A 139,222-nucleotide genomic window follows, 5' to 3' on the forward strand; every position below is an offset into this window, starting at 1 on the left:
GTCTGAGGATGTACCCCCTAATGTATGTGTAACAGCCCTTGGGGTCGAAAAGGAGATCTGGCTGCCCACCAAACAGGATGAAAATCCCTCCGCTGTGAGTCCCCTCGAAGGGCGCTGCGGCAGCCACTGAGGGGCACACTGGCTGCGGGCATGCCAGAGGAAGAGAAACCTGGAAGGGAGACGGAGGGGAGGAGGAGGCACCTGTGAAGCAGCCCTGCCAGAGGTCGCATGAAGAGCAAAGCCTGGCTAGGGAAGGAGGGCAGGAGAAGCCTGCACCTGGACCCAGACCCAGGGCCATGAGGGGGGCTGGGCTGCTGCGCCACACACACGGGTGACTGATCCTTCCTGCCAAGGCTTCCTGGGAGGGCGGGAATGTTTGTCATCTCTGTTTCTTCATCTTCATCACCAGCATTTCTACAGCATCTAAGGTTTGCACGTTTTATCTCATTCTATCTGACTGTCGACATCTCCATTTTACAGATGAGGAAACTCGGCTCAGGCAGGCCGAGGTGAAGTGACTTGCCCAGGGTCACAAAGCTGGCCAGCGTCTGAGGCCAAATTCGCACTCAGGTCTTCCCCAGTCCACCCCTAGACTAGCACTGGAACTATCGCTAGCTGCTTGTTGTGATGTTCTTTTCCTGGGCTGAAGCCAATGTTATTGCTGGAAAGGTCCCTGGACCCGCCAAATGTTGTGTGTGGGCGATGCGCAGCACGGAAGAGGGCTGGATCTGGGTTCAAATTCTGCTTTGCCATTTCACAGCTCTGTTACTTTGGGTAGGTCACTAAGCCTCCCTGGACCTCGGTTTCCCCAGCTGTAAGAGGAGCGGCCTGGACTGAAACCGTCTCCAGAGGCCCTTCCAGTCCCAGACTGCGGGATCTGCATCCTTTCACGCAATGCTACGTCAGAGGACTTCGGTGACGACATCATGGCCTCTTTAGGAAGACCCACCCAGCCGCGATCTTCGACCGGAAGTTGCTACTCACCCGCGGCCGGAACTGCACCTGAAAGTCCCTTCCATCAAGCATGGCGGCCGGCCGCTCTTCCGGAAGCCGTCGCCGTCGGGGGTCTCAGGAGCACCGTCCGCTCCCCACTCTCTAGTAATTCACAACAGCTGTCCATGGTGCCTGTGTCGGTCCCCGGAACCTCCGCTTCCCGTCAGGCTCGGGCTGCCGGCTGGAAGGGGAAGCCGTTGAGAGGCAGCGGGCGCTGTTTGGGGATCGACGCTCTGGGCCGCTTCCGGCACGCCTCGATGGCCACGCGGGCGGCGCTCTAGGCAGACGGCCGCGCGCTCTCATGGGCCGCCGGGGATGCTCGATGATCTGTTAATCCGCCGGGGGCGGGGCCGGGAAAGTCTCGCGAGAGCCTGGAGGGGGCGGGAGCGTGGTCCCGCGGCGGACGGAGCCCGAGATGGAGCCGGAGAGTCTGGAGTCGAGGATCAGTGAGTGACCCCCCCCCCCTCCCCCAGTGTGTGGAGGGGCGGGCGCGCGGGCCGGGCCGGAAGCGGAACCGGGGGGCGTGCCCCTCCCTCACCCCCCCGGGGCGGCTTGGCCCCGGGACCCCCGAACCCTCCCCCGACACCCCCAGGAAGCTCCTCCTGAAAGTGCTGCCTGGATCCCCTAAATCCCCCGCGCCAGCCCCCCAAACCTGCCCCCTCCCCTCCGTCTGCCTGCAGAACGCCCCCCAAAGGTGCCCCTCCTCTGTCCCCAGAAACTTCCAGAGAGCCCCTCAAATCTTCCCCTATGGCCCCCCAAACCTCCGGGAGACCCCAACCCACCCCAAAAGTCTGCCCACTAAATGAGCCCCCATGATTCCTCCCATTCTGTCCCGAGACCCTCAGCCTGTCTCCATAAATGTGCCCCCAGGGACCCCCAAATCTGCCTTTGGGCCCCCTTAAATAAGATTTCAACCCATATCCCTCTTTAAATCTGCCCCCGCCCATCCCCCCGAATCTGTCCCCAGAACCTCCTTACGCATCAACCTGCTGACCTAAATCTGCTTCTAGAAACTCCCCCCCACCCCGTGCCTCCAGCCCATCCCCCTCTGCCCCCCAAATCCACAGCCAGCCCCGTAAACTGTCTCCGGGTCTTTCCAGTCCCCTCCTGAGACCCCAACCTCCGTCTTCATATGCCTCCCCCAAAAAGCCTAACCCCAGAAGCCCCGACTTCCCCCTAATCCACGTCTGATCCTTCCCTGGCACCGAAGCCGTCCCATAACCCACTCCCCAAATGACCTCATCCTGTCCCTCCAAATCCTCGCCCAGTGACCCCCCCTTGGATCCACCCTTGGGACAGACGACAGACCTTCCAGGAGAGAGCCCAGTGTCTGCCCCCAAACGTTCTCATGCCCCTCCCCCCATGCTCATCATGCCCCTCCAAATTCCTGTCCTCGCACTCTCAGGCTGCCTGCCCTGGACGCACGGTCTTCCCACACCTCAACTCCCCCAATCTGTTTCCAGGACCCCACACTCAGCAGGCCCCGCCAGACACCACCATTTCTTGGATGCCTCAAACTCGTGCCTGGGCTACCTCCCACGTTTTCCTGCCTTCCCCCAAATCCCCTCTGAATTGTTCCATGGCACCCTAAAAAACCATAATGTCTTCTTCACACCACACACCCCCGACCCATCTCCCATTCTTGCCACACCCTTGCCTGCCATAGACTGTCCATAGGCCACCCAGAGACTGCCCAGAGTTTTCAGCCACATCTTGGCAATGGGGGAAAGATGCATTTGGGGGAGCTCCTGACCCAGAGAGGTCTCGGCTGGTTTGGACAAGGGGTTTGAGGAGAAACTCACCCCATAATTGAGGGGGATGGACCTCGGAAGCTGAGCTACATGGGGAAGACCCCAAATATTTTTTCAGGGGAGATGGAGGCGGGATAGATTGACAGGCATCTGAGGATGCAGTAGATTGGGCAGAGTGGAGGTTTGGGGAAGGGCTTGGGCGTGTCTGCTTTGAGGACTCAACATATCTGACCTTGCCCCTCAGCCCCCCAAATTTACACCCTCTGGATTACGCCCCAACCTCTGGCTTCATGACTTGGCCTCCACCACTTAGACACGTCCCCCAGTCTGGTAGCCATCCCCCACCCCCCCACCTTGTGTCCATCAGCTGCTGTCCCCATTTCTGTTTTTTCATTCTAGAACAGGTGACGCTAATCTTTGTGTCTCCTCTCCCTGCCCCACCCCCGACACACGTGCTCACATACCACACCTCCCTCTCCTCTCACTTTGAAGACCAATCAGTCAGGAAATGGGATCCCCAACTGTCTCCTCCTGGAATCCTCAGTGGTCCCAGAGCTACATCAGGCTCATCTGGGATTTGGGCTTGGTTCAGCCCATCCTGAACTAGATCTCAACCCCTCCCCCTCCCGGGATCTGCCCTCATGATGGAGGGCTGAGGGGTGGGGGTGGGGCGGGGGTCCAAGAAGCTGCTCCTCAATTCAGACTTGCCCGAGAGCTGCTCCTCATGGCGTGGGTGTCTTCTCCCACCTTCGGCCTCCTACCCCTCATCTGGCCGAAGCAGGGCAAAGTCTCGGAGCCCACCACAGAGGTGGTCCAGTGTGGATGATCTCCCACCTCAGAGCCGAGCCAGAATGATCTGAGGGCTGCAGCTCCTGCTTCTAGGGGGGCATGCGCCTTGCAGCTTCCCCTGAGATGTTCAGGGCAAAGATCACCGTCAGCACCTACACATGAGGGGACGGCAGCTCAGTGAAGTGGGGGGATGATCTCTGGGGGGGGCTCTGCCTTGCTCTGCCTTATCCAGTTTATGCAGTGCCTTCTCCATACCCGGGGTGGGGTGGCCTCCAGCCCCATTTCTCTGCCTCTCCTTCCTGCTTGTTCTTGCTGAGGCTGAGCCGGTCACTGCACAGCTGACCACTTCAAGAAAACAACCCTTCTAGGTCTCAGCAGCTTTGGGTCTAGGCCCTCCTCATAACAATCCTTGAAACTCCCAAGTCTCAGTTATAGCAGACCCATGAATCAGGGTCACCATCCACAATGAGAGGTCAGGGGAGTTGGCCAGGGCCCCTGCCTCCCATGCCCCCCAGGCCCTGCCAGGCTGGGAGAGCATGCAAGGGTCCCTGCCCCTTTGTGTGATGGGCCTGGGAGAACCTCTTCCCTGACCACACCCACTGACTCTTCCCTGTGGTGCAGACAGAGCTACCAACCCCCTCAACAAGGAACTGGACTGGGACAGCATTGATGCCTTCTGTGAGCAGCTGAACAAGGAGCTGGAAGGGTAAGATGCCCCGGGGAGTGGGAGGTTGGGCTTCTGGGGTTGGGGGAGAGGAAGGCTCACTCCCCCCTACATCCTCATACTGTGGCCCCAGACATGCTGGGCTGGAAGACCTTCTCATTTTCTTCCCAGAAACCTCCCCAGACCTGAGGAGGCAGTGGGGTCAGGCAGGCAGGTCCACCCTCTGCGGGGAGCTCCCTGAGGGCCTTCCTCTTAATCTGTCTCTCCTCCAGGCCACCACTGGCCACCCGGCTATTAGCCCACAAAATCCAGTCTCCGCAAGAATGGGAAGCCACCCAGGCCCTGACGGTAAGGAGCGCCTGGGAAAGGGAGGTCCTGGCCCCAGCCTGACCCCTGGCCAGAGCTGAGCCGGCCTCTGGGTGTGCCCGTGAAGGGGGCAGGTGATTGAGGGGCAGCCCACCTCCTGTTGGGCCAGAGAGGTTAGGTCATTGCCTCCAGGCCAGGGATAGCTGGAATGGACATTTTCTAAGAGCTTCGTCCATGCCTTTTATTTTTATATTACGATCGTTGCTAGAAATCTCCTCTCTTCCTCTGCAACCCTGTGTGCCTTCTCCCATTATAAAGATTTAAAAAGGAAAAACCATAGGGCCACGTGATGTGGCCCACTGGCCATATGAGCAGATCTGACAGTATATGCCCCCGCCTCTCCCACGTTAGGACAAGGTCTGCTTTCTCCTCTCTTCTCTGGGCCGTGCTCAGTTTTGTCCCAAGCTCGCAGCCCTCAAGTCGGCCGTCCATGGGCCAGGGAGACCAGAGGGTAGAGTGGAAGAAAGAAGGCACCATGGGGTCTGGGACCCCAGCCCTGCCTGGGGGGTCTCGTTGTGGCCCATGCAGCCTGGTCAAGTGGCGCCTGCCATCCTCGGCCCTCAGATGGGGGCTTCGTGTGACCCTGACCTATCTTTAGGTCCTAGAGACGTGCATGAAGAGCTGCGGCAAGCGGTTCCATGACGAGGTGGGCAAGTTCCGCTTCCTCAACGAGCTCATCAAGGTGGTGTCACCCAAGGTGGGTGCCAGGAGCCGGGCCTAGGCCCCCTCCCCCTGCGCTTCCCCCCCCACCCCCTCCAGGGATCGGGGCTCTGCTTTGTGTCCTTCCCATGGGCCGGGGACATGGGGAGGAAGCCCTGTGTTGTCCCTGGCGGGTGGGTCACCCCAGCAGGGCTGATGAGAGGCTGGTGCCCAAGAACCAGTGCTGAGATGGCCCCTTGTTTCTCTTCCCTCCCTTCTCTCCCTTCCTGTCTTTGTCACTCTGTTGCCCCAATCCCACGTATTCCCTATTTGTGCCTCCCCTGGGCCCCCCGGGCCTTCCACAAATCAGCAGAGATGACTTAAACGCCTCCAGCTCCCTCCTTTTTCTCCTCCGTCTTGGGAGAAGGAATGGCCATGAGGGATGTGCCAAATCCGAGGACCAGAGGGCTCCTGAGAGAGTTGTGGGGGCAGAGACCAGGTCTGGGGTCCTGGGGATGGGGAAAGGGCAGAGCTGGAGGAGTCAGGGGTCTTCTTCCTCCTCCCTGGGCAGTACCTGGGCACCCGCACCCCGGACAAGGTGAAAGACAAGATTCTGGAGCTGCTTTACAGCTGGACCCTGGGGCTGCCACAGGAGGTGAAGATTGCCGAGGCCTACCAGATGCTCAAGAAGCAAGGTGAGCTCTCCTGCCTCTCCCTGGGCGGACTGGCCCTCAGAGCACTTCTCCTCCCCTTCCTGAGACTGATAGGATTGGAGGGGGTGGCTCAAAACCCTTGTCCCTCTTGGGTGGGCAGATGGCATTTGTCCCTAAGTGGGCCCAGTGACAGCAGCCCTGTCTCTCTGTGCCCCCACAGGAATTGTGAAGATTGATCCCAAGCTTCCTGATGACACCCCCTTTTCAGCACCCCCCACGCGACCCAAGAATGGGATCTTTGAAGATGAGGAGAAGTCCAAGGTGAGGAGGCTGCAGTGGGCAGTGGTCCCTGCTTTGGGACAGGTTTGCCTAGACTCTCCTACTAGACTCCCAGGGTTTGTCAGAGTACAAGGCTGGGGCCTTGACCCGTCAGCATCCACCCCCAGACTTTCCCTCGGGCCCCTGTCTCAGGGAGGTCTGGGTTAGAAAGTCTGGTAGTCTTGCTGAGAGGACGTGTGCAGAGGAGAGAGGTGCCCCCTCCCCAGCCGCCATTGGCTGAGTCTCCTTTTGGTCACAAGCTTGTTTCCAGCATCTGCCCCAATTCTATTGTTTCCCTAGATGCTGGCCCGGCTACTGAAGAGCTCCCACCCCGAGGACCTGCGAGCAGCCAACAAACTCATCAAGGAAATGGTCCAGGAGGTGCCTGCGCAATCCCAGGGCGGGCAGGGAGGCTCACAGCCTTCACAGGCCATGGGGAGGGGGCCACAGTAGAACTAGTGGGGGAAAGGGACTGCCTTGGGCGCCTGCCTTCCTGCCTGTGGGACCTCTGAGCACGGTCAGGAGGCCCCCCCGAGATCATGTCCAGAAAATTGCACAGGGCTGTTGTGATGTCTACACCAAAGGCCTGTGCAGCAAGAGCGGCCCTCAGGCCCATGGAGCCCTGGAGCAAGGAGCAGTGCTCGCTCTCTCTCTCTCTCTCTCTCTCTCTCTCTCTCTCTCTCTCTCTCTCTCTCTCTCACACACACACACACACACACACACACACACACACACACACACGCGCGCGCGCGCTCATACACATTCATATGCTCTTACACACACTCCCTCTCTCCCTCCATTTCCTCCCTCTCTTCCTCTCCCTGTTTCTCTCCCTCCCTTTCTCTCTCTCTCTCCTTCTTTCTCCCTCCCTGTCTCCCCTCCCTGCCTCCCCTCCCTGCCTCTTTTTCTCTCCTCTCTCCCTCTTTCTCTCTCTCCCTCCCTCCTTTCTCTCTCTCTCCTTCTTTCTCCCTCCCTGTCTCCCCTCCCTGCCTCCCCTCCCTGCCTCTTTTTCTCTCCTCTCTCCCTCTTTCTCTCTCTCCCTCCCTCCTTTCTCTCTCTCTCTCTCCTCCTTTCTCCCCTCCCTGCCTCTTTTTCTCTCCTCTCTCCCTCTTTCTCTCTCTCCCTCCCTCCTTTCTCTCTCTCTCCTTCTTTCTCCCTTCCTGTCTCCCCTCCCTGCCTCCCCTCCCTGCCTCTTTTTCTCTCCTCTCTCCCTCTTTCTCTTCTCCCTCCCTCTCCTGTCTCACCACCAGCTGGCAGAGCCTTGCCAATTTTCCCTATCTCTACCACACACACCTTGGTTCCTTTAGGTTCATTAACTTTCATTGACCTCTTAGCATCCTCTCATCTCACCCCTCATTTTACACATCAGGAAATGGGCCCAGGGAGAAGGGACTTGCTCAAGGTCACCATGGAAGGGCCAGCAGGATCTGAACGCAGACCCTCTGACTGAACTCGGCTCTTTGTCCATGCCCCCCACCCCACCCCAGAGTGAGCCTGAGCTGTGGCCGTGGCCTTCCTAGTGGGACAGGCAGAGGAGGGTTGGGGGAGCTCCAGAGTCCCCTGGGCACACGGCCGTCCACCCTCTGTCTGGCCTGTCCCCAGGATCAGAAGCGGATGGAGAAGATCTCAAAGCGGGTCAGCGCCATAGAAGAGGTGAACAACAACGTGAGACTGCTGACCGAGATGGTGACAAGCTACAGCCAGGGGGAGACCTCGGCCGGCAGTGACGAGCTCATGAAAGTGAGACTCAGCCCCCCAGGGTCCCAGCCATGCTGGGGGGGTGGGGGGGGAGTCCTCTCAGTCTCCTTCCTCTGCCCTCTCCCCTCAGGAGTTGTACCAGCGCTGTGAGCGGATGAGGCCCATGCTGTTCCGGCTGGCCAGTGACACTGAGGACAATGACGAGGCCTTGGGTGAGCCCCACTGGTAGGAGCTGTCAGCCAGGCCTCTGCGGATTGCAGGAGCAACCACGAGGGGGCATCCTCTTCACGAGCTGCTTTGGGCAATCAGCACCTCCGGTGGGGGGAGGGGGGCTGCAGAGGGGGGCTGTGGCCGGATGCCACTGCCAGGTCAAATAGGATTTCAGTATTTACATTTAATGTGCCTCTTAGGGTGTAGGCAATGGTGAGCGCAGAGATCTAGTTGGCAAATATACATATATTGGAAGGTATGCTCAAATGTTGTTGGCTGATAAGAATCAGAAGCATTTGGAGACCCCTGTGAGAGACTATAAGATGTGAAGCCCTGGCCTTGGGCCAGTGTGGCAGCCTCGGCTCTCCTGGCAAATGGCTGAGCCCCTACTGTGCAGAGCTCAACACTGACCGCTGAAGGGGGCAGTGCTTCATTCCTCTTGTTCCTCCCTATTGCCTCCCAGCTGAGATCCTGCAGGCCAATGACAACCTCACCCAGGTGATCAGCCTATACCAGCAGCTGGTGAAGGGGGAAGAGGTCAATGGGGACACGGCCTCTGGCCCCCTTCCAGGTGAGCGAGCTGAAGGTGCCAGCTGAGGGGCAGGCCATGGGAGAGGGAGGGGACAGCTTCCGCCATCTGGGGGGAGGGCATCCGGGAGCATCCCTGTGACAGGGAGTTGGGAGCCTGGGACCTTGAGCACGAGGGCAGCGCAGATGAAGGACCAGAGCTCTCTTCCCACCCACACTCCATTTCCTGGGATGCAAGATTTTCCTGTTGAGGGCCTGCTGTGTCTGTGTCCTCCTTCCTCCCCACAGGTAGCACCTCTGCTCTCCTGGACCTCTCCGGACTGGACATGCCTCCAGCAGGCTCAGCCGGCCCAGCCCTCCCCAGCCTTGCAAGTGGCTCGGCCCAGCCAGAGCAGCCCACCTCGCTGTCTCTGCTCGACGATGAGCTCATGTCCTTAGGTACGCATGGTGGGGAGGGGCCCTGGGACCGGGGTGCAGTGCAGCACCCCAGGACTCAGCCGCTCATGGGGCCCTGAGCAGAATCAGGCTGAAGGCAGGGAAGATGGTCTCAGTGGAAAAGGGGAATGGGCCCCTTTGCTGTTCTCCTTCCAGCAACGTGACCCAGCTTCAGGCACTGATGGGGGAGCGAGGCCCAAGGAGCTTCCTGGGACTCTAGCAGACCCAAGCCATAGCCCCCAGGCCTGGCTTGGTGCAAGCCCCCATGGTCTTTCAGGAGCCCACAGGAAAGTTTTCCCCAAACTGCTGCTCTGTCTGCTCAGGAGAGGCTCCACGAGCTTAGGGGCAGCAGCAGCAGCAGCCAGAAGGCAGGAGGCCAGAGGTGACTTGCTGACTCTGATCCCCTGGTCCTTGCCTTTCTGGGATGGGGGGCTTGGTGGCTTGACCAGAATTCTGATCACCACACCCCCACTATCCATTGGCAAGCATTAGGCAGCAGAAGCTGTGAGCTCTGAGCCTGCCCGTATCATGCCACCACCCAGACCGAGTGGGCAGAGCCAGGCCAGGCAGCCTGTCACGGCCAGGATCCTGGGGAGCTTCTGCTCCAGGTCTGCTTAGGACCCTCTGGGTCAGGTTCCATGGGCTGCATGGGCAGCTGTTCCCTTCTGATTTCTCTCCCTGAAGCCCAAGGGAGCTCTGGGGCAGGAGCCCCACAGTGGCAGAGCATGCCTGGTCGGGGCTGGGTCTTTGGTTCTTCTCTCTGCCCCCTCCCTAAGGACAGGACCCCAGGGTCTGCCCTCCTCCCCCCCCCTTCCCCCAGCTTGAGTAGGCAGGAAAGAACTCCATTGTGGATCTTCAGGTGGAAAGTTTGTCTAGTCCAACCCTGGCAATTTACAGGTCAGGAAACTGAGGCCCAAAGAGGGGAAGCCAAACTTCCTGAATCTGTCCTCCAGTTATAGTTGAGATTCACATCCTTAGAACTCAGCGGGCCCGTGACCCTCGCTGGATCTGATCCGATCCGAAGCTCCTTCCCCTGTAGCCCATGAAGCAGAGCTGGGCCAGGCTGGTCCCGCTGTGTCTGTGCAGTGAGGAGGGAGGTCGTGAATCATATGTATGGCTGTGTATGGTCGCCCTCCAGGGGCAAATCTGCCCTGAGCCAATGAGAAACCAGCCCTTCCTCCCCCCCCCCCCATCCTCCCAGCCCAGTCCTGCATCCTTCCTGAGAGGGAGAAAACAGTGGTATTCCCACAGGAGAATTCTGTCCTGCAGCCCAAGGCCAGAGGGCCTGGCCCCCGGCCCCCAGAACGCTTCTTCTCCCTCTTCTCCCCCCCCTACCCCCTCCAGCTTTTGCTCTGAGTTAGTAATGCACAGAAATAAAGGAAGGGGAAGATCTGTGGTTCAGCCGGGGTCTAAGAGGCTCAGCCTGGAGGGAGGAAGCTGTGGGCACCCGCCAGCTGCTCTGCTAAGTCCTCTCTGCAAGGGCAGCCTGAGCCATGGGCCTGAAAAGCAGTAGCGACCAACCGCCCGCCTCAGAGCTGGTGCTTATTTGGTGCTTTAAGGTTTGCAAAGTATTCGGCACAAGGCATCGCAGGGGTCCTTGCTTTCACCAGCCCTGTGGGCTAAATGCTGTCATGGGCCCATTTGAGAGATGGGGAAATGAAGGCCCAGAGGCTGAGAAGGGAGCTTGTCCAGCAGCCTCAGCCAGATGGGTCACCCCCCAGCCCCACCCCCAGCATCCCTTTATGATGAGTAGGGAGCCAGCCTCCCCGAGGTTTCCGGCAGAGCTGTGGCTGGGCCCTGATGAAGGCTGTCCTACACAAAGTGACGCTGGTGTGAAGTCGGGAGACGCCTGCCTTGAAGGACCCATCCAGCCCCCTCTTTGTGAGCTGCGTGCTTCAGACCAAGGCACTTGATGCTTCGTGAGGCACTTTCCTCATCTTTAAAATGGGAGGAATGCTGTTTGCTCCAGCTACTTCGAGCTGTCTTGGAGGGACCCCAGACACCCCCACCCCCTGCCGCGCTCCTCCCCCAGGCCTTGGGTGTCAGGAGCTACAGGAACCAAGCTGGAGCTCCCAGGGCCCCCAGTTCACGGCCCTCATGGGGGTGAAGCCTTGCCTGATCTCAAGCTACAGCTCTCCCCATTGTGCCTGGGCCCGGGGGAGCCCTCGGTCCTCAGCTCTGCCCTTCCCATAATTAAAGATTCTCTACCACCCCACCTCAGTTCCTTCAGCCCGCTGTCTAGTGGCTTGGATCAGAAGTCTTACAGGCTCTCTTCCCACCCCAAGGTTCCTCAGTCAGAGCTTGTTTCTTCCTCTTGTCCTCAGGCCTCAATGATCCTACACCCCCCACAGCTCCAGGCCTGGACAGTGGAGGATGGAATAGCTTCCAGGTAAGAGGGTAGAACGGATGGGCATCTGGAATTCTGCTGGACCTGTCCAGTGGAGGAGGGACAGGGGTCTGGAATCCCACTGAGCCTGTCCAGCAGAGGAATGAGGCCCAGTCTCCTTGGGAGTCTCCCCTTGCACCTCGGGGCTGGCAGGCCCAGCTTGTCCCTGTCTCCAGGCTGCCTTTCCCCAGCATTGGGTGGAGGGTCAAACACACCAGGGGCCAGGAGCCCAGCTGCCCTCTCTATTCCACATGCCTCTGCCTTTGTCAAACAGTCGTCAGACAGCTCCGAGCCCTCCGGTATGGCTCCTAAGACTGAAAATCAGCCCCTGCCCCCGATGCCTCCCTCATCCTCCAGCGGGCTCGATGACCTGGACCTCTTGGGGAAGACGCTGCTGCAGCAATCCCTACCCCCAGCATCCCAGCAAGTGCGGTGGTGAGGACGGGAGGGAAGAGACCTGACTGAGCCACCTAGGGGAGGAGTAAGAAGGTGGTGCCTCCCTGGAGCCGGGCCCCACACAGGGAAAGGGGCCAGTGATGCACAATCTGACACGTCAGGAGCGTGTGGGTACAGGGGAGGCCCCAGGCCAAGGCACACAAGACCCCTTTGCCTCCTTCCCATTGGCAAACACCTTCACCTCCCCCCTCCTCCTCCTCTGAAGGGAGAAGCAGCAGCCAGCCCCTCGGCTCACCCTGCGGGACCTCCAAAACAAGAACAGCTCCAGCACCCCAACACTGCTCCCCAGTAGCTCCTGCGACCCTCCTGCACCTCCCCGGCCCCCGGAGCTAGCGCATGAGATCTCACTGGCCAACATCACTGTGCCCCTGGAGTCCATCCGACCTAGTAAGCGAAGGCAGGGCTGGGGAGCCACACGCCTGGTCCTGTCCTGAGGCCCTAGCACCTTTCACCAGTAAGGGCCTCTGCCTCCTCAGCTGTAGAATGGAGCTGACAGGGCTTGCCATGTCCACCCCAGGGGGATTGTGAGGCTCCCAGCCATACCTCTTGGTGCATGTGTCCATGATCTGTAAAGTGCCGTCCAAATGGCAAAAGGTGGTCTGGGGTGGAGATAGCCCCCGGGGCTTCTTCATCGGTGTCAAGCTGCATCCCCTCACTAGGCCCTCCCCCTTCTAGGGTGCTGCTCTTGGGGACTGGTCACCGCCCTCCCCAATGCCTACCTCTTCTTTCTTCTCCCCTGCCCCCACACCCTGGCTGCAGGCAGCATCCTGCCCGTAACTGTCTATGACCAGCATGGCTTCCGCATCCTCTTCCACTTTGCCCGGGACCCTCTGCCCAGCCGGCCTGACGTTCTGGTTGTGGTGGTTTCTATGCTGAGCACGGCCCCAAAGCCTCTCCGGAATATTGTCTTTCAGGCTGCTGTCCCCAAGGTGACCTCCTCATGGCAGGGCTGCAGGGTCAGGGATAGGAGGAGGGGACCTCAGACGCTGGCCAGAATAAGCCGTGGGAGACTCCCCTGGCTCTGGGCTTTAGTGCCCACATGTTCACTGAGGAGGTTGGCCCAGAGTCCCTCCCTAAAGTCTGTAATAAGAGAAAGCTTTGCAGGTGACAAGGGAGAGAGTTTCCATTGTCTCTTGCCGTGTGAGGTGGGGAGGTTGGGCAGGGGGTCCAGTACAGGGTGACCTGGCCTGCGGTGGCACATGAGCAGCTCCCCGAGAGAAGGCATGTGGGTATCACAGCCCTCTGCCCTGTCACTGTCCCCAGGTGATGAAAGTGAAGCTGCAGCCCCCCTCAGGCACCGAGCTGCCCGCCTTCAACCCCATCGTCCACCCAACAGCCATCACACAAGTCCTGCTGCTTGCCAATCCTCAGAAGGTAAGAGCGAGGCTTTAAGTGTCCTGGCAGTGGTCACAGGCAGGAGACCTGGCCCTGCCACTCAGCTGTGGGAGGCTCCAGTTTCCCCCTGGGCCTCTGTTTCCTCAACTGTAAAACCAGGGATAGGGGGAGGGGTGCCACCCCTTCCCTGTGCTGAGACCTGTGATTCTGTGATTGTGTCTCTGTGCCGTGCCCCCTCCCCCTAGGAGAAAGTCCGCCTCCGGTACAAGCTCACTTTCACCATGGGGGACCAGACCTACAACGAGATGGGAGCCGTGGACCAGTTCCCCCCACCCGAGTCTTGGGGAAGCCTCTAGAAGCAGGCCAGGGAAGGGAAGGGCGCCGGAGGCTCCAAGGGGGCCGACGAGGATTCCCATCCCGCAGAGTGGGCAGGGGCCCCCAGCCCAGGCCCTTCTCCCTCCTCAGGGCCTCCTCTGTGCCTATTCCCACCCTCTCCTGGTTAGGACTTCACTTGGAACGCTGTGCTCCCCGGAGGACAGGATGGGGGCCAGCTGCCCCCTCTGCAGCCATACACACTGGGGTCTGGTGCTTCTCTCCCTGGTGTTCCTCCATTCACTAGCTCTTCCCCCCCCCCCCCCCCCCCCCCCCCCCCCCCCCCCCCCCCCGCTTCCTCCCTCACTGAGCTAAACCCAGAAGGAGAGATTGAGGCCAGGGCCCCCTCCCCCCAACACAGCAGCCTCATCTCTTACCAATCCATCCCTTGGCCAGGGACATTCTGCTTTGATGTGTCGAGATGTGAGAGGACGGGGTAGGGAGAGGGAGTGTCTGTCCCTTCTGGGCTCTGGGAAGGATTTGGGTGTCCCTGACCCAGTGGGGCCCCGGGGCCCTCAGCACCACTGTAGCAGTCCCGGAAAGGGGCCGGGCTGAGGCACCACAGGATGACCCTGGAATTGGGTGGGGCTGGAGCCCTGCCCTCTTATGCCTTATGGGAAGGACTAGCCATAACCCAGGGGTGGCCTTACCGGAGTGGGGATTGTTCTACGGACCCAGAGCCTCCCCTTCTCCCTTCCCCCTTGGGGGATGCGGGGGCTAGCACTCCCTACAGGAACTGGGTTGAATTTGGGGTATTCACCTCCAATTGTTTGCACTTCTCTGGTATGGGGTTTGATTTTCTTTCCTTTCATTTGAGTCCATCTCTGTCCACAGTCTGGGTGGAGAGTATGGCTGGGGATGGGAACCCCCTGAAACTTGCCTTCCTTCCTCCATGCCCCATTTGTCTCCCTTGCTGCAGCATCACTGAGAGGAGGTGCGTGGTGGGAGGGGGCGGTCTAGGCCAAGGTTCCCAGAAGGGATGGGAAGGAATGGCTGAGCCCAGATCATGCCTTGGTAGAAGGATGGTGATTCTCCCCTGCTGGGCTTCTCCACATCTCTCTTCTGTCGTGGGCCTGCAGGATTGCTGCCCAGGGCCCACCCACGTGTGGCTCTCATCACCACCTGTGGTCTGAGGGACATTGTACTGCATTGAATGTGGTGTATTTATGGGATATAATAAAGAGTTCTTTCCTGGAGCCTTTGAGAATTGCTGAGGCTAGGGAGCTCTCTGGGGGCTCTGGCACTTCCCAGGACCACCCAAGCCCTGCTGAAATGGGCAGTAGTGCCCCTCTGTACCCGGTGTCTGGCCTGTGGTGCTAGGGTCTCTGGAGGGGGTAGGAAGGGGACCTCCATCATTTGTGCATCCCCTGGGGGGAGAATCTGGCCTGTGCTGGGGACAGGAGGCCAGAATCAAAGATGACACCGAAGTTTCAAGTAGGAAAGATGAAATGAAAGGTGGCAGCATGGACGGAAATAGTGAAGCCAGAGAAGGAAGTGGCCCTTGGAGCCAGCCTGGTACACTTTCATGTGTTTCGCTGCTTCTCCAGCCTGAATATCCATCCCAAGGGTCTTCAGGTTTCCCTCATCAGATGAGATGATTTCCAGGCCTTTATTGACATGGTACCCCTCTCTAGGATGTTTTGTCTCTTAAAAAAAGATATGACATCCAGCAGTAATCCATGTGTTTTGGGGCCACTAGACTAGATGTCGAAAGGGGAATGTCCCAAGAGGTGGCCACTGACAGCTTGAAAGCTTAAAGGTACAGTCAACATCCAGGAAATGCTGTTGGTTCACACTGAGCTGTGGCATGCAAAAAGCCCCACATAAAAACCACTTTATTGTTCAGTGGTATCCAACTCTTCATGACCTCATTGGGGGTTTTCTTGGCAGAGATACTGGAGTGGTTCATTTCCTTCTCCAGCTCATTTTACAGATGAGGAAACTGAGGCAAACAGGGTGAAGTGACTTGTCTAGGGTCACACAGATAGTGTTAGAGGCCTTCCTGCCTCCAAGTCCCACAAGTTTTTGCACTACCTCCAAGTAGCATAGTTAGAATTTGAAACCTGTGCCCTGACTACTGTAGGAAGAGTGAGTTTGGAGAGCCATCTGTTGCCTTAATCACCTGCACCCTCAAGAAGTGGGGCATAAGGTTCCCATGGTGGGGAACTGTCCCTTGGTTTGAACTGGCAGCACCCACTCGTGGGTTCATGTATCCAAATGCCCTTAATTCTCCTACCTCCAGGCTGACCCCCACATCTGCAATGTTCTCCCTCCTCCCCTTGACTTCCTAGAACCCCTCGCTCTCTTCAGGAGACTCCATCGCTGTGTGTTCTTCTCCACGAACCACTTCCCACCCCTCATCACTAGGAACTCCACCCACAGAGCCAATCAGTTTCCCAGGAAGACAACTGAGCCTCGTTTCAATTCATTAATTTTTTAGTGTTCTCTGTTGTGTACAGAGTCCATGCTAGGGCCTGAAAAAGAGAAAAAGGTTTAATAAGCACAGCCCCTGTCCTCAAGGAGCTTACAATCTAACTGGGGTAAGACAAAAACTGAGAGTAGAATATAAAATAATAGGAAAGGTGCGAAACGAGGTACACCCCCGGCTGAGAAAGGAGGTCTTTGCTAGCCGGAACAATCAAGGGAGGCTTCCTGGAGAAAGTGAAATATGAGTTGGGCTTTAAAGGACAGGGGAACAAGGACACTCCGAGCACCAGGAACAGCTTGAGCAAAAGCAGGGAGGTGGGAAAATGCAGTCCTTAATAACTGAGAGTTGTCCTGTTTGGCTGGAGTGTAGGCTGTATTGAGAAGGATAGGAACTAATGCTGGAAAGGTAAGTTTGTGGAAAGCCTTGAACTTGAGCCAAAAGGATCCGATCTCTCCTTGGTAGGCAGATTAGGGGAAGGTTTGATCAGCCACAGGGGCCCTGGAGCAAAGCCCAGTTCTTCTTAAAAATACAGTTTTTATTGGTACCTTCTGTTTTTACAGCACCTAAACATCCTCTTCAATTCTTTTCCTTTAAAATTTTGTTTTTGGTTCACAATTCTCTCCGCATTGAAAAGACAACAAAGCCCGTTACACATGTATAGTCATGCACAAGAAATTCTATTCACTATTACCACCACCACCCCCGCCCCCCAAAAAAGGGAAGGGGGAAGGAAAGAAAGAGCGAAGGCTTCGGTCTGGATGGGGCCAGCCTTGATTTCTTTCTCCAAGCTCAGGAATTAGTAAGAAAACTAAGATTTCCCCACTTGTTGGTATAGAGCCAGGTCTAAGCAGAACTGTGAAGCAAAGGATGATGGGATATGACACCTGGAAGGGAATTCGGAGGCCAATCTAATCCAACTCTCACTTTACAGTGAGGGAAACTGAGGCCACTGAGTTTAAGTGATTTGCCCAAGGTGCCACAGATAGCTAGAATCCTGTGATCTTAGTGACCCATCATGGGCAAGGAGGTATTAGGCAAAGTAACCTTGGAGAGACTCAAACCCAAAGGGAGGACAATAGCAAGGGAAGGGGGGAAAGCAAGGTTTTCGTGCGCTGGGTCTGGGCTGGTCCTAACCAAATTGGAAGCCTCTCTTCTGGGGAGCACGTTGCTACCTGCACAAAGTTCCTATTCTAAGACTGTCTAAAGAGTATGTTGTCTCCGAATGCAGAGCCCAAGACCCATGTTCACAAATATAAACCTACTGAGCCACACAAGCAACACCCTTTCCTCTCTACATCCTGTTCCCTGCAACCTCTTAATTTACCCAGAATAACCTAGTATCTCTCAAGAGTTCTTTACCTGAACTATGTATAATTTATATATATACATTCAAATATAACTTTCAAAATGATTGGTTTCCTTTGCAATCCTTTGTAATTTTGTGCATTTAAAAACTTGATTCCAAGAAGGGGTCCTTGGGCTTCACCAGACTGACTGCCAGGTTCAGGACACATGAAGAGGGAAGAATCCCTGCTCTAGATCAAATCTCTACAAAGAAAAGAGCCTTGGCTGGGATCATAGACATCTCCAAGGTCCTCCCTCTGGAGAAGTGAAAGCTGGTATCTAGGGAGGGAAAAGTAACCAGGGGAGAGACTGGCATCCTAGACTGGGAGTTACAGTACCAGGCTGTAATCCTGTCTGTCACTGTGACCTCCTACAATGCTATTCCGCCCTTGGGCCTCAGTTTCCTCTAAAAAACTAAGGAATTGGAAGTACATGCCCTCTAATACCCCATCTTGAACATACCTCTAGTTCTGACATCCCCTGTTCTAAGGGCCCTCCCACCCAGCCTTGACATCCCCTAAGGCCCCTCCAGGCCCTGATATTCCCTGTACTAAGGCCCCTCCCAGCCCTGACATCCTCTGTTCTAGGGGTCCTCCAGCTCTGACAGACTATAGGAACAGCAGCCAGGTTTACCTTCACCTGCTAGCTGTCTGTTCGCAGACAAATTTTAAGTTAATCCTTCCCAGTATCTTCCCCTATTATCACTGTAATTATCAGCAGCTGCCATGCCCACAGTCTGGAAGCATTTGCACAGGTATTACTCGTTGGAGCAATCTGAGGCCAGAGGTGGGAAGTCTCTGGGCCCAAGCCCCCCAGGTGTGAGGCAATGAGCAGGGGAGAGCTGAGAAGTTGGCTAATGAGGTCAGTAAAGAGGAGATGATGAAGGGAGGAAGGGGAGGCTTTTTGAAAAACAAATATTTATTCCTAACTTAACAAATATAAAATAAAATGGGCATTTCCATATACAAGGTAGAAAGGGGGGAGCTATATGTGAAGCTTCAAAATCTTCCTTTCTGCTTGTTTTTCCTTTTAATTACACAACCCATTCAGCATGTCACTCACAAAACTGTCCTGTTTGTTTCCTGTTCCATACATTTAAAAAAAATACTTGGATGATCCTCTTTTTTTTCAACCCTATCACTTCACTTTTCCTCCCACCTTTGAAAAAGTGAAAGACAAACAAAAGCCTTTATAACAGATCTGTGCAGCCCAGGGAAATAAACCCCCACGTTGGCTGTGTCTGGAAACATGTCTCAGTCTGCACCTTGAGTCCATCCAATTGATGAATTTGTCAAAGACCTAGAGGAGAAGTGGGGAGAATCTGGGCACTGATCTCTGAGGAAGATGGAGAACGAAGGGGCTGAGGACACTGTGCCATCAACACTTTGAAGGGGAGACAGGCAGGCAGGTTCCTCACCTACTTAGCAGGCTCTAGCAGGCCCACCATCTTTGTGGGTCTCTCTGGGGCCATACCAGATTCGGGTGCAGGAATCCAGAAAGGAAGTAAGCTGAAGGACTAAGGACCACGTCCCTAGCAGGACCCCAGATAGATAAGAGGAAGGTCCTTTGTGGGAAAGATGGGAGGCAATGGGTATGAAATGTTGCATGCACTGCCTGATGTGGATGTGTTGGTTAGTTTTAACTGTTTTTTTTCTTTTTTACCACAGAAAGATCCTGGGGAGGGGGAGGGGGGAGGAATAAATCAGGAAATGAATGTGATACACAGACAGAAGACAGCAATTTTCATTTACATATTTATATATATTCATTTATATTTACAACACCTTTATTTCTGAATCTATCACTTCCCTTCCCCTTACCAGGCCTTGTAACAAACACTAAAAAAGAAAAGAAAAAGGAGCCATTTGGCAAAACTGACCATGAAACAGACAAGGTATGCAATGTTCAACATCCACAGGCCCCCACCTCTGCAAAGAAAAGAGGGAAGTATATTTCTTGGCTCTTCTTTCAAGACCAGTTGGCATCACTAAAACTTGTTTGAAATTTTATAAAGAGGAAAAATAGATATATAAGGGAGGAAGAATGTGGGGCAAGGGCCTGGCTGTGCTAAGCTATGGCATTTACTTTAAAGGAGCACTGGCCACAAAGAAGGTTCAGATAGGGAGTGGACATTCGCTTAATAAAAGATTCTCCACTTTAGGAAAGGGACCAACTGGGAGGCTTCTAATGCCCTGGCCCATTCAGAATAGGATTCTCTTTATATCCAACTTTTCAGAGATGTGTTTATTGTGTACAGTAAATAAAGTCTGCCTGTGTAATCCTACAAAGGAGATTATAATACCTTTGTGCCATGAAAACATGTCAGTGCCTCAGTTTCCCCACATGCACATACCATTGGAACCCAGGGTTACTGCTGCCAACTCATGCCTCTGGAGTGCTTAGGAAGCCTTACAAACAAGAGGTGTTCCCAGATGCCTGGTGATTGGAAACTGAGTCATCCATCCAGAGGCTGACACTGAGTGACTTCACCTGCTCAGGTTGGGAGCACACCCAGGTCCTTGTCATCAGGGCCTAATAATAATCTCAGCTCACATTTATCTGGGGTTTCACAGTTTACAAAACACTTCCGGCCTAGCACCACCCCTGCTCCACTGGGGACCCAAGCTTAGGGATCATCAGAACTCAGTAGGGTGCCATCCCAGGAAAATTCCTCCCCTGTTGGCTAACCTCCTTTGGGTGAATTCATCATTTGACAGTTGGGGATATCAAACCCAGGAAAGTTAACTGACTTGTACCAAGACCCACCGCACTGAGCTCTTCTCCCATCCCCAAACCCCTCTTCCAACCCGAAAGTCCTACTTGTTGTCCCCTTAATCAGTGAACAAGCATTAAGGGTCTATTCCATGTTCTAGGAACAGGAGATGCACAGCCAACATTCCGCCTCTGAGGTTTTCCACAGCCTGTGTTCCCCAGTCCTGGAATCAATGCTCTCCTTCACCTTTCACTTCCCCTCTCCATGCCTCTCCACAGGCTGTCCCTCATGCCTGGAATGCCCTCTGATGGAAAATCAAAAGGAACACCTGGAAAACAGTGTTCAGCAAAAGGAATAAGGGGATACATGATGGGGCCCAGACTTAGCAGCACTCTAGGAGGTCAGGGGAGGAATCAATCAGTCTAGACTAGAGCAGTCAGCCCTGGAAGGCTTCGAGGAAGTGGGATTGGTTTGCCCCCTGGAGCAGAGTCCCCAGTTATCAGATAGAAACCTTGAAAAAGGCTTTCCCCATTCTATAAAAGAAGACAGTTGAGCCAGCTTTTGTGATGAGGCCATATGGAAAGACTGCTGGGATTGGCCTGGGGTTAAATTGCAATTGCGGCCCAGCCACTTAGTCCATGGGCAAGCCACTTCTCTCCCAGCATCAGACTAGGTGGCCAATGAGATGCCTCCTGGTCTAGATCTAAGACTTCATGACCTAGGGCTCATGGGCTGTTTCATCTGGAAGGGTCTTGTGAGGTTGCCTAGTCTGTCCCCCTCACTTTACAGATGAAGAAACTGAGGATCAGAAAGGTCAAGGTCACTTGGCATAATGGAAAGAGGAGGTTTGGAGTCCTGATTCTGCCATTGATGAATGTGTTATAATCTCTCTGAGCTTCTTTTTTCTCATCTAAAATTGGGGCAGTCATCCTCCTGAGGAAAGGACTTCATAAATCTTTAAAAGGTATAGAGACATGAGCTGTTATTACTTTGCCCAACGTCATATCCAGCTCATAAGCAGCAGGGCTGGGAGCCCAGACAGTCTAATTTCAAGTCCAGCAGACTTGATTCTCAGAATCATCCTTCACTCACTCTTTATACAAGGGTGAGCCAGCACAGGAGATAGGAAAACCAATGCCCTCCTAGAGCTTACGTTCTACTTGAATGTGCTTCTTCCCCGGGGTCATATGACATGATTTGGGGGTGAAAGAGCAGGGCCAGAGCCCAGGAATTCTGAACCCCACTCTCCAGTCTATACTGGACCAGAATTTCACTGCAGAATGTAGGGTACAGGAAGTCACTCTTGGGCCCTGGTCCTGTGGGATTTCTTCCAGGAAGCCACATTACGGTGTGCAGATGAGCCTGGGTTAATAGAGGCTATTGTGTGTACTGAAGTACCTACTGTGTGCTGGGAAATACAAGGACTGCCCGAAGAACTTCCATTCTCTTGGAAAGGCTATCAGCCACCAGTAGATGATGGACCGTGTCTGTCGGCTAAGGAGTGACTGAGACATCTGTTTCATCTTCATCTTCCCCCATCTGGGTCTCAGATTCCTCATCTGACTCCATCTTAAGGGGGCCTCCCAGTTTTAAATCCCACGGTCCTAAACCTATGGCCACAGAGTGAGGAATGTTGTACCCGAAGAAGCTCTCTGAAGTCAGTTACAAAATCAGTGAGGTCCCTGTTAATAGGGAGAGAACCCTTCCACACCCACAAAATCAGAGGTGATTGAAGTAAACCATGAGTCTTAGAGCTGGAAGGGATAGCAGAGACTATCTAGTCCAAGGCTCTTAACCTGGGGCCGGGGAACTTAAAAAAAAATGACATCTCAATATAGTTGCTTTCCTTTGTAATCTGGTGTACCTTATTTTGTGCATTTAAAAACATGATTTTGGACGGGCTCCATAGGCTAACTCCACATGAAGAACTTCTTTATTCACCCAGTCCCTGCATTTTACTGAAAACTGAAGCCCAGAGAGGAGAAAAGGAGCCCCTCTTGTCCAAGATTCCACAGACAGTGAAGGAACAGAGTCAGAATTCAAACCCACATCCTCCACTCCAAATCCCAGACTCTCACCCCGGAAGCACGGGTTTCTAACAGTTAGAGCTAAAGCCGTGGTGAGGTGATTTCAGCCTCCTGGGGAAGTTAGCTGGGACCCGCCCTCTCTTCCTTTCAGAAAGGCCTCCTCTATTCTTGGCTTCCACCCTTCACTTTTCAGGGGGGGAGGGGAAGTGCACTCAGCCTTCCGGGCTTCTTGCCTGTCGCGGGCCTCTTGCCTATCCCCGGCCTGAGCTTTTGATCCTTGGCCAGGAGCTCCCTTGGCCCCTGGCTCTTTTTTCACACCGGTTGGAGATCTTTGGGGCTGGCAGGAAGTAGTTGGTCTCTGACAGCCCTCTAATCAGCATCTGAGGCCTCCCCACTAGGGATCCTAGGCTTCCACCGGGAAAAGATCTAGGGTCGGACAGATCGAAGTTCAATGCTCTGTTATCATTTGCTGGGCTTGTTTCCTCATCTAAACATAAAGGGGTTAAACTAAATGATTACGATTCATAGAAAGGATCTTGGGGCCCAATATTCCAACCCTCTCATTTTACAGGTGAGGAAACTGAGGCCCGTAGAGGTGAAAGGGGCTGACTCACCATCATGGAATCGTAAGATGAGATCCTCAGAGGGCGCCTGGGCCTACCTCTTTTCACACAGAAAGAAACTGAGACCTAGGGTAGTTAAACATCCTGAGCAGGGTCCTACAACAGTAAGAGCCGGGGACCGAGGCCAGGCTCTCTGAGCCCAGCTCCAGAGCACCCTCTCCGCTGCACTGTCTCTCTCCCTAAGGCTCCCAGCTCCCTTCCAGCTGTAAATACAGGACTCTGTGAGCCTTCCTCTGATCTTGGCACTGAGGAGAAAAGGAGGAGAGAAGAAGGAATCAGGATTCTGTGACCAAATAGATGAACACTGGGCTCACTGTTTCATCACTTCTCCGGCCCCAAGAACCTCTGGTCACCCTGGGTAGCTCAGACCAGTGCAGGGTGTGATGGCAGGAGACCTGGAGCTAGGAGACTCAGGTTTGCTGCCCACTCATCGGCAGTGAGGGAGGTGCTAAGGGCCATCACTGAATTTCTCTAGAGTCTAGAGCTTTGTTTCTCCATCCAGAAAATGAAAGATTGGATTGTAGTATTGTTTAACCCGCTCTGGATCTTTGGGCCTCAGTTTCCTCAACAGTAAAATGAGGGTGTTGGACCAGATGACCTGTGAAGGGCCCTCCAGCTGTGGCATGTTACCTATCTTCTCCAAAGTTAATGAGGCTTTAATGGGAAGGAGCATGGCCAGAGCTGAAGGAATGGTAGCGTGTAGATGAGGTTTGAGGGTAGGGAGAGAGGAATCTAGTTCCCACTTCCCTCCCCAAGGGGCCCTGGTGGGAAGTCCCCTGGGGTCAGTAGCATATTACACCGAGGCCCACTTCCTCTTCCTAGTACTTGGTGCACACCTCCCTTCGAGACCCCAGCAGCCCCAGCAGAAGGTGGGAGGAGGGGGCCGATGGGGCTGTGGGAGACTTGAAACATCTTGAGGAAGGGGAAGTCCAGCTCTTCAAAAAGCTCAATCTCCCTGAGTTTCTGTGAGGTCCAGGATGTGCTCAATTGACAAATAATGAGACTGAGGCCCAGAGAAGGAAAAGGACTTGATAAGGATCAAGTGACTGGCAGAGGCAGGTGTAAGAACCTGGTCTCCTGGTCCTGTTTTCCTTCTTTCTCTTTCTCCTTTTTAAGGTACTCTTACCATTAGACCTGTTACAAAAGCTTCCATTTCTTTGGTAGCCACTTCAGGGTCCCCAAAGCACTTTACTTAAAACCACCTTCTGAGGTGGGGAGAGAGTGCCAATATAATTCTCCCTGTTTTACGGATGAAGAAACTGAGGCTCAAAGAGCCTAGATCTAGAGCTGGAAGGAACCTTAGAGGTCACCAAATCCTACCCCCTTGTTTTACAGATGTGGAAACAGGTCACATAAGCAACGAGTGGCAGAAGGGGGATTAGAACCCAGGACCTTTGACTCCAGTTGAGCTCCCTCTGTCCAGAGTCACAGGCGAGCTGTTTGTATGTGGCCCAGAGTGGAGAGTCTAGGGAGCAGGAGGAGCTGAGAAACGAAGGAGAGCAGCTGTGAATTTCACCCGATACTCAGCGTGAGTGAGATGGAGCCTCCTCCTCTCCTCTTCCAACTCCTCCTTCTGTCACACATAATACAGTACTTAGTCAATGCCTGTTGAATCAAAACGGATCGGGCCACAATTTCTTCTTTGCAAAAGAAAGCAGATGGGACTCATCCTGATCCTCTGGCTCCAAGACTGATTGGTTCCCTCATATTCTTAACCGCGCCCCACCCCCCCAGGGTTGCTTCCAGTCTCACTGGAGATGGGGATGAGGTATAGGAAATGCTGAAAAAACACAAAGAAATTGGGAAAAATAGAAGGCGGAGGGCAGACCTCAGAAGGGAGTGTGTGTGTGCGCGCGCACGCGTGCTCGCACTCGCTCGTGCGCGTTGGGGGAGAGAGCAGCAGGGTCCACACCAGATCCCACCCTGAATGGAGGAATTCTGGTCATTGAATTTGAGCTGGCGAGGCCTTAGAGATCGTCTACATTGAAGCCCCCTTCATTTTTGCAGATGAGGAAAACTGAGGCCCAGAGAGGAGCAAAGACTTGCCCAAGGTCACACAGCAAGTCTGCCTCCGTGGAGCCAGATTTAAACCTACGGCCTCCAGCTGTAAATCCAGTGCGCTCTCTGCTGCCCAGGAGCCGCCCAAACAGGCCCTAAACCGAGGGAGTGGAGGGGGGTGGGGGGAGCACCGTGCCCGGGTCAGGAGCAGGCCCGGGCCTCTCACGGGCTTGCCCCCTCCTTTCCCCCTTTCAGGTGCGGCCCAGGAGTTCTTTATGGCCGACGCAGGTGGGGACAGGCACAGCTAGGGGCACTCGAAGGCGCAAGCAGGAGGCGGGGCAGGGGAAGACAGACAGGCAGACAGACGTACAGACTGACGGACGGACAGACCGAAAGACCGAGGGATGGGGGTGGAGGCAGTTAGCAGAGGAGGGTGGTGACCTGGGTTGGGGGAGGAGAGAGGGAGAGGAGAGGCTGGACCAGGGGGAGGGGGAAGAGGAGGAGGAGGAGAGAAGAGAGAGAGAGGGAGGGAGGGAGGCTCTGCCAGGAAGAGGAGAGAAACTGCCTGCCTCCCTGCCTCCGACCGGCCGTCAGTCCCTCCGTCCACCCGTCGGTCTGCCAGGGCAGAGCGGAGCGTGAGGCTCGCAGACTCCCATGAGCAGCTCGGGGGGCAGCCTGCTCTCTCTAGGCCGGCTGCCAGCTGCCCACCCCAGTCCTCCAAGATGATGAAGAGGCAGCTTAATCGGATGCGGCTGCAGCTGTCCCAGACGGGGGGCTCAGGACGGTGAGTGCTGCCCTAGGCTGGCCTGGGTTGGGGGCGGTGGTAGGAGACGCTAGGTGTGTGTGGGTGGGTGTGTGTGTGTGTGTGTGTGTGTCTGTCTGTCTGTGTCTGTGTCTGGAGAGGGGATGCAGAATTAGAGCTGAGAAGTCCAGTGCCTCAGCCAGCACCACCCCCAAGCCCCAAACCTGGGTTGGAGCCTCTTCCCTTTAACTTTGCTTTCTCTTTCAACACTCCCCTTCCCCCGCAAAGAGGGCCTCCTGGGAAGGGAAGTCTCGTGAGGTGAGGCCTCAGACTCAGTGTAGGCCAGAGCAGCCCCCACCCTCCCCCCACTCCTTCCAACTGAAGGAGAGGTTTGGAGTCCTCAGCCCATCCCCCCCAAGATGTTAGGGAAGGGGGTCTGGCTTGGTTGGGAAAAGGGGTAATCTCCACCCATGGGGGAGGGGCCTTGATAGAGGGGACTAGGAACAGAGTGCCTTAACTAGGAGAGACTTTAGGTCAGAGTTAGGAGGGGCCTTAGAACTGAGAATGTTAGAACTGGAAGGAAACCAGAACAGAGACCGTCCGAGCAGCTTGTGGCCTCACAAATCAGACTGTAAGAGCTGGGAGGGCTCTCAGAAAAAGGAACTTCAGAGCTGGGAGGACCCTTAGAAAAGAGATGTCAGAACTGGGGGCAATCTTAGAACATGGAATGTCAGAACTGGGAGGATCTTAGAACATGGAATGTCAGAGCTGGGACGAACCTTAGAACATGGAATGTCAGAGCTGGGGGGAATCTTAGAACATGGAATGCCAGAGCGAGGAATCTTAGAACATGGAATGCCAGAGCTGGGGGGAATCTTAAAACATGGAGTGCCAGAGCTGGGAGGAATCTTAGAACTGTGCACTTTCCCAGCTTAGAACTGTGCTTAGAATACAGGAAGTTAGTGTTTAGAGCTAGGTTTAGATCTTCTAGTTTAATACCCTCATTTACAGCTGAGGAAATTAGGAACTGCTCCCTGACCCCCTCCAGGTTTCTATAGTTCTGAGTTTTAGAGGTGGGGGTGGGGCTAGGCCTGAGCTGATGGAAGGGAGGGTCCAGGTCCTGGCTGGCTAGCTTCTCTCACTACCTGGAACCCTGGGGCTAATTTCTCCCATCCACCTCCCCCAACCCCAGCCTCAATTATCCAGTCTGGACCACTTAAAGAATTAACATTTCCGTACCTAAGAGGATCCAGAGACCCCGGGGGGGGGGGGGGGGTGGCGGGGGGAAGAGGAAGGTTCGGCCTGATCCTGGCTCCCTGGAGACAATGACTTCTGGAGACTTCTTAGAGGGGTAGAAAGTCTTCCATGAGCTGCTCTACCCATGTGTCTTTGCTTTTCCTGTCTCTCTCCGCCCCCCACCCCCACCCCCCTCAAGATTTCAGTCCTCTGAATTCTGCTTTGCTTTTCCCAGGGTCAGGTAAAAATCCAGCCGCATTCCCAGGCCTAAGTTTCTAAACATCTGCTTTCCAAAAACCAAAACCAGATGGCCTTGCCTTGACTCTCTCACCATCTCCTCCCCGTCCCCCCTTCCCATTCCCTCATGAGAGTTCTTTTCTCATGTTGGGGGGGGGAGACTGGGAACCAGGATTCCTGGGTTGCAATCCTGTGAGACCTTGGACGAGTCACTTTTCTCTGGACCTGTTTCCTTATCCTTCAGATAAGGGTGTTCGTTGGACTCAGTGACCTCTGGAATTCTGTGACTTCAGTGTGCATTATAGGCTGTGCTGGAGAAGCTGGGGGTGAGGGGAGAAGTGAGGAGAAAAGATTCTGCATTTCAGGCTAAGAAGGACTTTAGAGGCCATCTAAGCTCAGCCCCTCATTTTTTTTTTTTTTTACCAAGAAGGAAACTGAGCTTTGGAGGGGAAGTGATTTAGGATCATAGTTTCAGAGCTGGACAAAAGCCCAGAGGCCATGGAGCCCAATCTATGAATTGTACAGGGGAGGACACTGAGGCCTAAAAAGAGAAGTGCTTTAAGATTACAGGGGCCCAGATGTGGAGGGGATGAGTCCAAGAGCACAGAGACGACATTCAAAGCCAGCTTTTTTCACTGTTTCTTCTACCCCCAACCCAAAGCCACATAGATCCTCCTTCCCCACCTCGAATCTCCCTCCCTCCAGCTGTGCCCTCACAGGTTTGGTGGGGGGGGGGGGGGGGGCCAAGAAGCTCTGTCCCCGCCCTGCCCCTCGTTCCCAGGTGCAGCTCTGGGTGGAGAAGGAAGCGGCTTGACTTCGGATTCCCAGCTGCTTTGGAATGTGCTCCAGCTGGAGGGGTGTGGGAGAAGAATGAGGGAGAGACTGCAACAGGAGCTGGATGTGGACATTCGGGGATCCTTCCTGAAAGGGCACATGGGCTGGGGCTTCTGTCCTCTCCACCTTCCTCCCAATCCCCTTTCAGCTCCTAATAGGTTGCCCTGAAGTACCCCCCAGTCCACACTTGGCAACTGGTCATAGGATCATAGATTTAGAACTCTGAGGGGCCTCAGAGAACAACTAGTTTGACTGCTCATTTATGGGAAACTGAGGCTCAGAGATGGCCAGTGACTTGCCCTGGGTCACACAGCCAAGACTTCAATCTAGATCTTCCTTACTCTGAATCCCCTATATCAAGATGTCTGCAGGGTCTGGGGAAGCAGGAAAGTAGGTTGAGTAGAAGCCTCCAATCTCCTCCCTCACCCAGTCTCTCTGTCCCCAACAGTGCCCAAGAGACTGCTGAATTTCTGAGTGACGACCTGCTCCAGGTATGGATGTGGACTCAAGTGAAGTGACAAGAGGCAGGCCCATACAGGAGTGCAGAGAGCACATATAGGTGGAGGGAGGAAGAAAGGAGGGAGGTAGCCAAGTGGGTGCTATGAGTCACCAGAACCTCCTGGACTGGATTCCTCTTTAAAGGAAGATGTCACCCTGGGGAAAATAGGGTGACAGAAGGTATACATCAAAGGGGAGGGAAGAAGGGGCGGAGGAGCTGAGACACAGCCAAGTACTGGGTATGTGGCCGGACACTACCTGGGGATGAGGAGGAGAGGGGAAACCAACCAATCAAAGGATAAACATTTATTAAGCACTTACTGTGTGCCAAATACTATGTTAAGGGTTGGGTATATAAAAAGAGACAAAAGGCAGTCCCCGCCCTCAAGAGGCTTACAGGTCTAATGGGAATTGTAAACAGAGCACACAGGCCCCATCCCAGGAGTACTTCCTCTCAGCCTCTTTGTGCCGCCCTCAGGTAGAACAGAGGTTAGAGCCAGCCAAGCGGGCTGCTCACAGTGTCCACAAGAGGCTGCAGGCCTGTTTACAGGGCCAGAGTGGGGCAGACATGGAGAAGCGTGTGGTGAGTATGCATGCATTACTTGGGGGGGAGGGGGGGAGGGGGGGAGAGATGGCTCCAGAGCTTTGAGGTGGTGGGAACGGAGATTAGGGGAGGTCATAAGATAGAGCCCGAGCTACAAGAAGCCTTGGAGTCCAACGTCTTTATCTTACAGATGAGGAAACTGAGATCCAAGGAGCTAGTGACTTGCCCAAGGTCACACAGGTAGGAAGTATCAGATAGAATTTGAACTCAGTTCCTCAGACTTTGGAGTCTAGGATCTTTCCTTGGGACTCTCCCCTGCCCTCTTTGGTTCTAGCAAAAGAACTCTGGGTGCCCTCCCTTCCTCCTGCTCCATCATACCCCACATACTCAAATTGGGTTTGTTCCATAATATTCAGCTAGCAGCTATTAAGGGCCAGGCATCATTCAGACGGAGTGCTGGGTTACACAGACAAAATGGAACAGCCCCTGCCCCCAAGAGGCTTCTCGTCCCTGGAGCTCCTTATCTGTTAAATGAGGGTGCTGGACTCTGAGGTCCTCTCCAGGTCCAGGTGTGCTATCCTGAGACCCCTCCCATTATATCAGGCTGAGGGGCAAGGGCACCTTAGGCACAAGCCTTATGTTCCATAGGAAGAGAAGTCAATACAAAATATGCCCAGAGCAGATACAAGGTAACTTGTGGGGATTGGAAAAGGCTGACTTTGGGAGATTCTTAGAGGTGGAGGTAAGAAAAGAGGGCACTTCAGATGTCTGGACCTGCCTGTGCATAGGTACAGTGGGGAGAGATGGAACCTGAGGGTCAACAAGAAAGCCAGTCTGGCTGGAAAGCGGAGCATATGGGGTGAGTGCTTAAGTGTTCAGTGTGAAAGGTGGATTAGAGGCAGACTGTGGAGGGCCTGAAATGTCAAACTGAAGAGCCTGTGTTTAAGGCAGGAGGGATCGGCTGTAGGCTTTCTCTTGAGGAGGGGAGTAACATGGTCAGACCTGGGCTTTAGGAATATCCATTTAGCAGCTGCGTGGACAGCAGACTGGAGAAGGGAGAGGCGGGTCATATGGTGTTAACAGGCATTTTATTAAGCACCTAGCAGACATCGTGCTGTGTGATGGAGAGTCAAAGATTTCCCCTCCCCCCCCAAAAAGGACAAAAAATGAAAAACCAAAAACCTAACCCCCAAGTGTTTACAAGTTGTTACAAAATGTTTTAGAGATCATGGGGGGCAGCTAGATGGCACAGCAGATAGAGCACCAGCCCTGGAGTCAAGAAGACATGAGTTCAAATCCAGCCTCAGACACTTACTAGCTGCGTACCTTGTACAAGTCACTTAACCCTGACTGCCTCAAAAACAAATGAAAAAAGGCTGATGGTTCCCTGTCAAACTTTGCCCAGATCCTGTCATCCCAGCGTGCCCTGCTACCTTCCCTCCACCTTGGCCTGACAGAAAAAGCCTTGAGTGGGAAGTCAGGAGACCTAGATATCAGTCCCAGCTCTCCCTCGGGGTCACTGTATACTCTTAGGCAAACTGATCCTCAGTTTCTTCACCTGCAAAATAGACGTTATGAGAACAGAATCACAGAGCTGGACACAACCTCAGGGGTCATCTAGTCCAAGACCCCCAGCCAGTGGTTCATTCAGCCTCTGCCTGAAGACCTCCAGGGATGGAGAACTAACTCGCTGCTCCCAGAGGCAGCCAACTCTGCTTTGGTCCTCTCTAATTGCTAGGAATTTTTTTCCTTATATGGAGCCCAAATCTGCCTCTCTCAGCAGCTGTCCCCCCTGGCCTGCCCCTTGCTCCTGGCTCTGCCTTCTGGGGCCAAGCAGGACAAGGCTAAGACCTCCCCAAGACAACCCTCAGCTTCTTGAAAAAAGCTGCTCCATCTTGCCCTTCCCCCACCCAGAGTCTTCTCTTATCTGGCTAAACGTTCTCCTCACATACTGACCTTCATCCTTCGGTCCCCCATCTCCTTCCTCAGAGGGTATTGTAAGGAGCTAAGGATACAGGATTGCTTTAGAAAGTAAGAATTGGAAAATAAAAGTGTGTTATTCAGTGCCGAGCAGAGACATCTCCAGCATGTGTGTTTCTGGGTCTTTTTCATATATAGCCCATTCTCCAGTTAAGAGTGAGACTTGGGAGGGGCAGGCAGGGGCTTTATATCATTCCATCTCAGGAGGCAGATACAGTGGAAGGAGCACTGTCTCAAGAGAACCTGGGTTCCAATTCCTCCTCTTACATTTAACGTCTATGTGACCTTGGCCAAGTCAGGCTACTTCCCTGGGCATCAGTTTCTCCCCTGTAACACGAGTCGGGGTTGGACTGATTGGCCTCTGGAGTCTCGCCCAACTGTGGATCACCAGGTCTGTGAAGTCCCTGTGAAGTGCCACAGCTAGCTCTGTGCTCAGTTTGCAGTGGAAGGGACCAGATCTCAGCCTCTCACCTCACCCTTTTGTCTTTGCAGAAGAAATTGCCTCTCATGGCCTTGTCCCACACTATGGCTGACAGCATCAAAGAGTTGGATCCAGATTCTAGCATGGGGTGAGTGAACTGGGGAGGGAATTAGGTCTTGGAATCCCAGGAGCTGGAGTTATTCCCTCCCTGGATGGGCAGAAGATGGGCCAGGGTTTTGGGGGGGGGCAGTCCTCTTTCCCTAGTGGAGAGGGGGACTAGGGCTGGGGTTGACCTGTTCCCCCTCCATGGGGCAGAAGACTGGGGCTGGGGTGGGTGTTGACCAATAGGAGGGAAGGAATCTCGGTCTGACTGTGGTCACTCGATCCCCACAGGAAGGCTTTAGAGATTAGCTGTTCCATCCAGAGTCAGCTAGCTCGGGTCCTGGCAGAGTTTGAGATGGCCCTGGAGAGAGATGTCCTACAACCCCTCAACAGGCTGAGTGAGGTAATCATTGTCATCTTTGTCATCTCACCAGCCAACAAAACACCGTCAGTTTTACTAAAGGTTTTACATGCATTATAGTGATAAGAGCCATCGAAGTCATCCTCCCATGCCTCATGGTAGCCTAGAAATGACGCTGGCTCTAGAAGTCTCTGCCAGCAGAGTACAACTGTGGCCCAGGTCTTAGCAAGCTGGAATGGCTTTGAGAAGGGACCTGCCTAGCCAATACTAGAAGGCTCTGCCCTAGGGTTCCAGCCTCCAGGTGACAAATTCTTCACTAAGTACAAGCCCTGAATTAATAACAGCTATTATCATAATTGTCACTTACTAGCACTTTCACATTTTTATTGATACCTTTTATTTCTTCATCACATACATTTTCCACCATATCTCTTCTCTATCCCAGAGAGCCAACCGTACCAAAATCACTTCATTTTTCTGGGCCTCAGTTTCCTCATTTGTAAAATGGAAAAGTTGTATGTGATGACTTCTAAAGCCCCTCCCCCCCATTCTAAATATGTGAGCCAGTTAACAAAGAAAAAAGAAGAGGGGAAATAAACTTCAGCAAAAAGTAACCAACATAGCAACCAAGTGCAGCATGATATATAGTGTTCTACACATGTTGTCCCCTACCTCTGCAAAGAAGGGAAGAAGGTGCATTCTCTTATCTCTTCTCTGGGGTCTGGGGTCACACTTGGTCATATACGTTTTGTTTTGTTTTTGTTTTTTTGGTGAGGCAATTGAGGTTAAGTGACTTGCCCAGGGTCACACAGCTAGTACAGGTCAAGTGTCTGAGGCCAGATTTGAACTCAGGTTGTTCTGACTCCAGGGCGGTGCTCTGTCCACTGCACCAACTAGCTGCCTCTTGGCCATATACTTTGAAAGCTTTGGGTTTCAAGTGTTTCATTGTTACAGTCAGTTCTTACATTGTTTTCCTGGTTCTGATGACTGTGTCCTATATTAGTTCATGTAAATCTTCCCATGCCTCTCTGCAGTCATCATATTTCTTCCTTTCTTATGGTGCAATAACATTCCGTTACATTTATATGCCATAATTTGTTTATTCCTTTTCCATATGATGGAATTTTACTTTCTATCTACTTCTTTGCTACTACAAAAAGTTCTTCTATAAATATTTTGGTTTAGGTGAGGCCCTTTTTTTTTTTTTAACCTTCTCCTGGTATGTGACTAACAGAGTAATCTCTGGGTCAGATAATTCCAAGTTGTTTTCCAGGATGGTTAGACTAATTCACAATTCTACCAACAATTTATTAATCTGCCAATTTCCCCCAATGTTTCCAACATTGACTATTCCCACCTTTTGTCATCTTTAGTCATTTGTTGGATGTGAGAGGAAACCTCAGAGTTGTCTGAATTTATATTTTCCTGTTATTAGCTCTATGTGGTTGTTAATAATCTATAATTCTTTTTTGATAAATGTTTGTCCATACACTTTGACTACTTATCCAGTGAAGAATGGTTCTTGGTCTTACATATTTCTGTTAATTCACTACACACACACACACACACACTCACTATCAGGCCTTTGTCAGAGATATCAGATGCAAAGATTTTTCTTCCCAATCAATTGTTTTCTCTTATGCTGCTTGTATTAATTTTGTATCACCTTCATTTTTTAATATCTTTCCTCCTTCCCTACCCATGAGCCATTTCTTGTAACAAAGAATAAAAAAGAAATGAAAACGAGCAGTTTAGCAAAACCAACAAGCACACTGAGTCTGACAGTATGTGCGCTTAACCCTATTAAAAGCAACCCCCACCAAAACCACATGATTATATAAATAGGTGTGAAAAAAACTTTTCACAAAGTTCAATACTAACATGTGCTAAAAAAAAAAAAAAATGAACCATCAAAATCCTATGACTATAGAAGGGAAATTTTTATTATGATTAAAAGTGGATATCTACAACCAAAAGTTTGCCTTATGGATGATGGGAAAACACTAGAAGCTTTGCTAATAACTACAAGTATAGAGCAAGCATACCTTCTTTCCCCACTGTTATTTGACATAGTCCTAGAAATGCTAGTAATAGCAGTGAGAGAGAGACAGACAGAGAGAGAGAAATTACATAAAAACTAGTTGATACTGGTTAAAAAAAATAGAGAAGCAGATCAGTTGAACAGGCTATATAAGGAAGAATCAGAAACAATTGAAATTTTAAAATGTAGTGTTCTCTAAACCTAAGAACATAACATAGCTGAGGAAGATACTTCTATTTGCTCAGGAAACTGGAAAGCAATCTGACAGAAACTGGGTTTAGAGCTACATGCTACACCATATATCACAATAAACTCAAAATGACCTGAATATTCAAGGTCATGCTAAAAAACAGTTGGAACAGAACCAGTATTTTTCACAGTTATGGCTAAGGGGAAAGACATGATCACAAAAGATAAGATATATCATTTTGATTACATGCAGTTGAAAAGCTTTTGAGGAAACAATCAATGGGACTAGGTTAAGAATAGAAGTTGTTGGTTGGGGGAAAAAACCACAACAAATCTTTGCATCTCTGTCAAGAGTCTGATATCCAAGATATATAAAGAATTAATAAACATATATAAGAGCAAGAGCCATTTTCCAAAGGATAAGTGGTCTAAGGATATGCACAAATAGCTCTCAGAAGAGGAATCTCAAACTATTAAACACCATTTGAAAGACTGCTCAAAATCACTAATAATAGGAGAAATGCAATTCAAAGTAACCGAGGTCTCACCTCAAATCCAGCAAATGGGCAAAGACAGGAACAATCAATATTGGAGGGATTATGGAAGACAAAAACACTATTATTAGAATTTTGAGTTAGTTCAAATAAACAATTTGGTATAAGTGACTAGATGGTACAGTGGGTAGAGTGCTAGACTTGGAGTTAGGAAGACCTGAGTTCAAATCTGGCCTCAGACATTTACTAATTGTTTGACCCTGGGCAAGTCACTCAACATCTGTCTGCCTCATTGCCTCATTTGTAAAATGGGGATAATGATAGCACTTCCCAGGGTGGTTGTGAAGCTCAAATGAGAATATTTGTAAAGCTCTTTGCAAACCTTAAAGCCCTATGTAAATGTTAATGCTTTGACCCAGAAATCACACTGCTAGGTTATAAACTCCAAGAAAGGCTTTATCTATACTAAAATATTTATAACAGTACTTCTTATAGTAACAAGAAACTGGAAACTGAGGAGATTCTTCTTCTTCCCCAACCTCCCCTGAAGGATGACTAATTAAACTGTGGCACTTGATTATAGTGAAATAGTGCCATGCCATAGGAATTGAATTGATGGGTATGAAGAATTCAGAGAAGCCTGATTTATACGAACAGATACAGAGCTAATAAGCAGACCCATGAAAACAATATATATACAATGACCCAAATGGTATAAAATGAAGGAAGGAAAGGGGCCCAAACTGAACATTGTGCAATTAAAATGATCCAGCTTAGCCCCAAAGAAGATATGAGACAAAGCAGGGGCAGGAACTGTGGGCCTGGAGTGTTCACATGCTGTCTGACTTAGTTGACGTGTTAGTTGGTTTTGTTCAACTATTTTTGTTTTTTATCTTTTTCAACTGTCTTTTCTTTTTTATTCTTTGTTACAAAGGATGGCTCTCTGGGTAAGGGAAGGATGAGATAGTTCCATATCTCCTATCATATTTTCTTCAGAAGTCAAAGTGATTTAAAAACAAAAGAAATACTTTTTTGAAGCTTTTTTTCTTTTCTGGAGGCATTCAAGGTTAAGTGACTTGCCCAGGATCACACAGCTAGTGAGCATATGAGGCTAGATTTGAACTTGGGTCCTCCTGAATCCAGGACCAGTGTTCTATCACTGCACCATCTAGCTGCCCCAATAATTTTTTTTTAAAGAAAGAAATCAGAGGAATAAACATTGGCAAAGGAGAGACAGTTATTTGTTTGCCAATAACTGGGTGGTTTACTTAGAAAACCCCAAAGAATCAGCAAAGAAACAATTTCAGTAATGTTGCCATTGCCTAGATGTCCATCTTGGAAGCAGGGAGTCAGAAAGCCTGTGTACAAATCCTGGCCCCATCATTTCCTTGTCGTGTGCCCTTGTGAAAGTCACCTAACTTCTCTGATCCTCAGTTTCCTTTTTTTGTGAAAAACAACTGAAGGGTTGGCCAAGAGCTATTAAAGGCCCCTGATCTGTGCCTTTTGTCTGATCCACCAGGAGGAGCTTCCATCCATTCTCAAGCACAAAAAGAACCTTCAGAAATTGGTATTAGACTGGAATGCCTTGAAGAGCAGGTGAGTAGCTGGTGTTGACCTGGGGTTTGGCTCCGCACAAACTAGGTGACCCATGCTGGGCTGTGTGTCTGGTGGGCTCTGGGATCAGAGCAGGGGCCTCTCTCCTAGCTCACTTTGCTCTGTTTCCCAGCCACAGGCCACACCCTTGATACCACCCTGGTCATCTCAACACTCTACCCTCTGACTGGAGGGGAGCTAGGGGAGACTACCCATCCAACACCAAGGGTCTGTTCTGCTGATAATAGTAGTGCCACCTTCCCAGACAAAGGGCAAGGCATTTTTAAAGTGTGCTTATGTTTATAATGTGTGAATGCAGGTGTAGCCATGTGCACATGTATATATAAGCATGCTGTTATGTGCTCATGAATGTGTGCTTGTGTGTTGTGTGATTATGTACAAATCTGTCAATGCTTTGTGCAAATATGTGTATGTGAGTATGTCATGTGTTTTATTGATTACACATGTATCTACATGTGTGCTGTGCAGAAGTAAGAGCATGTGCAATAGCTGTGTGGATCTGCATGGTATGCTCACAAGATACATGCACACACCTGCACGTATACACCATGGCATGAACATAAATGGTCACACATAGTGCCACTGTGACAAAAGGTCTGGAATCAGAGCCAGAAGAAACAAGGTGCAGCTCTGGGCTCTATAGCTTCCCCTGCCGTATGATCTGGAGCAAATCATTTCCTGTCTCTGAGCCTGTTTTCTCGTCTTTAAAACAGTGACAGTTATAGTGAAAGTCATGACAGTCCCTGTCTCTGTTGCTTTTGGAGGCTGACCTAGCACTTTGGGGACTCTTCACAGTACTCCTGGGAGGTGGATATTTTGTGGCTCATTGTGGCTCATTCCACAATCTGGGGGCATCAGGACATTGCTTTGCAAACTCCCAAATGCTGCCTTGGGTAGGGAGTGTGTGTGTGTGCGCGCAGTAATGTGCCTTTTTAGTCCCATTTGCAAATAAAGAAAGAGGCTCAGAGAGGTTAATTGATTGCTCAGGGTCACATAGGAAGTAAGTCTGGGAGAATTCCTCTCTAGACATACTATACCTGAAATACAGGATGTTTGAGAGGATCCTTTTATTGCGTGTGTGTGTGTGTGTGTGTGTGTGTGTGTGTGTGTATGTGTATGTGTATGTGTGATGGTGAGCACATATATTCTCTTGTCTGTGTCTTGTGCTCCTGACGAGGCACATCTTTTTGCATGGTTTGTCTGTGGGCGCCCTGGATGAGCTGGTCAGCCAGTCAGCCAGACCTCCTGTGTCCCCTGGGGAAGGTTCTAACCAGGCTGTGCTTCCCAGAGGCCACAAGGGGGCGCCTGGTCCTAGGTCCCCTAGTGGAAGGCTCTGACCAAGCTGTGCTTCGCACAGAGCACAAGGGGGCACCCGTGTGCACATGGGTGACTGACTAAGGGAATACTCTGGTGAGCTCATTTGTATTCAAACCCCAGGATTCCTTGTGAGCTGCCGGGAACCTGAATGACTTGAGTAGGGGTGGAGCGAAGGTGATTGGTCATTGAGTCTTTTTCCTCCTGACCCTTCTCCAGGCTCAGTCAGATGGCCAAAAGTTCAAGCCTGGGACCTGGTGTAGGGGGTCCTGGGGGTTACAACACCATAACCAATAAGCTGGAAACCCTGAAGGAGGAGGAAGAAGAACTGAAGAGGAGGGTAGAGCAGTCGAAGGTGAGGACCTCGGAGGTTCCAGGGCTCTCAGCAGAGAGATCCAGCAGGAGGCTAGCGCTTATTACAGTCATGTCACTGCCCATCTCTAAGTCTGTTTCCTCCAGTGTAGGGATCACTATTTTTTGCACTCCCCGGAAGCCAAATGAAGCATAAAATAAAATACCTAGGGAACTAATTATATTAAATACAATTACAAAAAATATTTTAAAAGCCCCAAAAAACTAAAACACGGTCATAGCCTCAGGGTAAGAACCCTTCATCTAGAGCTAAAAGGAACATCAGAAGTCTAATCTAATCCAGGCTTCATATTTTACAGATGAGGAAACTGAGGCCCGAGAAGTGAAGTGACTTGTGCATGGTCACGTGGGTAGTGACAGAGGCAGGGTTTGAACCCAGCCCCCTTGCCTCCAAATCCCACTTTCTTTCTACTGTGCACCATTACCCCCCAAGGTGGTAAACATTACAGGTCTAATTTGAACCCAGGTCTTCTGCCTCCAGAACAGTCTTTCTTACCACTAAACCTAGCTGATGCTGATATTGTGCACAAAGGTTTGCAGAGTTCTTTCTATCCATGATCTCCTCTGATCCTCCCAACAACCCTGGAGGCAGGTGCTATCCTCGTCCCATTTTACAGAGGAGGGTTAAGTGACTTTTAATCAGTCGATAAAGAGTTGTTAAGGGCCAGGCACCATGCTAAGCACTGGGGATATAAAGAAAGGCAAAAGACAGTCCAGGCCTCAGGCCACTGGGCCTCAATGCTTCTCAAAGTGCCCACAATGACAAAAGGATACATCTTTCGACTTATTCCGAGCATTTATTAAGCTTGCATGTTATTATGTGCAAGCACAGCGCTAGGCACTGGAGATGCAGAATGGAGGCGACATGATCTGTCCAAAGTTGAATGGCAAGGAAGTGATGGCCCTGGGAAATCAGTTCAACTCAGCCAGCATTTATTTAGTGCCTACTGTATGCCAGGTCCTCTACCAGGTGAATAAAATAGAATGAAGGTGAATAGAAAAATAGGAAAAAAAAATAGAAAAATCAGGACAAAGTGTCTGCCAAGAGCTTATATTCTATTGGTGGGGGGGGGGGGGGTGTCATGTCATCATGGGCTGCCATCCTGCCCCCCTCACACACACACACACCAGGGGCAGGCCCAGGAGAATGGGCTTACGGGGTAGGGAAGAAGAGAGGGGGACTGATCCCAGAGCAATTTGGAGCCCTGCTATGTCTCTCCTAGGATGAGTATCTGTCGGATCTGTACCACTTTGCTACAAAGGAAGACAGCTATGCCAACTACTTCATCAATGTAAGAGCCTCCAGGAGTCTCCCCCACCATCCCTGCCCCGGGACATGTTGCCAGAATTGTGGGGAGAGTTCTGGGAGGTGGGGAAAGGCTGCTGCTTCTTGGCAGAGGCGCCCTGGGGAAAGGAAGACCTAGAGGGTACCCAGGGCTCCCCAATTTGAGGAGGAAGGACAGTCAACAAACCTCCCCACCAGGGGTCAGGACCCTCTTTCTGCACTGTCACAGGCCTCCTCCCAGGTGGGTTCTGGGAGATGGGAAAGGAGCTCTGACCAGGGAATCTCCAACTTCTTGGCTCCCCAAGACTCACCTCTCCGCCCTCGCCTCATGGCCCTTACCTTGCCCCTTCTCTTATACAGCTTCTGGAACTGCAGGCTAGTTACCACCGAAGATCCTTGAGCTCACTGGACACAGCCTTGGCTGAGCTAAAGGAGACCCACGGCCACACAGGTATTGAGGAGACAACCCCCTCCTGCCCCTGCCCGAAGCATCTGTTGTTAAAGGGGGGAGCTCAGGACTCTGACCTCTTCCCCTTAAGGCCTATGTGACCTCAGCCAAGTCACTTTCCATCCTTGGCCTCAATTTCCTCACAGCACAGTCGGCACTGGAGACCCAGAGCTGGGTTCAAATGCTGCTTCTCAAGAGCCTTTATAACAAAGAATGAAAAAGGCAGGGAAAGGAAGGGGAGCAAAACCAATTAACATATCAACGAAGTTTGGCAGTAGATGAGGCAGGAAAAAACATCATAATAACACCTGCTCCAACTAGCTCAGAGAATGTACACCACTTCAGGGCAGAGACTGTGCACATTTGTCACCCAGCAAGGTGCCTGGCCCAGAGCTGTCCCTTTATAAGTTCTCACTGGATGGAATGGGACCCTTGAATTGGGGGAGTGACCATGAGCTTAAGGTGTGCCAGGCTCTGTCCAAGGTGCTGGAGACAGAGACAAAAGTGAGAGCAGTGCTGCCCTCAAGTCAGCACAGCATATATGCACAGTAAATGTTAAAGAAAATGCTGCAGACATTGGAGGAGGAATGATGTGATACATTTAGTCTCTAAATGAACAAGGTGACTACAGGCCTACAACAGATGCTAAAAAACCAAACCAAATCCATATACAGGGCATTCCAAAAGTCTACCAAAACTTGAAATTTTTGGGACAACCTCTTTTCCTGAATTTGCTGTCCATTCTCCACGCCTCTCCTCCCTACCAGCTGCTTCCAAATTTCCACAAATTTTCCACAGGTTCCCAACTGAGGGGAGGAAAGGCCAGGCTCTTTGGGAGGCAGGGGAGGGCTGGCTTTGATTTGGCTCACCAGGCCCCCTCTGGGGACTCAGAGAAAACTTGAAGCAATGGGTATTGGTGAGGAGGGATTTAAAGGGAGTAGGGATGGTTGAAGTGATAATTGAGGAGAAACCTCCCCCCTTCCCCTGCCTCCTCCAGACTTCTGAAGGTTTTGTCTCAGTCCTATCTAGTGGAATGAGTATTAACTAAGGGATTAGAGAGGAATGAGAATTTAGAGATCATTTAGTCCACCCCCCCAACCCCCTCCAATCCAATAAACTTGTCTGAAGTGTCTAGGATTCTTTGCCAGGCACTTTGTGCTTGAGAAAACAGGAGCAATTCCTTCCTCTCCCCTAATTGACAGATAAGGAAACTGAGGTTTCTGAAGGGCAAGTGACTTGCCCAGGGTCACACAGCCAAGCTAGGATTCAAATACATAACTATTGATTCTGAATCGTGTGTGTGTGTGTGTGTGTGTGTGTGTGTGTGTGTGTAATGAAATTTTTTCAATCCACAAGGCTTTGTTTTCACCCACTCCTGCTTCCCTCCCACTGGAAAAAAAAAGAAAAACAAATGCCTTGTGACACAGAGAGGGAGAGAGACAGCTTTCTTTCTCCTACACCCTGACAGCATCATGGATTTTCATGGGGAAGGGACTTCTGAGGTCTCTTATTTTACCGAAGAGACAAATGAGGAATAGAGAAGCTTCCAAAGTGGCCCAGATTATAAGTGGCAGAGCCAGGATTTGAACCCAGGCCCTCTGGTTCCCAGTCCAGTATGCTTCCCATAGTGTGGAGTTCCCATCAGACCTGGGGCGCCTGAGCGAGCTAGAGGAAGGGCAGGTGGGGAAGTTAGTTTGATGGCCCAGGAGTGACAAAGGGGGAGAGTAAGATGATCTTTCAGTCTTGTGTTTTGCCTCCAAGGCTGTTCTTCCCAAGGAAGGGAAGGCAAGGCACCCCCTTCACCCTGTCCCATCTCCTTTTCCTCCCCCAGACAGCAGCACCCGGGTATCAGACGCCCCCTCTACCAAAGTGTATGGGGTGGCCTTGAAGACCCATCTGCAGGAGACTGGCCGGGACGTTGCCTTGCCCCTGGAGGCCTGTGTGTTGATGCTTTTGTCTGAAGGCATGAAGGAAGAGGTAAAAGGGAGAAGGGCACTCCAAGGGCCCACCCCTCACCTGGGAGGGGCTAGGGAAAATGTCCTAGGTGCCAAAGTAAGGCTACTTATCCCATGTGGCTATGGAGAATCCAGAAATGCCTGACTAGTTCTTAGAGACTGGCCCATCTGGCCCTGTCATTTTACAGAAATGGGAAACTGAGGCCCAGAGAGGGGAAGGGGCTTGCCCAAAGCTGCAGGTAGTGATCGAGCAGCAGGGCTAAGATTCAAATCCAGCTGATATGTTTACAAAGGGATTTCACATACATTTCCCAATAGCCCTACAAGAGAGTGGGTGGGGCTTATTCTCTCCCAGGTAAGGTGCCCTGAGAGGTCAGGTGATTTGGCTAAAGTCACACAGCAGATTAATAATGGAGCTGGCTCTCCTGATACCCTCTGGCTACTTAAGTGAGCCACTTCTGTCAATGTTGTTGGGAATTCTGTCATACAGGTCTTCAGGTTAAGAACATGGTTCCCTAGTAATACAAATGTTCCTAGGAGGGCTAAGCCATTATCAGTCACTTCTACCTTAGTGTAAGATCTTTTCCTATATATGGGGAGGCTGAAATGCATGTTCCAACCTTAGAGTCTTAGGGCCTTCAGCCCTTAGAGGGTGGAGGGAGAAGCTGCATTCCACGGAGGACTGGGGACAGAGTGTCCAAGGCTGGCCTTTTTTCTTCTCTCCCATCTCCCATGGCAGCTAATCTCACACCCCACCTTGCCTGGATTCATTTCTTTCCATCATCCATCCATTCTCCTCTTCCTCAGGCCTCCTTGGGATTCTATCATCCCCACATCCCCTTGGCCTCTCTGCCTCAATGGGCAGGCCTCCACAACAATGGCTTTCCATTTGCCTAGGGTCTCTTCCGCTTGGCAGCAGGGGCCTCTGTGCTGAAGAGGCTGAAGCAGATGATGGCCCTCAATCCCAGCAGCCTGGAAGAATTCTGCTCTGATCCTCATGCGGTTGCTGGTACCAGGACCCTAGACTGGGCTGGCCATGATGGCTGGCTGGGCACCTTCCTCCCTTCCTTTTCTTTTTTCTATACTTCTTAAATTCTTTCTTCCTTTTTTCCTTCCTCTCTTCTTTCCTTCCTTCTTTCCTCTTTCTTCCTTCCTTTCTTCCCTCCTTCCTTCCATCTATCATTCTCTCTTTCTTTCTCCTTCCTTGCTTTCTTTTTATGTGTTTTGGCCTCTTTGGCTTTTACATCACTTTCATTTTCCAGGCTACCTCTCCCCCTCCCCCAACCTGTGGACCATCCATTATTACAAAAAATTTTAAAAAATAAAGGCAGAGTGGGGGGAAGAAGTAGAGTTTAGCAAAACTAACCAACAAAAAAACCAAAGCCAACGGGATATACACACCACATTTGGGGCAACCCTTCAGCAGAGGAAAGACAAAGTCTAGATAATTTTGACATTGATTTCAGGAGTTTTCTGGCTTGAAAAATACTTAGCTCATCGATAGGTAATTCCACCATTCATGTTTCATTCCTTTGGATGAAGCACTTCGGTGTTGGAGTGCCAGTGGGGAGCTTCCCTAGAGCAGGTTGGATGGGGCTGGGCCCGAGGGGCTTCACCATTGTGTCTGGGGTAGGCCCATGCTGGGCTGAGGATTCTGGGCATCAGGATGATGTTGCCTTCCCTCCCTCCCTTCTCTCTTCAGGGGCCCTCAAGTCTTACCTCCGGGAGCTTCCTGAGCCCCTCATGACATTTGAGCTCTATGAGGACTGGATGAGAGCTGCCAAGTAAGCGGGGGCAGAAAGCCAGCCAAGGGAGAGTGGGTGGGGGAGGAACCATGGGCTAGTAGCAGAACGCTGGACTTGTATTCAGGAAGATCTGAGTTCCAGTCTCACCTCAGACCCTTCCTAGTGGGGGTGGGGCCTCAGCTGAGGGGGTTAGGCTCCACAGTCTCTCAGTCCATTCTAGTTCCAACTCTATAAGCTTATACAAGTGAATTTCTGAGAAAGGCCTTCCCTTCATAACCCACTGCCATTTGTCATGTTTTCCCTTCTTTCACTGTTTCCAGTCTGAAGGAGCCAATGGCCCGGCTTGAGGGCCTCCAAGAAGTATGTGGGAAACTGCCCCAGGAAAATCTCTGCAACCTGAGGTGAGTCCCTCAATGTAGTCACGGGTGTGCTGGGGAAGCCCATTCAAATTGGGAAGGTGAAGGGCTTGGCCCAGGAGCCAGGAAGGGGAGTGGCCCACTCCTGATTCCCTCCCTCAATGATCCTTTCCCACCCAGGTACTTGATCAAGTTCCTAGCCAGGCTGGCCAAGGAGCAGGAGGTGAACAAGATGACCCCGAGCAACATCGCCATTGTCCTAGGCCCAAACCTGCTATGGCCACCCACAAGAGATGGGTAGGAGCTGAGAACATGGGAAACTTAGATCTGGAAGGAAGTACCTGACCAGGGAGGGGCATTTTTTGACAGCTGGCTGAAATCCTTTGGCAGGCCCTTGGTTGCACAGGCCTGCTGTAACAGGTCAATAACCAGCCCTGACCGACATTCCCTATTCTAAGCTCCCTCCCCTGGCTTTGACATCCCCTGTTCTAAGGCTCCTCCCAATTCTGATATTCTCTGTTCTAAGGCCCTCCCAGCTCTGACATTCCCTATTTTAAGGCCTTCCCAGCTCTGATATTCTCTGTTCTAAGGCCCTGCCAACTCTGACATTCCATGTTCTAAGGCCCCTCTCAGCTGTGACATTCCCTGTTCTTAGGCCACTCCCAGCTCTGACATCCTCTGTTCTAAGGCCCTCCAAGCTCTGACATTCCCTATTCTAAGGTTCTTCCCAGCTCTGACATTCCCTGTTCTAAGGCTCTCCTAGCAAAAAATGTCAAGGATGTTTCCCTCTACATTTTTCATGGACCACGTGAAATCCTTTGGTGTGCTGCAAGTGGCCTATGGGCCACAGGTCGTGCAGGCTTTTAGTAGAGTCTTTTTGAACTCAGAATCTCTGCCAGACTATGGGATGGTATGGGGAGGAGCAGAAGACTTTAGTGGAGGCTAGAAATAGAGATATTTGATGAAAAACTGAAGTTCCCCAAAATCCCTTCAGACAGTATGTGCTCAGGTGCCATCCCCACGCTGAGCCTTGGTGGGGATGGCAAAGTTCATGAGTACTCTCTTCACTAGGAAATCCTGGAATAGGGACTGTGGCTGGGAACCCTGGGCTAATGCCAACCTCCTCTCCTCCCCATCTCAGGGACCAGGCTCAGCTGGATGCAGCCTCTGTGTCCTCTATCCAGGTGGTGGGGGTGGTGGAGGCATTGATCCAGAATTCAGACACCCTCTTCCCAGGAGGTAAGGTCTTCTGTGTGTATGTGTTGGGGGGGGTCTGAATGTGTTTTTGTATATGTATATTTGTCCATGCGAGTATGTCTGTGTATAAGTGTGTGTGTGTATGTATGTGTGTGTGTATGTGTGTGTGTGTGTGTGTGTGTGTGTTTTGTGCTCGAGCTCACACCTTGGGAGAGTCAGGGGAAGTAGGACTATGCAAGGTGGAAGCCGGGAGGGAATGAAGGCAAGGACCAGCCCTCCAGCCCTTAAACACCCCATCTCCTAGGAGGAGGACCTTAATCCACTCCCCCTTTTGTTCCTACTGGACATTCTGCCTTTTCCTTAGCCTCCCTCTGGCACAGTGGAAAGAGTCTGAAGAATCAGAAGACTAAAGTGGTTAGGCAGAAATTAGCTTTAGACCAACACCTCAAATCACCAGATCTCCAATGGCCTCTCAGTCCATTCTAGTTGCAAATCTATACGCTTATACAAACGAACAGGAAAGTCAGAAGCCTTCCCTCCACAGTGGCTTGCCTCAACCCCAAATCTCAAAATAGAGCTTACTATTAAAAGATGTAACATTTTTTAAAGCAAGAGAACCAAGTCACATAAAAAAGACTCACTTAAGGAGTGAATTCTTAATCAGAGAAGAGAGAAGTGATCACAAAAGACAAAACTGGTCAGTTCTGTTCCATGAAATTGGAAGACTTTGGTACTAACAAAGTGAATGCAGCTCAGTTAAGCAGTAAGTTGGGAAGGAAAAAAGCAAACCTTTGCATCAAATATCTCTGAGGAGGGTCTGCTACATAGGATCTATGGCTGATTAAGAGAGATATTCCAGATGTAAAGCCCTTCCCTAATACTTAAGGAGTGAAAGGCAATGGACAGACAGTTTTCAAAAGAAACTGAATAAATGAGGGAGGGAGTGAATGAATGGATGAAGAACCGTTTATTAAGTGCTCACTGTGGGCAAGGCTTTTGGAGACCCAAACAGAAGAGCAAGCCCCTGGGCCTAAAGAGTTCAGTACACATGGTTGGAAGGCTCAGAATCTTTAGGTTGTAGTGGCAGAGCAGATGGCAATAATCCATTTTCTTCAACATTAGTTCCATGAGTAAAACCACATTGGTTTCTGCTGGTGAATCATGGGACATCACCAAGGGAGGGGTGGGGGACAAAGAGAGTCAGCAGACCTGGGTTTATGTCTTCTCTGATACTATGTGTGTGACTATTGGTTAGTCCCCACCTCTCTAAGTCACAACTTTTGCTTCTGTAAAATGGGGATCATGATACCTGTACTGCCCACTTCACGTGGTGGTGGGAGCAAAAATCTTAACGTAGTACAGCGATGCGCACTGCTGTTCTCCTTTTAATCAGTCAGAAGCCTACTCTGCCAGGCCCTGGGCTAGGTGCTAAGGAGACAAAGACAAAGGGAATGCTCCCTGCCTTCAGGGAGCTGCCATTCTAACTGATTCAGGCTTTTAGAAAAATCACTTCATTTTTAATTGAAGTCTTTTGTTTTTGTTTCTGAATGTATGCTATCTCTACTACTTATTACCTGTATGACCTTGGGCAAGTCTCATCCTCTCCCTGGGCCTCAGTTTCCTCATCTGCAAAATGAGGGGGTTGTACATGATGGCCTGTGAGGCACGTCCCTGCCCTATGACCTTCCCCTGCCCAGGGAGACATTCCTTGTAGTAAAGACTTAGAAAAAAGGAAATAACAACTTAGCAAAATTCACCAGTACATAGATGTTATCTGAAAGTTTATGCAGCGTTCCTTACCCATGGTCCCCCACCTTGTCGATGGAGGGAGAGAAGTGCTCACAATGGACCATAAGCTCCTTAAGGGCAGTCCCTGGCATATGTTAGGTAGCTGGCAAATCAATGCTCCTTAGCTGAATTGAATTCAGTTCCATTGACTCTATGCCAGGAGGGCTTTGGAATTTTTCCCCCTTTCTTTTGCAGAAATCGATTTCAACGTCTCCGGCTTGTTCACTTCCCCCACCATCCTGTATCAACCCCACCCCCAGGAAAAGATTACTGACAGTCCCAAGTCAGAAGAATTCCCAGCTGCCAGCACACCCCCTCCAGTGGCTAAGGAAGGGTAAGAACATTGGGATGTCAAAATGACCTGAGGGGCCACCCCAGCGTCACCCAGCTTAGGTCTCTGACAGGTTGGACAGCTGGTATCTCTTCCAGTTCTGAGGATTATTTCTGGGAAATGGAGGGAGATAAAGAGGGCTGGCCTTGTGGGCTTCCCTTCTATTTTATAAGGTTAGGGATGCCCCCAAACATCTTCAGCCTCTCCCATTGGTGGCAGTGGCGGTGGCAGTGGTGGTGGCAGCAGCGGTGGTAGTAATACCAACTACAACAATAATGATAGCTAGCATTTCTACAGCTCCTACAGTGTGCCTGGTACTATGCTAAGTGCTTTACCAATATCTCATTTAATCTCAAGACAACCCTGGAAGGTAGGTGCTGTTATCCCTATTATACAGTTGAGGAAACAAACAGAGGTTAAATCACTTGGCCAAGGTCACACAGCCTGTAAGTGTCTGAAGCTGGATCTTCCCAAGTCAGAGGCCAGAAATCTACATAATGTACCACATAGCTGCCTCAGTGGCAGATAGCACATGTTGCAGACTCATTATTCTGAATTGCTCCAGACCTGTTAGGAAATTTCTTTCACCAGTTAGTAGGAGAACAGTTGAGACAAGGCAGGCCCTGGGGGTCTGGGAGGTCACAGACCCTGATATAACTACAGAATCAGATGATGTAGGACTGGAAAGGACCCTAGAGACCACTTAGTACAGCCTCCTCGATCCTCTGCCCCAGTCCCAGTCCGGGACCCCCTACACTGCATACTGCCTTGCTCTCTAACTTTAGGCTCCCAGGGTTTGAGGAATTGGGCAGGAATATCCAGGATAAGTAACCCAGGCACAAAGGACGTGTTTTGATTTGATTCCACGAAGAATCTGGAATCCAGAGCTATTGAGATGTCCTGTCCCCCTGCCATGGTCAAGCTCTAGGATTCTAGAACCTTAGGCTTGGGAAAAAAATATTACTATGCCTCAGTTTCCTCATCTGTACAGTGAGAGGATATTGGACTAGATTTCTGTATGACCCTATAATTCTAGGATTTTTGATACCACTGCCTCCCATCTAGTCTAGGAATCCCCTCAAGCAACTTCCTTATAGATGCTTGAACACTTAGATTGATGGGGAGCTCACTACTGCTTCTATTCCACTTGGCCCAGGCAGACTTGCCCGCTTGGTTCTCAGTCCTCTGACTGGGGGATTGGGGTGTGGTTACCAACCGGCCTCCTGGTCTCCTGCTAGACAACAGCAAAGGTGTTTCTCCCAACCATGGCCACAAGGCAGTAATATGATCCTTCACACAACTGAGAAAGGCCTCACCCTGAGAATAGGGAGTCTCTTGGCATTCAGGAGATTCCTAGAAAATTGCCCCTGGGGTCCCTCTCTCTGGCTGAGACCCATGTCCTCCTATCTCTCTTTATCCCTCAGCAAGGTAGAGTTTGAACCTCCACCAAGGCCCACCTCCCCAAAGGTCAGCCGGAACCCCACAGAAGCACCTGGGCTAGCAGAGGATACAGCCCGAAAGAGTGAGTCTCCCCATGGCCGAGTACTGGGGGGTGGCGTGCATGGGAAGTAAGGGTTTCAGGGGTTGAGATCTCATTCAGAGATGGGGTTGGGACTGCTAAATCCTTGTCTAGATGGAGAGGTACAACACGAGCAACATAAAATGAGAGAGCAGCAAGAAACCGCCAAAATGATGGCACAGCTGGTCTGGAGGGAGCCTTAAAACGGAGGCTCCTTGACAGTCAAAGAGGGTTTCACTTCTGTGGCATTCAGTAGATTCTTAATAAATGCTTCTTGATTCATTGGAATATGGCTTGTCAGGGCTAGGAGGGCCCTTAGAACAGGGAAGTTCAGAGCTATAAAATAGGACATAGCATGGGAGGAACGCTTAGAGATCATCTAGTCCACATGACCATACTGAGACCCACGGAAATGAAATTATTTGCCCAAGGTCACACTGGGCTCATTTCAGAGCCAGGACTAGAACCCAGGGCTCTGGACTCTTGAACCAGAACTCTTGCCCCTGCATCCTGCTCCACTGTGCTGGAAAGACCGCAGGTGCTGGGCTGAGTAGGGGGAGGCCAGAATGGATTTGAATAGTTAGGGAGGTCTTGGAGGAGCAGGACCTTGAGTGATGGCAAGACCAAGGTCAAGGGTCAGGGCAGTAGTATCTGGCATCCCTAATCTAACTTTTTTTTTTCTCTGACTCTCTATAGCCAAACGCCCAGCCCCTGCCCGGCCCATGGTGCCTCCACCCCAGGTCCAGAATCCCCGATCTTCACCCCCAACTATTCCCTCTATGGCTCCAATCCCAACACAGCTGCAGCCCCAGCCTCAGCCCTCTACTCCAGGGAGTCCTATTACTCCCAGGGCCCTCCCCCGACGTCAGGCAGGCAGCAATATTAAGGCCCCCTCTGTGCCACCCCCATTGCCTCCTCAACCTCCCCAGCCTGTGCGCCGGCTGAGCCGACCCTCCCCTGCTTCCCCCAACCCCAACTCTGAGACTGAGGTCCCTGGGGAGCTCAGAGGCCCTGAGGGAGACAGCTGTGCAGCCCAAGGAGGGGTCACCATTCCTCCCCAGCCCCGGCCTAGGACTCTTGCCTCAGAGACCGACTGAGCCAGGGGCAGCCTGGCTGCCTCCTCCCACCACAGTGCACTGCCCCTCCCCCTCACCTCTTCTATTCTCTGGGGTTCCTTTTCACTCTGTCTCACCCCTGGCCTCTTCCCATCTGGGAGCTCCAGTGACTCAGCCCTCAACTGCCTGCGAGACAGGATGGACATCTCCCAGCCACAAGTGCCTCTGGTCTGAAGCCCCAGCTGGGCTGGTCCCTTGCCTTGGGAGCTGAGGAGGAGCTTGGGCCTTCTCTCTCCCTTCTTGTGGTGCCCCTGGATTCTGGGCATCCAGAGCTTCCCTCCCCATGGCCTGGCAGGGTCCAGTCAGGGAGGGAAAGAGGAGAGGAACGGGGAGGGCCCTTAGTTTGACCCTGGGAGAGCATCTATTTTCCTTTCCCAGGAAGGTTTTTGTTTTTGTTTTGGTATGGCTTGTAAATTATTTTGGATTAAACTGGAGCACATCTCATGTGTGGCCAGCTTCCCCTTTGTCCTCCAAATAAAGGTGATTATTGAGAAAGGAAGAGGCAGTTGCTTCTGTGCCTGAAGGTCAGGTTTATTCTGGAACAAAGACTGTGAGCCTCCTTTCTTCCACCCTGGGAGGGTCATAGGTCATCTGCTCACTATGGCATCCTTGGCCAAGCTTTACGTGACCTGTTTGAGCACTTCTGGTGAAGGGGAGCTCACTGCCTCTTACAATAATAGTACTAGCAACAGACCCTATGCTAAGTGCTTTACAAGTATGATCTTATCTGATCTCACAACCACCCTGGGAAGGAGGGACTGTTGTTATCTCCGTTTTACAGATGAGGAAACCAAGGCAGGCAGCAGTTATCCAGTTTTGCTCAAGATCACGTAGCTGGTGTCTGAGACAGTATTTAAACTCAGGTCTTCTGATCCCGGGACTGGCGCTAGTATACACTGCCCCGTTGCCACCTAGCTGCCTCTATCGTAGGGCTTATATGTGTGTGTCTATGTGGATAGGTATGTGTGTATGTAACATTCTATATAGACACGTGTAACTTACCTTTGTGTACATACACAAATATACAATGTATACATAAACACAAATATATATACAATGTGTATTCACAAATCTATACAATGTATATATGTACACAGCATGTCATGCACACACAACTATACAGTTTCTTTGTACAATGACAGCCACATAGTAGGCTCTTATTCCCTTCCCCTCACCCCCAACTCGGAGAGGGTCCGGATTCCCACTGGGGAGCGGTTTTAAAGCCAACCAGTTTCTAGGGAACCCGCCTCAAGGAGAGGCCCCTCTCATATGGCTGGACTTCCATCCCACAGTCCCAAGAGCCAAGTGGGCAGAAAGGAACGTGCCACCCCTCCCTTCCCGCGGCGGCCACGTAGCCCTGCCCACCCAAAGGCATTTTCCCGGGAAAACCTGACCCTAGCCTAGCAACTACCTCTCCCTGGCTCCTGATTGGCCGCGGCATCCGGCCGATCCACTCCTTCTATGTCGTTGTCGCAAGTTATCGCCTCCTGGTATTTATTGGACAGCTCCTCCTTCCAACCCGACCTATTTTAATAGGTGATATTGGATGTCAATCCCAACTAAGACCCGCCCTCAAGGAAAAGCCCACGAGCAGCTGAAAGCTGTAAGCGCCCATTGGTCAGGTCCGCAGCTTGTCCGCCTCCTCACCTCTTAAAGTTTCCCCGGTCGTCGGCCCTTTCTTAGCTCTGATTGGTCCTTCTCCGGAGAAAGGAAACTAGTCACGGATTGGCCGGATTTTTTGCAAATATTCAAGTTGGCCCGCCTCCATATTGCACTTTACTCAGCTGTCGCGGTGCCCCGCCCAATCCATTGGACGTGACCTCACGCTGTGGAGCGCCCAGGGCTACCACAACAAAACTAAGGACGCTGCCCCTCCCCAAGAGGCGGGACTGCACCCGTCCATTGGTCAGTTCTACCATCAATTTTGGCTTTGGTCCCGCCTCCCCGCAGGATCTAGTTGTCGGAGAAATGCATCTCTCAGCCCGTTGGCCCTTTTTGTACCGGAGATGGCTCCACCCAATTGCTCTCTTTCCTCTCCTAGTTCGCATCTTTGTTCGCCTTTTAACTGTCACTTCGAGCCGTGTGCCCACCCCTTTTTGACACTCAGCACCCATTGGCCTCTTTCTGCATCAAGGCCGGAATGTCTCCTTTCTGGAGCCTGCGGGGGTGGAGGAGTTACTCTTCTCCCATTGGTCGGTTCTTTCAGCCCCCTGCGTGGATTGGTTCCTCTCTGCCCCCTCTGAGGCTACTCTAGTGGAGGCTTGGTGTGGAGGCGAAGCTCGTCACCCATTGGCCAACTGTTTTGAGCCTGTTGTAAGTTTCCCGGCCGTCCCTCCCATTGGCCACCGCCCCTTGCTCCAGGCCCCGCCCCCCAAAATGCTTGGCGCCCATTGGCTGCGGGGCATTGGGCGGGGTCGTTGGGCGGCAGTGGTGACGTCATTCCCGCGGGAGAAAGCCTGGTGGCTGTCCTGGGCTGGGCCGGGCGGCTGTATGGCGGCCTGCGAGCGGCTGGGCGGCGGCGCCCTGCGGGAGCTGCTGGCCCGCACCCAGGGCGTGCTGTTCGACTGCGACGGGGTGCTTTGGAACGGCGAGCGCGCCGTGCCGGGCGCGCCCGAGCTGCTGGAGCGGCTGGGCCGCGGCGGCAAGGCGGCGCTCTTCGTGAGCAACAACAGCAGGCGCTCGGTGGCGGAGCTGGCCGGTCGCTTCGCGCGCCTCGGCTTCCGCGGCGTGGCGGCCGAGCAGCTGTTTAGCTCGGCGCTGTGCGCGGCGCGCCTGCTGCGCCAGCGCCTGCCGCAGCCCTGCCCGCCGGGTGCCGTCTTCGTGCTGGGCGGCGACGGGCTGCGGGGCGAGCTGCGGGCGGCGGGGCTACGCCTGGCCGGCGACGAGCCGGGGCCTGTGCGCGCAGTGCTCGTGGGCTACGACGAGCATTTCACCTTCGCCAAACTGAGCGAGGCCTGCGCCCACCTGCGCGACCCCGACTGCCTCCTGGTGGCCACCGACGTGGACCCATGGCACCCACTCACCGACGGCCGCACCACCCCCGGTGAGGACCGGGGGCTGGGAGGGATGGACTGAGCTCGGAATCCGGGGGGCCAGCCGCAGCTTCAGGAGCACCAGGAGAGGGAAGGGAGTGGGGGGCCGGGGGCTGGGGGTGGTGCCGGGATGTTCAGGGCTCAGCTTGGGGGAGTGAGGGGGTCCAGGATTCTGTAGAGTCATGGGGGGTGGGAGTGGTACCTCCCCAGCTGCAAGATTCCTAGCAAAGAGGAAAGGATGGACCTGGACTGGAGGGGAGTCAGGGGGTAGAGGGTGGTGCCAGGCTAAGGTCAGGGCTCTCAGTTTGTGAGGGGACGGGGAAGGAGGGCCCCTGAGATCCTTGGAGGAGGTGGAACCTCTCCAGGGGGCCGTATCCTTGGAGGGAAAGAAGGATGGATCTAGGATTGGGAGAAATCAAAGACCCCCTTTTTCCCCCCGGGCAGTACTAGCCTAAAATCTGCGCTCAACCCGGGAGGGATTGTCCTTCAGCTCTGCTGGGATGGTACCTTTTCAGCTGTGAGATTCCCAGGGGCAGGGGAAGATGGACTTCTGATGGGGAGAAACCCAGAACCCTAGGGGTGTGAAGGGTCACTACTGGCCGAGGGGTCGGAGCCCCACCTGGAGAAGGTGGAGCTCCATAATCAGCCGAGTTAGTCCCCTGGTATGGTACATCTTCTTGTTGCAAGCTCTCTGGCAGAGGGGAGAAGAGGCAGAAAAGCTAGCACGGTGTCTTTGGGGAGGGAAAGGGGATAGAGAGAATAGTAGATACTGGGGATGGAGAGAATCTTGGCTGGAGCACTGCATATCCCAGGGTGAGGGGAACCTAGGATGGGGAGGATGGAGTCTAGGACCTGGGAGGAGGAAGAGGGCAGTTGCACTTGCTGTTGGGTTGCTGGGGCCCTGGGGCAATTTTGATGCTTTTTCTAGATCTACTGGTGAGAAAGTTGTAGAGAGGCTGCCTTGGAGAGTGTGGGTTCCACCTTCTGTTCATGGGGTCAGAGTTAAATTTCTGGTCCAGGACCTCATGTAATAGAGGCCAAGCTGGGTCAGGAAGGAATAGGGCAAGAGCAGCACCCCTTCTATGATGAGGGCAATGCAGAAGCCTTACCTCAGGTGCTTGTCTGATCAACTCAGACAGGTTTCTGGTGAGATGGAGTAGATCTGGGGTGGTGTCAGGCCACCTGTGGCCAAAGGCTGGTGAAGCTTTGCATGAAGTCATACATGTGGAGTGAAGTAGGAAACCCCCTACATCTCAATGATGAGGGGGTGCCTAGGTTCCACAGGCCCAGGATGGTGTCTGGGGCAGCATCCACTGGACAAGATTGCAAGATTCACAGCCTAACCCAGTGGGGAAGCTAAGATGACCTGGGGCAGGTGGGAATGACTACCAGCCCCTGGGAAATGTGAACAGGAAGGCTTGGACCTTCATCAAAAGTTCTCGTTTCTATACCGCCCTAAGGTTTACAAAACACTTCCCCAGGACTGCCCTGTGATTCCAGAGGATTGCAGTTGTCAGTCTCATTTTTGCAGATGATGTATTGGGCACAGAGAGGGTAAGCCACTTGCCCCAGGGGCACAGTGTTAGAGCTGCTGACTTTAATACCAAGGCATTGCCCCACACTCTCTGCTTTGGCAAGATCAATTTAGGTCAGATGCTCATGATCACTTTGATTTGTATCTATTTAGAACTATTAAGTTACCATCACAGCACTTCGCATAGAACAGTGCCCATCATAGGCAGTGATGTTTTTTTGCATGAACACATAGCTTTGGGAATTGATCTGGAATGATTTATTACCTTTTTTTAAACATTTGGGGAAACTGGGGCTGAGAGGTCACATGGTTAGTGGCAGAACAGAGATAGAGCCCAGGGCTCTCATTAGCATCTTCTCTGATCCTAGTTTAGGAGAAAGAATTAGTTTCTAAGGAATCTATTAGATTCTAGAATAATCTTGACTAGGATTCGCTGACTGGTATTCAGAGAATGAGAGTGGGGCTGTCATCGGTTCCAGAATGAAGAGTTTTCATTTTGATGGATCCCTAAGACCAAGATAGGAACAATTAACATTAGCCATAGGAGAGAATGAAGAAAGAAATTCTGCTCAGAGAAGATGTGTCATGAAAATCAGAGCTCAGAATTTGGAAGGGATCTCTAATCCAACCCAGACTGGAAAAGGGATCCCCACTACAACCAACGGACAAGTGGTTGTCCAGCCTCTGCTTGGAGACCTCCAAGGACAATGATGTCTTTTCCCTCTTCCCCAGCTGTCCTCTTTGTACAGAGAGGATCCTACCCTTTGTCCAACTCTGGAGGGGACGAGATAACTTCTGAGCTGTTCAGTCCTTGGCACATTTTGGAAGGAGAGTCAGGCTGGAGACCCAGGGTGATGAAAGGCCCGGATATGATGGGTTGGAGGAAATCAGGACATTGAGTCTAGAGAAGAGGGCTTAGGGTGAAGGGCACATGATGTTTGTCTTCAAGAATTTGAAACACTTGTGGTCCTGCCCTCTGGGGCCAAGCAGAACCATGGATATCAGTGTAAACAGGCAGATTTGGGCACAAAGAGAAAATGCCTAGCAGCTCAAGTCATCCCAGAGTGGGGTAGCCTGCCTCTGGAGGGGTTGCCATCCCTGAAAGTGTTCAGTCAATGCCCAGATTGTCAGACTTATACCAGGGGGTTGCTAGTTGGGCTGGATTCCCTTGGTAACCCTAGAAATGGGAAAGTCCTTCGTATCTGGTTGGGGGAGGACCAAGGAGAACCAGCAGGGAACAAATTGGGAAGCATCCAGTTTCTTGGCAGAGCTTGGAGATCCCCACAAACAAAAGCCCACAGAAATCCAGTTTATCTAGGCCATTCAGATGAAGGAAGGCTTCAGGGCTCCCCTGCCCCTACCCATTTCTCAGGAGCCAATATGTGTGCCTGCCACTAAGTGAAGCGGAATTCTGGAATGAGAGGAAAGGTGTCTTGGAGGTGGGGAGCCATGAGGGAAGGGGTAGGAGCAGATCTGACACCCGGCAACAGGAATTGCCAAGGGTGGATAGCTGGGTGGGAAGAAATACTAATCAGACTTGAGGTTCTAGAGCAGTGCGGCTGGCTGATAATTCATTCAACAAACACTTAGTGATCTGGGTCCTGTGCCAGGCCCAAGATACAAACAAAGCTGTCCCTGCCCTCATTTTGCCAGAAGGGAAACATATGAAAACTCGGTCCATAGCAATTTCTGATGCAGCTGGGGGATCTGGAAGGCCCTCCTGTAGGAGGTGGCTCTGGAGCTAAGCTTTGAAGGAAACTGGGAGCTCAAAGAGATAGAAGGGGAGAGATCCTGAATGGGCTAGGTTGGATAGAGGGATGAAGCGTGGGACCTGCCTTCCAGTCTGTGTGTATCTTTTGTTAGATCACCATCATTTCAGGATTATATTCTTCATCCTACACCTAGTAAGTGCTGACCCTTATAACAAAGAATAACACATGAATCAAGTGTGACAGTGTATACTGTGCTCAACCCCCATAGCTCCCCACTTCTGCAAAGAAAAGATAGAAGGGAATTTTTTCCCATCTCTTTTCCTGGGCCAATTCTTGGCCATTATTGTATAGCTTCCTTTTTGATAAAGACTTCTCAATTAAATGTTTGATTAAAAACAGCTTTACGTATTGATACATAATACAAAATTTGAAAATTTGAGGAGGTTCACTTCCCATTCAGGGCATTCAGGAAGGCTTCATGGGAGAATTATAAAGGAAGAGACAGACTGATAGTGGAGGGGTTTGGTGGAGATGGGAGGAGTCTTTCTGGAAACCAGACCAGAAAGGGGTTTGTCGACACCATTATCTCGAAGCTGTTGATCGGACCTCATCACTCCCCTGCTCCATTGTCTCCCTGTTGCCTCTAGGAGCAAATCCAAACTCCTCTGCCTGCTTCCTAAAGAAAGCCCTTCATCATCTGGCTTTATCTTACATTACTCTCCTTCATGTACTTTGCTTTCTGGCCAAATCGACTAACCAACCAATTTACAAAAAAAGTAATAATAAATTTTGATGTTTTTTACAAAATGGCTTCCAGTATTTCTCCCCTTCCCAGGGAGCCCTGCCATAGAGTGAATGATATTTTTTAAAAGAAAAAGAAGAGGGGAAAAAAATAGCAAAAAAAAAAAAAAATCAGTACATCGAAGGAGTCTAACACAGAGGCAATGTTTCACAACTGGGGACCTCACTTCTGCAAAGAAATTGAGGGAAATGTCTTCTATTTCTTTGGAGTCATGCCTGTTATTTGTAATTTTGAAACATTCACTTTGGATTATTTTGTCTTGGTGGTTGTTTCCATTTATATTATTGGAGTCATAGTATTTATTTCATTTTCTTGTTTCTTCTGACTTCATTCTGCATCGGGTCATGTAAATCTTCGCAGGCTTCTTTGTGTTCATCCCATTCCTTGTGTTCTATAGTACAGTAATATTCCATTACATTCATTTACACAATTTGTTTACTATTCCTCAGTTAACGATCATCTACTTTGTTTCCAATTCTTTGCTACCACAAAAAGTACTAGTATAAATATTTTAGTGTACACAGAAATTTTCTTATCAGTGAAATCCGTGGGTGTAAACCTAGTAGTTGAATCTCTGGGTTAAAGCGTATGGACCTTTTAGTCACCTTATTTGCTTAATTTGAAATTGTTTTCCAAAGTGGTTGAACAACTCCACCAACTATGTACTGATGTGCCTATCTTCCCACAATCCCTCCAACATTAATCTATCTTTTGTCATTTTTGCCAGTTTGCTGGATGGGTGAAGCCCAAGGCTGTTTTGATTTGCTTTTTTCTTATTAGTGACTTGACACATTCTTTAACACGGTTATTAATAGCTTTCATGGTAATTAATATTAAGAGCTGTTTCTTCATTCCTTTCAGAACTTAACTATTGGGGAATAGCTTTTTGTTTTATAATATGTTAGTTGTATATCTTGGATATGAAGCTGCTATCTGGAAAATTTAATATAAAGATCTTTTCCCATTTACTACTTCCTTTCTTATCCAAGGTACATTAATTGTGTCTGTGCAGTGGCTTTTCAGTTTAATGTAATCAAAGTTATCTATCTCATTTGATTAAGAATATACTTCTGCCTATAGCTATGAGAGGTATATGATGTTTTTCTTCTTATTTTTTTATAGTTCAGTCTTTATTATTAGTTTCACAGAAGTTTCATTTTTTTTTCTTCAGTTTCCTTGAAAGTAACAGTAAGATGTTGGACTCAATGTCCAGCATCTGCTGGACAACTCTTACCATTGTATGTAGTCACATATTAATTTAGAACATAATTGTGGAGTATGGTATAAGATGTTGGTCTAAGCCAAATTTTTGCCAGTTTTCTTTCCAGTTTTCCCAGCAGTTTTTATCCATTAGGGAATTCTTTCCTAAGTAACTTGTTTTCTGCTTTATCAAACCCTGAACCATTGTGTTCCATGTTCTAAATCTTCCTTGTTTAGTCTTTTCCATTTTTCTGGTTTTTTCCACCCATCTTTCTATCTATCTATTTACTGACACCAGTTGGTTTTGGTGGCTGTTGCTTCATAATAGTTTGAAGTCCAGAAGTGATAATCCCCATTCTTTCTTTCTAATTGCTATTTCTAATTCATCACATTTCATTTTCCCTGTCCATAGGTTCTCCCCTGTGTTTGGAATGCCCTGCCTATTCACCATAACCTCTTAGAATCTCTGGCCTCCTTCAGAGCTCAGCCCAAATACCACCTCCAGGAGGCCTTTCCTGATCCCACTGATGCCTCCCCCTCCCACTCACTGTGTGCACATATTGTACATACATGTTTTCCTCCAGTGGAATATCATTTTATTGAGGTCAACAGCTGTACTTTTTGTACTTCCCCCCCCCCACCCTGCCCCATGCCTGGCACAGTGTATGACCTATCTTTGTTGTCGTTCAGTTACTTCAGTTGTGTCTGACTCTCTATAACCCCATCTGGGGTTTTCTTGGCAGAGATACTAGAGTGGTTTGCCATCTCCTTCTCCGGCTCATTTTACAGATGAGGAAACTGAGGCAAACAGGGCTAACTGACTTGCCCAGGGTCACACAGCTAGTAAGTAACTGAAACTAGATTTGAACTCAGGTCTTCCTGACTCCAGGCCTGGCACTGTATCCACTGTACCACCTGTCTGCCACCTAGTCCATCCACAAGGGTAAATAAGTACTTTATGAATGAATACCATAACCAAGATAGGCAGGAATGGAGGAGATGGCTTAGAACCTGGTACTGATGTTGGCCCACCTTCATCATCTCTCCTCTGCCCTGGACCTTAAGGCCTTTGAAGGACCCGGGATTACCTAGGGGGTAGAAGGAAGAGAAGGCTGTAGCATTGTAGACCTTAACTGACAGAGAAAGCAACCAGGTGTTAGTAAAGACATAAAACAAAACAGGCTTTAGCTCTCAAAGGACAGATTTGAGGTTGGCTATTGGTTAGAGTTTCATGTGATCACACTACTTTAGGCTTCAGGACCCTCCAGGTCTCAGCCAAGCTCCCTTTTTGTTTCTGGGTCTAAGGCTTCTTCCTATCTCTGGGCTTCAGGTCTTTCATCACTCCCAACTCTGGTCTCTCCAGATCTTTGATCTGCAGAATGAGGGGATTGGGTACAATCTAAGGTTTCTTCCAGCTCTCATGTGCAGTGGTTCTGTGGGTCTCAAGAAACTGCAGACTTTTAAAAATATGATCTACATCAAAGAGTAAATGAACTGAGACAGAGAATTTGGAATTCGGAATTTAAAAAAATGAATGTAAAATATTTCTACACGTAATTGGGATATATATGCATATCTATGTTTTTATCTATGCATGTCTGTGTATCTATTTATAATTAACGAATGAGGCATCCAATTGGCCATGAGGCTCTGCTGAGGCCTGGACCATGTGCTGGCCTCTGGGCCTTTATGATATCTCGTTGAGTCAGCTGGATGGTGGGATAGAGATGTCAGACATACAAGACCAAGTGTTTACAGAGTAGGCTTTGTCTCCTCTGTAGCATGAGGAAAGAAACTTGTGAATCACTCATTTTAGGAACCTAGGCCCTGTTCTAGGTTGAGCCTGTGTTACTGCAGTGAAAGGGAGGGAGGGCGAAGAGGCAGAGTATTCACACTTCAGGCATCAATTCAAACATACTCTCAGTAGGGCAGGTAGTTCCCTGGAAGCATCCATTGTGTTCTGAGCTCTCCTTTCATATCTAGTTAATCATTTGAGCTTCTCAGTCTCACCAAGAAGGAGACAGGACCAGCATTATTCTCCATTTGACAATTAAAGAAACTGAGATTCAGGCAGAAATAAGTTCTAATTGTATGCTTTTTGCCCCGGTCTCCTGGTAACAGAAATACTTGACTGTATTAGAGGAAGTTGTTAGCACTTTTCCTTCTGGTGGGCCCACACTTTAAAGCAGGGAAGAGAAGCCTTGTGGGGAGACAATGGAGTCTTGTAGCCCAGCAGGCTGGCCAGAGAGGGGCACTGGGAACTGAGCATCCTACATCTAGTGTTGAAAGGGACCTCAGATCCTATCCAGTTCAGCGGCCTCGTTTTACAGAGGGAGGATGCTGAGGCCCAGAGAGATTGGAACAACCCAGGACCTCACATTGTAAGTGCCACAGCCCTCTCCCTGCCCACCCCCTCCATATCCAGCTTTTAGCTGAAATCGGTCCAGCCATCGGAGCTGCTGCCCAGAGAGTACAAGTTTCCCTTTCCTTCAGTCTTTTGCTGTTTTTGTATCAGTGTCCAGATCTAAACCTCCCAACTCCCAAAGCCATCCCTTATGACAACAGAGAAGAGAGAAGCAGCTACAATTAAGTCTCACTGAGTGTGGATGCAATTTTCCACACCCATATCTCCCTTCCCCCGCCTCCATCACTGCTGGGGAGAAAGGAACATTTTCTCATCTCTTTGCAGAGAAAATTCTAAAAGGGCTTCTCTAAACCCTGAGAAAGCCTCTTCTTCCCCTCCCTGGAATGTGGCCAGTGCAAGGAAGTGTATCTGGACTTGGCCATAAGAGTGATCAACTCTGGTCCTGTTGGCAGCTGTGGTCCTCCTCACCCCATCCACTCTCCCCACAGCAAAAGGGGGATGATCAGTCACTCCAGGCCAGGCCCAGTGTCAGAGAGAGCAATGAGAGGGAGCCCCCAGGCCTGGGTGGAAAGAGCCTTCAGGTGCCTGGAGGTTCAAAGATGAAAGCTGGGTTCCAGGGCAGCCTGTGCAGGGAACTGGCTGTGGGGATGAAGGCAGGCCTTAGTACCTCTCTGAGCTTGGTTTGTTGGGTCAGGTGATGGCCTTAGGTCATGAGATGTGCTCAGTGCACATTTACTCACTTTCCCTCAGCAGAGCCAGCCCTGGAAAAGGGACTGGATGTGTGATTTTGAGCTGGGCAATTCCAGAATGAGAAAACCCCTCCCTCTACCAATGTGGGTCAGCAATTTCCCTGCCAGGAGGACACACAGGTTCAGTAACTTGCTCAGGGGTCATTTGGCCTGTAAGTGTGGCGTGGGGTTTGAACCCAGGTCCCACTGGCTCACCACACTGCCTCTAGCTGGAGAGAAACTTTAGGTAACACTCCTGGAGCCCATGGTCTGGGGGCAAAAAGGAATACACATAATATTCAATTGTGCAAAGGTGCACCCTTCCTCCTTTTACTAATAGAGTTGCCTGGGGGCACCGAGGGGCCGTTGACTTACCAGAGGATCACAGTGCCATGATCAGAGAGCTGAAGTGAGCCCACATCTCTGTCCATTGCACCACACAGCCTCTCAGGAATGTATTAGGAACAGGGACGGCACCTACGAGTTGCCAAATGAGAGCCAGGTTCACCAATGCAGGTTTACACCACTGTGACCCAGGAGAGGTGCCTGGAGCTCTGTAAGCTGTCCAAGGTGGAGCTCTAACCAGGTCTTCAGGGGCCCTGTCAGGTCAGGAGGCCATGGGGCATCTCCATGATAAATCTAAGATGGGGTGTCTGACGTGATAAGGAATCAGAACTGGGAAGGGGGTGTCCAGGCTTCCATTTCTCCTGTTCCCTCCCAGGCTTAGCATCCATCTTTTCCCTTCACTCTACAGGGACTGGGAGCCTGACAGCAGCAGTGGAGACGGCATCAGGACGCCAGGCCGTAGTGGTGGGCAAACCCAGCACCTACATGTTTGAGTGTATCACAGAGCACTTTGGTGTGGACCCAGCTCACACCCTAATGGTGGGTGACCGCCTGGAGACGGACATCCTCTTTGGTCACCGCTGTGGCCTGACCACCGTGCTCACCCTCACTGGAGTCTCCAGGCTGGATCAGGCCCAGGCCTACTTGTCTGCAGGCCAGCTTGACCTGGTGCCTCACTACTACGTGGACAGTATTGCAGACTTGATAGCAGGTCTGGAGGACTGAGGCAGCCTGATCAGATGCAGGCAGCCAAGAGGACAGGCTGTCATCTTATTCTCATTTCTTCTCTCCTGGTCTCTTACACTGTAGTCATGAGAGGACCTCTTCCCCAGTCTCCATTTCCTGGTCCAGTTTGGATATTTCCCTCTCCCCAACCCCAGCACACACACACACACACACACACACACACACACACACACACACATACACACACACATGCAAACACACACACAAACACTCTGATTCTCCATCTTCTGGGATCAGCAGGTCAGGACCTGCCTCTCAGCTCCCCAAGGGACCTACTTGTCTCTTCTCCCTTTAGCTTGGGCTAGGTGTCCTCTCCCCTCATTACCTCCTGCATCCCTCTCCTAGGTGCCATTTCCCTAATGGCAGCATCCCCTCCCCCCTCTGATCAGCCCCCATTTCCTCCTCCTTTCAGCTCTGACTTGGTTGATGCTGCCTTAACTTTTTTCTCCCGACTTTCTCTTTTCTAGACCCAGGAGCTATGACTCTGGGGGCACAGGGTGCCTCACTTTCCTTCTCCATAAAAATGAGGGTGTTAGACTAAATGACCTCTGAGCCCCCTTCCAGCTCTGAATCTATGATCTTAAGGGGCCCTTTCTTGGAACACTCTGTGCCATTAATTCCCCAAACCCCTTGTTCTGCCTGGTTCAGAGGCTTTCCTTCTCCCATACACACTTACCCTCCACTGGGTCGAGCTTAGGCTCTTGTATCAAACTGAGCCGATCAGCCTGGTTCAAAGTTCTGGAGCATCAAGTGTGAGTCATTGAGTCCTGTCTCCTAAGTGACCAATCAGAAGCCTGGAATCCATTGAAGTTCCAGGTTGTAGTGGGCCAATGGCGGGGGGGGGGGGGGGGGGGGGCGCCGGGGTTGTGCCCTGAGTGCCAACTGGATGGGCTATGTGGCTCTTGCCCAGATTTAGGTGGAAAGAGGGCCCTGCTCCCCAAGTGCTGTGATGGACACAATAGGACCCTCGATCTCTTTCCCTGGGACTGTTGATGTGCTTGTCCCCCTGCCCCAGTATTTATTTACCAATTTATTTATTAAGGTGTTAGGATGTTCCAGGAGGGGTCACGACGACCCCTTTAAATGTACCCAAATCCCCTCTTCTCCAAGAACTTGGAACTGAATAAATTAAGCCCTGGAATTTGTGTGTATCTGGCTATGGAGTATTGGGGGTGTAAGGCTTTCCTCAGAGCTGTCCTGCCCGTACTGGGCTGGCCAGTGTCTGGTCCACTCCATTCCCCGCCAAATGCTGGAAAATCAATCTGTAAGCACTTACAGAGTCTCTCCTATGGATCCCCGAATTCCTGTTGGGCATAAGGAAAGATAATCCTTGCTCCCTCACCAAGGATCCAAGTCCTAGAGAAATTCTGGATATGGATTCTTAGTGTGTTGTGGGCAGTGCCAGTGGGTGAGAAAAATGCAGACTGTTAACTTTGCCTGTCTCTCCAATGCTCTGTATATGACTGGCACTTAATAAATGTGGAAATAGCTATGAGAGCTTCCTGGAGGAAGGATTTATTAGCAAGGGTTGGAAGGGAGCTGGAGGGGTGGTATCCTGATGGCCCTCAGGAAGGGGTGCTCAGAGCACAAGGCCATTCGTGCTAAGGACACCATAGGAATTGGCCCAAAAACCATGATCTCCATGGTTACTACCGTAGGGTCAACCTGTGGTAGAAGGGATCCCGGTAGTCCAGGGAGGGTTTCCTGGAGAAGACAGGTTTGATTTATGGCTAGAAGAAATCATAAAAGTCACCTAGTGCAAGCTCCTCATTTTACAGATGAGAATGAGAGCGTGAGTTGAGTACAGGCTTGTGGAAGGTTGAAGCAGCAAGGGCAGGATTTGAGCTCCTGGCCTCTTCCTCCAAATGCGACACTCAAGCAGCTGCCGTACCATCTAGGGGAAGTAGGCTGGGAGACTGAAGGTGTTTGGACTAGTGCCCCCAAAGGATGGAAGGAGGAAGCTGTTTATCTGAGACTTAGACCTGGGACAAAAGAAGTAATAATAACCTCATGTTTCCAAAAATTTGTTTTGTTCTTCTTGCCTCTAGGGGTCAGAATGAAGAGCATTTGGGGCAGAGGGTGGCATTGGAGGACCATTGGATCAAACATAGTCTCGGAGCTGGAAGGAACCATTTGACTCAATCATTTCACAATTAAGAAGTTGAATTATTTGTCCAAGATTACAGAAGACTCAAGTTGAGGAGACAGTAATTGTTACTTGATTTTGCTTTAAGATTGGGTTCCCCTATCTCACCCAGGCTGGAAGTGCAGGTGTTAATTATGGACCTGGTCCCTCTCTGATCAGCATGGAATCTTTGATCTCCATTTCCTAGGGAGCCTGGTGGCTCACCATATTGGTATTATCTTAGCTCAGACACTTGATTGGCTTAGCCCACTGCTGCTCAGAATTCCCAAGGATGGCTCAAGAGATCTGCCAGTCTTAACCACTCCAGGATCCCAGACTCCAGTCCTGAGTCACCACAGTTGACCCAGAATCAGGTTTGGAGGTGAGATCCCTCCAACTTTTCTGCTGTACTCACCATACTCACAAACAGGCATATTTCAGCTAGATGTGAGGAGGAACTTTGTGAAAATCAAAGGTTTCCAAAGGTGAAATAGGCTACCTTGGGAAGCATCAAGCTCTCTGTTATGGGATCAATCCAGGTAGAGACTGATTGATTTTTCTATAGGGAGTGCTATAGAGGAGACTCCTGCTCGAATACAGATTGAATGGAATGGTCTGAATTCCCAACCTGTTTGGAGATCCTACAATTCTGGGACCTCAAGATCAATGCCTTTGGAGCCTCTTTTAGGTCATTTTTGTCCTAAAAATCTCACTGTGACTATCGTCTTCTGCCTCCCTGTCCCCAAAAGGGAAGGCCCAGTGGCAGTTGACGTTCCCCTGGGGAAGTAGGGAATGAGTGGATGGACCCAGATTGGTCTAAGGCTACCTGAGAAGGTCTTTCACCTTCAAACAGGGAGATGTTGGTGCCCAAGAATGAAGCTAGAACTAACATATAAGGTGTGTGTTGGGGGTAGAGGAGTAGTTAGTTCAGGGTTGTTGGAGGCTGGGAGAGACTGGAATTTCATTTGGAAGAAATTGAGCTCAACCCACAAGGAGTAGCAGCCAAAATCCAGCATGTGTGGAGGTGGAGGAATTCTGGCCTGCACATAACCTCAATCCTTTGCTGGCCCTAGAGAGACACAAAAGCTCAGACTCTCAAAGGTCATCTGGCCCAACCAGCCCCCACCCCCACCCCTGAAGGAACCCTCTTTATAGCAAGAGAAGAGAGTGGGAAAGATGAGACAGGAAGAGGCAAAAGGAGAAGCAGGATGGTTTTGGGAGCTTACAGGTTTATAGTTCTAGAACTCAACCAACCCTCTTGTTTTACCAATGTGGAAACTGAGGTCCTAGGAAATGGAATGAACTATCTAAGGTCACATCGATACACTGTCAGTCAAGTTTTTCACCCAGATCTCCTGACTTCAAAGACAGCATTCTTTCCACTGTGCCATATGGCCTGTTATACGGAGAGAATGAGAAAAGAGGAGTGAGAGAGAGGAGAAAATGGGTAGAAGAGATGAGCCAGAAAGAGAAATAAGAGAGATGGAGAGGTAAGGAGATGGGAAACAGAGAGTGGGTGAGGGACAAGATAGGGAGAGATGAAAGATGAAGGGAAGTGAAAGTGATGAATAATGGAGAAGGAAAGATGAAGGGAGAGGTGAGAGGATGGAAGAGATGAATAATGGAGGAGAGAGAAGAGACAGGAAGAAGAAGAATCTCTGAATTTTAAATATCTAGTTCAGCCTTCTGTACTCGATGAAGAAATATCCTCCAAACGAGAAACAAGAATAGGGAGGGAAAATGATGAAAGGAGAGAGGTAATGGGAGGTTGGCGAAAGTTCAGGTGAAAGAAAAAAGAAGGGGGAGGAATAAGGACAGGAAGAGCGAGACAAAAACAGAGAACACGAGAGGAAAGACAGGGAGAAATGAAAGGGAATGGAAGAGATGAATAATGGAGAAGGAAAGATGAAGGGAGAGATGAGAGGATGGAAGAGATGAATAATAGAAGAGAGAGAAGAGGCAGGGAGAAAGAGAATCCCAGAATCTTAAACACCTAGTTTAAACTCTTTCACTGAGTGGAGAAATGCCCTTCACGTGGGAAAGAGGAATAGAGAGAGATGAAGTGTAAAGGAAGAGATGAAGAAAAGTAAAGGAGAGGAAGGAAAAGGAGAGATGAGAGAGAGGGAAAGAGAGCAATAAGAGAGAAGTTTTTTGGGCAACACATTCCAAAAGAGAGATGAGAGACAGGGACACAGAGAGTTGGGAAAAATTAGAGACAGAGGGAGAGATGAAAGATGGAAAGATTGGAGTCAAGAAGAGGGATGGATTTGGGAGAGGCAGAGGGGTAGCTAGAACCCCAAGTGAAGGTGGGGCTGTGGGCAGGGACACCAGAGTTCAGGTCTGAATAAACTGAGTCCTGAAGGGAAATTCAGCCTCATAGGGGCCCCAGCAGCCATCCTAGGCAGACCGGGCAGACCCAGGACAAGTCACCCAATGCTTCCTTCAGGGGCATATGGTAGTTGTTGGGGGGAAAGGATGACTAGGACCAGTCAGAGAGCCCCGGCTGGGGAGGACCATCAACCAGAGGAGGGCGGGTGATCTCCCAGACCCCCTGTGGCTGCCCTGTCTCACCTGCGAGGAAGAAGAAGGTAGGAGAGACCTGGGTTAGAATCCTGGCACTGCCCTGCTAGCTGCGTGACTCAGGGGTGCCATATACCCACACTGAACCTCAGCTTCCTCTGCTACAAAATGGGGATAATAACCCAGGAAGATGGACAGAAGTAGCAGATTCAAGGCTCTGCACTCTAAGTCACCTCCTTCTCTAACTGGAGAAGGCCCTATCTGAAGGGAACCAAGGTTAAGGTTGAAGATGTACCTGACCCAGAACTTGACCAATCAACAATCTCCTAAGCCAGGGCTGTCCAGCCTTAGGTTACTTTGGGCTGCATTAAAATAATTATTTAAGGGCCACACCCAGAATAAAAAAATACAGTACACTAATAGAAAGTAGGCATCAATAGGACAGGCGAAGGGCGAAAGCAAACACAAAACAACAAAGCAACCACACAACAGTATAAAGGTAGGTGCATGCTGACTAGTCCGCATTCATACAGACCGAACACATCCCACAAATCAATTGAAAATTCCGTGTGATATGTTTGTCCATAATACTGCTTAACAACACCAAAGAAAATTAACATCAGCAGAATTATTTATTAGTGATGGAATTAAAAAATCTAATACACATTCCATGTAAATTATTTTATTTTTTAACTGGTGAAAATTAAAACACAGGCGCACCGAATAAAATTGCACTGTGGGCCTCAGGCCATATTTTGGACAGTGCTGTCCTTAGCACCCACTCTGTTGAGCTCTCTTTCATCATTGTTGTTTTAAACCAAGATTGGGTTAAATGATTTGAATGAAAACCCTCTTGGGGTCAAGAGAAGGCATGTTCTCCACCTTCATAATGACCGTTAGTGACCACCTTGGTTCAGCTCTACATAGGGCTTGAAGGTGAGCCATGGGTCACACGCCTGGCAGTGCAGCACCGGGAGATGGTGGAAGTGGGCCAACTGGACCTGGAAGGTCCTCTCCAGTCCCAATTTTCTGATCCCAGCCAGACCTGAATCCTGTGATCCTATGGAAAGCAGCCTTCTATGGCTGGGGAGATCCAGCAAAGGACTTCAGGAGCAGACGGAGTCACTGCCAGTTTAGACACTGCTGGGAGAGGGAGAAGCCTCCCTAGGACTCAGGTTACCACTATGTAAAATACAGATGTTTAGCACACGATGTTATAGTGGAAAGTGGGCTCTTAAAAAGGGTGTGTGTGTGTGTGTGTGTGTGTGTGTGTGTGTGTGTGTGTGTGTGTGTGTGTGTTCAAAGCTGCCAATTCATCCCTAGCCCCTCTAGGTGGAAAATGACATCTATGAGGCTAGGCTGGGCCCCAGCTGCTGCACATATGGCCTCACCCTCTCTTCCCTACAATTAAGGTTTCCTGAAGTCCCGAGTGAGGGAAAAATAAAGCCTTCTACCACCCCCTCCCAATCTCCCCAATAGCAATGTGGTCTTTGGGGGGGGAGGGAGACCACACCCACAACCAGAGGGGTCTGCAGTTGGAGTCCAGCCCTGCTCCCTCTTTCATCTCCTTCCAGCATCCTTGGGTGGGGGGAGTAAGGGGCCCTAAAAGGGGGCTCGACTTTGCCAGGGAGATGAAGGGGCTGGAATCAGGCTCAGGATGTGAGGCACTTGGGGCTGGTGGGGGGCTTGGGAGGAGGGAGCTGTGTCTGTTCTGCCCCACTCACTGCTGGAAGCTCCCTCTGCCTGGAGATCATGGTTTTTCTTTCTCCAACCTCTCCAAGATTTGTGGAGTCCTTCTCTTACCCTTGAGATAGATGGAAGAAGGAACAGTTAGAGGTGTTGTGCTTGGGTACCTGAGCCTTGCCTGCAGGTACAGAGGGGCTGACCTACAGGAGAGGATTGAGCCTGATCCTGCTCAGCCTGACAGGCAGAACCAGGAGGCATTGGGGAAAGGTGCAGAGGGACCTGTCCATTCAATCCAACCATGGGAGATATCCAGAAGTGGAACTAGTAGGTACTATAGGGAGTGAGTTTCCCATTGTTGGAAGTCTTCAAAAGGATCCTAGACAACCTCTGAAGGGAATATTTCAGAGGAAGATTTTATTTCAATAGATGTATGAGGTCCCTTTCAAGTGGAGATTTGATGATTCTGTTAGGGCATAGGGACAGGGCCCCGGTCTCTGATGACACGGTATGTAGTGGGAACTTCCAGGTGAGCAAACTCCCTCCCTCCCCATCCAAGTCTACACAGTCTTAGAGCAGAGGTAGTTAGACTGATTTGTGTCACAGACCCCCTGGACAGTCTGGTGAAGCCCTTCTTAAAAAAATGTGTTTGTTTGTTTTAATAGTAGAAGGAAATGGTACATTTCAGTTAAAGTTCAGTGAAAATAAAGATGCCATTTCTTTTTTCCTCTCCAAGTTCACAAATCCCTTGTAACCTATCCCTGGACCCCTGTGAACTGCAGGTTAAATACCCTATCTTAGAGAGAGTGACCTCAAGCCCTGAGAAGTTAGGTGGCTTGGGAGGTAGGATTTGAACCCAGGTCTCCTTGACTTTGAGGTAGTGGATCTCTATCCACTATGATGCCCTACTTTTAATTCTATTAGTATCCCAATTTACAGATGAGCAAACTGAGGATCAGAATTGAAGAGACTTACAGATGTAGGTCTTGGCCTTCAGGTTCCCTTCACAAGAGGAACAGGAGGCCTGGGTGAAAGAGTGGGGAAGATGGGGAGGCGATTGCTTCTTTTCTGTGAGTGTCTAAAGAGAGGGTGTTTCACAGACTTCTCTGGGGCTCCTAGCCTGGGTCCCTGTTCTCTGGCTTCCCCAGGGGGCCCCAGTGGGGTCCCTGCCACTCCCTTCCTTGAGCTGGCATGGTGGAGCTTTCTGAGGAACCTCAGTCTGCCTCCCTCCAACCTCGTGATACAGGCAGAGCAGAGAGTGCTTTCCAACAGCAGGCCAGAAAACCACAGGCTCAGTCTCGGGCACCTTGCCAGTCTTCTGGTTATAATTAAAAGCAGAGGTTGCTGACTGAAGTCATTTGTTGTGGGGGAGGGAGGACAATCCCCAGATAGGGTGGGACCTGGGGACCTCCACAGGGGTTCAATAAGGAGGGAGACATCCCCCTCCCCAATCCCAGGGGAGATGTCCAAAGACATTGGAGAGACTCATTGATCCCTCATCCCCACTGGAGACTAAGCTGATTCCCTTCCCTTCTCTCACCCTCCTCATTCTTCAATGAACCACCTTAAAGTCAGTAACCTGTGACCTTGGGTAAGTCACTCTCATCTCAGCATCTCAGTTTCCCTATTTGTAAAACATGGATGTTAAACCGTGTAATATGGTGGAAAGAGCCCTGGACTTGGGTTCAGAGGCTCAGCTCCTCACTGCCAGAGTGACCCCACGGTCTCAATTTCCCCATTTGTTAAGAAACCAGATGGTTTCTTAGGTCCTTCCACGCTTTGCCACGCTCTGATTGGGACTGGGCTCTTTGGAGGCCAAGGGGCTGACTCACCCAAATCAGAGCATGGCCTTCCTTCCAGCTGGCCTCCAGCCCCTTCTCGCCAATATCAGATTCCAGTTCATTCTAAAACTATTTTTCCATTCCTCCCTCAATCTCCCCACCACTCTCCTCCACCCCCTTCCTCCAAAGTACAGCTTTTTGGGGTTTGGATGTGGGGGGGAAAGGCTAGAAAAGGGCGGAGCTTCATGTGGATGGGGTGTGGCCAAAGGGGGTGTCACCCTCCAAGCTTGATTGGCTACCCCTCCAAGAAAGACTTCAAAAATTCTGATCGGTTCCGCCCCTGAGACAGACCCCTTCCTTTTTTGTGGCTCTCGATTGGCGAAAAGTGCGAGAGGGCGGGTCGGGGGAGGGGAAGTAGGGTGACTTGGCAGAAGCATGGAGTGGGGACCTGCTATATAAAGGGTCGGACAACGCCCTGAATTACCATCCCAGGAGTTGGACGTTATCCTTCGGGATCCCATCGCAGGCAGAAGAATCGCCGCAGCATTTCTCATCTTCCGTCATGGCCAATGTAAGTGCGCCAGGGGCTCCTTGTCTATGGTATAGCCTGAGGTCCGGGAGCGGAGGCTTCCTCTGGCCTTGAGGCTTGTAAAGAAGCCGGGAGACTCGAGAAGGGTGTGTTCGAGAGGGACTCTGCATGTCCTGGGGCTTCCCTTCTTCTCTAACCTCACACCCTGACCACTCCAGCCCTTGCAAAGGCTGCCCCTCCCTTCCCTCCCCCTTGCAGCTGTCCGCTATCTCTGGCTCCTGGTCCCAGGAGCTTTGACAAGCTGCCAGGTCCAGAGAGATCCTGGGGAGAGGGGAGTAAGGGGGAGGTGGGACTTGGCATGGGCTAGAGTTAGGGTGGCCCCTGGCTTTGAGGAGCTACATCTTCATGGGGCGGGGTGGGATTATGATGTGGGGGAAATGCTTTTCTTGAGTGGAGACAGAAGAGAAAAGAGAGGTGGCGGGGAGGGGGAATGGGGGCAGAGATGAATCTTCTGCCAGAGGATTAAACTTTCTGGAATGAATGACTGTCTTACGGAGTTAACTCCAACTCAGCCGGATGGTACAGAAAGAGTCCAGGCTGAGGAAGCTCCATTGGAAAAGGAGATGGCAGAAGGGGTGGGGCAGGGAGCAAGTGATTCCAAGCCCCCCTTCCCTTAAAAATAAGACGGAATTAGCCTCACAAATACACTTCTGGGAAACCAGCGCATGAGATTCCCCTCCCCCTGCCCTCAAATTACTTCTCCATTGATTTAGATCAGGAAGAGACCACACGTCTGTCCTGGATGCTTCCCTTACCCTTCTCCTAAGGAGAGGGACCAGAGAAGCTAAGTTCCTTTACCTTGTTTCTGCCAAGATTACCCTTGATCCCCATTCTTTCTCAACCTCCCCCTCCCTGGTCGCCAATTCCCCTTCTCCTGAGCATGGCTGCCTCCTGCCCTAGATTGGGACCAAGACTTAGCTTTGGAGAATGGGGGAAGCTCTTCCTGAAATTTTTCTGGGGAGGAATTCCTTCCCTGCTTAAAGAGCTGAGGACAGCTCTGGGAGCATGAGGAGGACGGCAGGACAATGGGGATATTGGAGAGGCAAGGTAAGGTTGACCTAGCTACCAGGAAGTTACCCCATTGAGCTGTAATCTATCTCCCATCCTTCCCCCTTCATCCTTGACCAAGTGCCAGGATATATATGATGCCAGCCTAAGATGGTACTTGGGTAGCCATTTGGACAAAGAGAGCATGGGCCTGGGACTCAGGAAAAAAACTTGATTTCCAGTTTCAATTCTGTTGCTTACTTGTGTGACCTAAGAAAGATCACTTCTTGCTTCTTTTTTTTCTTGCTTCTTTGAACCTCAGTTTCTGAATGTATAAAATGAGGAGTGGACTGGATCAATCATCTAGGCTAGTTCCCCATTTAACTGATGGGGAAACTGAGGCCCAGAGACATGAATGGGCTTCTCCAAGGTCACAGAGTTGGGACCGACTCCCACTTCAGCACTAACTAGCCTGGGGAGAGTCTGCTTTTCTAGAGCCTTCATGGAGCATGTCCCCACCCCAACTGGAAGCTCTGGGTCCCCTCAGCTCCCAGGCAGCCCTAACCTCACTGTGCTTGGTCTCTTCAGGAAATGATTGCCACTAAATTGGACCTCCAACCTGGAGTGTGCATAAAAATAGTGGGAGATGTACCCCCTGATGCAAAGTGGTAAGTGGGAGATGGGAGGGATGATCCTGAGGTCCTGATGTGAGTCCTTGGCCTCTGTCTGGCTCTGTCAACCTCTTCAGCCCCTCTGCAGGAGCTAGGCAGGCAGTAGGTGTGGCTTGGCCAGTCTAGGGGCTGTTGACCCATTCCGGTGCCACAGGGGTGGGAGGGCAGGGGTAACATAGAAAGCAGCATCTTCTAGAATGAATCACTTCCTGCCATATCTTTGCAGGGCCCTGGGCTCCCTCTCTCCAGCCCCTCCCCCCTACCCATTGAGAAGTCAAGCAATATCACATTGTGAATTGCAAAGTTGATTTGAAGGGTATTTTGAGTTGTGTGGTCCACGGATCAAGAGGGCTCCTGCTTCGGGCTACCAACCCCCTTAAGCTTTCTTCTTTTGGCTATGCTTAACAGTAGCCACCTGCAAGGACTTCTGGGAAGTTGATTCTAACTCAGGGGAATGGGCTACGTTACCCAGTGACCTGCCCATTCCATCTATGCACTGTGAGGGATCTTGAGATAAATAAGGCAAAATCCTCGCCCTGCAGAAGGGTAGGGTTTAATTGGGGTGTGGAGAGAATCCCACATGAAGCAGGTATGTAATAATAATTAATAATTCTTTCATTTAGCAGGGTTTTTTTTTGAAGGTTTACAAAGTCTTTTCCGTATAACCTTGGGAGTGATCATATACCACAGAATATCTCAGCTTGGAAGGGCATTGGAAGTCATCTCATGCAACCTTTTTCTTTGGGGGAAAATGAAAGAAAACTAAGTCAGGGAGAAGTGACTTATCCAAGGTCACACAGTGAATGAGTCAGTAGCATAGCTGATTTGTCCTATAAAGCAATCATTTTCCCTGGCTCCTAGCCCACTATGCTGCCAAGTTGAGGTTACTCAGCTGATTCGTGCCAGGATAGCAGCTTGTGCAGAAAGCTAGGTTATCGGGGAGACTCCCTGGAAGAAGATGGATTCCAAGCTTAAGCCTTCAGGGAAAGCTGTTCTACCCAAAGAAGGCTTCTCTTCCAAACACCCTCCAACATGCACAATACAATTCAACACACATTAAACAGTTGGAGGGTGGTTGGCTTGCTGTATTTGGGGAGGAACTTCTGAGGCCAGCACCCAGGATGTGCTGCTAAATTTTTAACAACCAGCTTGGGAGCAGGGAGAATGTTTACACCGTATTTTTTTTGTTTGTTTTTTTGGGGGGCAGGGCAATTGGGGTTAAGTGACTTGCCCAAGGTCACACAGCTAGTAAGTGTGTCAAGTGTCTGAGGCCGGATTTGAACTCAGGTCCTCCTGACTCCAGGGGCAGTGCTCTACTCACTGCGCCACTTGGCTGCCCCGATGGTAAATTTTTAACAACCAGCTTGGGGGCAGGGAGAATGTTTACACCATATTTTTAAGTTTAATTTTCATTATTACCATCTCCTCCATCACTTTCTTAAGTCTAGACAATGGACAAAACAATAAATTCAGGTGCTGGTTTGTAGCCCTTGCCAATTTCCAAAGTGCTGAGCTCACATTAAATTTAACCATGGGTGAGAGCTGAATACTTTACACATCTGCTTGTACTTGACCCTTGCTTAGAAGCACCCAGCTGGTTTTCGCCTCAGCCCCAGATGGCAGGGCCAGGACTCAGCATCAGGAAAATCTTTGCAAGAGAAGCTTCCCAGTAGCTGCAATGGCCAGTTTGGATAGATAGTGAGCTCCCTGTCTCTGAAGATGATAAGATATATACCATGGTCACTTGTTGAACAGGGTGGGGAATGAGGGGACTGCAGAAAAGAAGCCATGATGCCTTGGGTCAGGATTGGGTGAGAGTCTCATTGAGGGTCTTCTAGCTCAGGGATTCTCTGAGTGGGGATTTCCAAGGCTCTGGGCCCCATGACAACAATTGAGATGTGTTCTTGATTTCCAGCTTTAGGTTCAACCTGGGCAAAGATGAACTTAACCTTGCCCTGCACTTCAACCCACGCTTCAATGCCTGTGATGATACCAACACCATCATCTGTAACTCCAGGCAGGAAGGCTCATGGGGCACAGAACAAAGGGAGACCAACTTCCCCTTTTTGCCAGGGACTACAGTGGAGGTAAGACCCCAGAATCAGGGCATGGAATGTCAGAGCTGGGCAGAATCCAAGAGATGATCTCATCTAGGCTTTACATTTGACAGAAGAGCCTTGGAAGTAAGCTCTGATGGGGAAAAGATGAAAAGCTAGAGGAGAAAGGGGGCAGTGGATTTCCATAGGTCAATGGCAAAAAGCCCAGCATGCCTTGAGTTGGGGGGAGGGGGAGGACAAAGGGAGTTTGAAGGACCTAACAGGATTAGAGAAGACTCTGAGTGGCCCAGGACACAAAATCGGATCCTAGATTTAGAGCTGATGGAACCTCAGGGGCAAGCTAGTCTGACCAGAGAGGAAACAGGCTCAGAACAAACACATGCTTTACCCAGTGTCACACAATGTCTTGTAGCAAATGTCTCCAGGTGTTCAGCTTCTTCTGCCCTCTCCCCATTCAGGTTTGCATGACTTTTGAAGGCAGTCAGTTTACTGTGAGGCTGCCTGATGACTCTCAGATCAGTTTCCCGAATCGACTTAACCTAGAGACAATCAACTTCTTGCAAGTTAATGGTGACTTCAAGCTCAAAACGTTGAACTTCGAATGAGCCCTCCAATCAAGGCAGCTTCAGACCCGATTCTTGCCTCTTGGGTCTCTCTTATTATTAATAAAAGTGTTGATGATGAGAACAGCTGACATTTTCTGTGTGATTCTGCTCTGGGGAACAGAGGGCTGGGTTTGGAGTTGGTAAGGGTGGCTGAGTAACCCTGGATAAGTCCCTTCTCACTGGTCCTTCGTGACTCTCTAGTATGGCAGTTCTCCACCTTAGATCTGTGGGGAATTTTCAAATGGGAAAAAATGCCATTTTTATTCTCACTAACTTCTGGTTTTCCTAGTATTTTATATATTGAAAAATATTATTCTAATTGCTACCGCATTGCTTGCCTTTTAAGTGGGTAGGGGAAGAGTGAGAGGGAGGAAGAGAATTTGGAACTCAAAAATTTTTAAAATAAGTGTTAAAAATAAATTAAAAAATAAAACCTTCAAAAAATGGGAAAAAAACCTACCACATTATTCTGAGAAGGGGTCCATGGGTTTCTCCAGGAGGTGCCCAGGCCATAACACAAAAAATGTGACAAATACTTAGAAGTCCTAGACGTTCCCTGATTAGCAATGGGGAAGGGATTTCCCACAGTAAGTGCAGGGGAACCTCTGTATGTTAGTGAAGGGAGGGAGCCAGAGCACAGACTGGGGGAAAGCCCACCTGCTGGAAAGATGTTGAATATAAACCATCGAAGCACTGTGTCCCTCTGAGGACCAGCCTAAGGAAGCTCAGAGAGGTCTGGAGGCCAGATGGGAGAAGAGTGGAAAGACAGTCACTGGCTCTGAAGTCAGAGGTCTTGGGTTCACTGCCTAGATGACCTTGGAGAAGTTCCTGGGCCTCAGTTGCCTCCGGGGTAAAATGAAGAACTTGGTCTCCATGGCCCTTTCAGCTCTCTACACCTCGGGTCCTATAGGCTCAAGTCATTCCTCAGGTCTCAGTCTCCTCTGTGACATAGGCAAGTTGGACCAGATGGCCTCTGAGGTACCTTCTGTGAGCCCTTGCTCCCTCCTCTCCCTTCTGAAATATAATAAATTCTGAGTGTCTCATCCATTCATGTGTCCTCCACCCCTCAACTCTCAGCACCATACTCTTTACAGACCTGGACCGTGTAAAAGCAGTAGACCCTAGATGTAGAGCAGGAAGGGGCCTTACACGTCAGAGTCTATACCCTTCATTTTACTATTGATTGTGAGACATGGGAGACAGCAGCACAGAACCACCCAGCATGGCATGCCCACACCAAAGAAGGCCCTGCGGTCTACAGACAAAGCAGAATTGTAGCAGCTCAAAAGAAACATGCGATGCTCAAATTTGGGCAGAGGAAGGCATTTTATTACGCTCCTCGAGAGAGTGGGTGTAGTGCTCACTGGAACACTCACCGATGCTCAAATTTAGAGACATCTCTACTCCAAATGTTCATATGGACTGTTTTTGCCCGACCTGCGGATGTGTGGATCCATATATGTATATGTCTAGGTGTCAGTATGTGGATATATGTGTCTGTGTCTATGTCTACATCTGTGTATGTGTGTGTTCAATGTCAGAAAGCTAGTTAAGCATCTTGGATGAGATTTTCCTGACTTCAAATCCAGTGCAATGTGCCCTAGGGTGGCCCCTAGTGGCTGTGGCTTAGTGGAATAAATTTGTACCTCCGCTTTTATTGGGTTTCATGGCCAGGATCTGTGGGGATGTAATGGGAGGGAGTGGCAGGGACCTCACTGGGGCCCCCTAGTGCAGCCAGAGAGTGAGACCCAGGCTAGGAGCCCCAGAGAAGTCTACATGAAACACCCTCCCTTTAGACACTCACGGAAAAGAAGTGATCTTTTCCCTATCTTCCCCACTCTTTCACCCAGGCCTCCTGTTCCTCTTGTGAGGGGGACCCACGGCTGCAAATCTCTTCAACTCTCTGATCTGCAGTTTCCTCATCTGTAAATTGGGATCCTAATAAAATTAAAAGCAGGACATCATAGTGGATAGAGATCTACTTCCTCAAAGTCAAGAAGATCTGGGTTTGAACCCCACCTCTCAAGTTACCTAACTTCTCAGGGCTTGAGGTCACTCTCTAAGATAGGGGTTCTTAACCCAAGGTTCATAGGGGTCCAGGGATAGATTACAAGGGATTTGTAAACTTGGAGAGGAAAAAAGAAACTGCATCTTTATTTTTCCAGAACTTTAACTGAAATGTACCATTTCCTTCTACTGTTTAAACCAAACACATTTTTCTAAGAAGGGCTTCACCAGACTGTCCAGGGGGTCTGTGACACAAATTAAGGTAAATACCTCTGCTCTAAGACTATGTAGATTTGGAATGGGGGGGGGGTTGCTCACCTGGAAGTTCTCTGCACATAACTTCCCTCCCAAAGACCACATTGCTATTGAGGGGGGATGGGGGGGGGTAGAAGGATTTATTTTTCCCTCACTCAGGACTTCAGGAAACTTTAATTGTAGGGAAGAGATAATGAAGCTACATGTGCTGCAGCTGGGGCCCAGCCCAGCCTCATAGATGTCACCTTCTACCTAGAGGGTCTAGGGATGAATTGGCAGCTTTGAACACACACATACCACACACACACACACACACACACACACACACACACACACACACATACACACACACCCTTTTCAAGAGCCCACTTTCCACTATGTGCTAAACACCTGTATTTTACATAGTGGTAAACTGAATTCTAGGGAGGCTTCTCCCTCTCCTAGCAGGAACCTTATTGAGGCAGTGTCTATACTGGCCAGCAACTCTCTGAAGTCCTTTCATGATTCTACCAGCCAATAAGAGGCCAGGAAATTTTGTCCTACATAGGATCCTGGGATTTGGATCTGGCTGGTACTTCAGAAGCCACAGTATCATAAAACTAGGACCGGAAAGGACCTTCCTGGTCAAATCGGTCCACTTCTCCTGGCTGTGGATGTCTCCAGGCTTACTGAACCCCCATGGTGGTCCCCCATGTATTTACTTACAAGGAGAAAATGATTGGCAAGGTGCCCGAGGCTGAGCCTGTGGTTTTCTGACCCGCTGTCAGAAAACACTGTCTGCCCTGTTGGTATTAGGAGGTTGGAGTGGGGCAGGCTTCAGAAAGCCCTGCCATGGCAGCTCAAGGAAGGGAGTGGCAGGGACCCCCCTGGTGCAGCCGGAGTGTGGGACCCAGGCTAGGGGCCCTAGACATGTCTGTGAAACACCCTCCTTTTAGACACTCACAGAAAAGAGCCATCTTCTTTTCCCATCTTCCCCACTCTTTCTCCCAGGCCTTCTGTTCCTCTCAGGAGGGGAACCTGAAGGCCAGGACTTACAGCTGCAAGTCTCTTCAACTCTTTGATCCTCAGTTTCCTCATCTGTAATTCCCCTTAGACACCCACAGACTCTTCCCCTGACAATAAGACCCAATGAAACAAGGTCAGAGGTAATGACATCAGTTTCTGAGGAACCTCAGCTTGCCTTCCTCCAGCTTCATGATGGGGACAGGACGGAGTGTCTTCCGACAGCAGGCCTGAGAAACAAAGGCTTCTCTGGAGCCTCTATCCTCACCTAATCGAAGGAGCACTGGACTTGGAGTCAGATGACCTGGGTACAAGTACTGGTTCAGCTTCTCATTGCCCGAGTGACCCTGTGGCCTCAGTTTCCCTATTTGTTAAGAAACCAAATGGTTTCTTATGTCGTTCCATGTCCCTCCGCCTTAGCCCTCCGATTAGGATTTCCTCCTTCAGATGGACTCTTTGGAGGCCAGGGGACTTACTCTCACCCAGATCAGGGTTTGGTCTCCGCCCCCTCCCCTCACCCCACCCCGCTTCCTCTCCCCCGCCACCGACTAGACCCGGCCCCCTCCTCCAATATCAGATTCCAGGTCATTCTAAAACTAGTTTTCCATTGACCCCACCAATCTCTCTACCACTCCCCCCAACCTCATCCCCCAAAGGACAGTTTTGGGGGCTCGGGTGTGGGGCGAAAGGCTAGAAAAGGCCGGAGCTTGACTGGAGGGGGTGTGACCAAAGGGTTGTCTCCTCCTTGATTGGCTGCCCCTCCAAGAAAGACTTCAAAAATTCCGCCGGTATTGAAGAAAAGTGGAAGAGGGCAGGGCCGGGGTGGGGTTAGGGGTGGGGAAGCAGCAGGAGCTAGGAGAATGACCATATATTTGTAGAATCCGACACCTTCCCGAGTTACCTTCCCTGGTTTGGAGTTGGACGTTATCCTTCCGGGACCCAGCGCAGCCAGGAGAATTGCAGGGGCCTTTCTCATCCTCTGTCGTGGCCAGCGTGAGTGCGCCAGGGTATAGGCTGAAGGTGCCCTTGTACCAGGGTATAGGCTGAGGGTCCAGAAGTAGGGGATCCTCTGGCGTCGAAGCTTGGAAAGAATCGGGGAAACTTGAGAAGGGTGAGCTCGAGGGTGGGTGGGGATCTCTAACCGTGCCTCCCTCCCCTCCCCCCCCCCCCACCATGAACTAGGGCTCCTTTCTCTTCTTTAACCCGCCACCCTGACCTCCCCAGCGCCTGCATGGGCTCCTCCGTCAATGCCCTCCAGCTTGCAACTTGTCTTTGACAAGCTGGTAAGTCCAGAGAGATCTGGGGAGAGGAGAGGAAAGGGGAAGCGGGCTTCGCGGGTTAGACTTAGGGTGTCCCTTGGCTGCATGAGGGAGGTGTAAGATGTGGGGAAATACCCTTCCTTGAGTGGAGAGTGAAGAAGAGGCGAGGTGGAAGTGTGGGGTGGGTAGAGCTGAATCTTCTGCCAGAGGATCAGACTTTCTGGAAAGAATGATTGTCTTAGAGAGTTAACTCTCTAACTTGGTACAGATGGTACAGAAAGAGTCTAGACTGAGAAGACTCCATTGGAAAGGCAGGAGGAAGGAGATGGCAGATCCAATGGGGCAAGTGATTCCTTAGGTCCTTCCTAATTCTAGCCTTGTTCCCTTTAAAAATAAGACCAAACTAGCCTCAAAAATACACTCCTATCCTATTTTCTGAGAAATCAGCTCTTAAGATCCCCTTCACTCTGCCCCTCTAATTAATTTTCCATTGATTTAGAATGGGAAGGGACCACACATCTATGCTGCCCTGGTGTCCTTACCCTTCTCACAAAGGTGTGACGGGGCAGAAAATGCCAAATTCCTGTGCCTTAGTGTTTCAGCCAAGGTCACCTTTGACTCCCCATTCTTTCTGAACTTCCCCCTTCCTTGCCAACTCTTGGGCATGGCTGGCTCCTGCCCTGGACTGGGATCAAGACTTGGCTCTGGAGAAACGGGACGCTCTTCCTGAAAACATTCCTGGGGAGAAATTCATTCCCTGCTTAGTGAGATTAGGGCAGCTCTGGAAGCATAAGGAGGAGGGAAGGACAATGGCTGGGGAGTGTGGGGGAGGCAAGGTAAGGCTCACCTAGCTACCAGGGAGCTATAGTCTATCTCCTACTCTTGGGGTAGCACCACTGTTCTCCCTTCCCCCTTTATCCTTTTTCCAAGTACTGGGACACATGGGCAGCCAGTGGGATGAAGAGAGCGCGGGCCTGGGACCCAGGAAAAAACTTAGATTTTGGTTATGATTCAGTTGCTCACTTGTGTGACCTGAGAAAGGTCCCTTCTTGATTCTTTGAGCCTAAGTTTCTGATCTGCAAAATGAATAGACTGGATCAAACATCTAGCCTGGTTCCTCATTTAACAAATGGGGAAACTGAGGCCCAAGATATAAAGGGGCTTCCCCAAGGCCTGGGGAGAGTCTGCTTTCTTAAAACCTTCCTGGATAGTGGCCCCTCCCCAACTGGAAGCTCTGGGTCCCCACAGCTCCCAGATAGCCCTAATTTTGCTGTGCTTGATCTCTTTGGCACCTTGTTGCCAGTAATTTGGACCTCCAACATGGAGTGTGCACAAATATAGTGGGAGATGTTCCACCTGAGGCCAAGCAGTAAGGAGAATATAAGATGGATGAGACAAAATTTAACCATGGGTAAGTGCTGAATCCTTTACCACATGCTTGCATTTAACTCTTGATTAGAAGCACCAAGCTGCTTTGGCCTTAGCTTTAGATGGCAGAGCTAAGATTCTGCATCAGGAAAAACTTCCCAGGCGAAGCTTCCCAGTAGCTGGAATGGACATTTTGAATAAGTAGAGAGTTCCCTGTCTCTGGAGGTAAAATATGTATCATGGTCACTTGTGAGACTAGATGAGGGCAGTAGGGTACTGAAGAAGAGAAGCCCTGGTGCTTCAGGGCAGGATTAAGTAAAAGTCCCTGTGGGGGTCTTCTAGCTCAGGCATTCTCTGAATGGTGGGTTTCAAAGGCTCTGGGACCCATGCTAATGATGAAGATATGCTGTCTTTTCCCAGCTTTATGTTGGAACTGGGCAAGGACAGCCTTAAAGTTGGACTGCACTTCAACCCACCCTTCAGCCACTTTAAGGATACCAAAATCACCATCTGCAACTCCACAAAGAACAATGTGTTGGTCAAAGAACAAAGAGAGAAGCACTTTCCCTTTGTGCCAGGGAGCTGGTTGGAGATAAGACCCCCCAGAATCAGAGCCTGAAATGTTCCACCTGGGAAAGACCCAAGAGATGATCTCATCCATCTCTTGTATTTGACGGAAGAGTCCTGGAAAAAACTAGAGGAGAAAGGAATTAGTGGATTATCAAGGATCAATGGAAAGAATCCCAGCACCCCTTAAGCTAGGGGGGAGGAAGAGGAGAAAAGGAGGGAGTTGTGAAGGGCTGGGGTCCCAATTGGCTAAAGAGAAGACTCAGTGGAAAAGTATATGTCTATATATATATATGTATGTGTATATGTATATGTATGTATCTATAGCTATAGAGAAACATGTAAACTTTATTGTAGCCTTTGGGGATGGGATGGGGGGAGAGGAAAAAAGAACACAGTAAAAAAGCTCACAGAAGAGAACAAAAGAAAACTCACAAGGAAGCAAAGATGGACAATTCTAAAAACAACACATGTTATTTATCATATAGTCTGTCTTGAAATGAAAATCTATTGTTATATATTTTGAATCCTCCCTTACATTCTGCTATGCACATGACATTTTTTTTTCTTTCTTTGCATTTAAGTCTCAATATTTAAGCTTATGATATGTTTTGTTTCTTTTCTCTATTCTGTATTTGTGTTCTGGCCCTTGAGTCTAAAATAAAATAAATATTTTTTTTAAAAAGAAGAAGACTGTACCAGAAGAAGGGCTGTACCAGGACACATAATAGGATCCTAGATGTAGAGCTGGAGAGAACCTCAGGGGCCGTCTAGTCTGACCCCCTCATTTTGCAGAAGGGGAAACTGAGACTCAGAATGAAGGAAGGATTTGCCCAAGGTCACACAGTATCCTGTAGGTAGATTTTGAACCCAGGTCTTCCATCTCCAAGCCCTGGGTTCTGTATTCATCTCCTTTGAAGGGAAACAGTTCAAAGTGAAGCTGCTTGGTGGCTCCGAGTACACTTTCCCTAATCGTCTGAACTTAGAGTCAATCAACTTCTTGGGAATTACTCATGACTTCAACCTCAGATCATTATCCTTCCACTGAGCTCTCCAATCAAGCTGCCTTCAGACCGCATTCTTGACTCTTGAGGCTCTCTTCTTCCTAATAAATGTATTGATGATGATAGCAGCAGATATTTTCTGTGTTATTCTGCTCTGGGAGATAGAGGGCTGGGTTTTGAGTTGGGAAAGATGGCTGAGTGACCCTGGATAAGTCCCTCTACCTCAATGGTACTCTGGTGACTTTCTGGTACAGGGGTCCTCCAACAGGATTAAATTTCTGATGGGGAAAAATGACATCTTTATTGTCACTAACTTCTGATTTTCCTAGTATTCTTCTGTGGTTTTTCATATATTTCTAAACATCAATCCAAATGAAGCTGTATTTTGTGTCTTTTCAGTGGGTTGGAAAAGGATGAGAGAAAAAGAGAGAATCTGGAACTCAACAATTTTTAAAATGAATATTAAAAATGAATTTTAAAAATCTAAAACTTTCATAAATGAAAAACAACCAAGACAATACCATGACATCTGGAGGCAAGATGGGAGTAGAGTAGAAAAACATTCACTGGCTGGTCTCTAGGAAACCAGCTCTTAAGATTCCCCTCCCCCTACCCCCCAATTACTTGTCCATTGATTTAGATGAGGAATGGACCACACATCTGTGCTGCACTGGTTCCCTCACTCTTCTCCAAAGGGAGAGGGAGGAGAAGCTAAGTTCCTTTAATTTAGTGCATCTGCCAAGGTCATTTTGATTTCCCTCGCAGTCTGTGTTGGGAATTGGCTGTGTGGCTGAGGGCAGGCCTTAATACCTCTCTAAGCCTGGTTTCTTGGGTCAGATGGTGGCCTTAGATCATGAGATGCACTCAGTGCACATGGACTCACTCTCCTCGAGCAGAGTCCAACCCTAGGAGAGAGATAGAGAGGGCCTGGAGGTGCTCATTACTAGTATGGCAGACTTCATAGCAGGGCTGGAGACTGAGGCAAGCTTACAAGATGCAGGGCAGCCAAGAGGACAATTTTTCCCACAATTCTACACCTCAAGCAGCTTAAATGTCCTATCTGATAAGTGGCCTTGCACTAATCAATCAGTGTTTCCACATTCCATTGATTGTATAAAGACACTTGGGGGGAGGGGACATTGGGAAATTGCACCTATTGCCTCTCTCCCAACTTAGAAAGTTCCTAATCTTTCCTCCAATTAGAAATCAGGTTATCTAATGTTGTATTAATTAATTAACCTCATTTGATTCATTGTTTTTCATGTATAAAAATCTGTCTCCCCCTGTATTTTGGGTACAGCCCTAAGGAGAGGAAGAGGTCTTGTCCTTGTATGTTGGGCACTAGCCAGGCATTGCTTAATACATCAATAAGCTTGGAAGCCCCAGCCTTTGTCTCCTCAGTCTTTAATCTTTCACCCATAACAACTGGAGGGTTGGTGCAATGATGGTTATCTGCTTTTTATACAGGAGGAAACTGAGATTCAGAGTGGAGATATGACTTACCCATGGTCACACTACTGGCAGTGCAGAGGTTTCGGGAGGGGGTGGTGCCAGGACTGTGGGAGAGATGAAGGGACTACAATCAGGCTCAGGATGTGAGGCACCTGGGGTTGGTAGGGGGCTTGGGAGGAAGGGAGCTGTGTCTGTTCTGCCCCACTCACTGCTGGGAGCTCCCTCTGCCTGGGGATAATGGTTTTTCTTTCTCCAACCTCTCCAAGGTTTACAGAGTCTTTCTCTTGCCCTTGAGATAGATGGTGGGAAAAGGAATAGTTAGGGGCATTGAGCTTCCATACATAAACCTTGCCAGCAAATACGGATGGGGCTGTCCTACAGGAGAGGATTGAGCCTGATCCTGCTCAGCCCCAGAGGCAGAACCAGCAGGGACTGGGGAAAGGTGCAGAGGGACCTTTCCATTCAATCCAACCATGGGAGCTGTCCAAAAGTGGAACCAGTGGATGCCATAGGGAATGAGTTTCCCAATATTGCAGGTCTTTAAAGGGAACCTAGTGACCATTTGGGGGGAATGTTTCAGAAGATTTTATTTCAATAGATGTCTGAGGTCCCTTCCAAGAGAAGATTTGATGATTCTGTTAGGGGATAGGGAAAGGGATCCAGATTTCTTTTTTTAAATTTATTTTTTATTTTTAGTTTACAACACTCAGTTCCACAAGTTTTTGAGTTCCAAATTTTCTCCCCCCTTTCTTCCACCACTCCCCCCTGCAATATCAATTATGTTGGGACTTTTTTTTTACTGTTTCAGAATGATAAATTAAGTGTCTTTGATTGAGTCTTACTAGGTGCAAAGCCCCAGGCCCAAACCCCTGTCTACTAGATGCTAAGCCTATGTAGGCATGAAGCCCTCAGGGTCCTAAAGGGAGTTGCTAAGACCAGAGCCAATAATAGGAGCCTAAGTTCTGGTCACTCAGATGATGTTTGATGATGGCTAAAGAGTGTATAAAAAGAGAGAACAGAGCTATTTGCTGAGGGCTCTCACTCTTGGAGGAGTGTTGATGTGGAGACTCTGGGCAGCTGTAGTTAAGAGCCCTCCAGCTTGTGAACTCAGATGTTGATGCCTTCTTGGTAACTATGAATTGTATTTGGCCTGTTTATAATGTATGGTTGTAATTTGTTAGTATTTACTCTGAAGTTCAGGGTGCTGGCTTTTTCCCCTGAACTAAGTGAGTTAATATGTATATGTTGGATTTAAAGCAAGATTGTTAACCCCCTAATATTACTTTCCTTAGTAAAGCAGATCAAAAGATCCTGTGCTGGCAGCATTCTTGTTGTTGGGCTTGGATTGGTCTTTCACCCCCACAACAGCGGCTAGCCAAACTGTTGAAACACCCCCTAAGATGGCATGTAATCCAACATAGGTTCTACATATGCCTTCACATTAAACTTATTTACACAATAGTCAAGTTATAAAGAAGAATTATAACCAGTGGAATGAATCATGAGAAAGAAGAAAAGAAACCAAAAGAGAAGGAAAAAAAAAAGAGAGAGCAGATAGTTTGCCTCAATCCGCATTCAGACTCCATAATTCTTTCTCTGCATATGGATAGCTTTTTCCTTCATGAGTCTTTTGGAGATGTCTTCGAACCTTGTATTGCTGAGAAGAGCCAAGTCTATCAAAGTTAGTCATCACACATACCATGTGCCTGTAATTGTGTATAATGTTCTCTCGATTCTGTTCCCCTCACTCAGCATCAGATCACCTAAGTCTTTCCAGGTTCTTATGAAGTCTGTCTGCTCCTCATTTCTTATAGTACAACAGTATTCCATTACATTCATAGACCACAACTTGTTCAACCATTCCCCAGTTGATGGGCATCCCCTTGATTTCCAATTCTTTGCCACCACAAAAAGAGCTGCTATAAATATTTTTGTACATTGTATGTACAGAGAACTTCTAGGTGACCAAAGTCCCCCCCAAACACAAGTCAGCACCTTCTCTGAAACTCAGAGTCTTAGAGCAGAGGTCCTTTGACTGCTTTGTGTCATTGACCTCCTGGCAGACTGGAGAAACCCGTCTGAGAAAAATGCGTTTTTATTTTTCAAATAGTAGAAGGAAATAGTATCACAGTTCAAAGAAAATAAAGATATTTCTTTTTTCCTCTCCAAACTCCTTGTGATTGATCCATGGGCCCTGGGGAGATCTGTGAAGCCCAGGTTAAGAACCCCTATCTTAGATGGTGACTTCAAGCACTGAGCAGTTAGGTGACTTAGGAGCTGGGATTTGAACCCAGGTCTTCTTGACTTTGAGGGAGTGCATCTCTATGATGCCCGACTTTTAATTCAAATGGGATCACAATTTACAGAGACTGTATATGTCTTACAGCTGCAGGTCTCCCTCCTAAGAGGAACAAGAGACAAGGGTGAAAAAGGAAGCAAAATGGAAGAGAAGATCCCTCCTTTTCCCTCAGGGAGTTCATGCTACTTCATTTCCTCCCCCAAACATCACCACCCCCCCACCTTTGGCTTAATGGAATCACAGGGGCCTGTGCCCTGCGACCTTGCACCTTTGTTTTATTGGTCTCAGTGGCAGAGGAGGGGTCTGTGGGTGGGTGGGGGAGGGTGTCACAGCTTCCTGGGACCCCTGGCCTGGGACCTAGTGGGAAAAGCCCCATACTTGGGGTCACAGGGACTGGGTAAAAGTCCTGGCTCAGCTCCTCAGGCCCAAGTGACCTCAGAGCCTCAGTTTCCACACTTGTTAAGAAACTAGGTGCTTTCTTAAGTTTCTCCACCCTTTGCCATCATCTAATTAGGATTTCCCCCTTCAGATGGACTCTTTGACTCTCAACCAGACACAGACTATGGCCTTCCCTCCAGAGTATGGCCCTCAGCCCCTTGCCGACAACATTAGGTTCTTTGTTCATTCTAAAACTAGTTTTCCATTGGGTCCCCCAATCTCTCTACCCTTTGCCCCAACCTCATACTCTAAAGGACAGTTGGGGTGGGTTGGATGTGGGGAAAAGGCTAGAAAAGAATGGAGCTTGAGGAGGGGTTGTCACCACCTTCCAAGAAAGACTTCAAAAATACTGGCGGCCCGCCCCTAATATGCCTGCCGCCCTCCCCTTTTGTACTCCAGCTTGGCAAAAAGTTCGACAGGGCTGGACTGGGGTGGGTGTTTGCTCTGGGCTAAGCAGTAGCCCAGAGCCTGACCGTCTATTTCAAGGGTACGACACAGCCTTCAGTTACCATCTCTGGGTTAGGGTTAGGAGTTGTCCTTCGGGGACCCAGCGCAGCCAGGAGAATCACAGGAGCATTTCTCACCCTCCATTATGCCACCAGGGTATAGGCTGTGGGTGTCCTTGTCCAAGTTGTAGGCTGAGGGTCCCAGGGTGGGGGATCCTCTGAGGTTGGTGCTTGGGGAGAATCCAGAGACTGGAGAACGCTGTGTTCCCGAGAGGGTAGGAATGCTCTGCCCTTCCTCTCCAGATGGGAGGGGGCACCTTTCCCTTCTCCATCCCTGAATCCTGATCCCTGCCCCTCCCATCCTCCCTCCCCTACCCACCTGTCTCTGGCTGCTGGTCCAAGATCTTTGACAAACCTGCTTCCCCACCTAGAAAGACCTCAAAAACTCTACCCTCCCCGCCCCTGAGATACGCCCCACCCCTTTCGTTGAGGGAAAGTGACAAAGCGGAGGCCTGGAGGCGTGTGCTGATGGGTACTCTCAGGAAACCCAGAGACTGACCAACTATTTAAAGGAACTGCCACCGCCCTGAGTTACCATTTCAGGGTTGGAGTTGGACTTTATCATTCCGAGACCCAGCACCACCAGGAGAATCGCCGGAGTATTTCTCACTGTCAGTCATGGCCAAAGTGAGTGTGCCAGGGGCTCCTTGTCCAGGTACACAGGCAGTTGGTCCAGAAGTGGGGGATCCTCTGGGCTTGAGGCTTGGAAAGCATCGGGGACACTCCAGGAGAGTGTGTTCGGGAGGGATGCTCTAATCACAGCACCCCGCATGTGGGCCGGGGCTTCCTTCTCTTTTACTTCTCTAAACCCCACCCTTGACCTCCCCAGCCCTTGTAAAGGCTGGCCCTTCCATGCCCTCTCCCTTGCAAATTGTCTTTGACCAGCTGGTAAGTCCAGAGAAATCCTGGGGAGAGTCGAGCAAGGAAGAAGTGGGACTTGGCATGGATTAAGTTAGGGTGTCCCCTGGCACTGAGGGGCTTCAGCAGCATGATGGTGGGGGCGGGATAGAATGTAGGGAATTCCCTTCCTTAAGTAGACAAGGAAGAGAAAGGGTAGAGGTGGTGTGGAGGCCAGGAGATGAAGCTTCTGCCAGAAGATCGGACTTGCTGGAATGAATGACTGGTTTGCAGAGTTGACTCCAACCCAGCCTCATGGTACAGAAAGAGTCCAGGCTGAGGAGGCTCCGTTGTAAAAGGAGGAGGCTAGAGATGGCAGAAGTGGGGCAAGGGGCAAGGGGGCAGGTCATTCCTTGAATCCTTCCTAATTCTAGCCCACTCTCCCACCTTTAAAAAATAAAAAAATATTGATCTCACCAATACACTACTTCCTTCTTCTCTAGAAAACCAGCTCCTAAGATTCCCTCCCCCCTGTCCCCCAACTACTCCATTGATTTAGAACAGGAAGGGATCCCACATCTGTGCTGCCTTGCTTCCCTTACCCTTTTACCCCAGGAAAGGAGAAGTTCAGTTCCTTTATCTCAGTGTTTCAGCCAAGGTCATACTTGATTCCCCATTCTTTCTGAACCTCCCTTGCCAATTCCCCTTCTCCTGGGCATGGCTGGCTCCTGGCCTGGATTGGGACCAAGACTTGGCTCTGGAGAAGGGGAAAGCTATTCCTGAAAACTTTCCTGGGGAGGCTTCTTTTAGCCCACTAAATGAGATGGAGGCAGTACTGGGAGAATGAAGAAGAGGGAAGGACAATGACTGAAGGTATTCTGGAGGCAAGGTAAGGTTTCCCTAGCTACCAGAGAGTTTTCCATTGAGCTATAGTTTATCTCCTACCCTTGGGGTAGCACCACTCTCCTCCCTTCCCCCTTTGTCCTTGCCCACGTGCCAGGATGTATGTGATGCCAGCCAAAGATGGTGCTGTGGTAGCCAGTGAGAAAGAGAGAACATGGTCTTGGGACCCAGGAAAAACTGGGATTCCACTTCTGATTCTGTGGCTCGCTTGTGTCACCTGGGACAGGTCCCCTCTTGCTTCTTGAAGCCTTGGTGTCCTGATCTGAAAATGAGGAACAGGCAAGATCAATCACGTAGGCTACTTCCTCATTTAACAAATGGGGAAACTGAGGCCCAGAGACTGGAAGAGGCTTCCTGAAGGTCACAGAGCTGGGAGTGACTCCCACTTCAGCACTAACTAGCCTGGGGAGAGTCTGCTTTCCTAGATCCTTCCTGGAGGGTGGCCCCTCCCCAAATGGAAACTCTGGGTCCCCTCAGCTCCCAGCCAGCCCTAACCTTGCTGTCCTTGCCCTCTTCAGGAAATTTTTGGCTGTCACTTGAACCTGAATCCTGGACAAAGCCTAACAATAGTGGGAGACACATTACCTGATGCCAAGTAGTAAGTGGGACTTAGGATGGATGAGACACAATTTACCCATGGGTGAGAACTGAATCCTGCACACACCTACTTGCAGTTGACCCTTTATTTGAAGCACCCAGCTGCCTTTGCCTCAACCCCAGATGGCAGGGCCATGACTCAGCATCAGGGAAAACTTCCTAACAGGAGCTACCTAGTACCAACAATGGCCAGTTTGGATAGGTAGTGAGCTCCCTGTCTCTGGAGGTAGCAAAATGTGTACAATGTGAACAGAGTGAAGAGAGGGGCGTAATGCAGAAGAGAAGCTATGGTGCTTCAGGTCAGGATTGGGTGAGAGTCCCTTTGTGGGGGGGATTCTAGCTCAGGGATTCTCCGAGGGGTGGGTTTCCAAGGCTTTGGGCCCCATGGCAGTGATGGAGATGTAACCTCGATTTCCAGTTTTGTAATCAATTTGGGCCAAGATGAGATGAACATTGACCTGCACTTCACTCCGCGCTTCAACCACTTGGGTGAACGAAACGTCATCGTCCTTAACAACCGTGTTAACAACAAATTTGGCAAGGAACAGAGAGAGATCCACTTCCCCTTTCGGAAGGGGGCCAGTGAGGAGGTGAGACCCTGAAATCAAAGCATGGATTGTCACAGCTGGAAGGACCCAAGAGATGATCTCATGTACCCCTTTCACTTGACAGAACAGTCCCAGAAGCAAACTCTGAAGGGGAAAAGATGAAAAGCTAGAGGAGAAAGGGGTAGTGGGTTTCCAAAGGTCAACAGCAAGAAGCCCAGCATGCCTTGAGCTGAAGTGGGGCGAGAAAGGGAGGGACTTGGGCTGGGCTCACAGTAGCTTCTAGGGTGTCCTATGACAAGTAATAGGACTTTGGATTAGGAAACGGAGAGAACCATCTGGTCTGACCCTCTCATTTTGCAGAGGAGGACACTGAAGCTCAGGTTGGAGAAGTAATTTGCCTGAAGTCATACAGGGTCTTGCAGCAAGCGTCTTGAGGTTGAATTTGAAACTAGGCCTTCTTGTCTTCAAGCCCAGGGTTCTCTGTTCACCTTCTGCCCTCTTCCCATTCAGATTGTCATAGAATTTCAAGGAAATGTCTTTGTGGTGACGCTGTCTGATGGCAAACAGGTGACTTTCCCAAATCGCAATGGAACAACAAGAATTGACTATTTGGGAGTTTACGGTGACGTTGTAATCAAAACATTGTTTTTTGTATGAGCCCTGCAACCAAACTGACTTCGGACCATTCCTGACTCTTGGGGTTCTCTTATTACTAATAAAAGTGCTGATGACGAGAACAGCTGACATTTTCTGTGTCACTCTGGTCTCAGAGACAGAAGGCCAGGTTTGGAGTTGGGAAGGGTGGCTGAGGGACGCTGGACAAGACCCTTCTTCTCAGTGGTCCTTCGGTGACTCACTAGGACAGGGTTTCTCCACCTGGGGTCTATGGGTAATTTTCTGATGGGGAAAAAATGCAGTTTTTATTACCATTAGCTTCTGGTGTTCTTAGTATGACTGTGTGTTTTATATGTTTAAAACCATTATTCCACTTTATAATGTATTACTTGACTTTTGAATGGGGAAGGGAGCGAAATTAGGAAGGGGAGAATTTGGAACTCTGAATTTAAAAAAAAGTTAAAAAATAAAACAAAAAGAAAACCTTCACAAAATGAAAAAACAACAACAAAACCATATTATTGTGTGAAGCGCTTCCCCAGACTGTCAGGAGCCCCGGCCACAACAGAAAAAGGTGATAAGTGCTCATAAGTCCTGGACAAACGCTGAATAGCAGTGGGGAAAGGATTTCCCACAGTAAGTTCCGGGGAGCCTCTGTATGTTACTGAAGGGAGGGAGCCAGAGCACAGACTGGGGGCAAGCCCACCTGCTGAAAAGATGCTGAACACAAACCAGAGAAGCACTGTGTCCCTCTGAGGACCAGTCTAAGGAAGCTCAGAGAGGTCTGGAGGCCAGATGGGAGGAGAGTGGAAAGACAGTCACTGGCTCTGGAGTCAGAGGTCTTGGGTTTGAGTTTGACCTCTGATTCTCTCTGTCTAGAAGACCTTGGAGAAGTCCCTGGACTTCAGTTTCCTCTGGGGTAAAATGAAGAGCTTGGCCTCCAAGGGACTTCCAACTCTCTAAACCTTGGCTCCTCTAGGCGCAAGTCATTCCCCAGGCCTCAGGCTCCCCTTCTCTGACTTGAGGAAATTGGACCACACAGCCTCTGAGGTGCCTTCTGGGAGCCCTTGGTCCCTCCTCTCCTCCTCTGAAGTATAATAAATTCCAGTATTTCTCCCTACCAGACAGGGAAGAAAGCAACAATCAGCTCTCAAACATTTGGGAAGCATAACTGGTTCTGCCTCAGCTCCCAATTCAAAGGCTTTGTATCACCACAGAATGAGCTCACAGGCAATGGACAAAGGATCCTGTAGGTCCTCTGAAATAGAGGTCAGGGCCTCCACAGTGCATGCTTAGAAATGAGTTTACCACTCCTGAGTCTGGCCCTGGTCCTAGGCCTGGTTGGCTGGGAGAGTCCCACTCACCACATCCACTCTCCCCAGAGCAGAAGGGGGGTGAACAGTCTTAAAATGTCTGGGGATCAGTCAGTCTAGTTCAGGCCCAGTGCCAAAGAGAGCAATGAGAGGGAGCCCCCAGGCCTAGGTGGAAAGAGCCTCTGGGTGCCTGGAGATTCAAAAATAAAAGCCAGGTTCCAGGGTAGTCTGTGCAGGGAACTGGTTGTGTGACTGAGAGCAGGCCTTGGTACCTCTCTGAGACTGGTTCCTTGGGTCAGATGATGGCCTTAGCTCATGAGATGCACTCAGTTCATATTGACTCAGTCTCTCTGAGGAGAGCCCAGCCCTGGGAGAGAGACAGAGAGGGTTTGGAGGTGCCCACTACTAAGTAGACAGTATGGCAGACTTGGTAGCAGGGCTGGAGACTGAAGGCACCTGACCAGATGCAGGGCAGCTAAGAGGACAGGTTATCATCTTACTCCCATTTCTTTCCCTCTGGTCTCTGTTCTCATCAGCCGATCCCTTCCCCAGTGCCCGTATCCTGGTCTAGTTTGGATGTTTCCCTCCCATCAACACACTCACAGAAAGACAGACAGATACATACACATACACACAGTCATGTACATACACATACACAGACACACACAGACACAGACACACACAGACACACAGACACAGACACAGATACAGACACACACACACACACACACACACACACACACACAGAGACACTGATTCTCCCTCCTCTGGGATCAGCACGTCAGGACCGGCCTCCCAGCTCCCCAAGGAACCTAGTTATCTCTCCTCCCTTTATGTTGGGCTAGTTGTCCTCTCCAGGGACACCATTACCTCCTGCTTCCTTCTCCTGGGTGCAATTTCTCTAATGACATCATCCCCTCCCCCTCCTCATCAACCCCTTGTATCAGTGCCCACTTCCCCTTTCTCTCTGCTCTGAAGTTCGATGCTGCCCTAACCTCTCTTCTTTTACCCCACTCCCTCTCTTCCAGACCCAGGAACTATGACTATGGAGGCAAGGGATGCCTCAGTTTCCTTCTCTGTAAAAATGAGGGTGTTATTCTAAATGACCTCTGAGCTCCCTTCCACCTCTGAAACTATAATTCTAAGGGGCCCTTTTTTGGAACACTCTGTACCATTAATTATCCAACCCCTGTTTTTGGCCTGGTTTAGGGGCTTCCCCCCCCCACACCTTCCAGTGGGTTCATCTTGGGGCCCTGGATCCAACTGAGTCAATCAGCCTGGTTCAAAGTTCTAGAACATTAAGTGTGGGTCATTGAGTTCTGTCACCTAAATAACCAATCAGAAGGCTAGATTCCATTGAAGTTCTTGCTTCTAGTGGGACATTGGGAGAGGGTGCCCTGAGCACCGACTAAAGAGGCCATGTTGCTCCTGCCCAGATTTTGAGTGGAAAGAGGACCCTGCTCCCCAAGGGCTATGATGGACATGGTGGGATCCTTGATCTCTTTCCCTGGCACTGTTGATGTGCTTGTCCCCCCAGCTTGGGCCTTTTGGCTTCCTAGTTTATTTATTAAGGCGTCAGGATGTTCCAGGAAGGGTCACCACAACCGCTCTAAATATACCTAACTCTCTTCCCCCCCCATCCTAGAAACTTGGAACTAAATAAATTTTAATGGAGCCTTTCCTCAGAGCTGTCCTGCCCATACTCAGCTGGCCAGTGTCTGGCCTAAAACAGTCACCACATTCCCACCAATGCTGGAAAAGCCTAAGTGAAGGTGGGACTATGAGCAGGGACACCATATCTCTGGTCTGAATAAGCTGAGTCCTGAAGGTAGATTAAGCCTTAGAGGGGCTCTAGTGGCCATCCTAGGTAGGCTGGGCAGACCCAGGACAGGTCACCCAATGCCTCCTTCATTGAGAGCATCTGGTCATTTGTTGGAGGGAAAGGATGACTAGGACCAGAGCCCCGAATGGAGAGGGGCATCGAGCAGAGGAGGGTCGTTGACTTCCCAGGCCCCCTTGGCTGCTCTGTGTCACCTGTGAGGAAGGGGAAGGTAGGAGAGACCTGGGTTAGAATCCTGACACTGCCCTTCAGCTGTGTGACTCAGGGTATCACCTGCCCATAAAGAACCTCAGCTTCTTGTAAATTGTGGGAACATGATCGAGAAGAAATAGAGAAAGAAACTGAGAAACATAGCCCCCTTCAGAGCTGCCCTGAGAATGGGACCTCTTCCAGAATGTCCAAGGGAAGATATTTGCTGGCACCAGAGGGCTACAGGAGGAGTATAGGACTTAACATATGCTGATTAGATGGACATTGGGAGTGGGTACAAGGGTACAAGGAGACTCAATCCTAGTTAATACTGATGATCATTTTTGCTGTGCTTTGGCCTTCTGATTCATGGAATTTGTGTGTATGGTGAACTTTTCTTGGTTACTCTGTGGATCTGTATGTCTCCCTTCTCAAAGTTAATCCATTGTATGGATTGTAAGTAGCTCCTTCTAGAGCCTGACGTAGTTAATGCTGATCGTTAATTTATGAAAATGCTGCTGGATTTAACTCATCGATAAGTGATTCAGGGGAGGAGTGGGGTTTCCACTTCGCCATCAATCAAAAGGGAGAATTGAGGGGATGGAGGGGAGTAGAAAAGCAAGTTATTAATTCTGGGAACTGAGTGATCTATACTGACTCCATCCTGGAATTCAATTCTGCAGCTAGCCCAGTTCCCTTTCTATTCGATCCTGAGTCTAGCCCAAATTCTTTCTCAGGAGAAAATATTTTTCAACTGTGCGAATTGAGAGAAGGTCTTATTGTATTGTTTGAACCTAGCCCTCCGTGGCTGGGAAGGGGGACTGCCTCTCCCTGCTGCTTAGAGACCCTTAACTAAGGGCCTAAGCTATGGGGACCAGAAATCTGGCCAGGTCCAAAATTGATGTAAGGAGTTTTCCCACAATTCTACATTTCAAGCAACCTAAAAGTCTTCCCTGAAAAGTGGCCCTGTACTGATCAATCAGTGTTTCCACATTCCTTTCATTATATAAAGACACTTGGGGGGAATGGAACACCTCTCTTCCTGAATTCAGGAAATTGCACCTGTTAACTCTTTCTCTCCCAATTTAGAAAGTTCCTAATCTTTCCTCCAATTAGAAATCAGATTATCTAATATTGTGTTGCCTTTTAGTTAATTGGCCTCATATGATGAATTGTTTTTCATATTTAAAAACTTATCTCTCCCTATATTTGAGGTGCAGCCCTGAGGTGAGGAAGGGACCTGGTTCTTGTTTGTTGGACAGTTGCCAAGCATTTCTTAAGACATTGATAAGCTGAGAAGAGGCAGCCTATATCTCCTCAGTCTTTAATCTTTCACCCATAACAGCTAGGGAGGGGGTTGGTGCGAGGATGGTTATTTCCTTTTCATAGAGGAGGAAACTGAGATTCAGAGTGGAGATATGACTTGCCATGTGTCGCACAGCTGGCAGTGCAGGTGATGGAGGTGGGGGTGGTGCCAGGACTGTGGGGGAGATGAAGGGGCTGCAATCAGGCTCTAGATGTGAGGCCCTTGGGGCTGGTGGGGGGCTTGGGAGGAGGGAAGCTCTGTCTGTTCTGCCCCACTCACTGCTGGGAGCTCTCTCTGACTGGGGATCATGGTTTTTGTTTCTCTAACCTCTTCAAGGTTTGTGGAATACTTCTCATACCGTTGAGATAGACGGTGGGAGAAGGAATAATTAGGCGTGTTGGGCTTGAGTACTTGAACCTTGCCTGCAAATATAGAAGGGCTGTCCTACAGGACAGGACAGGACAGGAGAGGATTTAGCTTGGCCCTGTTCAGCCCCAGAGGCAGAGGGACCTTTCCATTCAATCCAACCATGGAAGCTGTCTAGAAGTGGAACCAATGGATGGCATAGGGAACGAGTTACCTGTTGTGGGAGATCTTCAAAGGAAGATGACCTCTGAGGGGAAGGTTTCAAAGGAAGGTTTTATTTCAATAAATGTCTGAGGGCCCTTCCAAGTAGAGATTTGAAGATTCTGTTAGGGGATGGGAACACAGGGACTCTGATGACACTGTATGTATCCAGAGCTCCTAGGTGAACAAACATGCTCTCCCCTTCCAAATAAAAGTCAGCACCTTCTCTGAAACTTAGAGTCTTAGGGCCTAAGTCTTTTGTGTCAATGACCCCCTGGATAGTCTGGTGAAGCCCTTCTGAGAAAAAGAATGTGTTTTTTTTAAATAGTAGAAGGAAATAGTATGTTTCAGTTAGCTTTCAGTGAAAATAAGGATCTAATTCCTTTTTTCCTCTCCAAGTTCACAAATGTTGCTAATAATTTCTTAAATAAATAGTAGTTATAGTTTATAAAATAATAAAATTCCTTCCCTGCTTAATGAGCAGAGGACAACTCTGGGAACATGAGGAAGAGAGCAGAACAAGAGCTGGGGAGTGGGGGGAGGGGAGGCAAGGTAAGGCTTCCCAAGCTACCAGAGAGTTTCCCCATTGGGCTAGAGTCTATCTCCTACCCTTGGGGTAGGACCACTGTCCTCTCTTCCTCCTTTATCCTTGCCCAAGCACCAGGACACATGCAATTCAAAAAGAAGATGGCACTGGGGCAGCCATTGGGTTGGGGAGAGCATGAGCCTGGCATTCAGGAAAAACTTGGGTTCCACTTCTGATTCCCAGGGACACTGCTGTGACCTGGGACAGCTCCCTTCTTGCTTCTTGGAACCTCAGTTTCCTGATCTGAAAAATAAGTAGAGGACTGGATCAATCATCTAGCCTTGTTCCTCATTTTACAGATGAAGAAACTGAGGCCAAGCTGTCCAGAAGTGGAACTAGATGATGCCATGGGGAGTGAGTTTCCCATTGCTGGAAGTCTTCAAAGGGAACATAGACGATTGCTTGGTGCAAGTTTTTCAGAGGAAGATTATATTTGTAGAGACTCCTTGAGGACCATTACAAGTGGAAATTTGATCATTCTGTAAGGGGAGAGAGACAGGCATCTGACCTGTTTTGTATCTATAAGGAATTCCCAGGAGAGCAAACTCCGCTCCAGAACCACGTCAGCACCTTCTCTGAAACTTCAAGTTTTACAGCCTAAGTCCTTTAACTGGTTTGTGTCATTGCTTCCACCATCCCCTGAGACCCTGAGCAGTCTGGTGAAGCTGTAGTGACAAAAAGTTTTTTATGTATAAAAGGACTAGTACATTTCAGTTACAGTTCAGTGGAAATAAATATGTAATTTACTTTTTCTTCTCCAAGGTCACAAATCCCTTGTAGTCTATCCACGGACCCCAGGGAGATCTTTGGAGACCAGGTTAAGAACTGCTATCTTAGGGATCTCAAGCCCTGAGAAGTTAGATGACTTGGGATGTGGGATTTGAACCCAGGTCTTCTTGACTTTGAGGGAGTCCATCTCTATCCACTATGATGCCTTACTTTTAATTCTACTAGGATCCCAATTTACAGATGAGCAAACTGAGGATCAGAGACTATGTTCGGCTTGCAGGTGCAGGTCCCCCTCCTGAGAGGAACAAGAGACAAGGGTGAAAAAGGAAGCAAGATAGAAGAGAAGATCCTTTCTTTTCCCTCAGGGGCCCATGCTCCCTCTTCCCCTCCCCCATCAATCCCCCATTGGTTTAATTCCATTGGTTTCCTGGAATGACAGGGGCCTGTGCCCTGGGACCCCGCACCTTTGTTTCATTGGTCTCAGTGTCAGGGAGGAGTCTGTGGCTGCTGGGGTGGTGGTGGGGTGTCACAGCCTTCCTGGGACCCCTAGCCTGGGACCTAGGGGAAAATGCCCCATACTTGGGGTCACTGGGCCTGGGTAAACGTCTTGGCTCAGGTCCTCATCCCTAAGCGACCCCAGGGCCTCAGTTTCCACACTTGTTAAGAAACTAGGTGTTTTCTTAAGGTTCTCCACCCTTGCCATGGTCTAATTAGGATTTCCCCCTTCAGATGCTCTCTTTGGAGGCCAAGGGGCTAACTCTCACCCAGACCCAGACTATGGCCTGCCCTCCAGAGTATGGCCCCCAGCCCCTTCCCACCAACATTTGTTCATTCTAAAATGAGTTTTCCACTGGATCCCCCAATCTCTCTATTGCTGGCCCCAACATTATCCCCTAAAGGACGGTTGCGGGGAGGTTGGATGTGGAGAAAAGGCTACAAAAGAATGGAGTTTGATGAGAAGGGGGTGTGGCCACAGGGGTGTCACCACCTTGCTTGGCTGAGCTTCCAAGAAAGACTCCAGAAATTCCGGCAAACCCATCCCTGATATGCCGTCCTACTCTTTGGTAATTCACCTTGGCAAAAAGCTCCAGGGGGCGGAACTGGGGTGGGGCGTTTGCTCTGGCCTCAGCAGTAGCCTAGAGCCTGACCATCTATTTGAAGGGTCTCACACGGCCCTCTGTAACCATCTGTGGGTTGGAGTTGAACATTGTCCTTTGGAGACCCAGCAGAGCCAGGAGAATCACAGGAGCATTTCTCACCCTTCATTATGCCAACAGTGAGTGTGCCAGGGTATAGGCTGTGGGTGTCCTTGTCAAGGGTGTAGGCTGAGGGTCTAAGGCTGGGGGATCCTCTGGGGTTGCTGCTTGGAGAGAATCCCAGAGACTGGAGAAGGCTGTGTTCCCCAGAGGGTGGGAATGCTCTACTGTTACTCTCCAGATGGGCTGGGGGCACATTCCTCTTCTTCTTCATCCCTGCACCCTCATCTTCCAAGCCCTTGCAAGAGTTGCCCCCTTCCTCCCCCCCCACCACCACCTTGAAACTGTCTGCTATACCTGGTTGCTGGTCCAAGGTCTTTGACAAGCTGGTAAGTCCAGAGAGATCCTGGCGGGGGGAGCAAGGGAAAATGGGACTTGGCATGGATCAGAGTAAGGCAGGGATGGGGAACCTGTGGCCTCAAGGTCATATGTGGCCCTCTAGGTCCTCAAGTGTGATCCTTTGACTGAATCCAAACTTCCCTGAACAAATTCCCTTAATTAAAGTATTGGCTGCACCCAAGGATCTAGAAGGTACATATGGTCTCTCTAGAATGAAGGTTGCCCAACCCTGGAGTAGGTTGTCCCTTGGCTGTTAGAGGCTACATTTGCATGGTAGGCTGTAGGGAATCCCCTTCATTGAGTGGAGAGTGAAGGAGAAGAGGTGAGGTGGAAGTGTGGGGTGGGTAGGGCTGAATCTTCTGCCAAGGGATCAGACTTTCTGGAATGAATGTCTTAGAGAGTTAACTCCAACCAAGGGGGGTGGTACAGAAAGAGTTCAGGCTGAGGAGGCTCCATTGGAAGAGGAGGAGGCTGGAGATGGCCAACTGGGTGGGGCAGGAGGCAGATGATTCCTCAGGTGCTTCCAAATTCTCATCCTATCCCCTTTAAAAACAAGACCCAATTAACCTCACAAATACACTTCTCTCCTCTTCTCTAGGTAACCAGCTCACAAGATAACCCTCCCCCTTACCCCCCCCCCATCACTCCTCCTTTGATTTAGAACAAGGAGAAGCCCCACACCTGTGCTGCCCTGGTTCATTTACTCTTCTTTTGGAGGGGTGGGGGACAGGAGATGATAAAGTCCTTGTCCTTAATGTTTTTGCCAAGGTCACCCTTCAACAAGGTCTTTCTGTACCTCCCCTTCCATTCCAACTCCCCTATTCCTGGGCATGGCTGGCTTCTGCCCTAGATTGGGACTAAGGTTTGGCTCTGGGGATTAGGAGAAGCTCTTCCTAAAAACTTTCCTGGGGAGGAATACCTTCCCGCTAAGTGAGATGAGTGCAACTTTGAGAGAATGAAGAAGAGGGCAGGACAATGGCTGGGGAGAATGGGGAAGGCAAGGTAAGGCTTACCAAGCTACCAGGGTGTTTTCCCATTGAGCTATAGTCTATCTCCTGCTCTTGGGGTAGCACCAAGTTTCTACCTTGCCCCTTCATCCTTGCCTAAATACCAGGATACATATGATGCCAGCCAAAGATTGTGCTGTGGTAGCCAGTGTGACAGAGAGACTGTGGTCCTGGGACCCAAGAAAAACTTGGATTCCATTTCTGATTCTGTAACTCACTCTTGTGATCTGGGATAGGTCCACTCTTGCTTCTTGGAACTTCAGTTTCCTGATCTGCAAATGAGGAATAGACTGGATCAATCATCTAGGCTAGTTCCTCATTTGACAGATGAGGAAACTGAGGCCCAGAGACATGAATGGGCTTGTCCAAGGTCATAGAGCTGGGACTGATGTTGTCTTCAGCACTAACTAATGTGGAAGAGAGTCTGCTTTCCTAGATCCTTCCTGGAGATTGGCTCCTCCCCAACTGGAAGCTCTGGGTACCCTCAGTTCCCAGTCAGACCCAACCTTCCTCTATTTGGTTTCTGCAGAGATTTGATCTTCGGGACATTAACCTCCAACCTGGGACACGTGTAGTAGTAAAAGGAGACATACTGCCTGAAGCTAAACAGTAAGTGAGATAGTAAGGATGAGACAAAATTTAACCCTGGGAGAGAGCTGAATCCTTTACACACCTGCTTGCACTTGACTCTTTATTGACCACCACAAAGCTGGTTCTGCCTCAGCCCCAGATGGCAGGGCTAGGACTCAGCATCAGGGAAAACTTCCTAGCAGGAGCCACCTAGTACCTGGAATGGACAGTTTGACTAGGTAGCGAGCTCCCTGTCTCTAGAGGTAGTGAAATGTGTATCATGGTCACTTGTTAACAGGGTCATGCGAGGAGGGGATTGCAGAAAGGAAGCCGTTGTGTTTCAGGGCAGGGTTGAATGAGAGTCCCTTTGGGGGTCTACTCCTTTGGCACTCTCTGAGTGGGGATTTCCAATGCTCTGGGCCCCATGTCACTGATGGAGATGTATTCTCTATTCCCAGATTGAAAATTAACCTGGGCCAGGATGATCTTAACCTTGGCCTGCACTACAACCCACGCTTTGACTTTGCTAATAGTTACAGCGTTGTTGTCTGCAATAGCAGGAAAGGGGGCACGTGGGAAATAGAACAAAGAGTGACCGACTTCCCATACGTGCCAGGGACCACGGTGACGGTAAGAGCAGAGATTCAGACCATAAAATAGATCTGGGAAGGACTCAAGGGATGCTCTCAACTCACCCCCCTCACCCCCCCACTCCACCCCCCACCCCCCGCCACCTTGCATTTGAAGAAGAGTCCTGGATGGGGCAGCTAGGTGGCGGAGTGAGTAGAGCACCAGCCCTGGAATCAGGAGGACCAGAGTTCAAATCCAGCCCCAGACATTTGACACAATAGCTGTGTGACCTTGGGCAAGTCACTTAACCCCAATTGCCCTGCCTTCCCCCCTCCAAAAAAAAAAAAAGAAGAGTCGTGGAAACAAAGTCTGTTGGGGAAAAGATGAAAAGCTAGAGGACAAAGGGTTCAACAGATCTCAATGGCAAGAAGCCCAGCATGCCTTGACCTGGAGCGTGGGTTGAGGGGGGGACGGGTGGGAGTCAGGAAGGGCTGTGGTCCCAATAGGATAATAGAAGACTCTGGTATATCCCAGGACATCTAATTGGATCAAAGAATTTGAGCTCCAAAGAACCTTAGGAGCCAGCTAGTCTGACCCCTTATTTTGCAGAATAGGAAACTGAGATTCAGAATGAAGAAATGCTGTGCCCAAGGTCACACAGTATCTTGTAGCAAGTGTTTTGGGGTGGAACTTGAACCCAGGTCTTCCTGTCTCCAATCCCAGGGTTCTGGGTTCAGCTCCTTCTGTCCTCTCCCCATCCAGGTTTCCATAACCTTTGAAGAAGATCTGTTTAGAGTGAGGCTGCACGATGGCCATGAATTCACTTTCCCCAATCGCCTTGACTTAAAAAAAATAAACTTACTGGGATTTGATGGGGACTTCAATGTTAGAAGGGTGGACTTTGAATGAGCGCACCAATCAAGCCAGCTTCAGAACATTTCTGCCTCCGGGGTCTCTCTTTTTCCTAATAAATGTACTCATGACCAGAGCTGAAAAGAAAATTTGACTTTCAAACACAAGAATCAAGAGGAGCATGAAAAGGCTTGAGAGCTCCTGAAGTCTCTGCTGCTGCTTTCACCACCACGAAGTTCCATCACTGGGCTTGCATCTGTGATGCATAAATTCATTTAGGACATTCTGGCCTCACTCAGTATGCCTGCAATCTGACTCTAATCTTATTCTTAGCCAGACATTGAAGGACTGTTTACTACCCAGGAAGACTGGCCACCCATCCCAGAATCAGACATTCCTAAACATTCCTTTCCCATCAATCACACATTTTAATTGGCAAAATGCTTTCTTGGTTAGAAGTGACTACTAAAGGTGGGTAGTCCTGAGCCATCTTTGGGAGTCCCTCCATCCCATGGTGGTAGCCCAAGACCCTCCTACTGGGCCTCTGGAGGCTGACCTGGGACTTCTTGCGTGATCTAGATGTAGATAATTCCACCATCAGTGTTGATCAGTTGGGGTAAGATTGTGACATACCTGTTGAGACTTACTGACTGTGGCATAGCTGTTGAGGCTTACTTATTGTGGAATAATTATTGACATTTACTGATTATGACATAACTATTGAGATTTACTGATTGTGACATAATTATTGTTCACTTACTGATTGAGACCTTTATGTATATATATAATCTCAAACTTGAGACTGGGTCATTTCTGAACTAATCTGAACTGAAACTAAATTAAACTGCAGCAAATAAGTTTGCTTCGCAACACAGCATCCATGTCGACACCGGGCCAGTCCCCACCCCTTTCCTTCCGACTGGTTAAGTTGTCTTGTGTTTGAAGAATGTCTCACCCTGACCTTTTGGTGGCTCTGCCACTACAGAATTTGATTTGAGGAGTTATTTTAAAGTTGTTTGGAGGGGTATGTTGGGAGATCTTGGATGTAATGCCATCTACTCTGCCATCTTGTCTCTGCTTCTAGAATTTCCAGTTAGACCTAAAATTAAATAAACATTTAATAAATAGTGAAAAAAATGTACTCATGATGAGAACAACTGTGTCTTTCTGGTCTGGGAGACAGAGAGCTGGGTTTGGAGTTGAGAAAGGTGACTGAGTTACCCCGGACATTTCTTTCCACCTTGGTGGTCCTTTGGTGACTCTCTAGGACAGGGGTTCTCCAGATGGGGTCTGTGGGTAATTTTCAGATGGGAAAAATTGCCGTCTTTTTTCTCACTAACTCCTGGTTTTCCTAGTATCACTCTGCATTTTTAATATACTTATAACATTATTCTACCTGATACCATATTACTTGCCTACTAATTGGATAGGGGAATAAATAGAGGGAGGGAGAGAATTTGGAATTCAAAATTTAAAAAAAGAATGTTAAAAGTAAATTAAAAAATTTTTAAAATTTTAATTCAAAATTTCATTCAAAATTGAAAAAACAGGACCAACAGTACCACCACCTTATTCTGAGAAAGAGGTCCATGGGCTTTCCCAGACAGTCAGGAGACCAGACCACAACCCAAAAAAAGGTTATGAGCATTTAGAAGTCCTAGACAATCCCAGATAAACAATAGTGAAGGGATTTCCCACAGTAGTAGTTGCAAGGGATATTATTGTATATTAGTGAAGGGAATAGACCAGAGCACAGACTGGAGGCAAGCCCACCTGCTGGAAAGATGCTGTACACAAGCCAGGAAAGTACTATGTCCCTTTGAGGACCAGCCTAACAAAGCTCAGAGATGTCTGGAGGTCAGATAAGAAGACAGTGGAAAGACATTCACTGGCTCTGAAGTTAGAGGTATTGACTTTTGAATTGGACCTCTGATCCTCAGTGCCTGGATGACCTTGGAGAAATCCCTGTGCCTCAGTTTCCTCATGGGTTAAAATGAAGATCTTGGCCTCCAAAGTCCTTCCAGTTATCTACACCAATGCTCTTATGGTCCCAGTAATTCCTCAGGTCTCAGTTTGGATACAGGGATCCCTATTTTACTGGAACCTCATTTTATTGCAATCATTATTAATCACTTTGATATGATTCCATCAGGGTGGTGATTGTAAGGTCTGATATTAGGCCCCAGAGCTGTGAGCTGTAGATTGTAAGTTCATTTGCTTAATCATAGAAAGCTAACTAGAGGACCTCCACCCTTTTTTTTTGTAGTTATGGTGACCAAGTCCAATATGGTGGAGGTGACTCAATTACAAGCAAAGATCACCAGTGATTTTTGTTGCCCCTCTGTCCCTTATCATCCCTTTATTACTTGGCATAGGGAGACGACCATGAGCACTTGCCCAAGAAGCAACCCTGTTTGCCAGTTGGTGGCCTGCCTGGCTACTGGCCCATCAGACCATGTAAATGTTTTGACATCTGTCTATCAGCCCAGCCTGGGGGTATGATCATAGGCTTGGTAGGACCTCCTGAAAGGTCAAGAAAGCTCTATCAAGGTCTGTTCACTAGCCCATTGTTCAACCAATGGGATTTTGTATATTTTGTATAGGTTCAAGGACAAGGTCTATATCCAGTGAGAGTCTATATTTTTCGTCTGCTTCATCTGTATTGTCTGAGCATCAACCATGATAAAACTAAGGCCTTGGAGGAAGAGGGCATCTCAGATCATGAGGAGGATCTGAGGTCCTCTTCATTAGAATGGTCCATGGGCCCTTTAATAAAGTGTCATTGGCTCAGAGCTCTGCCTCAGTTACTCTTATTGTAGGTTGGACCATTTGGACTCAACAGCCATGATGTTTTCAGCTATGTTGTCAGACACTTTCTTTTTTATTATTATTGTTTTAATTTAATTTATTTAATATTTTTAATTTTCAGCACTGATTTTCACAAGAGTTTGAATTACAAATTTTCTCCCCATTTCTACCATCCCCCCCCACTCCAACATGGCATACATTCTGGTTGCCCCATTCCCCAGTCATCCCTCCCTTCTGTCATCCCACTCCCCCCCATCACCTTTTTCCTTACTTTCTTGTAGGGCAAGATAAATTTCTATGCCCCATTGCCTGTATATCTTATTTCCTAGTTGCATGCAAAAACTTTTTTTTTGAACATCTTCTTTTAAAACTTTGAGTTCCAAATTCTCTCCCCTTTTCCCTCCCCACCCACCCTCCCTAAGAAGACAAGCAATTCAACATAGGCCACATGTATATCGTTATGCACAGTTCCACAGTACTCACGTTGTGAAAGACTAACTATATTTTGCTCCTTCCTATTCTATCCCCCTTTATCCAGTCTTCTCCCCTTGACACTGTCCCTTTTCAAAAGTACAGCTTTTGATTACCTCCTCCCCCTATATGCCCTCCCTTCTATCATCTCCCCTTTTTAATCTCCTTCCTCCTTTCCTGTGGGGTAAGATACCCAATTGAGTGTGTATGTTATTCCCTCCTCAGGACAAATCCGACAAGAGCAAGATTCACTCATTCCCCCTCACCTGCCCCTTCTTCCCTCCCAAAAGAACTGCTATTTCTTGCTACTTTTATGTGAGATAATTTACCCCATTCTATCTCTCCCTTTCTCAATATATTCCTCTCTCATCCCTTCATTTGATTTTATTTTTTTAGATATTCAACTCACCCTGTGCCTCTGTTTATATATATATATATTCCCTTCAGCTACCCTAATACTGAGACTGAGGTCTCATGAATTATACGCATCATCTTTCCGTGTGGGAATGTAAACAAAACAGTTCAAATTTAGTAAGTCCCTTATGATTTCTCTTTCTTGTTTGCCTTTTCATGCTTCTCTTGATTCTTATTTGAAAGTCAAATTTTCTATTCAGCTCTAGTCTTTTCACTGAGAAAGCTTGAAAGTCCTGTATTTTATTGAAAATCCATATTTTGCCTTGGAGCATGATACTCAGTTTTTCTGGGTAGGTGATTCTTGGTTTTAATCCTAGGTCCATTGACCTCCAGAATATCATATTACAAGCCCTTCGATCCCTTAATGTAGAAGCTGCTAGATCTTGTGTTATCCTGATTGTGTTTCCACAATACTCAAATTGTTTCATTCTGGCTGCTTGCAGTATTTTCTCCTTCATCTGGGAGCTCTGGAATATGGTGACAATATTCCTAGGAGTTTTCTTTTTAGGATCTTTTTCAGGAGGTGATTGGTGGATTCTTTCAATTTCTATTTTACCTTCTGGCTCTAGAATATCAGGGCAGTTCTCCCTGATAATTTCTTGAAAGATGATATCTAGGCTCTTTTTTTGATCATGGCTTTCAGGTGGTCCAATAATTTTTAAATTATGTCTCCTGGATCTATTTCCCAAGTCCGTGGTTTTTCCAATGTGATATTTCACCTTGTCTTCCATTTTTTCTTTCCTTTGGTTCTGTTTTATAATATCGTGATTTCTCATAAAGTCACTAGCTTCCAGTTGCTCCAGTCTAATTTTTAAGGTGGTATTTTCTTCAGTGGTCTTTTGGACCTCCTTTTCTATTTGGGTAATTCTGCCTTTCAAGGCATTCTTCTCCTCATTGGCTTTTTGGAGCTCTTTTGCCATTTGAGTTAGTCTATTTTTAAGGTGTTGTTTTCTTCAGCATTTTTGGGTCCCCTTTAGCAAGTCATTGACTTGTTTTTCATGGTTTTCTTTCATAATTCTCATTTCTCTTCCCAATTTTTCCTCTACTTCTCTAACTTGCTTTTCCAAATCCTTTTTGAGCTCTTCCATGGCCTGAGACCAATTCCTATTTTTCTTGGAGGCTTTTGATGTAGGCTCTTTGACTTTGTTGACTTCTTCTGGCTGTATGTTTTGGTCTTCTTTGTCACCAAAGAAAGATTCCAAAGTCTGAGTCTGAATCTGAGTCTGTTTTCGCTGCCTGTCCATGTTCCCAGCCAACTACTTGACCCTTGAGTTTTTCGTTTGGGTATGACCGCTTGTGGAGTATAGAGTACTTTGTTCCAAGCTTGAGGGGATGTGCTGTTGTTTTCAGGGCTATTTCTACACAGCCAGCTCTGCCACAGCAGTACTCATCCTCCCCCAAGAACTGCCAACCTGGATCTGACTTAGATCTTAAGCAGGCTCTGCACTCCCGCTCTGATCCACCACTTCTTTCCTCCCACCAGGTGGGCCTGGGGCCAGAAGCAACTGCAGCTGAAGTTCAGTAGTTGCACCTCCCCTGCTGCCCCTGGGGAGGTGGCTGAACTGTGAACTCCTTTCACTCTGTCCCCGCAGCTTTTCCCACTAACCTTCTCTGTTGTCTTTGGTGTTTGTGGGTTGGGAAGTCTGGCAACTGCCACAGCTCACTGATTCTGGGCACTAGGGCCCGCTCCGCCCAGCTCCTGGTCTGGTTGGTCTGGGAGCAGACCATGCTGGGCTCTGCTCCCCTCCGTTCCCAGCTCCGTGAGATAGACCTTACCCAGTGACCATCCAGCCTGTCCTGGGCTGGGGCTCTGCTTCCCTCTGTTATTTCGGGGTTCCGCAGTTCTAGAATTTGTTTAGAGTCATTTTTATCAGTGTTTGGGGGGACCTGGGAGGGGAGCTCATGCAAGTCACTGCTTTCCAGCCACCGTCTTCCAAACTGAATCTGTCAGACCCTTTCAACGAGGACAAAAATAGCATCAAGATCAGTTATTGTACTGATGGTAAATTATTTAACTTGAAAAGGCTACAGGCTAAGACTAAAGTGGAAGGAGAATTGCTGTGTGACTTTTTGTTCAAAGATGATTGTTCACTCATTGTAGCCTCTGAGGCTGAAATGAAACTGCATATGGATAGATTCTCTGAAGCTTGTGCTAATTCTGGCCAACAGTTTACACCAATAAAACACAGTCATCACAATGTTATCTATATGTGGAACTATCTGTTACAGCAAATAGAAGATTCTGAAGATAGCCTGCCATGATAAGGTACTGGACACTGAGGTCCTTTCAGGAACTCAACTGCCAAGCATTCTGGCCACATTGTTTGAATGCCAAATGCAGGTTTGTATAAAAGATGATTTTATAAAGAAGTAACACGGGTGGCTGCTCACACAGAGGTCAGAAGAAGTGGTTAAGGACACCCTCACAGTCTCTCTGAAGAACTTTGGAGTCAGTTGTGAGACATGGGAGACACTGGCACAGGACCAACCAGCATGATGTGCCCACATCTAATAATAAACAACTTTAGCAAAGTTGCAGGATATAAAATAAACCCACATAAATCATCTGCATTTCTATATGTTGATAACAAAGCCCAATAGGAAGAGATAGAGAGATTCAATTTACTGTAGACATATAAAATATTTGGTAGTCTACCTGCCAAAACAAACCCAGGAACTATATGAAGACAATTATAAAACACTTCTCACACAAATAAAGTCAGATCTAAATAATTGGAAAAACATCAGTTGCTCTTGGGTAGGCTGAGCTAATATAATAAAAATGACAATTCCACTTAATTTACTTATTCAGTGCCATACTGGTCAAACTACAAAAAATTATTTTATACAGCTAGAAAAAAATAATGAAATTCATCTGGAAGAACAAAAGGTCCAGAATATGAAAGGAATTAATGAAAAGCAATGCTAGGGAAGGTGGCCTGGCCATATCACATCTTAAATTGTATTATAAAGCAGCAACCATCAAAACTACTTGGTACTGGCTAAAAATTAGAGGTGTGGATCAATGGAATAGGTTAGATACACGAGACACAGTAGTCAATGACTATAGTAATTTGCTGTTTGATAAACCCAAAGATCCCAGCTTCTGGGATAAGAACTCACTATTTGACAAAAATTGCTAGGAAAACAGGAAAAGAGTATGGCAGAAACTGGACACAGACCATCTTATACCATATACCAAAATAAAGTCCAAATGGGTACATAATTTAGATATAAAGGCTGATACTATCAGCAAATTAGGAGAGCAAGCAATAGTTTATTTGTCAGATTTATGGAGAATGGAGGAATTGACAAGCAAACAAGAGAGAGAACATTATGAAATGTAAAATGGATAGTTTTGATTACATTAAATTGAAAAGTCTTTGCACAAACAAAGCCAATCCAACCAAGATTAGGAGGAAAGCAGAAAACTGGGAAAGAATTTTTACAACCACTATCTCTGACAAAAGCCTCATTTCTAAAATATATCGAGAACTGAGTCAAATTTATAAGAATACTAGTCATTCCCCAACTATTAGCAGGCAGTTTTCAGATGAAGAAATTAAAGCTATCTATAGTCACATGAAAAAAATGCTCTAAATAACTCTTGATTAGAGAAATGCAAATCAAAAAAACTCTGAGGTACCACATCACATCTATCATTTTGGCTAACATGACAAAACAGGACAATGATAAATGTTGGAGAAGATGTGGGAAAATTGGAACACTAATTCATTGTTGGCACAGTTGTGAACAGATCCAGCCGTTTTGGAGAGCAATTTGGAAGTATGCCCAAAAGGCTATAAAAATGTGCATACCCTTTGACCCTGGAATAACATTTCTAGGGTTGTATCCCAAAGAGATCATACACATGGGGAAAGGACCCACATGTACAAAAATATTTATAGAAGCTCTTTTTGTGGTAGCCAAGAATTGGAAATTGAGGGAAATGCCCATCAGTTGGCGAATGGCTGAATAAATTGTGGTATATGAATGTAATGGAATACTATTGTGCTATGAGAAATGAGAAGCAGAAGGACTTCATAATAACCTGGAAAGACTTATATGAACCGATGCTGAGTGAGGGGAGCAGAACCAGGACAACATTGTATATAATTACAGGCACATTTTATCTGTGATGACTAATTCCAATAGACTTGGCTCTTCTCAGCAATGTAAGGCTCAAAAACAACTCCAAAAGACTCATGATGGAAAAGGCATCCACATCTAGAGAAAGAAACATGGAGTCTGAATGCAGATTGAAACAAACTATTTGCTCTCTCTCTTTTGATTTTGTTTCTTTTTTCTCATGGTTCATTCCATGGGTCATAATTCTTCTTTACAACTTGACTATTGTAAAAATATGTTTAATGTGAAGGTATATGTAGAACCTATATCAGATTACATGCTGTCTTAGGTGGGGAGGGGAAGAAGGAGGGGAAGCAAATTTGGAGCTCAAAAACTTACAGAACTGAGTCTTATAAACTGAAAATAAATAAATTCAAAAGGGAAAAATTCTCCAAATAACTACTGACTAGAGAAATGCAAATCAAAAAAACTCTGAGGTACCATGTCACATTTATCAGTTTGGTTAACATGACAAAACAGGAAAATGATAAATGTTTGAGAAGATGTGGGAAAATTCTAACACTGATTCATTGTTGGTGGAGTTATGAAATGATCCAATCATTTCAGAGAGCAAATTTGGAAGTAAGCCCAAAGGGCTATAAAAATGTGCATTCCCTTTGACCCAGGAATACCACTTCTAGGGTTGTATCCCAAAGAGATCATAAAAATGGGAAAAGGACCCACATGTACAAAAATATTTATAGCAGCTCTTTTTGTGGTGGCCGAGAATTGGAAATTGAGAGGAATGCCCATCAGTTGGGGAATGACTGAACAAGTTGTGGTGTATGAATGCAATAGAATACTATTGTGCAATAAGAACTGATGAACAGGAAGACTTCAGAAAAACCTGGAAAGACTTATATGAACTGATGCTGAGTGAATTGAGCAGAACCAGGAGAACATTGTACATTGTAACAGCCACATTGTGCAATGACTGACGTTGATAGATGTAGCTCTTCTCGACAACGCAAGGATCTAAGACCATTCCAAAAGACTGATGATGGAAAAGGTAGCCAAATCCAGAGAAAGAAACATGGAGTCAGCATTCAGATTGCAGCAGATTATTTGCTTTCTTTTTTGTTTTGTCTTGTGTTTTCTTTCTCATGGTTCTGCCCATTAGTTCTAATTTTTCTATACAACACGATTAATGGGAAAATATGTTTAATATGCATGTCTATGTATAGCCTGTATCAGATGCATGCCATCCTGGAGAGGGGGAGGGGAGGGAGATAGATAGAAATAATTTAAAACTTATAGAAGTGAATGTTGAAAACTAAAAATAAATAAATGAATTTATTAAAAAAAAAGAAGTCCCTGGACCTCAGTTCCTTCAGGGGTAAAGGCCTTTCCAGTTCTCTACACCTCGGCTCCTATAAGCCCAAGTCATTCCCCAGGCCTCAGTCTCCCCCTCTCTGACATGAGGAAATTGGACCACACAGCCTCTGAGGTGCCTTCTGGGAGCCCTTGGTCCCTCCTCTCCTCCTCTGAAGTATAATAAATTCCAGTATTTCTCCCTACCAGACAGGGAAGAAAGCAACAATCAGCTCTCAAACATTTGGGAAGCATAACTGGTTCTGCCTCAGCTCCCAATTCAAAGGCTTTGTATCACCACAGAATGTGCTCACAGGCAATGGACAAAGGATCCTGTTGGTCCTCTGAAATACAGGCCAGGGCCTCCACAATGCATGCTCAGAAGTGGGCTTACCACTCCTGGGTCTGGCCCTGGCCCTGGCCCTGGCCCTAGGGCTGGCTGGCTGGGAGAGTCCCACTCATCACATCCACTCTTCCCAGAGCAGAAGGAGGGTGAGCAGTCTAAAAACATTTGGGGATCAATCACTCCAGGTCAGGCCCAGTGTCAGAGAGAGCAATGAGATGGAGTCCCCAGGCCTGGGTGGAAAGAGCCTCTGGGTGCCTGGAGGTCCAAAGATGAAAGCCAGGATCCAGGGCAGCCTGTGCAGGGAATGGGCTATGTGGCTGAGGATAGGCCTTAGTACCTTTCTGAGCCTGGTTTCTTGGGTCAGATGATGGCCTTAGCTCATGAGATGCACTCAGTTCACATTGACTCAGTCTCCCCGAGGAGAGCTCAGCCCTGGGAGAGAGACAGAGAGGGTTTGGAGGTGCCCAGTACTAAGTAGAAAGTATGGCAGACTTGATAGCAGGATTGGACACTGAGGAGACCTAACCAGATGCAGGACAGCCAAGAGGATGGTCTGTCATCTTACTCCCTTTTCTTCGCCCTATCTCTTTTACATTGTTCTCATGAGATGATTCCTTCCCCAGTGCCCATATCCTGTTCCAGTTTGGATGTTCCCCTCCCCCTAACCCCACCACAGAAAGAGTGGGGGGAGGTAGGGAGTGGGAGGAGGAAGAGAGAGAGAGAGAAAGATAGATAGATAGAGAGAGAGAGAGAGAGAGAGAGAGAGAGAGAGAGAGAGAGAGAGAGAGATTAAGATTCTCCATGTACTTGGATCAGCAGGTCAGGACCTGCTTCTCAGTTCCCCAAGACACCTAGTTATCTCTCCTCTCTTTAGTTTGGGCTAGGTGTCCTCTCCCCTCCTCTTGCCCTCTCCTGGGTGCCATTTCCCTGATGGCAGCATCCCATCCCCCTCCCCTCTCTGATCAGTCCCCACTTCCTGTCTCTCAGCTCTTACTCTGTCAATGCTGCCTTAACTTCTTTTCTTTCTCCCCACTTTCTCTCCTCTAGACCCAGGAGCAATGACTCTGGGGGCAAGGGATGCCCCAGTTTCCTTCTCTGTGAAAATGAGCATGTTGAATTAAATGACTCCTGATGCCCCTACCACCACTAAATCAGTGATCCTAAGGGGATCTTTCTTAGAACATGCTGTACCATTAATTCCCAACCACCTTGTTCTGCCTCACTCAGGGGATTCCCCTCTCCATACATGCATACCATTCAGTGGGTTGATCTTGGGATCCTGCATCCAACTGAGCCAATCCATTGGTTCAAAGTTCTCGAGCATCAAGTGTAGGTCATTGAGTTATGTCTCCTAAGGAACCAATCAAAAGGCTGGAATCTGTTAAAGTTCCAAGTTCTAGTGGGCCAAAGGGAGGGGGTGCCCTGAGTGCGAACTGGAGGGGCCATGTGGCTCCTGCCCAGATTTTAAGTGGAAAGAGGACCCTGTTCCCCAAGGACTGCGATGGACACAGTGGGTCCTTAATCTCTTTCCATGGGGCCATTGATGTGCTTGTCCCCTGTCCCGGGACTGGTTTATTCATTTACTACTTTGTTTATTAAGGTGTTAGGATGCCCCAGGAGGGGTCACCATGAAGCCTCTAAATGTACTCACATCCCTTTTTCCCACTCCCAGATACTTGGAACTGAATAAATAAATAAGTTTTCATTTCTGTCCATGGGGTTAAGTACCCTTGGGGATGGAGGCTTTCCTTGGAGTTATCGCGACCATACTCAGCTGGCCAGAGTCTGGCCTACAGCATTCACTCCATCCATGAAATGCTGGAAAACCCTGGAGAGGGAGAGATATGAGAAAAGTCAAAAGAAGCTATCTAGAACCCTAAGGCAAGGTGGGACTGTGGGCAGGGACACCAGACTCAGGTCTTAACACACAGAGTCCTGAAAGTAGATAAAGCCTTAGAGATGCCACTGCCCCAGATAGGCAGGCAGGTGACCAAATGCCTTCTTCAGGGAGAACATCTGGTCATTTTTTGGAGGGAAAGGATGACTAGGACCAGGCAGAGAGCCCTGACTGGGGAGGGGCATCAAGCAGAGGAGGGTGGGTGACCTCCCAGACCCCTGTGGCTTCCCTGTCTCACCTGTGAGGAAGAAGTTAGGAGAGACCTGGGTTAGAATCCTGGCACTGCCCTTCAGCTGTGTGACTCAGGGTGTCACCTGCCCATAATGAACCTCAGCTTCCTTGTCTGTAGAATGGGGATCACAACCCTGGAAGGGAGAGAAGTCTCACATTCGAGGCACTGGACACCCACAGGTACCTCCTCCCTTGGTTGGCTGGGGTCCTTCTTTCTTGAAGAGAACCCAAATGATGTCATTATGTTGAAGAGAAGGTACAGTGTACCTGTGGCTGAACAGACTAATACAAGGTGGGAAGGCTCTCCCACAGGTCAGGCACAAACAGTCCATATGGCCAACTTCTATTTCTAGAGAGAGAGTTAAAGTTTTCAAAGTACTTCCCTACAAACAACACTCTGTTTTCCCATTTTAAAGCATTAGTTTGATAATTTGAAAAGAAAGAATTCATTTTACAAGTCAGACACTCATGAAATTTTTTTATCATTCTTATGTCAGGGACAGCATTTGGGTAAAGAAAGAAACAGCAAGTGTTATATAAAAACTGAAATTCTCTGAAGTTTCAGGATTGGGGAACCAAATTTAAGAGACTGTACTAAATGGTGTAAAGTTTGTTCCTGGCAGATTTTAGCAGAATTATCTAGGAACCTTCTACAAGTGATCTGGAGCCAGGGAAACAGAGGCCCCTTCAGACCTGCCCTGAGAATGAGACCTCTTCTAGAATGTCTGAGAGAAGATATTTGCTGGGACTTAACATATGCTGATTAAATGGACATGGGGAGTGGGTGCCCAGGGTACAAGGAGACTCCATCTTAGTTAATACTGATGATCATTTTTGCTGTGCTTTGGCCTTCTGTTTAATGGAGTCAGTCTTTATGTTGCAATGTTCTTGGTCACCTTGGTGACTTGTACATCCTTCTTCTCAAAATTAACCCATTGGATGGCCTCTAAGTAGTTTGGATCCCAATCTGACTTAGGTCATTCTGATTACGAATTTATGAAAAGCCCTATGGATTGAAAGTATAGATAAATTTTCCACTCCACCACAAATCAAAAGGGAGAAATGAGGGGATTTAGGGGAGGAGAACAGCAAGTCATTAATCCTAGGACTTGAGTGAACTACACTGACTCCATCTTGGGATCCAGCTCTGGAGCTAGCCCAGTTCAATTTCTATTCTATTATGGGTCTAGTCCAAATTCTTTCTTGGGGGAAAGCTTTCTTCAGTGGTGGGAAATGGGAGGCAGCTTTAGAGTATTGTTTGAACCTCACCCTGCATGACTGGGAAGGGGCTTAGAGACCGTAAAGTAAGGAACTAAGTTATGCTGACCAGAAATCTGGTCAGATCCAAAGGTTGATGCAAGGACTTTCCCCACCATTCTGCATCCCAAGCAACCTAAATGTCTTATCTGAGAAGTGGCCCTGTACTGATCAATCCATTGGTGTTTCCACATTCCATTGACTATATGAAAATGCTTGGGCTGAGTGGGATACCTCTTTTTCTGAATTCAGGAAATTGCACCTATTGACTCTTTCTCTCCCAATTTGCAAAGTTCCTAATTTTCCTCCAATTATAAACCAGATTAGCTAATATTTTCATGTTTCCTTTTAATTAGTTGGCCTCATTTTTTTATTTTTGGTTTTTTTTTTTGGAGGGGGAAAGGCAGGGCAATTGGGCTTAACTGTCTTGCCCAAGGTCACACAGCTAGTGTGTCAAGTGTCTGAGGCCATATTTGAACTCAGGTCCTCCTGACTCCAGGCCCAGTGCACTACTCACTGCGCCACCTAGCTGCCCCTAGTTGGCCTCATTTGACTAACTGTTTCTCCTGTATAAAAATTTATCTGTCCCTGTATGTGCAGCCCTAAGGTGAGGAAGGCTGGCCTGGTCTTTTGGGGGCGGGGGCAGTTACCAGGCATTGCTTAATGTGTAGATAAGCTTTATAGACAGAGCCATTTAATCTTTGACCCATAACATCTAGGGAGGGGGTTGGTGCAAGGATGGTTACCTGCTTTTTATAGAGGAGGAAACTGAGATTCAGAGTGGAGATACGACTTGCCCATGGTCACACAGCTGGCAGTGCCAGGAATGGGGGAGGGGGTGGTGCCAGGACTGTGGGGGAGATGAAGGGGCTGCAATCAGGCTCTGGATGTGAGGCACTTGGGGCTGGGGCGGGGTTGGGAGGAGGGGAGCTCTGTCTGTTCTGCCCTGCTCACTGCTGGGAGCTCCCTCTGCCTGGGGATTAGGGTTTTTGTTTCCCCAACCTCTCCAAAGTGCTTCTCTTACCCTTGAGGTGGATGATGGGAGAAAGAATATTTAGGGGTGTTGGGCTTGGGTACCTGAGCCTTGCCTACGAGTACAAAGGGGCTGACCTACAGGAGAGGATTGAGCCTGATCCTGCTCAGCCCTAGAGGCAGAACCAGGAGGAATTGGGGAAAGGTGCAGAGGGACCTGTCCATTCAATCCAACCATGGGAGCTGTCCTGAAGTGGAACGAATGGATGGCATAGGGAATGCATTTCCCATTGTTGGAAGTCTTCAATGGGGGCCTGGGGGGAGTTTGGGGGGGAATATTTCAGAGGAAACATTCAGAGGAATGTTTCAATAGATGTTTCAAGGCCCTTCTAAGTGGAGATTTAATGATTCTGTTATTTTTGTGTTTGTCCTATGTTCTTGAAGAGGACCATGGCATCAGGGAAATGATGATGTGACTTGCAGCTGACTTTGATTGAAGTGAGGGAGGGCTGTGCAAGGTCACCAGCCTCACTTTCTCCTCCAGAGCCATCTGGGTCCACTGGCCTGATATTGACCAAGAGCATTGGAGGTAGCCTAGGCTGTATTTTGAGACCCTGGCTCTTTTAGGCAAAGGTCTTTTCAGGTTCTCTCACTCATTCAGTGAATAGGCCGCTTTAACAAGTTAATCAAGGGATGGTCCCTTTAATCAAGACTCAAAAAAAAATCTAACTGGGAGAGGAAGACCCTCAGTGTCCCTGGCCAAAAGAGAAACTGTTAATATTTGGTATTTACATTCACTCTGTGGTAGGAGGGCAGGGACCTATTGTCTAGTCTATGAGCTACAGAGGGAATTGGGTTTAAGGCTTGGTTTTTGAGAAAGAAATCTAGCCAGGAAACCAGAAGTTAAAGAGGCAACCTTCAGTCATCGAAATGGAGCATAGAGAGGAAGCAGAGGCAGAGGCAGAGCCAGAGGCCTCTGATGATTCTGTTAGGGAATAGGTGGAGGAACCAGATCTCTGATGACACTGTACGTATCGGGAACTCTCAGGTGACCAAAGTACCTCCCCCCAATACAAAAGTCAGCACCTTCTCTGAAACTTTGAGTCATAGAACAGAGGTCCTTTGATTGGTTTGTGTCGCTGACCCCCTGGGCAGTCAGATAAAGCCTTTCTGAGAAAAAAAAATTTTTTAAATAGTACATTTCAGTTAGAGTTCAGTAAAAATACCACTGTAATTTCTCTTTTCCTCTCCAAATTCCTTGTAATCTATCCATGGACCCCAGGGAGACCTGTGAACCTCAGGTTAAGAAGTCCCTGTCTTAGAGGGTAACCTCAAGCCTGAGAAGTTAGGTGACTTAGGAGGTGGGATTTGAACCTGGGTCTTCTTGACTTTGGGGGAATGGATCTCTGGACTATGATGCCCTACTTTTAATTCTAGTAGGATCCCAATTTGCAGATGAGGAAACTGAGGATCTGAGCATGATGCAGCTGCAGGTCCTGGCCTTCAGGAGAGGAACAAGAGACAAAGGTAGAGGAGGAAGCCAGATGGAAAAGAAGATCCTTCCTTTTCCCTCAGAGAGCTCATTGCCCCCTCTTCCCCTCCCCTAATCATCCCCTTTGCTTTAATGGAACCACAGGAGCCTGTGCTCTAGGATCTTGTACCTCTGTTTCATTGCTCTCAGTGTCAGGGGAGAGGTCTCTGGTTATCCAAGGAAAAGGCATATCACAGACTTCCTGGGCCCGCTAGCCTGGGACCTAAAGGGAAAAGCCCAATACTTGGTGTCACAGGGCCTGGGTAGAAGTCCTGGCTCAGCTTCTCATGTCCAAGTGATCCCAGGCCTCAGGTTCTACTTGTACCCACTCTGGCTGCTGGTACAAGGTCTTTGACAGGCTGGTAAGTCCAGAGAGATCCTGGGGAGAGGGGAGCAAGGGGGAAGTGGGACTTGGCATGGATTAGAGTTGGAGTGTCCCATGGTTGTGAGGGGCTACATCTACCTGGTGGTGGCAGATGGGCTTAGGATGTGAGGGAATGCCCTTCCTTTAGTTGGGAAGGAAGGGAAAGGGACAACATGGGCAGAGATGAATCTTCTGTCAGAGGATGAGACTTTCTGAAATGAATGACTGTCTTACAGAGTTAACTCCAACCTAGCCAGATTGTACAGAAAAAGTCCAGGTTGAGGAAGCTCCACTGGAAAAGGAGGAGGCTAGAGATGGCCAATGGGGTGGGGCAGGAAGCAAGTGATTCCTCAGGTCCTTCCAAATTCTAGTCCTGTCCCCTTTAAAAACAAGACTTAATTAACCTTACAAATATACTTCTTGCCTCTTCTCTAGGAAACCAGCTCATAAGATAACCCTCCCCCCTCCCAGACACCCCCATTACTTCTCCATTTAGTGAGAATGGGAAGGGATCTCACATCTGTATTGTCCTGGTTCCCTAAACCTTCTCCCTATGGGATGAGGGATAGGTAAAGACTTGGTAAAGCGGACATTCTCTGCCTCATTTCTTACCTACCCTTAATTACCAAATGTGCCTTGCCTCAGTTAAACTGAGACTTACACTAAGCTTAAAAAGGCCAAGGTCTCCCACTGCATCCAGGGCCATCGCCAGTCATCCTGATCTATATCTAACCACTGGATTCACAAGGCTCAGAAGGAGAAAGTGAGGCTGGTAGGAATACACTGGAAGTTGTAGTCACAAACCTACAAAAAGTGGTCCAGACCATAAGGTCATCTTCTTACTGGAAGCAGCAGTGGCAATCTGCAGCCCCTTGGCTGTCTGAGCAGCCTTGTAAGAATTGTACTTCTCACCTCTTGATGTGAGGAGGGGACTAGAAAAGGTGCTCTAAAAATTGTCTGCTTACCCAACCCTGGCCTGATTACTGTAGCAGGCAGGGATCCCATTCTGCAGGCAAAACACAAAAAAAAATGCAAAATTTTGTCGCAAAGATGATTCCACTCGCCATTGGTACATGGAATGTGCTCACCCTTATGGACCACAAAAAATCCAGTAGACCTTAAAGACAAAGAGAACTCAGTAGGTATCCCATCCAAACTGCAGCCCTGAGTGAACCAAACCTGGCAAATGAAGGCCAGCTTACCAAAGTCAGAGCTGGATACACATTTTTTTTGGTCCTTTCTTGCTTCGTTGAGCTTCAGTTTCCTAATCTGAAAAATGAGTAGAGGACTGGATTAGTCATCTAGCCTGGTTCCTCATTTTACAGATGAAGAAACTGAGGCCAAGGGACATAAAGGGACATCCCCATGGTCACAGACCTGGAGAACTAACTAGCCTAGGGAGAGTCTGCTTTCTTAAAACCTTCCTGGAGAATGGCCCCGCTCCAACTGGAAGTTCTGGGTCCCTCCAGCTCCCAGGCAGCCCTAAACTTTCTGTGCTTGGTCTCTCTAGCACATCGTTGCCAGTAAATTGAACCTCCAACCTGTATAAAAATAGTGGGAGATTTTCCACCTGATACCAAGCAGTAAGTGTGAGATGGAAAGGATGAGACAAAATTTAACAATGGGTGAGAGCTGAATGCTTTACACACCTGCTTGCACTTGATCCTTGACTAGAAACACCAACCTTTTTCCTTAGCCTTAGACAGCAGAGCTAGGACGCAGAATCAGGAAAATCTCCCCGACAGAAACTTCCTAGTAGTTGGAATGGACAGTTTGGATAGGTAGTGAGCTGTCTGTCTGGAGGTAGTAAAATATATACCATGGTCACTTGGTAGATAGGGTGGGGGTAGGATGGTGTATCAGTAAGAAAATAAACACAGCATTGATGATAATCATGCATATGCCTATGTGGTTCTGTATCACAAAATATGAAAGACTCTCCATATGGAAGGCAGAAGAAATAAAAAATCTATTCAGACACAAGACAACCAGCTCCCACAACCAGTAAGCCCACTTTATCACAACAGCAAGGAACTTAAAACACAATATCACAGCATGGAGACTCACCATTCCAAAACCTCTCAGCCCCCGCTGGGGCCTTTCCAAAAACTCACAGTACAGCTATCACAGGTCAACTCTCTTTCCCTCAGTTCTGTCATTAACTGCCATAACAGCTCTCTCATGATTTCCTGTGACACAACTTCCTTTTTCTCTCAGTACACTCCTCCCACCACATGTGATTTAGGCTTCCTGTAACATAAGCAAGTCACATGGCCTATTAATGGGTGGGAAAGTTCTTCAAATCTAAATTGCTATTACATTCAGCCCCTTTCTTATCCATTACACAGGGCAATGGGAGTTTTGGGATAATTGGTGTCAACAGAACTTTACACAACAATATAACAGGGATAACACAATATAAGTATATAAAGCAATATCATCATTCCCCCCTCGAATGAATGGGGCTCAAAATCTTGGGGTAAGGGGAGAAGGTCTTGTCCTCCACAGCTTCGTCCTGCTGAAATTGGATGTAGAATTGTCCTTGCCCCAAGATGTCAAATGTCCCATACGAGAGGTCACTTCTTTAGTAAGCTAGCATCTGGAACTTGGTTGATGCCTAGTCCAGGGATGACACATCATGGTCATAGACGGGTGACATCCAAACACATCAGAGGTGATGTCTGGCTTAAGCCATCGGGCATCTGCAGGTCGATGGTACTAAGCCTGCAGGAAACTAATCTCACAAACAAATTTAACAGACAAAAGTCAAAAAGAAACAAAGAAACTATCATAGCCTCATTCATGATAGAATACATGAGTCAAGAATACAGTTTCATAATAATTTTCTCCTGAGTAAACAACTGTTACAGTATTATCTTTCCTATGTGCTATAATATCTGCAACCTTTGGAATATCTTCCAGATTCTGCTTTACCCGTACTTTAACTCCCAATTTTACTCTATCAGTAGAACCAAACCCTTCCTTTCCTCTGATACTTATTTTGTAAGGAGGGTCAATTTTCACAAGGGGTATTGTTTCGCAAGGAATTATAATCATCTGAACTATTTTATCATTTTTACAAAACAGTATGGGTTCTTCACCCAAATTCTGGAATGTTACAATAATTTGTGCTTGATAACTAGAATCTATCACTGCAGCCAATACATGTATTCCCTGAGCTGCTAGTTCTAATGCAGGTAATATTGGTCCAAAATGATTCTTAGGGATTCTCATATATATCCCAGTAGAGATTTTTCTTATCTCTTTTCTATCCAACCAAAAGTCCCCTAAACAATGTAAATCATATCCTGCCGAACAAGGTATTCCTGGATACCGTGGTGGGACATCTTCCTTCATAGTCCAATACTCAATATTTGAGATCTTATGTGTTTGCTGTTTTCTAATTTGCAGATTCGGGGTCATCATTCTGGCTAGAGGTGTACATCCTCCTAATGGTCTATTCAAATTATGTAAAGCAGTAAACAAATTATCCTTCCGATGTTGGTAAGAATTATTAGAACTTAACTTTCTTAACTGTTCTTTGAATGACCCATTCATTCTTTCTATTAACCCAGATGCTTGTGGATAACATGGTATATGACATATCTACTCTATGTTGTTTAATATGCAACATCTCTTGATCTCATTACCTTTGAAATGTGACCCATTATCACTTTGAATCTGTATTGGGGTTCCATAATATAGACTTATATCTATAGTTTTACAGGTGTTTTTCTGGATTGCGTTCTTACAAGGACAAGCCACTAGTATACCTGAATAGGTGTCAATGTAAGTACACGTAAATTTGTATCCTTTATCATGGGGTAGTGGTCCAATATAATCTATCTGCCAAATGAGGGCTGGAACTTTTCAAAGGTAACATGGCCTATTAATGGGTGGGAAAGATCTTCAAATCTAAATTGCTATTACAGATGGTACTGCAGAAGAGAAGCCATTCAATCACGATTGGGTGAGAGTCCTTTGGGGTTCTTCTAGCTCAGGGATTTTCTGAGTGGTGTGTTTCCAAGTCTCTGGGACCCGTGCTAATGACACGGTTTTATTCTGTATTCCCAGGTATATGTTGGAGCTGGGGAAGACTACCTTAACATTGACCTGCACTTCAACCATCTTAAGGACACCACAATCATAATCTTTAATTCCAGGCAGGAAGGCTCACATGGCAAAGAACAAGCACCCATTTCCCCTTTGTGCCAGGGACCTGAGTGGAGGTAAAACCCCAGAGTCAGAGCATGGAATGGTCTACCCAGGTAGGACCCAAGACATGATCTCAGCCAGCCCTTGCATTTCACAGAAGAGTCCCTGAAGCAAACTCTGATGGGGAAAGGATGAAAAGCTGGATGGCAATGGCAAGAAGCACAATGGTGTCCCTTGAGCTGGGGAGAGGTTGGGGAGAAAGAGAGGGAGTTCTGAAGGGCTGAGGTCCAAACAGGGTAAGAGAAGAATCTGGGGTGTTCCAGGACACTCGTCCTGGCTTGTTGGACAACTGCCATGCATTACTTAATACATCGATAACCTTGGAAGACCCAGGCTTTGTCTCCTCAGTCATTTCATCTTTCACCCATAACAACTAGGGGGTTGGGTGCAAGGATTGTTATGTCCTTTTTATGGAGGAGGAAACTGAGATTCAGAGTGGAGATATTACCTGCCCATGGTCACACAGCTGGCAGTGCAGGGTCGGGGAGGGGGTGGTGCCAGGACCGAGGGGGAGATGACGGACTGCAATCAGGCTCTGGATGTGAGGTGCTTGGGGCTGGTGGGGGCCTTGGGAGGAGGGGAGCTGTTTGTTCTGCCCCACTTACTGCTGGGAGCTCCCTCTGCCTGGGCATCATGGTTTTTGTTTCTCCAACCTCTCCAAGGTTTGTGGAGTGCTTCTCTTGCCCTTGAGATAGATGGTGGGAGAAGGAATAGTTAGAGGTGTTGGGCTTGGGTACCTGAGCCTTGAGTGCCTGGTCCTGCTCAGCCCCAGAGGCAGAACCAGGAGGAATTTGGGAAAGATGCAGAGGGACCTTTCCATTCAATCCAACCATGGGAGTTGTCCAGAAGTGGAACCAGTTGATGCCATGGGGAGTGAGTTTCCCATTGTTGGAAGTCTTCAAAGGGAACATACATGACTGCTTGGGGGAGTTTTTCAGAGGAAGGTTATATTTCTAGAGATACCTGACGGCCCTTCCAAGTGGAAATTTAATCATTCTGTTAGGGGAGAGAGACAGGCATCTGATCTGTTTTGTGTCTATAAGGAATTCCCAGGAGAACAAACTCCCCTCCAGAACCAAGTCAGAACCTTCTCTGAAACTTCAAATCTTAGAGGCTAAGTCTTTTGACTGCTTTGTGTCATCATCCAGCTCCCCCCCACCCCAGGCAGTTTGGTGAAGCTCTTCTTACAAAAAGGTTTTTATATATAAAAGGACTCGTGCATTTCAGTCAGAGTTCAGTGAAAATAAAGATGTAATTTATTTTTTCTTCTCCAAGTTCACGAATTCCTTGTAGTCTATCCATGGACCCCAGGGAGATCTTTGGAGACCAGGCTAAGAACTGCTATCTTAGGGACCTCAAGCCCTGAGAAGTTAGGTGACTTGGGATGTGGGATTTGAACCCAGGTCTTCTTGACTTTGAGGGAGTGCATCTCTATCCACTATGATGCCTTACTTTTAATTCTATTAAGATCCCAATTTACAGATGAGCAAACTGAGGATCAGAGACTGTCTATGTCTTACAGTTACAGGTCCCGTCCTGAGAGGAACAAGAGACAAGGGTGAAAAAGGAAGCAAGATGGAAGAGAAGATCCCTTCTTTTTTCATTTTTTTTTTTTTGGAGAGGGGAAGGCAGGGCAATTGGGGTTAAGTGACTTGCCCAAGGTCACACAGGTAGTTAGTGTGTTAAGTGTCTGAGGGTGGATTTGAACTCAGATCCTCCTGACTCCAGGCTGGTGCTCCACTCACTGTGCCACCTAGCTGCCCCAAAGATACCTTCTTTTCACTCAGGGACTCATGTTCCCTCATCTCCTCTGCCAACCCTCCCCCATTGTTCTGATTCCCTTCGTTTAATGGAATCACAGGGACCTGTGCCCTTGCACCTTTGTTTCATTGGCCTCAGTGTCAGGGGAGGGGTCCATGGGTGCCCCGGGGGGTGTCACAAGCTTCCTGGAGCCCTAAGCCTGGGACCTAGTGGGAAAAGCCCCATCCCATACTTGGGGTCACAGGGACTGGGTAGAAGTTCTGGTTCAGCTCCTCAAGCCCTAGTGACCACAGGGTCTCTGTTTCCACATTTGTTAAGAAACCAGGTGGTTTCTTAAGTTTCTCCACCCTTTGCCCCCATCTAGTGAGGATTTCCCCCTTCAGATGAACTCTTTGGAGTCCAAGGGACTGACTCTCACCCAGACCCAGACTATAGCTTTCCCTCCAGAGTATCCTCCCCAGCCACTCCCTGCCAACATCAGGTTCTTGTTCATTCTAAAACTAGTTTTCCATTGGGTCCCCCATTCTCTCTACCATTCACCCCAACCTCATCCCCTAAAGGACAATTGGGGTGGGTTGGATGTGGGGAAAAAGCTAGAAAAGGATGGATTGGGATGAGGAGGGGGTGTGGCCATAGAGGTGTCACCACCTTTACTAACCATCCAAGAAAGGCTCCTAAAATTCTGCTGGCCCCACCCCTGATATGTCTCCCTCAGCTTTTGTACTCCAGGTTGGCAAAAAGTTCCAGGGGGCAGGACTGGGGTGGGGTGTTTGCTCTGGGCTGAGCAGTAGCCCAGAGCCTGTTTGTCTATTTGTAGGGTCCCACACAGTCCTGAGTTACCATCTTGGGGTTGGAGTTGGACCTTATCCTTTGGAGACCCAGTGCAGCCAGAAGAATCGCAGGGGCATTTCTCACCCTCCATTATGCCACTAGTGAGTGTGCCAGGGTATAGGCTGTGGGTGTCCTTGTCCAGGGTATAGGCTGAGGGTCCAAGAGTGCGGGATCCCCTGGGGTTGCTGCTTGGAGAGAATCCCAGACACTGGAGAAGGCTGTGTTCCCCAGAGGGTGGGAATGCTCTGCCCTTCCTCTCCAAATGGGTGGGGGGCATATTCCTCTTCTTCTCCATCCCCGCACCCTCATCTTCCAAGCCCTTGCAAGGGTTGCCCCCTTCCTTCCCTCCTCCACCACCACCTTAAAACTGTCTGTTATGCCTGGCTGCTGGTCCAAGGTCTTTGACAAGCTGGTAAGTGCAGAGAGATCCTGGGGAGAGGGGAGCAAGGGAAAATGGGACTTGGCATGGATCAGAGTAGGGCAGGGATGAGGAACCTGGGGCCTAGAGGCCACATGTGGCCATCTAGGTCCTCAAGTGTGGCCCTTTCACTGACTCCAAACTTCACTGAACAAAGCCCCTTAATAAAAGTATTGGCTGCACTCAATGATCTAGAAGGCTACATGTGGTCTCTGGAATGAAGGTTGCCCAGCCCTGGAGTAGGGTGTCCCTTGGCTGTTAGAGGCTACATATGCATGGGGTGAGGGTAGCATGTGGAGAACCCCCTTCTTTGAGTTGAGATGGAAGGGAAAGGGAAGAGGTGGGCAGAGATGTATCTTCTGTCAGAGGATCAGCCTTTCTGAAATGAATGTCTTATGGAGTTAACTCCAAGCCAGTCTGATTCTACAGAGACAGTTCAGGCTGAGGAGGTTCCACTGGAAAAGGAGGAGGCTGGAGATGGCCAACTGGGTGGGGCAGGAGGCAGATGATTCCTCAGGTGCTTCCAAATTCTCATCCTATCCCCTTTAAAAACAAGACCCAATTAACCTCACAAATACACTTCTTTCCTCTTCTTTAGGTAACCAGCTCACAAGATAACCCTCCCCCTTCTACCCCCCATCGTTCCTCCTTTGATTTAGAACGAGGAGGAGCCCCACACCTGTGCTGCCCTGGTTCCCTTACTCTTCTCCTGAAGGGGTGGGGGACAGGAGAAGCTAAAGTCCTTGACCTTAGTGTTTATGCCAAGGTCACCCTTGATTCCCCATTCTTTCTGAACTTCCCTCTCCCTGGCCAAATACCGCATTCCTTGGCATGGCTGGCACCTGCCCTAGATTGGGACCAAGGTTTTGCTCTGGGGATTGGTGGAAGCTCTCCCTGAAAACTTCCCTGGGGAGGACTACCTTCCCTGCTAAGTGAGATGAGGGCAACTCTGGAAGAATGAGGAGGAGGGCAGGACAATGGCTGGGGAGTGTGGGGGAGGCAAGGTAAGGCTTACCTAGCCACTAGGTTGAGCTATGGTATATCTCCTGCCCTTGGGGTAGCACCAAGTTCCTACCTTCCCCCTTCATCCTTGCTCATATGTCATGATACATATGATGCGAGCCACAGATTGTGCTGGGGTAGCCAGTGTGACAGAGAGAACGTAGGCCTGGGACTCAAGAAAAACTTAGATTCCACTTCTGATTCTATAGCTCACTCTTGTAATCTGGGATAGGTCCCCTCTTGCTTCTTGGAGCCTCAGTTTCCTGATCTATAAAGTGAGGAGTGGATTGAATCAATCATCCAGGCTATTTCCTCATTTAACAGATGGGGAAAATGAGGCCCAGAGACATGAATGGCCTTGTCCAAGGTCACAGAGCTGAGACTAACTCCCTTTTCAGCACTAACTACTGTGGAGGAGTGTCTGCTTTCCTAGATCCTTCCTGGAGAGTGGCTCCTCCCCAACTGGAAGCTCTGGGTCCCCTCAGCTCCCAGCCAACCCTAACCTTACTCTATTTTGTCTCTTCAGGTAGTTTGTCTTAAAGATTTGGGCCTCAAACCTGGAGATGGTATAAAAATAGAAGGAGACATACTGCCTAATGCCAAGATGTAAGTGAGAGATTACAAAATTTAACCCTGGGTGAGACCCAAATCCTTTATACACCAGCTTGCACTTGACCCTTGATTAGAAGCACAAAGCTGGTTTTGCCTCAGCCCCAGATGGCAAGGCCAGGATATAGCATCAAGGAAAACTTCCTAACAAGAGCTTTCCAGTACCTGGAATGGACAGTTTGGATAGGTAGTGAGCTCCCTGTCTCTGGAGGTAGCGAAATGTGTACCACTATCACTTGTTAAACAGGGTGGTGCTAGAAGTAGAATGCAGAAGAGAAGCCATGGTACTTCAGGGCAGGGTTGGATGAGAGTCCCTTTGGGGGTCTTCTCCTCTGGCCCTCTCACAGTGGGAGTTTCCAAATCCCTGGGACCCATGGCAATGATGGAAATTTGTTCTCGGTTCCCAGGTTTAGATGTGACCTGGGCATGGATGAAGAAAACATTGCCATGCACTTCAACCCACGCTTCCACTATATTGCTTTTCACAACATCATCATCTGCAATTCTAAGTCAGATGGCGTTTGGGGAGTAGAACAAAGGGACACCAACCTCCCCTTTGCACAAGATATGTCGGTGGAGGTAAGGGCAGAGAATCAGACCATAAAATATGTGAGCTGGGAAGGACACATGGGATGCTCTCAACCACCCATTGCATTTGACAGAAGAGTCCTAGAAGCAAACTCTGTTGGGGAAAAGATGAAAAGCTAGGTTTGCAGCATGTCTCCTAACTTCAGTGGCAGGAAGCCCACCATGTCCTTGAGCTGGAGTGTGGGTTGGGTCGGAAGGGTGGGAGTTGTTGAGGGCTGTGGTCTCTTAATAGAAGACTCTGATGTATCCCAGGGCACCTAATAGGATCCAAGAATTAGAGCTCCAAAGAACCTCAAGAGCCAGCTAGTATGACCTTTTATTTTACAGAATAGGAAACAGAGACTCAGAATGAATAAAAGCTTTGCCCAAGGTCACACAGTGTCTTGTACTATGTGTCTAGAGGTGGAATTTGAACCCAGGTCTTCCTGTCTCCAAGCCCAGGGTTCTGGGTTCAGTTCCTTCTGTCTTCTCTCCATCCAGATTTCCATAACCTTTGAAGGGCAGCAGTTCAGAGTGAGGATGCAGAATGACCATGAGATCACTTTCCCCAATCGCCTTGACTTGAATCAGATACACTACCTGGCAGTTACTGGGGACTTCAGTGTTAGAAAGGTGGACTTCAAAAGTGACTTCGCATCAAGCCAGCTTCAGATCGTTTTTGACTCTTGAGTCTCTTCTAATAAAAGTGCTGATGATGAGAACAGCCGACATTTTCTGTGTTCTCTGGTCTGGGAGACAGGGCTGATTTTGGAGTTGGGAAAGGTGACTGAGTGACCCTGGACAAGTCTCTCCACCTCACTGGTCCTTTGGTGACTCTCTAGGACAGGGGTTCTCCTGCGGTCTGTGGGTAATTTTCAGATGGGAAAAAGTGCCATCTTTATTCTCACTAACTCCTGGTTTTCCTGCATTTTTAATATATAACTTTATTCTACTTGATACCATACTAATTGCCTGTTAATTGGATAGGAGAAGGGCAGGAAGGAGGAAGAGAATTTGCAACCCAGAATTTTTAAAAATGATGTTAAAATTTAAAAAAAATAAAACATTCAAAAATGAAAAAAAAATAGCACCCCACCTCCACCATCACCTTATTCTGAGAAAGGGGTCCATGGTTTTGCCCAGACTGTCAGGAGCTCAAACCATAACACAAATATTATGAACATTTAGAAGTCCTGATCCTCCCTTGATTAGCAATGGGGAAGGGATTATCTACAGTAGGAAGTGCAGGGGAACCTCTGTACATCAGTGAAAGGAGGTGACCAGAGCACAGACTGTGGGCAAGCCCACCTGCTGGAAAGATGCTGAACACAAACCAGGGAAGCACTGTGCCCCTCTAAGGACCAGCCTAAGGAAGCTCAGAGAGTTCTGGAGGCCAGATGGGAGGAGAATGGAAAGACAGTCACTGGCTCTGGAGGCAGAGGTCTTAGGTTCAAGTTTGACCTCTGATCCTCATTGTCTCAATGACCTTGGAGAAGTTCCTTGCCCTCAGTTCCCTTTGGAGTAAAATGCTGAGCTTAGCCCCACAAGGCTCTTCCAGTTCTCCACACCTCGGCTCCTATAAGCCCAAGTCATTCCCCAGGCCTCAGTCTCCCTCTCTCTGACATGAGGAAATTGGACCACACAGCCTCTGAGGTGCCTTCTGGGAGCCCTTGGTCCCTCCTCTCCTCCTCTGAAGTATAATAAATTCCAGTATTTCTCCCTACCAGACAGGGAAGAAAGCAACAATCAGCTCTCAAACATTTGGGAAACATAACTGGTTCTGCCTCAGCTCCCAATTCAAAGGTTTTATATGACCACAGAATGAGCTCACAGGCAATGGACAAAGGATCCTGTAGGTCCTCTGAAATAGAGGCCAGGGCCTCTACAGTGCACTCTCAGAGATGGGCTTACCACTCCTGGGTCTGGCCCTGGCCCTGGCCCTAGGGCTGGCTGGCTGGCTGGCTGGGAGAGTCCCACTTACCACATCCACTCTCCCAAGAGCAGAAGTGGGGTAAGCAGTCTAAAAACATTTGGGGATCAGTCACTCCAGGTCAGGCCCAGTGTCAGAGAGAGCAATGAGATGGAGTCCCCAGGCCTGGGTGGAAAGAGCTTCCAGGTGCCTGGAGGTCCAAAGATGAAAGCCAGGATCCAGGGCAGCCTGTGCAGGGAATGGGCTATGTGGCTGAGGATAGGCCTTAGTACCTTTCTTAGCTTGGTTTCTTGGGTCAGATGATGGCCTTAGGTCATGAGTTGCACGCAGTGCACATGGACTGAAGAGAGCCCAGCCCTGGAAGAGAGACAGAGAGGGTTTGGAGGTGCTAAGTGGACAGTACGGCAGACTTGACAGCAGGGCTGAACACTGAGGATGTCTGACAAGATGCAGGGCAGCCAAGAAGACGGGCTGTCATCTTACTCCCATTTCTTACCCCCTGGTTTCTTTAATACTGTTCTCATCAGCTGACTGCTTCCCCATTGCCCATATTCTGGTCCGATTTGGATGTTTCCCACCTTCAACACTGACACATCAGAGAGAAAGCGAGAAGGAGAGGGAGAGACAGACTGAGAGAGAGACAGACAGACAGACAGAGAGAGAGAGAGAGAGAGAGAAGAGACAGAGACAGAGAGAAACAGAGACAGAGAGACAGACAGAGAGAGAGACAGAGAGAGAGAGAGCAAGGGAGGGAAGGAGAGGTGGAGGGAGGGAGAGAAAGGGAGAGACAGAGAAAAAAGAGAGACAGAGAGAGACAAGACAGAGAGAGATGGGGGGGAGAGAGGAGAGAGAGAGAGAGAGAGAGAGAGAGAGGTTCTCTTCTGTTCTGGGATCAGGACCTGCCTCTCAGCTCCCCAAGAGACCCAGTTGTCTCTTCTCCCTTTAGGTTGGGTTAGATGTCCTCTTTCCTCATGACCTCCTTCTTCCCTCTACTGGGTGCTATTTCCCTGAAGGCAGCATCCCCTTCCCCTCCCCACTCTGATCAGTCTCCACTTACCCCTTCTCTCAGCTCTTACTCTGTCAATGCTCCTTAATTTCTCTTCTTTCTCCTCACTCTCTCTCTTCTAGACTGAGGAGCTATGACTCTGGGGGAAAGGGGTAACTCAGTTTCCTTCTTTGTAAAAATTATGTTAGATTATATGGTTCCTGAAGCCCCTACAGCCAGTAAATCAAAGACCCTAAGAGGATCTTTCTTAGTACACTCTGTACCATTAATTCCCAACTCCCTTCTTCCACTTCATTCAGGGGCTTCCCCTCTCCATACACACACGGTGTCTAACGGGTTGATTCCGGGCCCCTGCATCTAGCTGAGCCAATCAATTTGGTTCAAAGTTCTGGAGAATCAAGTGTGGGTCATTGTGCCCTGTTTCCTAAAGGACCAATCAGCAGCTGGAATCTAATGAAGTTCCACATTCTAGTGGGTCAATGGGAGGGCATGTCCCGAATGTCTGTTAGAAGTGACTCTTCCTGTATCAGATTGCATGCCATCTTGGGGAGGATGGAGGGGAGTGAGGCAGAGAAAATTGAAAACTTATGGAAGTGAATGTTGAAAACTAAAAATAAACTAATTAAAAAAAGAAGTTGCTCTTGCCCAGATTTTAAGTGGAAAGAGGACCCTGATTCCCAAGGGCTGTGATGGACATGGTGAGGTCCTTAGCCTCTTTCTGGGGGGCTGTTGATGTGCTTGTGTGGTACTGGAAAAATCAGTTATTGCTAAGAAGACCCCTGAGAAAACCCCAGTTTGCATAATAAAGAATGGACTCAGACCTTTTGGCATTTAGCAAATGTCCCTGGGGCTCCATGACTCCACCAAGGAATGTCAATAGATAAGATTATCCCACTTAACTATAGTCTGTCAGAATCTTTGATCTGTCAGGACCTTTGTTCCTGTCCCCCCCACCCACCCACCACCCTGTGACCTGGCCCGAATTTGAAAATTTCAAGAAATAATTTAGCATTGTACCCTGTATTTTCTATAAATGCTATTTCTTCACCCCAACTCAAGGTCATTCTGATTTGGGTGGAACTCCGTCCGAATGGTCGCCGGCTAATAAATTCTCCATTTAAAACTTATACTCTGTGGCGTGTCTCACTCGCTCTTGGTATAACACTTGTCCCCCTGTCCCAGGACTGGTTTATTTACTACTTTGTTTACTAAGGTGTTAGAATGCCCCAGGAGGGGTCACCATGATGCCTCTTACATATACTCACATCCCTTTTCCCCACTCCCAGGTACTTGGAACTGAATAAACAAATATGTTTTCATTTCTGTCCATGGGGTAAAGTACCCTTGGGGATGGAGGCTTTCCTCAGAGCTGTCTTGCCCATTCTCAGTTGGCCAGGGTCTGGACTAGATCCACTCCATGATCCACAAATGCTAGAAAACCCTGGAGAGGGAGAGATATCAGAAAAGATATGAGAGGGAGCTACCTAGAACCCTAAGGGAAGGTGGGGCTGTGGGCAGGGACGTCAGACTCAGGTCTGAACACACTGAGTCCTGAAGGTAGATAAAGCCTTAGAAGGGCTCCTGCCCTAGATAGGCTGGCAGACCCAGGACAGGTCACCCAATGCCTTCTTCAGAAACAGTATCTGGTCATTTGTTGGAGGGAAAGGATGGCTAGAACCAGCCAAAGATCTTCGACTAGGGAGGGGCATTAAGCAGAGGAGGGTGGGTGACTTCCCAGACCCCTGTGGCTACCCTGTCTCACCTGTGAGGAAGGAGAAGGTACGAGAGACCTGGGTTAGAAACCTGGCACTGCCCTTCAGCTGAGTGACCCTGGGTGTCACCTGCCCAAAATAAACCTCAGCTTCCTTTTCTGTAGAATGGGGATCATGTTCCAGGAAAAGGGACAGAAATGCCACATTCAAGTCTCTGGACTCTCAATGGTACCTCTTCCCTTGCTTGGTTGTGGTCTTTCTTTCCTGAAGAGGACCAAAATGACATCACTATATTGAGGTCAAGGTGCGGTGTGTCCACCTGTGGCTTCACAGACCAATACAAGTTGGGAAGGCTCTCCCACAGGTCACAGACAAACAGTCCATATGGCCAACTCTTATTTCTAGAGAGAGTTAATGCTTGCAAAGTGCTTTCCTCCATACAACACTATATGTTCTCATTTTTAAAGCATCAGTTGGATAATTTGAAAAGACAGCAGAATTAATTTAACAAGTCAGACACTCATGACATTTTTTTATCATTCTTATATCAGGGACAACATTTTGGTAAAGAAAGAAACAGCAAGTGTTATATAAAAACTGAAATTCTCTGAAGTTTCAGGATTGGGGAACCAAATTTAAGAGACTGTACTAAATGGTGTGAAGTTTTGTTCCTGGCAGATTTTAGCAGAATTATATAGAAACCTTCTACAAGTGATTTAGAGCCAGAGAAACAGAGACCCCTTCAGAGATGCCCTGAGAATGAGACCTCTTCCAGAATGTCCAAGAGAAGATATTTGCTGGCACCAGAGGGCTGCAGGAGGAGTATAGGACTTAACATATGCTGATTAAATGGACATTGGGAGTGGGTACCCAGGGTACAAGGAGACTCCATCTTGTTAACACTGATGATCATTTTTGCTGTGCTTTGGCCTTCTCATTCATGGAATTTGTGTGTATGGTGAACTATTTTTGGTTACCTTGTAGATCTGTATCACTCCCTTTTCAAAATTAATGCATTGTATGGCCTCTAAGTGGTTTGTTCTGGAGCCTGACAGTTAATTCTGATCGTTAATTTATGAAAATACTGATGCATTGAACTCATCAGTAAGTGATTCAGGGGAGAAGTGGGGTTTCCACTTCGCCATCAATCAAAAGGGAGAATTGAGGGGATGGAGGGGAGTAGAAAAGCAAGTTATTAATTCTGGGAACTGAGTGATCTATACTGACTCCATCCTGGAATTCAATTCTGCAGCTAGCCCAGTCCCCTTTCTATTCGATCCTGAGTCTAGCCCAAATTCTTTCTCAGGAGAAAATATTTTTCAACTGTGCGAATTGAGAGAAGGTCTTATCGTATTGTTTGAACCTAGCCCTCCGTGGCTGGGAAGGGGGACTGCCTCTCCCTGCTGCTTAGAGACCCTTAACTAAGGGCCTAAGCTATGGGGATCAGAAATCTGGCCAGGTCCAAAATTGATGTAAGGAGTTTTCCCACAATTCTACATTTCAAGCAACCTAAAAGTCTTCCCTGAAAAGTGGCCCTGTACTGATCAATCAGTGTTTCCACATTCCTTTCATTATATAAAGACACTTGGGGGGAATGGAACACCTCTCTTCCTGAATTCAGGAAATTGCACCTGTTAACTCTTTCTCTCCCAATTTAGAAAGTTCCTAATCTTTCCTCCAATTAGAAATCAGATTATTTAATATTGTATTGCCTTTTAGTTAATTGGCCTCATATGATGAATTGTTTTTCATCTATTAAAATTTATCTCTCCCTGTATTTGAGGTGCATTCCTGGGGTGAGGAAGGGACCTGGTTCTTGTTTGTTGGACAGTTACCAGACATTGCTTAAGACATTGATAAGCTGGGAAGGTCAGCCTGTGTCTCCTCAGTCTTTAGTCTTTCACCCATAACAACTGGGGGGGGCGGTTGGTGCAAGGATGGTTATCTGCTTTTTATAGAGCAGGAAACTGAGATTCAGAGCGGAGATATGACCTGCCCATGGTCACACAGCTGGCAGTGCCGGGGTGGGGGAGGGGGTGGTTCCAGGATTGTGTGGGGGAGATGAAGGGGCTACAATCAGGCTCTGGATGTGAGGCACTTGGGGCTGGTGGGGGGCTTGGGAGGAGGGAAGCTCTGTCTGTTCTGCCCCATTTACTTCTGGGAGCTCTCTCTGACTGGGGATCATGGTTTTTGTTTCTCTAACCTCTTCAAGGTTTGTGGAATACTTCTGATACCCTTGAGATAGATGGTGGGAGAAGGAATAATTAGGCGTGTTGGGCTTGGGTACTTGAGCCTTGCCTGCAAATATAGAGAGGCTGTCCTGCAGGAGAGGATTTAGCTTGGTCCTGTTCTGCCCCAGAGGCAGAACCAGGAGGAATGGGGGAAAGGTGCAGAGGAACCTTTCCATTCAATAGAACCCTATGAGCTGTCCAGAAGTGGAACCAGTGAATGACATAGGGAATGAGTTACCCATTGTGGGAGATCTTCGAAGGAAGATCACCTCTGAGGGGAAGGTTTCAGAGGAAGATTTTATTTTAATAGATGTCTGAGGGCTCTTCCAAGTGGAAATTTGATGATTCTGTTAGGGAATAGGAACATAGGGGCTCTGATGACACTGTATGTATCAGGAACTCCCAGGTAAGGAAACACCCTCTCTCCCTCCAAATAAAAGTACCTTCTCTGAAACCTAGAATCATAGGGCCTAAGTCCTTTGACTGCTTTGTGTCAATGACCCCTTGGGTAGTGTGGTAAAGCCCGTCTGAGAAAAACAATGTGTTTTTTAAATAGTAGAAGGAAATAGTATGTTTCAGTTAGCTTTCAGTGAAAATAAGGATCTAATTCCTTTTCTCCTCTCCAAGTTCACAGATCCCTTTTAATCTATCCATGGATCCCAGGGACATCTGTGAAGCCCAGGTTAAGAACTATCTTAGAGAGTCACCTTAAGCCCTGAGAAGTTTGGTGACTTGGGAGGTAGGATGTGAATCCAGGTCTTCTTGACTTTGAGGGAATGGATCTTTATCAACTACAATGCCCGATTTTAATTCTATTAGGATCCCAATTTTCAGTTGAGGAAGCTAAAGTTCAGAGAATTGAAGTGACTTGCAGCTGTGAATCCTGGCCTTCAGGTCCCCCTCATGAGAAGAAGAGACAAGGGTGAAAGAGGAGGCAAGATGGGGAACATGAGATCCCTTCTTTTTCTCTTAGGGAGCTCATGCCCCCTCATCTCCTGCCCCACCATTCCCCCTTTGGTTCAATGGAATCATAGGGTCCTCTAACCTCTAGCCTTCTTTTTTTGGCTATGAGTGCCTCCCCAAAAGATCTTGCAGTGAGTAAAAGGGATGGATTCAATTCCCCCAGCTTTAACTTTTGCTACAAATACAATATTCTCATCAATCATAGCTACAGCCAGCCTGTATACACTACAATGCAATTTTTCCACTACAAAACCTCATTTGTGAAAAATTCATTGACTTTAAGATATATATCTCCTCCTCTTATCTGTCCTTCCAAAGGGCAACAAAACAGTAATTCCTCATGTACGCTTCCTACATGAAGTAACAGCTGTGCCATGTTATAAATACCTGTTGTCTCATCTAACAGAACCACAGATTTGGGGCTTCCCTTAAGCCTGGATATAAGCAGCTGGAATTGGCCATTACTAATTTCAGAAATTCTTGTAGAAACAGGGTCATTTCATCCTCATACTTTTTCCCATGAACTATTTCTGACATTTTAATAGCAGCAGGGACCAAGAGATCTTCTCCTATCATGTAAGGGGTTTTTTTTTTGCAATTAAATAGGAAGTTTCATAAAATGCAAGTCAATACTTTTTGTTGACTGTAACAAATTTCTTGAAACATTGTTTTTCTTGATTTGAAGATTTTAAAAGTCATTCAAAATATTTCTTTTGGTTTATTGAAGTATGATGCATGCTTGGTTTTAAGATGTCCCTTTAGTTTGGCTGGTTTCATGCCCTCTGGAGGCAAAACTTCATTACAGAGGCAGCAAAGAGGGTTTTCTATGTACATCATGATTAGAAGTAAATCCATATTGCAAAAATGATTCAACAAATTTACTTTTTCTTCTCATTTTTGCTGTACTATAACCTGGTAGCAAAGACTGCCACATTGTCATCAGTACTTTTACCTCTTCTGTCTAAAGTTATCCACTTATCCATAACAAAAAAATATTTTTGCCCTAAAATATAAATAAATGTTGCTACTCATTTCTCAAATAAAAACTAACATTAGATTACAAAAGTATTAAATTCCTTCCCTGCTTAATGAGCGGAGGACAACTCTGGGAGCATGAGGAAGAGGGCAGAACAAGAGCTGGGGAGTGGAGGGAGGGGAGGCAAGGTAAGGCTTACCAAGATACCAGGGAATTTCCCCACTGAGCTATAGTCTGTCTCCTACCCTTGGGGCAGCACCAGTGTCCTCCCTTCTTCCCTCATCCTTGCCCAAGCACAAATACACATGCAATTCAAAATTAATATGGCACTGGGGCAGTCATTAGGTTGGGAAGAGCAAGAGCCTAGGACTCAGGAAAAACTTGGGTGACACTTCTGATTCTTTGGCTTACTTGTGTGACCTGGGACAGGTCCCTTCTTGCTTCTTGGAACCTCAGTTTTCTGATCTGAAAAATGAGTAAAGAACTGGATCACTCATCTAGCTTGGTTACTCTTCTTACAAAGGAAGAAACTGAGGCCAAGGGACATAAAGGGGCATCCCCAAGGCCACAGAACTGGAGCACTAACTAGCCTGGGGAGAATCTGTTTTCTTAAAACCTTCCTGGAGAATGGCCCCTCTCCAACTGGAAGCTCTGGGTCCCTACATCTCCCAGGCAGCCCTAATCTTGCTGTGCTTGGTCTCTTTAGCACGTTGTTGCCAGTAAATTGGACCTGCAACCTGGAGTCTGCATAAAAATAGTGGGAGATTTTCCACCTGATACCAAGCAGTAAGTGTGAGATGGAAAGGATGAGACAAAATTTAACCATAGGTGAGGGCTGAATGCTTTACACACCTGCTTGCACTTGACCCTTGACTACAAGCACCAACTTTTTGCTTTAGCCTTAGATGGCAGAGCTAGGACACAGCATCAAGAAAATCCCCTCGACAGAAACTTCCTAGTAGCTGGAATGGACAGTTTGGATAGGTAGTGAGCTCCCTGCCTCTGGAGTTAATAAAATATGTACCATGGTCACTTGGTAGATAGGATGGTGGTAGGATGGTACTGCAGAAGAGAAGCCTTGGTGCTTCAGGTCAGAATTGGTGAGACTCCCTTTGGGGTTCTTTCTTAGGGATTTTCTGAGTGGCAGGTTTTCAAGTCTCTGGGACCCATGGCAATGATGCAGTTCTGTATTGCCAGGTATATGTTGGAGCTGGAGAAGACTACCTCAACATTGGCCTGCACTTCAACCATCTTAAAGACACCACAATTATAATCTTTAACTCCAGGCAGGAAGGCTCACATGGCAAAAAACAGACACCCACTTCACCTTTGTGCCAGGGGCCTGGGTGGGGTTAAGTACAACAGTGTCCCTTGAGCTGGGGAGAGGTTGGGGAGAAAGAGAGGGAGTTCTGAAGGGCAGGGGTACCAAGAGGATAAAAGAAGAATCTGGGGTGTTCCAGGACACTTGTCCTGGCTTGTTGGACAACTGCCATGCATTGCTTAATACATCAATAAGCTTGGAAGACCCAGGCTTTGTCTCCTCAGTCATTTCATCTTTCACCCATAACAACTAGGAAGGGGTTGGTGCAAGGATTGTTATGTCCTTTTTATGGAGGAGGAAACTGAGGTTCAGAGTGGAGATGTTACTTGCCCATGGTCACACAGCTGGCAGTGCAGGGGGTGGGGGAGGGGGTGGTGCCAGGACTGTGGGGCAGATGAAGGGGCTGACATCAGGCTCTGGATGTGAGGTGCTTGGGGCTGGTGGGGGGGGTGGGAGGAGGAGAGCTATGTTTGTTCTGCCCCACTCACTGCTGGGAGCTCCCTCCTGCTGGGCATCATGGTTTTTGTTTCTCCAACCTCTCCAAGGTTGATGGAATGCTTCTCTTGCCCTGGAGGTAGATGGTGGGAGAAGGAATAGTTAGAGGCATTGGACTTGGGTACCTGAGCCTCATCTGCAAGTACAGAGAGATGGTCCTACAGGAGAGAATTGAGCCTGATCCTGCTCAGCCCCAGAGGCAGAACCAGGAGGGACTGGGAAAGGAGCAGAGGGACCTATCCATTCAATCCAACCATGGGAGCTGTCCAGAAGTGGAACCAGTTGATGCCATGGGGAGTGAGTTTCTCATTGCTGGAAGTCTTCAAAGGGAACATAGATGATTGTTTGGCAGGAGTTTTTCAGAGGAAGATTATATTTCCAGAGATGCCTGAGGGCCCCTCCAAGTGGAAATTTGATCATTCTTTTAGAGGAGAGAGACAGGCATCTGATCTGTTTTGTATCTATAAGGAATTCCCAGGAGGACAAACTCCCCTCCAGAACCAAGTCAGAACCTTCTCTGAAAATTCTGAGTCTTAGAGGCCTTTGACTGGTTTGTGTCATTGTCTCCCCCATGCCCGCCCTGAGCAGTCTGGTGAAGCTCTTCTGACAAAAAGGTTTTTATATATAAAAGGACTCCTACATTTCGGTTAGAATTCAGTGAAAATGAAGATGTAATCTATTTTTTCTTCTCCAAGTTCACAAATCCCTTGTAGTCTATCCATGGACCCCCGGGAGATCTTTGGAGACCAGGTTAAGAACTGCTATCTTAGACAGTGACCTCAAGCCCTGAGAAGTTAGGTGACTTGGGATATGGGATTTGAACCCAGGTCTTCTTGACTTTGAGGGAGTGCATCTCTATCCACTTTGATGCCCTACTTTTAATTCTAGTAGGATCCCAATTTACAGATGGGCAAACTGAGGATCAGAGACTTGTGTTTGTCTTGCAGCTGCAGGTCCCCCTCCTGAGAGGAACAAGGGACAAAGGTGAAAAAGGAAGCAAGATGGAAGAGAAGATCCCTTCTTTTCACTCAGGGGCCCATGCTCCCTCATCCACTCCTGCAATCATCCCCCCATTCCGTTTAATGGAATCACAGGTACCCTGGGACCTTGTACCTTGGTTTCATTGCTCTCAGTGTTAGGGGAGGGGTCCATGGGTGCCCTGGGGGGTGTCACAAGCTTCCTTGAGCCCCTAGCTTTGGACCTAGTGGGGAAAGCCCCATACTTGCGGTCACAGGGCCTGGGTGGAAGTTCTGCCTCAGCTCCTCAGGCCCAAGTGACCCCACAGCCTCAGTTTTCAAACTTCTTAAGAAACCAGGTACTTTATTAAGTTACTCAACTCTTTGTCACCCTCTAGTGAGGATTTCCCCCTTCAGATGGACTCTTTGGAGGCCAAGCAGTTGGCTTTCACCCAGACCCAGTCTATGACCTTACCCCCAGAGCATGGCCCCCAGCCCCTTCCTGCCAACATCAGATTCTTGTTCATTCTAAAACTAGTTTTCCATTGGGTCCCCAATCTATCTAGCACTTGCCCCAACCTCATCCCCTAAAGGGCAGTTGGGTGTGGGAGGGATGTTGTTAAAAGGCTACAAAAGAATGGAGTTTGATGAGGAGATGATGTGGCCACAGAGGTGTCAACACCTTGATTGGCTGATCTTCCAAGAAAGACTTCTAAAATTCCAGCGGCCCCGCCCCTGAGTAGCTGCCCTCCCCTTTTGTACTCCAGTTTGGCAAAAAGTTCCAGGGGGCA

At 48.7% G+C, this 139,222-nt stretch overlaps 6 protein-coding genes across 11 annotated transcripts; all 6 read left to right on the forward strand.

Moving 5' to 3' along the window:
• The first annotated feature begins 1,000 nt into the window (after positions 1 to 1,000).
• GGA1 (golgi associated, gamma adaptin ear containing, ARF binding protein 1) lies at positions 1,001 to 14,789 on the forward strand. 4 transcript variants are annotated; one of them, XM_036759790.1, is made up of 17 exons: positions 1,001 to 1,439; positions 4,155 to 4,239; positions 4,470 to 4,545; positions 5,162 to 5,260; positions 5,774 to 5,897; positions 6,076 to 6,176; positions 6,474 to 6,554; positions 7,776 to 7,913; positions 8,002 to 8,083; positions 8,545 to 8,652; positions 8,898 to 9,047; positions 11,369 to 11,433; positions 11,705 to 11,865; positions 12,092 to 12,273; positions 12,646 to 12,815; positions 13,150 to 13,260; positions 13,467 to 14,789. In XM_036759790.1, the coding sequence occupies exons 1-17, from the start codon at positions 1,409 to 1,411 to the stop codon at positions 13,575 to 13,577; spliced, it is 1,875 nt and encodes a 624-aa protein (XP_036615685.1). In that variant the 5' UTR covers positions 1,001 to 1,408; the 3' UTR covers positions 13,578 to 14,789. The 4 variants fall into 4 exon arrangements, with proteins under 4 accessions (XP_036615685.1, XP_036615682.1, XP_036615683.1 ...); XM_036759788.1 differs by having other exon boundaries at positions 1,370 to 1,439; positions 4,159 to 4,239; XM_036759787.1 differs by lacking the exon at positions 12,646 to 12,815 and having other exon boundaries at positions 1,362 to 1,439; positions 4,159 to 4,239; positions 13,467 to 13,858.
• A 10,522-nt stretch (positions 14,790 to 25,311) lies between these two features.
• SH3BP1 (SH3 domain binding protein 1) lies at positions 25,312 to 49,943 on the forward strand. 2 transcript variants are annotated; one of them, XM_036762178.1, is made up of 18 exons: positions 25,312 to 25,510; positions 28,224 to 28,266; positions 28,752 to 28,856; positions 31,290 to 31,366; positions 31,612 to 31,723; positions 35,925 to 36,001; positions 37,553 to 37,688; positions 38,929 to 38,997; positions 39,351 to 39,441; positions 41,270 to 41,415; positions 42,291 to 42,402; positions 43,096 to 43,177; positions 43,459 to 43,539; positions 43,675 to 43,791; positions 44,636 to 44,733; positions 46,675 to 46,813; positions 48,235 to 48,332; positions 49,026 to 49,943. In XM_036762178.1, exons 1-18 carry the CDS (start codon positions 25,449 to 25,451, stop codon positions 49,424 to 49,426), a joined length of 2,046 nt encoding a protein of 681 aa, XP_036618073.1. In that variant the 5' UTR covers positions 25,312 to 25,448; the 3' UTR covers positions 49,427 to 49,943. The 2 variants fall into 2 exon arrangements, with proteins under 2 accessions (XP_036618073.1, XP_036618074.1); XM_036762179.1 differs by lacking the exons at positions 25,312 to 25,510; positions 28,224 to 28,266; positions 28,752 to 28,856 and having other exon boundaries at positions 31,317 to 31,366; positions 31,616 to 31,723.
• Positions 49,944 to 51,906: 1,963 nt separating this feature from the next.
• On the forward strand, positions 51,907 to 64,169 carry LOC118849493 (pyridoxal phosphatase). Of its 2 annotated transcripts, XR_005010433.1 has the most exons (3): positions 51,907 to 52,487; positions 61,572 to 62,725; positions 63,958 to 64,169. XR_005010433.1 is itself a non-coding variant. In XM_036758361.1 (2 exons), the coding sequence occupies exons 1-2, from the start codon at positions 51,935 to 51,937 to the stop codon at positions 61,886 to 61,888; spliced, it is 870 nt and encodes a 289-aa protein (XP_036614256.1). In that variant the 5' UTR covers positions 51,907 to 51,934; the 3' UTR covers positions 61,889 to 62,731. The 2 variants fall into 2 exon arrangements, 1 of the variants encoding a protein (XP_036614256.1); XM_036758361.1 differs by lacking the exon at positions 63,958 to 64,169 and having other exon boundaries at positions 61,572 to 62,731.
• A 6,288-nt stretch (positions 64,170 to 70,457) lies between these two features.
• Positions 70,458 to 75,016, forward strand: LGALS1 (galectin 1). Its single transcript, XM_036761072.1, has 4 exons — positions 70,458 to 70,589; positions 72,183 to 72,262; positions 74,181 to 74,352; positions 74,781 to 75,016. The coding sequence occupies exons 1-4, from the start codon at positions 70,581 to 70,583 to the stop codon at positions 74,925 to 74,927; spliced, it is 408 nt and encodes a 135-aa protein (XP_036616967.1). The 5' UTR covers positions 70,458 to 70,580; the 3' UTR covers positions 74,928 to 75,016.
• Positions 75,017 to 87,702: 12,686 nt separating this feature from the next.
• On the forward strand, positions 87,703 to 101,765 carry LOC118851370 (galectin-9B-like). The gene is made up of 10 exons (XM_036760811.1): positions 87,703 to 87,739; positions 87,914 to 87,972; positions 89,343 to 89,422; positions 89,762 to 90,011; positions 90,480 to 90,536; positions 97,844 to 97,908; positions 98,552 to 98,699; positions 100,246 to 100,325; positions 100,745 to 100,916; positions 101,619 to 101,765. Exons 1-10 carry the CDS (start codon positions 87,703 to 87,705, stop codon positions 101,763 to 101,765), a joined length of 1,095 nt encoding a protein of 364 aa, XP_036616706.1.
• A 23,875-nt stretch (positions 101,766 to 125,640) lies between these two features.
• LOC118851371 (galectin-1-like) lies at positions 125,641 to 127,531 on the forward strand. Its single transcript, XM_036760812.1, has 4 exons — positions 125,641 to 125,667; positions 126,192 to 126,271; positions 126,682 to 126,853; positions 127,343 to 127,531. The coding sequence occupies exons 1-4, from the start codon at positions 125,641 to 125,643 to the stop codon at positions 127,529 to 127,531; spliced, it is 468 nt and encodes a 155-aa protein (XP_036616707.1).
• Positions 127,532 to 139,222: the final 11,691 nt, after the last annotated feature.

Source organism: Trichosurus vulpecula, chromosome 5 (assembly GCF_011100635.1).
Source record: "Trichosurus vulpecula isolate mTriVul1 chromosome 5, mTriVul1.pri, whole genome shotgun sequence".
Classification (NCBI taxonomy): domain Eukaryota; kingdom Metazoa; phylum Chordata; class Mammalia; order Diprotodontia; family Phalangeridae; genus Trichosurus; species Trichosurus vulpecula.

Bases quoted from the DNA above. Each gene is read 5' to 3' on its own strand.
- LGALS1 (XM_036761072.1), top strand. The intron at 72,263-74,180 runs GTAAGTGGGAGA...CTTGATTTCCAG, and splicing joins GTACCCCCTGATGCAAAGTG to CTTTAGGTTCAACCTGGGCA. The intron at 74,353-74,780 runs GTAAGACCCCAG...CTCCCCATTCAG, and splicing joins TGCCAGGGACTACAGTGGAG to GTTTGCATGACTTTTGAAGG.
- LOC118851370 (XM_036760811.1), top strand. From the start codon at position 87,703: ATGGCCAAAGTGAGTGTGCCAGGGGCTCCTTGTCCAG. The intron at 87,740-87,913 runs GTACACAGGCAG...TGACCTCCCCAG, and splicing joins GCCAGGGGCTCCTTGTCCAG to CCCTTGTAAAGGCTGGCCCT. The intron at 97,909-98,551 runs GTATGGCCCCCA...GTTACTCTCCAG, and splicing joins ACTATGGCCTGCCCTCCAGA to ATGGGCTGGGGGCACATTCC.
- LOC118849493 (XM_036758361.1), top strand. From the start codon at position 51,935: ATGGCGGCCTGCGAGCGGCTGGGCGGCGGCGCCCTGCGGGAGCTGCTG. The intron at 52,488-61,571 runs GTGAGGACCGGG...TTCACTCTACAG, and splicing joins CGACGGCCGCACCACCCCCG to GGACTGGGAGCCTGACAGCA.
- GGA1 (XM_036759789.1), top strand. From the start codon at position 1,409: ATGGAGCCGGAGAGTCTGGAGTCGAGGATCA. The intron at 5,898-6,075 runs GTGAGCTCTCCT...GTGCCCCCACAG, and splicing joins CCAGATGCTCAAGAAGCAAG to GAATTGTGAAGATTGATCCC. The intron at 8,653-8,897 runs GTGAGCGAGCTG...TCCTCCCCACAG, and splicing joins GGCCTCTGGCCCCCTTCCAG to GTAGCACCTCTGCTCTCCTG.
- LOC118851371 (XM_036760812.1), top strand. From the start codon at position 125,641: ATGGCTGGGGAGTGTGGGGGAGGCAAG. The intron at 125,668-126,191 runs GTAAGGCTTACC...TTGTCTCTTCAG, and splicing joins GGGAGTGTGGGGGAGGCAAG to GTAGTTTGTCTTAAAGATTT. The intron at 126,272-126,681 runs GTAAGTGAGAGA...CTCGGTTCCCAG, and splicing joins ATACTGCCTAATGCCAAGAT to GTTTAGATGTGACCTGGGCA.
- SH3BP1 (XM_036762178.1), top strand. From the start codon at position 25,449: ATGATGAAGAGGCAGCTTAATCGGATGCGGCTGCAGCTGTCCCAGACG. The intron at 31,367-31,611 runs GTGAGTGAACTG...CGATCCCCACAG, and splicing joins GATCCAGATTCTAGCATGGG to GAAGGCTTTAGAGATTAGCT. The intron at 44,734-46,674 runs GTAAGGTCTTCT...TTTCTTTTGCAG, and splicing joins AGACACCCTCTTCCCAGGAG to AAATCGATTTCAACGTCTCC.